This window comes from Erinaceus europaeus, chromosome 13, assembly GCF_950295315.1.
Source record: "Erinaceus europaeus chromosome 13, mEriEur2.1, whole genome shotgun sequence".
In the NCBI taxonomy this organism is placed as follows: Eukaryota; Metazoa; Chordata; class Mammalia; order Eulipotyphla; family Erinaceidae; genus Erinaceus; species Erinaceus europaeus.
In genome coordinates this window covers 38,445,656-38,587,504 of record NC_080174.1, presented here as the reverse complement: position 1 = coordinate 38,587,504, position 141,849 = coordinate 38,445,656, and the positions used below count along the sequence as shown (strand labels likewise).

Genomic DNA, 141,849 nt, shown 5'->3' with positions numbered 1-141,849 from the left:
ATCATCAAAGATGCCCTTGATATTTAGATGGGAAAGAGTTCCACCAATATTGTCCTCTAAGTACTTGATAGATTCTGGTCTAACATTCAGATCCTTAATTCATTTGGAGTTCAGTTTTGCTTCTGGTGAGATATAGTGGTTCAGTTTTCTTTCTTTCTTTTTTAAAATATTTATTTCTTTAATTTATTCCCTTTTTGTTGCCCTTGTTGTTTTATTGTTGAAGTTGTTATTGATGTCGTCATTGTTGGATAGGACAGAGAGAAATGGAGAGAGAAGGGGAAGACAGAGGGGGAGGGAAAGATAGACACCTGCAGACCTGCTTCACCACTTGTGAAGCGACTCCTCTGCCGGTGAGGAGCTGGGGGCTCGAACCAGGATCCTTATGTCGGTCCTTGCGCTTTGCACCATGTGCGCTTAACCTGCTGCGCTACTGCCGGGCTCCCTCAGTTTTATTTCTTATTGGATAGAGACAGAGAAAAATTGAGAGGAGAGGGGGCAATAGAGAGAGAGAGAGACAGAGAGACACTTGTAGCCCTGCTTCACCACTTGTGAAGCTTCCTCCCTGCAGGTGGAGACCAGGAACTTGAACCCAGGTCCTTGTGCACTGTAATGTGTGCACTTAACCAGGTGTGCCACTCAGATAGCCCCCTATGTAATTTTTTTAACTTTTTCACCACTTGTGAAGCTTCCCCCTTGCAGATGGGGAATGTGAGTTCAAACCCAAGTCCTTGGGCACTGTAATATGTGTACTCAACCAGGAATGTCACTGCCTGGCCCCCCAGTGGTAAGTAATATACAATAGAAAAAAATTAAAATAGTGGCCTGGGAGGTAGTGCAATGGATAAAACATTGGACTCAAGAGCATGAGGTCCTGAGTTTGATGCCCAGCATCACATGTACCAGAGTGATGCTCTGGTTATCTCTCTTTTTCTCTAAGTAGTACAAAAGTACTTTAAAAATAAAACACAGAGCAGAGACCAGGTGGTGGCACACCTCTTTGGGCACACATGATGCAATGCACAAAGGTTCAAGTCCCCAGTTCCCACCTGCAAGGGGAAAGCTTTGTGAGTGATGTAGCAGTATTGGAGGTGTCTTTCTGTCTTTCTCCCTTTACCATCACCCCTTCCCTCTCAATTTCTGGCTATCTCTATCCAAGGATTAAATAAGGATTAAAAAAAAAAAAAAGCAGAGTTAGAGGGACCAGGAAAGAGAAGGTGGGGCAAGTTATAGCATTAAATAGGATGGCAGGGTAAGTAACATTGAAAAGCTAAACTTTAAGCCAAGACTTGCAAAAAGTGAGAGATTCAGTCAAGCATATATGTGAGAATAGTGTTAAGAAATATGGAAGAACTAGTGCAAAAGTCCTATAGCAGAAGGGAGAACCTAGCTAAATCTGGTTGTCCAAAAATGGTAGTGGGAGGTCAGGGATGTAATAGAACCATAACACATACAGCTTTCTAGGCCATTCTAAGTATTCTGGTTTTTACATGGAATGGAATGGGGCCTGTGCATGGTTTGGAATAGAGGAATGGCATAATCTATATTTTAAAAGTCAAGAGTCTAGAATATTCATCGTTTTAAAGGTCAAAATAAAAGTCAAGAACAAAATCAATTACTTATCCAATTAAAAGCAAAGCCAGCGTGAAGCGCAGGGACCTATGTAAGGATCCCAGTTCGAGCCCCCGGCTCCCCACCTGCAGTGGGGTCACTTCACAGGTGATGAAGCAGGTCTGCAGGTGTCTGTCTTTCTCTCCCCATCTCTGTCTTCCCCTCCTCTCTCCATTTCTCTCTGTCCTATCCATGACAACATCAATAACAACAACCACAATAACTACAAGGGCAACCAAAGGGAATAAATAAAGAGATAAGTAAATATTCTTTAAAAAAGCAAAGCCAGCAGTATGAACATTTGAATATTATGTGTCAATTATGCCTCGATTTTTTAATGGGGAGAGGAGTGAAAGCCCAGTTTTTATTTCTAATTGTTTAATCATATTAAATGGTTTAAATATTTTTAATATTTATTTATTTATTTATTCCCTTTTGTTGCCCATGTTGTTTTACTGTTGTAGTTATTATTGCTGTTGTTATTGATGTCCTCGTTGTTGGATAGGACAGAGAGTAATGGAGAGAGGAGGGGAAGACAGAGAGGGGGAGAGAAAGATAGATACCTGCAGACCCGCTTCACTGCTTGTGAAGTGACTCCCGTGCAGGTAGGGAACTGGGGGCTCAAAGTGGAGTATTAAATGTTTTTATAATATATGCCCAACATTATATGAAATTCTTGAAATCTAATTCTGCTGATTTTTTTGTGATAATTTTTTTTCATGCTTCTTTAAGCACTTTGTAATTCTGCATTGTAAATTTAAACCCCACAGGTCTTATATATGGGAATTTTACCTTGGAGATTTCCCTTACTTTCGAAGAGAAGCCTTAAGATTAGTACATTTGAAAGCAAAAGGGCAAAAACTTGCTAAGCTACTTCTGCTTCTTGAATTCCCACATCCCTCTTCTAAGGTAACCAGTACAAACCAAGAACCTCACTAGACTAGAGAAAGGGCAAAAACGGAGCTGGGTGGTGGTGCACCTGGTTAAGTACACATAGTATTATGGGCAAAGACTGGAGTTTGAGCCCCTGCTCCCCACCTGAAGTGGGAATGCTTCACAAGTGATGAAGCAGATATGCAGGTGTCTCTCTTTATGTCTCCCTTTTTATCTTTCCCTGCCCTCTCAATTTCTCTCTTTGTCCTATTTAATAAAATAGGGGTGGGGGAAAAGAGAATAAAGAAAGGGGAAAATGGCCTCCAGGAGTGGTAGTGTATTCATAGTGCTGGCACCAAGCATCAGCAATAACCCCTGGAGGCAAATTAAGAGAGAGAGAGGGCAAAAAATAATGGAACAATATGCAAATTTCTGTCTCAACATCTGATCCATTCACACAGGTAAAGAAGGGTAAAGGACCAGTGACTGTGTGAGGCTATTATTGTGCTGGTTGAAAAAGACTCACTTATTTTCATTGTACTACAACAAAGGTCTTGGAAAGTCCAGTAGAAGCCAAGGGATCTACCTGATGGAGAGATGCTGGGTGATGGAAACAGCCAATGGCTCCAAAGATGGCTTGGATCTCAACCCCATGAAGGATTATATGATCCTGAGCAGTGCTCAGAAAATAGCCGTGGTGGTGCTGTGCACCCTTCTCGGCCTGCTAAGTGCCCTGGAGAACCTGGCTGTGCTCTACCTAATCTTGTCCTCTCATCGGCTCCGCAGGAAGCCCTCCTACCTGTACATAGGGAGCTTGGCTTGGGCTGACTTCCTGGCCAGTGTGATCTTTGCCTGCAATTTTGTAAATTTCCATGTCTTTCATGGTGTGGATTCCAAGGCTGTCTTTCTGCTGAAGATTGGCAGTGTGACCATGACCTTCACAGCCTCTGTGGGCAGCCTATTACTGACCGCCATTGACCGCTACCTCTGTCTGTGCTACCCATCCTCATACAAAGCCCTACTCACACGTGGGAGAGCACTGGTGACCCTGGGCATCATGTGGGTCCTCTCAGCATTGGTCTCCTACCTGCCCCTTATGGGATGGACCTGTTGTCCTCGTCCTTGTTCTGAGCTTTTCCCCCTGATCCCTGATGACTATCTGCTGGGCTGGCTTCTATTCATTGCCTTCCTCTTCTCTGGCATCATCTATACCTATGGACATGTCCTCTGGAAGGCCCATCAACATGTAGCCAGCTTGGCAGGGCACCAGGACAGACAGGTGCCAGGGATGGCCCGGATGAGACTGGATGTGAGGTTAACCAAAACCCTGGGGGTGGTGCTGGCTGTGCTCTTTCTGTGCTGGTTCCCAGTACTAGCCCTCATGGCCTACAGTTTGACCACCACTTTAAGTGACCAGATCAAGAAGGTCTTTGCCTTCTGCTCCTTGCTGTGCCTTGTCAACTCCATGGTAAACCCCATCATTTATGCCCTGCGGAGTGGGGAGATTCGCTCCTCCGCCCACCACTGCCTAGCTCATTGGAGGAAGCACCTGAGGGGGCTTGGCCCTGAAGGAACAGAAGAGGTTCCAAGGTCCTCCATCTCTGAGACAGAGGCTGATGCAAAAATCACCCACTGGCCAGACTCCAGAGGGCTATACAGCTCAGATTGCTGAGAAGTCTTCCACAGTTTAAACCAGACAAATCATAAATTGTTTCACTCTCTAGAGGAGAGAAAGCAGCTATGACAATCACATCTTACTTGAATGTGTTCCAGAGGCCTACATGGTCGGCTTTGTGACTAGTGGGTGTTGAGACTGTGCCCTGGAGGGTAGCCTGACCATGCCTGTCTGCACATCGCCTGTTGGATAACTAGACCCTGCAGAGAAGGCAAGAAGAGCAGGAGGCAAAGGACTTGGAACAGGCTCTGTGTTTATCAGGTCAGGAAAACCTTCCCAGCAAAATGATTTAGTGCCTACTTATTCCAGAGATCACAGGGACTAGATGAGCCTTCAGGCTCAACAATGAGTGATTCAAAGGAAACCTGAGAAGGATGAATTATTCTCCTGGGACCTCAGGGTACCAGGTGAGATGACCAGTCCACACTTGTTCCTGCTTAGCTGTTGGGGTCTCCTTTGGTCTGAAGCTATGACAGGCCTCACCTTCTGGTCATCTTTCCCCACGAACAACGAAGAACTCTAATGTCATGACGATCAAAGGTATTGGTTCACCTCTTTCAGAGGTAACTGATGAGCCTCCCATTCAGGGTATCTTGTGATTGGGACAATAATTCTCTCTAACACCCTGACTATCCCCATTCACAGCCATTATAGCCTGTTAGGTCTCTGAGGACTACAGAAATGACTGAGCTTGCTTAAGACACAGAAACTTTAGACAATTTTATTGACCCTGTGAAGTTAATATTTTGTGTAAATTTATTTTATTTTAATGAGAGAGATTCAGAGAGAATGACACAGAGAGAAAGACCAGAACACTGCTCAGTTCTGGTTTATGGTCATGCTGGGAATTGAGCCTGAGACCTCAGAGCCCCAGGCATGAAAATCTTTCATATAACTATTATGTCTCCCCAGTCCAGACCCTGTGAAGTTATGTTGGAGTCAGGTAGTGCCCTAGTCTAACCCAACTCCAAGAAAGAAAGGGAAAAAAACTATTCACAAAGATTTTATGAATCCCTAAATTGCTCCCAGTCAGCCTTCAATTCAATTTCTTGTTTCCTTCACACCTCTGTAGCATATAATAAATAGAGCAAGTGGGAATGGAGAAATCCTCTTACTATGTGCCAGGTACCAAGCAAGCAAGAATACAAGCCGAGGTTTTTGAAGATCCTAGAGGACTGGGATCAGGGAGGCTGGTTCGTACCAGAGGGTCTTATAACTGTAGACAAGAGAAATTGTTGGTGTCACAAGGACTGAAGATGAATACAAGTGTAATTATTTGAGGTCACAAATGGAATAAAAGAAAAATTAATGATTAAGCTAGTCTTGAGTTAATTATTGCAAGATGTCCACTAGTCATTCCCTCAATTACCCAGCTCACAAGCACAAGTCAGGCTCAGTGTTTGGTCCTGGAGATCCAGCCATAAAATGAGACATCACCTCTGCTTACTGAGCACACTTCCTATATTCTGGTGGGAAGAGTTAATAATAAACCTATGTGTCAACAACTATACTATAAACCATTAACTCCCACCCCAATAAAGTGGAGAAAGGGAAGAGAGAAAAAAAGAAAGAAAGGAAAAAAGAAAGAAAGAAAGAGAAAGAAAGAAGGAAGGAAGGAAGGAAGGAAGGAAGGAAGGAAGGAAGGAAGGAAGGAAGGAAGGAAGGAAAACTACTTGAGAAAGATGGGTGGTGGTGCACCTGGTTGAGCACACATATTACAGTGTGCAATGACTCGGGCTCAAGTCCCTGGTCCCCACCTGCAGGGGGAAAGCTTTGCGAGTGGTGAAGTAGTGCTGCAGGTGTCTCTCAGTCTCTCTCCCTCTCTATCACCCCTTTCCCTCTCAATTTCTGGCTGTCTATATCCAATAAATAAAGATAATAAAAAAATGTAAAAAGGAAAAGTTACTTGAGTTTGGACCTCACTGCTTTGAAGGAAAATTCAATATGATGTTCTCTCTTTCTATTTCTACCTGCCTCTATCTAAAACAAAAACAAGCAAACAATAATGACAATAGTTACAGTTGGTACAGTTAAGGAAATCATCAGGGTCATGTGGTAAGTAGTTTGTTTTGTTTTGTTTTTTTCCCAAGCCACTTCTTTTGACTCCAAAGTCTAGTGTAGTATAATTCTCCTTGGTTAGGAGTAGTGTTCTATTTCTATAACATCAGATTGCTGCAAATTTAACTCATAACTTTTTGTTTTATTTTAAGTATATATGGAGAGAGAGACACCAAAGCACTGTTCATTGCTGACTTATGGCGGTGTGGGGGGTTGAATTTGGAGCCTCGGGCATTAAAGCCTTTTTTCATAACCTTTATTTAATCCTCCCTACCTAAATCATTACTTTTCAACATATTTCATTTTACGATCCTATATTAATTTCCTACAACAAGTTTCCACAAACTTAGTAGTTTAAACCAGAATAAATTCATTTTCTCAACATTCTGAAAACCACAACTCCAAAATCCAGGTGCCAGTAGGGTCATGTTCTGGCTAAAGTTTCAAGAAGAGGATTCCTTAACTTCTGGGGGCTCCAAGTATTTCTTGGCTTTTAGCACCATAACTGCAACTTCTGCCTCTATCTCCACACTGCCCCACACCACCACACTTGTTCTCTGTTATTGGATTAGGACACACAATCCACCATGACTTCACCTTAATTAAACTAATCACATCTTGGTCTGGGAGGTGGCTCATTGGATAATCCATTGGACTCTCAAGCATGAGGTCCCAAGTTCAATCCCCTGCAGGACATGTACCAAAGCGATGTTTGGTTCTTTCTTTCTCTCTTCCTATCTTTCTCACTAATAAATAAAATATTTTAAAAATTAGTCAAATATGCAAAGACTTTATTGCCAAATAAGGTTACATTCAAAATTATAGATAAATATAAAAATGTGAGGAATATCATTCAAGGGGCCGGGTGGTGGCACACCTGGTTGACCACACATGTTATAATGTGCATGGACTGGGGTTCAAGCCCCTGGTTCCAACCTGCAGGGGGAAAGGTTTGCAAGTGGTGAAGAAGTACTGCAGGTGTCTCTCTTTGTCCCTCTCTATCACCCATTCTCATTTGATTTCTGGCTGTCTCTATACAATTAAGTAAAGACAACTTTTCTTAAATAAAAAATATTGTTCAGTCCAACATAACCCCCAAAGACAAAATCCACTCCTCTACTGCAACCATGAGCTGTGTTGTTGGTATGTTTCTAATTCTACTTCTAAAAACCCCTTCTGTTTCATTTGGTTTAAATCCCCCCTGCTTAACACTGTATTCTATTTACATAACCACTGCAGGGAATTGGTTCAATCCCCACTGGTTCATGATATGTTTTTGCTCTGCCCCCTCTCCTTGTCACACTCTGATTTTCACCAGTCACTTTTCTCTCCACCCTCTCTATGTCACATCCTGTTCACACCCTACTTGGGAAGTATATATAAAGACAACATTGTTCGTTTTAGTTTAGTTTTAGCTTAGCTCGGCTTAGATTGCGCTGCGTCCTGCATGAATAAAGAGATACTGCCTACAGCTCAACCATGAGTCCCTGGTTGTCTGCTACCCGCCTGTGAAGCCAGCCCGGCGAAAACAACACTGTGTTAAGTTGTTTTCTTTGTTTTCTTTTCCTGAGATCAGCTGCATGCTCACCCCTGGGTTTCTGCTCTTCAATAAGGTCTCAGCATAGTCTGAAGGGAGGGTGGTTAATATGTGTGGAACTAAACTGATTCCAGGGGCCAGGTGGTGGTGCACCTGGTTGAGTGCATGTATTATAGTGTGCAAGAACCCAGGTTTGAACCCCCGGTCCCCACCTGCAGGGGAAAAGCTTTACAAGTGGTGAAGCAGGGGTGCAAGTGTCTCTTTGTCTCTCTCCCTCTCTATCACCCCCCTCCCTCTTGATTTCTGGCTGTCTCTATCCAATAAATAAAGATAATAATAAATAAGTAAAATAAGAAACTGTTGTTTTTTTTTTTAAAAAATGATTCCAGAAAACTTTGTATTGAATTTTTGGGGAATTATTTTTTAATAAGAGACACACAGAGAGGGTGAACTAGACTACGACACCGAAGCTTCCTTCAGTGTAGTGGGGGTGGAGCAAGAACCTGGGTCACACACATGGCAAAGCAGCACACTATCCAAGTAAGCTCCAGGTGAAAACAATTTTTATTTTACCCCAGCTAGTTATTGTTGTTAAATGTTGACATTTATAGGACTATTCTAAAATAGAACCAGGCAGTCATTTCAGAGAGAGATCTCATTACAATGCTTCTGGTGTCCCCTTGCAACCCCCCTCCAAAAAAATTTTTATTTCAAGAAGTTATCAGAGAAATATCTTTTGGGGGATGGGTGGTGGTGCATCTGGTTGAGCGCACATGTTACAATGCACAAGGACCCAGGTTCAAGCCCCCGGTCCCCACCTGTGCTTTGTGAGTGGTGAAGCAGTGCTGCAGGTGTCACTCTGTCGCTCTTCCTCACTAATTCCCCCTTCCCTCTAGAATTATGGCTGTCTCTATCCAATAAATAAATAAAGATAATAAAAAAATTTAGGGAGTCCGGCGGTAGCACAGCGGGTTAAGTGCAGGTGGCGCAAAGCACAAGGACTGGTGTAAGGATCCCAGTTGGAGCCCCCAGCTCCCCACCTGCAGGGGAGTCACTTCACAAGCAGTAAAGCAGGTCTTCAGGTGTCTATCTTTCTCTCCCCCTCTCTGTCTTCCCCTCCTATCCAACAACGACAACATCAACAACAATAATAACTACAATAAAACAACAAGGGCAACAAAAGGGAATAAATAGATATATTTTTTTTAATTCTTTAAATTAAAAAAATCAAAAAATAAATAGCTTTTGAAACGTCATCTGGGTCACCAAGGTGGGTAGACTTTGCCAGAGGATAGTATTAGTAATGTGGACTAAAGAAGAGTTCTAGTGATAATGTCTTCTTCTCTGAGATACTGCAGAGCACTGCAGAGATCTGGAATCAACAATTGCAAAGCTTTTGTTTTGTTTTGTTTTGCTTGGGTTTTTGCTGTGAGGGGACATGCAGTAAGATCATGCAGAGGGATACACATACCTAAATGCGGCAAGATCATGCAGAGGGATCCACATACCTAAATGGACCCCTTTTGTTTTTGTAAGTTGCTAGAAGAAAAAACACGAGCTAAGTGCCTGGCTGCAGAGCTTTAGCCTCATTCCTCTAGAAGTATCCTTTAGGATAAGAGGTGCATGGCCATGGTCTTCACTTTTTCACACGCAGTGATAACATCTCACTCTAGATTAAAGGGTCATTTTGAAATTATATACAGCAATCCTCTATTATTATTAGCTGGACATTATTTATGGATATACTATAGACTTCAACCAAGATAGCTTCTTTATCTTTGTTCTGCTCATGTAGCCCATCTGCACAAACTGTGCATGAACTAGGACCAAACCATGAAGGGCCAGTCAGTCACCCAAACAAACCTGATGGCCATTTTACCTGGGTCCCAGTTCTCAGACTCCGGATAATGTCCTTCATTGTTGTTTTTGCAGTGTCAGGTCCTTGTGCTCCCAGTCCAAAGTTTTCATTATTTTCTTACTTCAGGTAAGAGAGATCATCAGTGGAACTTCCCCTCACAATGTTATGGTATTCCCAGGTGGTGCCAGGGGTTGAACCCCAGCTGTACACATAGCAAGCAAGGCTCATACCCTTTCTAGTAAGTTATCTACTGGCCCCTCTGAATAACTTCTTTTTTTCTTTTCTTTTCTTTCTTTCTTTGTTTCTTTTTTCTTTTGCCTCCAGGGTTATTGCTAGGGCTCAGTGTCCATACCATGAATCCACTAATCCTGGAAACCATTTTTCCCATTTTGTTGCCCTTGTGTGTTGGATAGTATGCCAGCTCCCCCTGCCTTCTGCTTAACCATATGCCTATATAGGGATAGATTTAATCCCATTCAAAGCTTTGGTCTATTTACATAAATCACTTTTACATTTACATAAAGCACCACACTCCCTCCAGGGCATTGGTGGTTTAGTGGTAGAATTCTCACCTGCTCCACCCCCTCTCCTTGTCACATCCTGATCCTCTCCTTGTCACACCCTGATCTTCCACCAGTCACTTTTCGCTCCACCTCTCTATATCACATCCTGTTTCCACCCTACTTGGAGAGTATAAAAACAGCTGCTCTTCTGATTAAAGACACTTAGAAATTGCTTTCCGGATCCGAGAGTTCCAGAGTAAATCTCCTGCGAAGTTAGTGCTGCACGAGTTCCTGATCCCTCTCCCACGCAGCAGCCTAGATCGGCTCCAGTTGAGTTCTCTCCAGCCCAGAGAGCACTAGCTCGGGAAGAAGTACCCTCAGGCTATCCGGGCACTTGTGGTTACCCTTGTTGTAGTTGCCACTGTTATTGTTGTTATAGCTGTTGTTGTTGGATAGGACAGAGAGAGATGGAGAGAGAGATGAGGGGAAGACAGAGAGAGGGAGAGAAAGAGAGACACCTGCAGACCTGCTTCACCACTTGTGAAGCGACCCCCACTGCAGGTGGGGAGCCAGGAGCTCGAATAAGGATCCTTAAGCTGACCCTTGCACTTTGCACCATATGCTCTTAACCGGTTGTGATACTGCCCAGCCCCCTGAATAACTTCTTAATAAATTTCTACTTTAATATATGTATCTACCTATGTTAATAGCAGCACAATTTGTAATAGCCAAAACCTGGATGCAGCCTCAGTGTCCAACAACAGATGAGTGGCTGAGGAAGTTGCGGTGTACATACATAATGAAATATTACTTAGCTATTACAAATGATGAATTCACTTTCTTCACCTTATTTTGGATGAAGCTTGAAGGAATCATGTTAAGTGAGATAAGCCAGAAATAGAAGAATGAATATGGGGTGATCTCACTCACAGATTGAAGTTGAAGAATAACAGCAGAGGCCAGGTGGTGGCACACCTGGTTAAGTGCACACATAACAATGTGCAAGGACCCAGGTTCAAGTGCCAGGTCCCCACCTGCAGAGGGAAAACAGAGCTGCAGGTGTCTCTCTGTCTCTTTCCCTCTCTATCTTCCCCTCCCTTCTCAATTTCTCTCTGTCTCTATCTAATAATAAAATAAAATAAAAGATTAAAAATAAATAATAATAAATACTTTTTTAAAAGAAAAAATAAGAAAAGTAAGAACAGAAGGGAAACAAATAGTAGAACTTGGACTGGATTTGGTGTATTGCACCAAATTAAACAATTCTGGGGCTGGGGGGAGTGTTCAGGTCCTGGAATATGATGGTGAAGGAGGACGTAGGTGAGGGAGTTAGAGTGTTATGTGGGAAACTGAGAAACGTTACACAAGTACCAACTACTGTATTTTACTGTTGTTTGTAAAGCATTAATCCTCCAATAAAGAAAAAAAAGAAAAGAACATGATTATGTATTATTAAAACTTTATTTGTATATTCAAAAAATTCTACTTTATTAAACATTTTAAAAGATTTATTTGGGGGCCAGGTGGTGGTGCAGAGAGTTAAGCACACATGGTGTGAAGCGCAAGGACCAGCGTAAGGATCCTAGTTCAAGCCCCCAGCTCCCAAAATGCAGGGGAGTCACTTCACAAGCGGTGAAGCAGGTCTGCAGATATCTATCTTTCTCTCCCCCTCTCTGTCTTCCTCTCCTCTCTCAATTTCTCTCTGTCCTATCCAACCATAACAATAACAACAACAATAAGGGCAACAAAAATGGGGAAAAAATGGCCTCCAGGAGCAGTGGCTCCAGGCAACCTGGATTTCTACCCTAACAGCTCTTATATTCACAGGGATACCTCAGGCTATTCTGCTTAGGAGTGTGGGGGTGGGTGCAGCACCAGCAACCTCTGATTGCCAGGACACAAGGGAAATATGAAGTGTGGCTATTTAATAATTTTATCTCAAAGATTTACAAGTGACCAGACCACCAAACTAATGACACATTCCTTGAGACAGGACCCTTCCAGTCCAAAAAACAGCCAAGTGTCAAAGCCTCCTCTTGTCAGATCGACAGTCAAAGGACTTGGCCCCCTTCCCCCCACTACATTTTTAAAGCCCTGAGCCTCAACCTGAGTACAAGATTTTTTTTTGAGACATGAATGTGCTATCTTCTCAGGTTTGACTAGATCGTGATTGAAATCTTCTTTTCTTTTGCCAAATTTTGTCTCTCAGTTAACTAACCTTCTGAGCAGCAAGCAATTTGAACCTTCAGTTGAGCAATGCTGCTACTCTAAAAGTTCTTCCTTGCTGACCTATGTATGATATTGTTTTTCCAATTAGATAATAGGTCCTCTGAACTGTCTTTGAATTCCAAAGCAAGTTCAGTATTGGGCAAAATGGTCACATCAATAGATCTGGGGAATAACACAGTGATTTATGCAACAGATTTTACATGACTGAGGCTCTGAGCTTGAAAATTTGACGCCCAATATCAATGATAAGCAAAAACTTAGCAGTGCTCTAGTCAAAACAAAACAGGGCGGGGCAGGGGCCACGTGGTGGGGCACCTGGTTGAGCTCACATGCTAACAGTGCTCAAGGACCCAGGTTCAAGCCCCCAGTCCCCACCTGCATGGGGAAAGCTTCACGAGTGATGAAGCTGGGCTGCAGGTGTCTCTCTGTCTCTCTCCCTCTCTGTCTTCCCCTTCCCTCTCCATTTCTGGCTGTCTCTAATAAATATTAATAAAAAATATAAAAAACAAGAGGGGGAAAATCATACCTACTCTTCTTTCAACACTCATTTTTTCCCTCCCCTCTCTGCCCTAATAATGCTTCCCCCATACCATCCCTCTATCCTGTAGTTTCAGTCAGGCTTATTGTATCTGTGCTTTTGTCCTGGTTCATTTCTCCAATGTTTTTTCTTGGTTTAACCATTGTAGTGATGTGTTATGAGGTCCTTCTCTCAGTACTATTCAATCCACTAATCACACTTGCTTGGATTGACTTGTGTCTACATAAGGTACTTAAAGATTTCACAGTTATGGAAATTAACAGTTGTTTCAATGTTGTCTCAATCCTTGAGGTAAAGCACAGTGGCAGTTAAACTCTTTTTTGTTGTTGTTGTTCTTTATCTTTCCTGTAGGCTATGGGAGCCTATGGGCCTTTTTTTTTTTTTTTAAAACTATAAGCAGATCTTTTAATTACTCACTACAACCCTAGAGATAAAAATGAGGTGGGGGGAGAGATAGCACAGTAGTTACGCAAAGAGCCTTCCACGCCCCAATGGTCCAAAGCCCCATGCCCAATTCAGCTGCTCTGGCAGCAGTTAGAACTAAGAAGGGCAGCAGTCCTTGGCCCTGTGAGTTTCTTTTTTTTAATATTTTTATATTTATTTATTTATTTGCCCTTTTGTTGCCCTTGTTGTTTAACATTGTTGTGGTAATTGATGTCTTTGTTGTTGGATAGGACAGACAGAAATGGAGAGAGGAGGGGAAGACAGAGAGGGGGAGAGAAAGATAGACACCTGCAGACCTGCTTCACCGCCTGTGAAGAGACTCTCCTGCAGGTGGGGAGCTGGGGGCTCGAACTGGGATCCTTGCACTTTGTGCCACGTGCGCTTAACCCACTGCACCACCTCCCGACTCCTGGCCCTGTGAGTTTCTAAACAAATCCTGTTTGTACTCCATGGGTTCTGAGGCAATTATTCAACATGTCTCCAAATTCCTTAGGAGAACAATATGGAAAGGCTGCCACTATACAGCCCCACTTCCAGACCACTGGAAGTGTATGTCTTCTCCTGAGTTGCCCAATCAGGTCTCTGCTCCCATGTCATCACAGGGCCTCCCCACTGCTGCTCCAGCCTCCAGGGACAGTAGCAATGGAGACCCACAGTTGTATTTGGTGAGCCTTAGGGGATCCTCTCCTCCCGTCAGCAGTTTATTTGTTAATAAAACTTAGAACAGGGGAGTCGGGCGGTGGTGCAGTGGGTTAAGCACATGTGGTGCAAAGTGCAAGGACCGGCATAAGGATCCCAATTCTAGTCCCCAGCTCCCCACCTGCAGGGGAGTCACTTCACAAGTTGTGAAGCAGGTCTGCAGGTGTCTCTCTTTCTCTTCCCCTATATTCCCCTCACCTCTCCATTTCTCTATGTCCTATCCAACAACAATGACATCAATAACCACAACAATGTTAAACAACAAGGGCAACAAAATGGAAAATAAATAAATATAAAAAAATTAAAAGAAAAAAAAATCAAAACTCAGAACAGAGGTGGTGCTTCAACTGGCAAACTGTGGGACTGTTATCAGTCGCTCCTGAGTAGGTACAGGCTTTCAGCCCCAAGAATCTCTCCTTAGGCACTTCTCTGTCCACAAGCCACACATGTTTGCATTCACCCGTGACTTGGTGGGTTCCCAAAGTATTTCCAAAGAGTTTTGTCTTGTGTTCTCAGGAGATCTTCTTTGTTATTCTTAGTTGACCAGGTGAGGAGACTCAGCTGCCGCTACTCTATTGCCCTGCCTCCAGAAGTTGATTGTACACCCTTTCATATGGTCTTCCTGCTTCCAGGCTTGGTCTTCTACCACAATTCAAAAGCCCCTTATAGTTCCTAATGATAAAATGGACTACTCTCAGTACACAGAACACAGCAGGCCTTCCCCGCTTCCAGGATTTAATTTCCATCTTTCCCCCAATCTGTCAATCATCTGTCAAAAGCAATACATCTTGGTACCTTATTCCCATTGACCGCCAGGGAGCGCTACAAGAGTGGGCCGAGCGGGTGGGACCCGGTAGCCAAGCAACCCGGGTGGACCCGCCCCTTTTTTCCGTCTGAGCTAATCACAAGCTAGATGGACCAGCCGCACGCCCCTCGCCCCGCGCCTGCGCTTTAAGAGGGGGAGGTGGGGACCTGAGGGCGCCCAGTGCTCTGTGGAGCGATGAGGTCCTGGCCGGTGGGCTCCTGGCAGCTGCTGGGGCTGCTGCTCCTCCACCTCGCTGCGGCCCCAGCGGCCGAGTCAATACTTAGGGCTACGAAAAGACCCCGCCACCGCTACACCCCGGACTGGCAGAGTCTGGACTCCAGGCCGCTACCCGACTGGTACGATGAAGCCAAGTTCGGGGTGTTCGTGCACTGGGGCGTGTTCTCTGTGCCGTCGTGGGGCAGCGAGTGGTTCTGGTGGCACTGGAAGGGGCAGAGGCAGCCGCAGTTCCAGGAATTCATGAACGAAAACTACCCGCCCGGCTTCAGCTACCCCGACTTCGGGTCGCAGTTCACGGCCAAGTTCTTCCACCCGGACCAGTGGGCCAAGCTCTTCCAAGCCGCCGGAGCCAAGTGAGTGCCCCGGGCCAGCGCAGCGGGGCTGGGCAGGTGGAGGCAGGAGGCGGGCGGTGCGGCTGCCATGGGAGGCCTGGGCCCAGGGCCGCGCCTGCTGGCCTCCAGGGGCGAAGGGCTAGTCAGAACTGTAGCCGAGTTTAGTGAATGTGGCCCAGCTGATCATAGGGGGCCTGTCTTGTTGGGGACTAGAAGGAAAGGTTTGAGGGAGGTGGCAGACCGGGAAATCCTGCGTGTCTACAGCCCTGTATTGAGAAGAGTTAGGTGACACTTGACGTACCATCAATACAACGCAGTCAGGATTCCAAGGACTTTAAGACAGGGATATAGTCTGTTCCCAATTCAACTGTGAACATGAATCAGACTTCCTTCTCCCGTGGTTACCAAAAGGGCCTGTAATATTCTTAGCAATCAAAAAGGAAAAGGGAGCACAGGAGATTCTGTTGTACCTTAACTAGGGCAAGAATACAGAGTCTCATTCATCTCTTTTCAATGCCTTGTACATAGAGAGTGTTCAAGAAATGATCTTCAATGTTTTGAGAACTATTGGAACTTGCACGAATATGGTGCAGAGAACCAAAAATGCCGGGAGCCCCCAGAGTAGGGGAAGAGGGAGTCGATGAGTTATTGGACCTTGAGACCAATTCAAGGAGTAATCCTTAAGGATAGTATGTGCCAGTTGTTAGCTCAGGTTATGTTTACCCTGTTTTTTTTTATATTTATTTTATTTATTTCTTTTTGTTGTCTTTTTTTTTTTTTTTGCTGTAGTTATTGTTGTTGTTAATGTCGTCGTTGTTGGATAGGACAGAGAGGGAGAGAGAAAGATAGACACTTGCAGACCTGCTTCACGGCCTATGAAGCGACTCCCCTGCAGGTGGGGAGCCAGGGCTCGAACCAGGATCCTTACCCCAGTCCTTGCACTTTGCTCCACCTGTGCTTAACCCACAGTGCCACCACCCGAACTCCCTACCCTGGGTTTTTAAAAAATTGGTTTGGTTTCTGAAAGAAAAATGGTTGGAAGTGAATGGAGTCAAGTGGCCCAAGAGGTGACCCAGTGAATAAAGTGTTGGAACCGTAAGCATCAGGTCCTAAGTTTGATCCCTGGCTGCATATGTGCCAGAATGACCCTCTGGTTGATTTTTTCTCTCCCTCTCCCTGCCCCTTTCTCTTTCTCTTTCTCAAAAATAAATGCAAAAGGAAAGAAATCAAGCTGGTTTCCCCTGCTCTTGTTTTAGAGCAGTATTTGACCTTACCTTGTCCTTTCAGTAATCTTCCCATTATTAGTTTCTTTTGGAAACTTTAGGGCAGGAGTAGATAGCATAATGTGGGTGGGATAGCTAGCATAATGGTTATGCAAAGAGACTCATGCCTGAGGCTCTGAAGTTTTAGGTTCAGTTCCCCTGTACCATCATAAGCAGAGCTGATTAGTGTGCTGGTAAAAAAAAAAAGAAAAAGAAAAAGAAAAGAAAAAAGAGAAAGAAAGAAAAGGAAACTTTAAGTACTCTTGTACCAAAAAGAACTGACATTTAGTGTTTGCCATTAAATGCTTGGGAATATAAACAAGGTGGGTGTTCTCTTTCTTCTAGGAGACCTAGAGAGCTATAATTTTCAAACAGAAAAGAAGTTAAAAAGAAGTTGGGAGATGTCCTTTGCCTTTTACTTTATGAAGCACATGATGATCTGAGATAGAGGGAAGTCTAGTACCCTAGGCCTCAAATCTCATGACTCCTAGCTGAAAGTTTCCTCCTCCCCCAATTATATCAGGGCTTATAGACCTTGGGCAAGCAGCTTAGTCATCTAACTCTTTTTTTTTTATAAGTTCTATAACGTTTACATTTTTAAAAGGTTATAAAATAATATTCCGCAGAGGGTTGGGGTCTGCAAAAGATGATATGCTCTCTGGTTCTTAAAATCCTGGAGTTCCTCACTCTATCCAGTGATCACGAGACATCAACTGTTTTTCTGCCAAAAAAGCAAATGAGATAGGAGCCAGGCAGTGGCACACCTGGTAAAGTACACACGTTACAATGCACAAGGATTCAGGTGCAAGCCCCTGGTTCCCACCTGAAGGGAGAAAAAGGGAGTCAGGCAGTAGCACAGTGGGTTAAGCGCACGTGGCACAAAGTCCAAGGACCAGCGTGAGGATCCCTGTTCAAGCTCCGGGCTCCCCACCTGCAGGGGAGTCACTTCACAGGCGGTGAAGCAAGTCTGCAGGTGTCTGTCTTTCTTCCCCCCTTTCTGTCTTTCCCTCCTCTCTCCATTTCTCTCTGTCCTATACAACAATGACAACTACAACAACAATAAAAACAAGGGCAACAAAAAGGAAAATAAATATTTAAAAATAATTTTTTTTTTTAAAGAAAAGGAAACATTGAGTGATTTGGTTGTTATTTAACACTTTTCCTTCCTTCCCAGCACCCCCCACAAGTTCTTGGGGTCTTTTGTCACCTCTGTAAATGAGTAAATGATAGGCAATTCACAAGGACTTGGTAAAACAAACAGCCAATTTTTCTTTCATTCACTATTTTCAGTAGAGATTTGTTTCTCCTGTGTAGCAGGAGGTTTAAAAAAATTTAAGCTAGTGTCAGCTAAATAACTCACTTGAATAGCGCACTACTTTGCCATGTGTGCAAGCCAGGTTCAAGAAGCTCCTGTTTTTTGTTTTTTTGTTTTTTTTTTTCTCAAGTCTTCATCTTGTCTTTGGGAGACTATGGATCTGCAGCCACAATGGATCGTGCCCTTCTCTCCTTTTTGTCTTATTGTAACTAATAAAGGTCATTGTTATTTAAAAAAAAAAAAAAAAAAGCAAGAACATCTCCTACTGCATTGAAGAGTGCTGTGGCCTCTCTTTCTCTCCCTCCCTCTCTCCCTCCCTCCCTCCCTGCCTCCCTCTCCCCCTCCTTCTCTGCTTCTTTACATCTCTACCTCTCCTGCCTATCTGGGGGAAAAAAATTGAAAATTGGTCATAAATATTCAGAAAAACTGAGTGGCCCAATTATTTTCCCTTATCTACCCCTTTTCTTCCCTCTGGGCCTCCTCCGCAAAAGAGGCTAGGGACCGTAGCTTCAGAATTGCTTTCCATTCCTGGAGCAGTACTCAAGCTGTGACCATAGCAAATCCCTGAGTATCAGAAATACAGCTTCTCATACAATAGCTGTAGTCAAGCTCTCTCAATCATTTCACTTCAGACATATTGGACAAGTTCACACTTGACATCCACTGCCCACTTCCTTCACTCATATGGCTTTGATATCCGCAGGTATGTAGTCCTGACAGCAAAGCATCATGAAGGCTTCACAAACTGGCCTAGTCCTGTGTCTTGGAACTGGAACTCTAAGGATCTTGGTGCCCATCGTGATTTGGTTGGTGAGTTGGGAACAGCCATCCGCAAGAGGTGTGTGTTTATGAAGAGTTACTGTGTCATGTCTTTTGATCTAGTATGTCATCTGGTGCCTGAGCTTTGCATTTAGTGAATAACCTGAAGGGCTTCTGGCCTTTGAATTTGCAGTGTTTGATGCTTGACAATTTGACAATTTTCATATGAACAAAGGTGACACCATCAGAGAAGCTGATAGTTTGAGGAAGTATAGCCAGTATAGGCCACAGTGTCCTCTTTACATTCTACAAAGGATTCTTTATGGAAAGACTTTTGACCAAGGACCTTTTCTAGTATGTCCAATGGCAGTCGGGTTTGGTCTCACATCTTTGTCCTCCCTGTCAAAACAAAGCTTTGTAGACATCAGGGGAAGTTTAGATGAATGGTATATCAAGAGATAGCTTAAAAAAAAAAAAGGATAGTTAAGTAGTAAAAATTGAGTTGAGTCAGGCAGATACATAGTTGATCAGAATATGCCACTTAGTAAGATATAATGCCCCCAAATCAAAGTGCTAGGAAGTAGCAGAGATAACGCTGAACACAGATATTCTTGTTTCAGACTTTAAAATCCCGGGTATGTATGCCTGTAGGGAGGAAAAGTGCTACTTGTGTCATGCCCAATCTCTTCTTATTTGTGATTTAGCAAACTTGACCTCCTATTTAAAGAATAAGTCAACAAACTGTATAAATAAGGTTTGATTGGAACACAACTATGCCTCTTTATTTAAGAGTTATCTTTGGCTGCTTTTAAGTTATAATTTCAGAGTAGAATAGACACCATAAAGTACTTTAGAAAAGGCTAAAGTTGGGAGTCAGGCGGTAGCGCAATGGGTTAAACGCATGTGGCGCAAAGCGCAAGGACCAGCGGAAGGATCCTGGTTCGAGCCTCAGCTCCCCACCTGTAGGGAGTCGCTTCATAGGCGGTGAAGTAGGTCTGTAGGTGGGTATCTCTCCCCCTCTGTCTTCCCCTTCTCTCCAATTCTCTCTGTCCTATCCAACAACAACGACATCAGTAACAACAACAATAATAACTATAACAATAAAACAAGGGCAACAAAAGGGAATAAATAAATACCAAAAAAAAAAAAAAGAAAGAAAGAAAAGGCTAAAATTGGGGGCTGGGCGGTAGCACAACAGGTTAAGCGCACGTGGCGCAAAGTGCAACGACCAGCGTAAGGATCCCGGTTGGAATCTCCAGCTCCTCACCTACAGGGGGGTTGCTTCCCAAGTGGTGAAGCAGGTCTGCAGGTGTCTTTCTCTCCTCCTCTCTCGATTTCTGTCTAACCAACAACAGGACTTGTCCTATCCAACAATGGCTATAATGACAATAACAACCACAACATGGGCAACAAAATGGGAAAAATAGCCTCCAGGAGCAGCAGTGGAGGTGCTGGCACCGAGCCACAGTGATAACCCTGGAGGCAAAAAGAAAATAGAAAAGGCTAAAATTCTATTAATCCTTTAAGAAAAAGCATGCTGACTTGCCTACCCCTGTTCAATACTGTTTCCTAGTATTTTGCTAGTTGTCCTGTAAAACTCTGAGATGTATTTATCCTTGATATTTACCTTTTTTTTTTTTTGCCTCCAGGGTTATTGCTGGGGCTCAGTGCCTACATCATGAATCCACTGCACCTGGAGGCCATTTTTACCCCTTTTGTTGCCCTGTTGTGGTTATTATTGTTGTTGATGATGTCATTTGTTGTTGGATAGGACAGAGAGCAATGCAGAGAGGAGGGGAAGACGGGGAGAGAAAGATAGACACCTGCAGACCTGCTTGACCGCCTGTGAAGCGACTCCCCTACAGATGGGAAGCCGGGAGCTCGAACAGGGGTCCTTAGCTGGTTCTTGTGCTTTGCGCCACGTGCTCGTAACTCGCTGCGCTACACCGCCCGACCCCCAATATTTACCTTCTTTGGATCTACTTAGTCCCCAAATCGTGAAATATTTAATTTCAGATCTTTCTGCCGTATCTGGGCCATTGCAAGGTATCCTTACTTTTATGTGCATTATAGTGTTTCTGATCATTCACACTTAAAACACACACTTTACTAGGCATGAGGACCTAGGTTTGAGCCCTTGGCCACCATAGAGTGGGGAAGCTTCATAAACAGTGTAGTAATATTATGGCATCTCTCTCTCCCTTTCATCCTCTACCAAAAAGAAAAAGGAAATAGAGAGATTGGCTCATTGATTCTTTCACGATCAGTGGGATTGCACAGGCAGGAAGCCCCAGCTAAAACCCTGGTGGCAAAATTAATTCATTAATTTATTCATTCATTTATTCTGGGGTCAGAGAGGTGGGTCAGTGATAGAACAGCTGATTTCTGATTTGCATACATGAGGCCCTGGGTTTGATCCCCAGCCCCACCTGAGAGGAACAAAGACAAAGTATGTAGAACACTATGGATAGAGAATAATCCTTGATCTCTCTTTCTCATAAGGATAAAATAAAATAAAATAAAATAAAATAGGGAGTTGGGCTGTAGCGCAGCGGGTTAAGTGCAGGTGGCGCAAAGCACAAGGATGGCATAAGGATCCCGGCTCGAACCCTGGCTCCCCACCTGCAGGGGAGTCACTTCACAGGCGGTGAAGCAGGTCTGCAGGTGTTTATCTTTCTCTCCTCCTCTCTGTCTTCCCCTCCTCTCTCCATTTCTCTCTGTCCTATCCAACAATGACAACAACAATAATAACTACAACAATAAAACAACAAGGGCAACAAAAGGGAATAAGTAAATAAAATAAATATTTATAAAAATAAATAAATAAAATAAAATAAAATAAAAATTAGCCCAAGTAGATGGCTCAGCTTGTGTGAGGCCCTATGTTTAGTCCCCAAAACTGCATAAAAAATAATAAAAATGCTAAACAAATTAAAACAACTTTTTCTTTGCTTAACACCTGTTTCTGTTCTGTTTTTCTGTTTAAGGAACATACGTTATGGACTCTATCACTCACTCTTAGAATGGTTCCATCCACTCTACCTACTTGATAAGAAAAATAACTGCAAAACACAACATTTTGTTCGTGCAAAAACATTGCCAGAGCTATATGACCTCGTCAACAGGTAAAAACCAGTATTCAAAAAAAAAAAAAAAAGAGAGATGAAGGGTGGATCGCATAATGGTTATGCAAAGAGACTCTTGTGCCTGAGGCTCCAAAACCCCAGGTTCAATCCCCGTACCACCATAAGCCACAGCTGAACAGTGCTCTAGTTAAAAAGAAATGGTGGTGCACCTGATTGAACACACACATTACAGTGCACAAGGACTCAGATTCAAGCCCCTAATGCCCACCTGCAAAAGGGAAGCTTCATAAGAGGTGAAGCAGTGTTGCAGGTGCCATTCTCTGCCCCATGCTCTCTCTCCATATATATATATATCACCCCTTTCCCTCTCAATTTCTCTGTCTCCAAAATAAATGAATAAATAAAAATAAATACATTAAAATTATACTCTAGGAGATTAAGGAATAATAAAATGGTTATATTAAGCAATGATGATTGTATTAAAACAAAATATAGGGCTGATGAAATAACTAGCTTAGTAGTGTGCTCCTTTGCCATGTATGCAACCCAGGTTCAAGCCAGCCCCCACTGCACTGAAGTAAGCTTTGGTGCTATGGTATCTCCATTCCTCTCTCTCTACCTCTCTGTTGCTATTAAAAAATATATATGGCTAATAAGAACTATGGTGGTTGTCTAACACACACATGTATAATCTATCTCCCCTCCTCTCAGTTTGTCCAATAATAAGTAAATAAAAATATATTTTTTTAAATGTTAAAAAGTAAAGAAAAATATATATCTGACTTTCAGAAGCTTCCACAATGTAGTCATATTACCTTTATAAGCTGAAACCATCAAAACAAATAGTGACAGTAACTGCTTTCCATGTATGCTATTTTCTTTGTCTCAGGACCTTGGAGAAAGGCAGCCTAGTCTAACAAGCTCTGCAAGAGATTTGGCATCAGCACATTCCCCATTTCAATTCTGGCTCTTGCTACTTGCAAGACTTAAACAAATCACCCTTCTGAGATTCTTCCCCCCTCTCTCTCTCTCTGTAAAGTGGTAATAATAATAATACCTTCTATATCAGGCTTAGGATAATATATAAAAAGTATCTGTTGAGGGACCAGGTAGTGGTAGCACAGCGGGTTAAGCGTACATAGTGTGAAGCACAAGAACCAGTGCAAGGATCCCAGTTCTAGCCCCCGGCTCCCCACCTGTAGGAGATTTGCTTCACAGGTGGTGAAGCAGGTCTACAGATGTCTCTTTCTCTTTCTCTCTCGATTTCTCTCTGTCCTATCCAACAACAACAGTGGCAACAATAACAACAATAAAATGGGGAAAATGGCCTACAGGAGCAGTAGATTCGTAGTACAGGCACTGAGCCCCAATGATAACCCTGGAAGCAAAAAAAAAAAAAGTATATGTCACAGTGCCTGGTACAGAATAAGGTATTTTCACTATTCACTAGTCTTGACCATGTTTATTTCCAGTTTTCCCTTCTCACACCTGAAGGTTTAGAGAGGATAGTGAATCTTTAGAGTTCATGAGACAATCGACTCTGCCTGGACTCTCAGTATAGACAAAAAGAAACTCTACTGTATCTTGGTGACTTCTCTAAGGAAGTAAAAAGTACAGTTCTAAGAAACCTGCAGAGCCTTGGAGCTGACAGCTGAATATGAAATCAAGCTCCTTTTTCTTATGATGTACCCTTCAAGATCTCTTTTTCTGCAACATGGAGGTAATATATACATTGAGGTTGTTGTGAGAACTAATGAAATAAAGAATATAAAGTCCCTAACACTGTTTCATGTACACAGTTAAACATAAACCATCTGTGTTAGATAAGGCATACATTTGATAGAGTATTTCAAGTTTTTAGTATATTCTTAACTCTCAATTGGAATTAGTTATTGGAAGAAAACCAAATTATGTTTATAGATTATATCTCTTATTCTTTAAAGACATTAAATAAAAGATTAGGATTAAATATACCAAAGTCCTGTGTATTAAATAATATTTATGTCAGCAGAGTGTATGTGTGTTCTTTCACCTCTTTAGTTTTCTACATTCTTTGCATGATAATAGTTTATGGTATTCTCAAAACAAGAGAAAATTAATTTTTAAACATTTCTTACAAAAACAGATTTGTAAGGCTTTCCTATCAGTGAATTTGTAGACTAAGCTTTTAATTTTAATTTCATATCTTTCAGGTACAAACCTGACTTGATTTGGTCTGATGGAGAATGGGAATGCCCTTACACATACTGGAACTCCACAGAGTTTCTTGCTTGGCTCTACAATGACAGCCCAGTCAAAGTATGTAATTATGTACCTAGTCTCTTATTTATCTGTTATAACAAAAGAAAACCACCTGGGAAAGTACCTGCCTGGCAACGCCCGGGCTTAAGAGCCCACACGCTGAGGGGAAGATTCATTGGGGGGTGGGGGGGTGTTGTGTGTGTGTGTGTATGTCCTTCCTTTTCTATGGGGGGGGGGAAAGGTGAGCCTGGAGGGGAAAGCCCCAGTAAGAACCACCACCAAAAAAAAGAAAGAAAGAAAGAAAGCCAAGATCTAGGCAGTAATGACAATAGCAGCAATCATAAATAATCTCAATATGGAGATAGTTGGAACCAGAGGACTTTTCCCCCCATCCTTAGAATTTAGGTTTTCCATTTCTCCTTTTATTTTTCATTTTGACAACAAAGTCTTGAATTTAAGTAACAAAATATAAATAGTTTGCAGAAGTCCCAGACCACTACAGAGAAAATAAAATAAACTACTAATCAAACAAAATTATTAGTGAGGGGGAAAAAAAAAAAGTATGTATCAGGAGCTGGGCGGTAGCACAGTGGGTTAAGCGCATATGGCACAAAGCACAAGGACTGGTGCAAGGATCCTGGTTCAAGCCCCTGGCTTCCCACCTCAAAAGAGTCGCTTCACAGCAATGAAGCAGGTCTGCAGGTGTCTATCTTTCTCTCCTCCTCTCTGTCTTCCCCTCCTTTCTTCATTTCTCTCTGTCCTATCCAATAACAACAATAATAACAAAAGGCAACAAAAGGGAATAAATAAATATATAAAAACATTTTTAAAGTATGTATCAAGCATAAAATTAAATAATAGGCTTAAAATGTAAATATCTGTGTCATCATCATTGATTATACAGTTTAATTCTCAAAAGAGAAAGTTTAATTTCTTATACTAAAATATATTTTTAAGGGGCCGGGTGGTGGCACACCTGGTTAAGTGCACATGTTACAATGTTCGAGGACCTGATTTTGAGCCCCAGTCCCCACCTGCAGGGGGAAAGCTTCGTGAGTGGTAAATCAGTGCTGCAGTTGTTTCTCTGTCTTGCCCCCTCTTTACCTCCCCCTTCCTCAATTTCTGGCTATCTCTATTGCATAAATTAAGATAATTAAAAAATTAAAAAATATATATTTTAAGATTTTTTAAAGATTTATTTTATATTAGATAGTTTCACATGAAAAAGAATTCAGGGGCCAGATGGTGGCACACCTGGGTAAGTGCACACATTACAATGCCCAAGGACTCAGGTTCAAGTCCCTGGTCCCCACCTGCAGGGGGAAAGCTTCATGAGTCATGAAGCAGGGCTGCAGGTGTCTTTCTGTCTCTTCCTCTCCATCTTCTCTTAAGCTCTTGATTTTTCTCTGTCTCTACCCAGTAATAAGAAATAATTTTTTTTTTTAATTATTAAAAAAAAAGGAATCCAGATCACCATTCTGGAAGCATCAAACCAGGAGCCTCAAGCATGCAAACCCTAGGAGGGCACACACCTTGCCATGTATGTGGCCCAGGTTCAAGCCTTGGTACCATCTGGAAGGTGCACTAGCACCAGAGTGTACTGCACTATTCCAGTACTGTGGTGTCTTCTTTGTCTTTCTTGACTCTACCTGAATGGGGGGGGGGGGGTGCAGCCCAGAGTGATGAAATCATACATGTGTGGGGTCCTAAGTATAAGACCAGCTTGAGCTGAGCAATCTTGTTATATTCATAAACTTCTTAGAATTTTACTGACTACACTAAAGTCAGAAAATGGGAAGATGGGAGAAAGATCCTGTAACAGGGAGTTGGGCAGTAGCACAGCGGGTTAAGCACATGTGGTGCAAAGCGCTAGGTCGGCCTGAGGATCCCGGTTTGAGCCCCCGGCTCCCCACCTGCAGGGTGAAGCAGGTCTGCAGGTGTCTTTCTCTCCCCCTCTCTGTCTTCCCCTCCACTCTCCATTTCTCTGTGTCCTATCCAACAACAACATCAATAACAATAGTAACTACAACAACAAAAAACAAGGGCAACAAAAGGGAAAATAAATAAATAAATATTTTTAAAAAGTTTTTAAAAAGATCTTATGATAAATGGAGACAAATTAAGAGCAGTGCTCTGGGACTTGCCATGTGTGTGAGGACTCCTAGCAATGCAGCACCTTGGGTCTCCCTCAAAGGCCCTCACACTAGGGTGCCTAAGACATGGACCTTGGGGTGGGACACCGCAGACCCTTTGCTACTCATCTTGTTTGTTTTAGTCATCTCTGGGACTTCACCACTCTAAGCTGACTTTTTTAAGTGGACAGAGTCAGAAATTGAAAAAGGGAAGGTTTGTGTGTGTGTGTGTGTGTGTGTGTGAGAGAGAGAGAGAGAGAGAGAGAGAGAGAGAGAGAGAGAGAGAGAAGAAGAGGGGGCACCTGCAACCCTTTCCCCATGCAGGTGGGAAGACTGAGGGCTTGAACCCAGGACCATGCACATAGTAACATATGTGCTCAACCAGGTGTGCCACTACACAGTCCCTGGGATGGCTTTTTCATATAGAAAGAGCAAGACACCACCAAAAAGCCAGAGCTGATGAGTGCTCTGGTTAAAAAAAATAAGAAGAAAGAGCAAGACAATGGCAGAAAAGGGAGGGGGGAGAGACTACAGCTCTGAGACCAGTGTAGTGGGACTGGGAGCAAACTACCCAGGTGAGCTGTTTTGTGAGCACACTCACTCTTGTTCTGAATGTTTCCTCATGATTTAGGGGAAAAAGCTGTTTTGGGAATGGTCTGGGAGGTGGTACCGTAGATAAAGCATTGAACTCTCAAGTCTGAAGGTCTTATTTATTTCTTGGATAGAAACAAATTGAGAGAGGAGGGGGAGACAAGGAGAGAGGGTGGGGAAGTGGCATTGCTCCACTACTCATAGAGCTTTCCCCCTGCAGGTGAGGAACAGGGACTTGGGCCCAGGTCCTTGAACATTATAACATATACTCGATGGGTGTGCCACCACCTGATTGTTTTTATTTTTAAATCTTTTCTTATGTATTTGTTTACTGATAAGAGAGGTAGGAGAGAAAGCAAAACAACCAGAGTGTCACTCTAGTACATGCAATGCCGGGGTTTGAACTTGGGACTTCATGCTTGAGAATCCTATGCTTTATTCACTGCACCACCTTCCGGACCACTTAGAAAAATTATTCCCTTATCCTTACTCTCCTGTCTTTTAACACCTTCCTGGCTCACTCTTGGGCTGTGTGCAGGGCTTCACTCTGAGGTCATTACTTAATGTAGCCTTCCTTGTCACCCTCTCTATAATTGCAACATGCCTTTTCCTGCTTTCTGTTCCTTAGCACCTGCCTGATCCAGTATAATTCAGCTATCATTTATCTTGTCATCTGTCTCCTACTTCAAGTGCAGTGTTTGACCCAGTTAGGCACATAAATAATATTGCTTGAAGGTAAACTAAATCTGGTGGTTCATGATAATTTATTTTCTGAGTCAGTGTTCCCCTATTATGTTCATGTCTAGGCCTAATTCTGATATGATGTCATATTAGAACTGTCTACATGTCTGTCCCTAGTCTGTTTGGAGTTTCTGATGGCAAGAACTGAATTTCATTCATCTTGAAGACTCCAGTATGAGCCTCACTTTTGTGTCATATTAAACATTTGCGGGAGTCGGGCGGTAGTGCAGCGGGTTAAGCACATGTGGCGCAAAGTGCAAGGACTGGCCTAACGATCCCGGTTCAAGTCCCTGGCTCCCCACCCATAGGGTAGTCGCTTCACAGTCGATGAAGCAGGTCAGCAGGTGTCTATCTTTCTCTCCCCCTCTGTCTTTCCTTCCTCTCTCCATTTCTCTCTGTTTTATCCAACAATGACATCAACAACAATAAAAACAACAAGGGTAACAAAAAAGAAATAAATATTAAAAAAATTTGCATGGCATGACTTTTTTTTCTTTCTCTCTTTTTTTCTTTATTTTACAGGACAAAAATAAACTGAGAGAACTTCAGTACTTTATTTATTTGGGGAGAGGGGATTGAAGTAGAAAAGTAGCTTTACTCACCCTGCAGACTCTGGTCCCAAATAGAATTTCAACAATACCTTTATATTAAGGTGTGGAAGCAAGTTATGTTAGCTTCAGATTACAAAATCGGTATAAGTGGTTTATCACAGTTAGATATTCATCAAGGAATTTGTTTTTCAGGAATGAGGGAGTAGGCAAGTTTACTAGATTCCCCTTCAGCTAAAATTTTCTGAATTCTTTGATTACTTATCATCCCCTTCCCCAATTAACCATCTAACTAGATGGCCCCTATACTCTTAGATCTCTATCTTTGTTGGGAACGGGTGTGTTGTTGCATGCCCTGTTGCCTCCGTTCTCGCCTATACAAATTTAACAGATAGGAGTAGCAGACAAGGCTGAACACCAAGGCCATAATTATCATTAAGAGTGGTCTGACCAATGGGGCCAGCCATGTTTTCTGTCCAGGTAATTGGAACCAGCTTAGTGTTCCAGAGCACCCAACTTCCTTTTTTTTCTTTTTTTAATGTATTTTTAATATATATATATATATATATTCCCTTTTGTTGCCCTTGTTTTATTGTTGTAGTTATTATTGATGTCATTGTTATTGGATAGGACAGAGAGAAATGGAGTGAGATGGGGAAGACAGAGGGGGAGAGAAAGATAGACACCTGTAGACCTTCTTCACCACTTGTGAAGCGACTCCCCTGCAGGTGGGGAGCCGGGGTCTCAAACCAGGATCCTTGTGCTTGTCCTTGCGCTTTGCACGACCTGCACTTAACTCACTATGCTACCGCCCAACTCCCAGCACCCAACTCTAAGTCTGCACTGACCCCATCTTGGATCTTATTAAACTCTTTAACCATCTATCAGGAATGGGAGAATCTCTGTCTCTCTGAGTTGGGGCATTAAGCAGAACAGAGCAATCACATACATTGTAGGGTACAGCGTGGAAACATTATAACAACAGGTGTTATAGCAACTTTCACTTACTGTCTTAAACACTAGTATCATAAACACAATTAAGTAGACAAATTTAGGCTAACATTTTGACTAAGTCATTGAGAAACAGAGAGGAATGAGTTAAACACGCCAGATAGGAAATTTCTTATGCACGTGGAACAGTAAAAGACTAGCAGGAGTCTCTATATAGCCCTAATCATCTGGGGCCACAGCAGTGCAATAAATAGAAAAGGCTAGGAAAATTGGAATAACACAGGTCACAGGGATGAGGGGTAATGCATCTTCTCCTGGTGATGATTCCTCAAGCTTCTGCTGTGCACAGGACAACCAGCTTTCAGTTTTGTAGTTGCAGCAGAGCTGAAGGTCAATTTCTGTTTGAAATTGACTGTGCTGCTGGATGGTGCTTTATGGGGCTCTTTGGGCCTCCCCTGTGCTCTTCTTGGTGACAAACTGAGTCAGGCTATTGATGCAGGGCCCGAAGAGCTAGCCATGGCAACCAAGAAGTCATATCTGACAATCATCTTCTATTGGTCTGTTCTTGTCTCTTTCTAATCTTTGTTATATTTCTACCACTGTTCCCTCTTCTACTTGTATGTAGGAGATCTTTCCTGTCTTGCTGGCTTATAGGGACCAGTTCACATTCTCTCTTTGCCAGCTGTAACTCAACTAGGCACTCAGTTATAAACTTACTAATATGTTGACAGGCTCACATGAACAGAGAGAAGCCATACCTATAACACCAGTTTATAAACTTCTAAACTTTGCCTGTTTCTTTTCTAAGCCACACCCACACCTCTTACTACTCACTTTTTATGCAAGATTTCTTTCTCTAATAGTATGTGAAGCCCCTGCGTCTGGGGAGCGTATACTCTAGCATGTCACAGTAGTGTCTGTGTTCCCTAGATTCTGCCTGTTCATTCCCTAACCCTAATATTTTCCCATATAAAACTATGGACCAGAATACTTTTGGGGTGCTGAACGAGGGAGTTTCAATCTGTAACTGCTTCCTGCTGAAACATGGATGTAGCCTAGTGGATCCACACTTCCAGACAGGCCTGTTCTGTCCCTAATCTTTCACTAGTGAGACAGAGCTCTGGAGAAATGAGGTTTCTGGACACTTTGCCATGTAGTCAGTCATCTGTCCAGGGAGGCCAGGATGGGATTGTGGTAACATCTGGAACCTGATGGTGTCCAGATGTGCAGACTTGGTACCAGTAGAGTTTCTTTTCTTTTTTTTTTATTATCTTTATTTATTTATTAGACAGAGACAGCCAGAAATCAAAAGGGGAGAGGGCAGTAGACAGGGAGAGAGAGAGAGAGACACCTATAACCCTGCTTCACCAATTGTGAAGCTTTCCCCCTACAGGTAGGAAGTGGAAAGGGCTCGAACTTGGGTCCTTATGCATTGTAACACGTGTGCTTGACCAGGTGCACCCGAGTTGGGTGACTCATCATCCTGGGTGCCCCAGTCTGTCCAGCCTGGAAGGGGACTCTGGAAAATTTCAGAGGTGCCTGCACTTCCCAGTTCTGTGGTTGGCTGAGTTGGCAGACCTGGCTCCTGGGAAGAGTGAACCCCAAACCCAACGTGAGGGTCATGGCCAGTCTGTTGCTGGGACCTTGAAGATGTTAGGGAGCACTGAAATTTGAGGAAACTGCAGCCAAAAGTGGATGAAGGAGAAAAGTAGTTATTATTACACGTGGACTCTGGTCTATTTTTACCAGAGCACTGCTCAGCTTTTGGCATATGGTGGTGGGATAGATTTAACCTTGAATTTGGAGCCTTATTTATTTATTTTCCCTTTTGTTGCCCTTGTTATTTTATTGTTGTAGTTACTATTATTGTTATTGATATCATTGTTGGATAGGACAGAGAGAAATGGAGAGAGGAGGGGAAGATGGTGGGGGGAGAGAAAGATACACCTACAGACCTGTTTCACTGCCTGTAAAGCGACTCCCCTACAGGTGGGGAGCCAGGGGCTCAAACCGGGATCCTTAGACGGTCCTTGCGCTTTGCACCACCTGTGTTTAACCCGCTGCGCTACCGCCCAACTACTTACTGGAATACTTTCTTTACCACTCATGAAGCTTCCTCCCTGCAGGTGGGGAGCAGGGGCTCAAACCCAGGTCTTGGGCATGGTAACATGTGCACTTAGTCAGGTGTGCCACTGCCCAACCCTCCATGACATGACTTCCTTCTCATAGTTTAGCAAAACCCTGAAATAAAATGAATACCTGATGCAGCCCAGGAGGTGGCACAGTGAGTAGTGTTTGGCTAAAATTCGTGAACCCAGGAGTCAAGCAGTAGTAAAGCGGGTTAAGCGCAGGTGGCACAAAGCACAAGGACCAGCATAAGGATTCCCGGTTTGAGCCCCAGCTCCCCACCTACAAGGGAAGTCACTTCATAAGTGGTGAAGCAGGTCTGCAGGTGTCTATCTTTCTCTCTCCCTCTCTGTCTTCCCCTCCTCTCTCCATTTCTCTCTGTCCTATCCAACAATGATGACAAGAATAACTACAACAATAAAACAACAAGGGCAACAAAAGGGAATAAATAAATAAATAAATAAATACATATTTTTCAGAAAAAAATTCATAAACCCAGCTTTCCAGAACTGTGCCTAGAGAATGTGACTAGGGTCAACTCTTCTCTCCATTTGTTCTCTACTAGAATCAGTGCTTTACTAGATGGTCTTTAAAACAGGCCCTTCTCACCATGGCATTACATAACTTGGCAAGGGTTTCTCAGCTATGGCACTATTGACTTTTGGGGCTGGATATTCCCCTGTTATGATAGGGCTGTCCTGTTGAAGTCTAACAACTTTGCTGAGCTTTGCCCACTAGCAAAGTTGTTAAACACAAAAATGTCTCTAAACTGCAAAATTCCACACTAGGGCAAAAGGGCCCCATTTGAGAATTCCTGCTCTAGATTAAATCTGTTCCTTCTTTCCAAATAAGATTTTTCATTTTTAAAAATTATTTTTTGGGAGTCTAAAAAATTATTTTTTGGGATTCTAGCACAGTGGGTTAAGCACAGGTGGTGCAAAACACAAGGACAGGCATAAGGATCCTGGTTCGAGCCCCCATCTCCCCACCTGCAGGGGAGTCGCTTCACAGGCGGTGAAGCAGGTCTGCAGGTGTCTATCTTTCTCTCCCCCTCTCTCTTCCCCTCCTCTCTCCATTGCTCTCTGTCCTATCCAACAACGATTTCAACAACAATAATAACTACAACAATAAAACAACAAGGGCAACAAAAAGGAGTAAATAAATAAATTTTTTTTTTTAATTATTATTTTTTTTTTTTTTATTTAAGAAAGGATTAGTGAACAAAAGCATAAGGTAGGAGGGGTACAACTCCACACAATTCCCAACACCCAATCCCCATAACCCACCCCCTCCCCTGATAGCTTTCCCATTCTCTATCCCTCTGGGAGCATGGACTCAGGGTCGTTGAGGGATGCAGAAGGTAGAAGGTCTGGCTTCTGTAATTGCTTCCCCGCTGAACATGGGCGTTGACTGGTCGGTCCATACCCCCAGTCTGCCTCTCTCTTTCCCTAGTAGGGTGTGACTCTGGGGAAGCTGAGCTCCAGGACACATTGGTGGGGTCTTCCATCCAGGTAAAATTATTTTTTAAGGGGCCAGGTGGTGGGGCACCTGGTTGAGTACACGTATCTCAATGCGCAAGGACCCAGGTTCGAGCCCCTGGTACCCACCTACAGGGGGAAAGCTTTGTGAGTGGTGAAGCACTGTTGCAGGTGTCTCTCTGTCTCTCTCCCTCTCTCTCACCCCCTTTCCTCTTAATTTCTGGATGTCTCCTATCCAATAAAAAAAGATAATTTTTTTTTAAAAAGGGGGTTTTAAAAAATCATTTTTACAAAGACTGATTTATTCATGAATGAGAAAAAAAGCCTGAGCATTATTCTGACACAGGTGGTACTGGGAACCTCATACTTGAGAGTCCCTACAATTTATCCACAGCACCACTTCCTGGACTGCTCTCCATTACGTTGCATCATATAAGGAAGCTCAGTGCTTTTATGGCTGCTGACCCAGTACTCTGCTCTTTTAGGATGTGGTAGTAGTAAATGACCGATGGGGTCAGAATTGCTCCTGTCACCATGGAGGATACTACAACTGCAAAGACAAATTCAAGCCAGAGCACTTGCCAGATCACAAGTGGGAGATGTGCACCAGCATAGACCAGTTGTCCTGGGGCTATCGCCGCAACATGGTCATATCTGAAATTGCTAGTGAATCTGAAATCATTTCGGTAAGATGTGTCTTTGTTAGTACCATTTCATGCTAGCCTTCTAACTGAGCGGGTGGAACTCTTTAGGGTTATTGGACATACTCAGAAACCTGATCTAAGGATATACAGAGAAAATATATACAATAATATGTAGTATTTTCAAATGGGTAAAAAATAAAGCTTGGCATTTACAGCCAGAATTGTATTATTTCTCCTCTCCCCAGGAACTGGTTCAGACAGTAAGTCTGGGAGGCAACTATCTTCTCAATATTGGACCTACTAAAGATGGGCTTATTGTTCCCATCTTCCAAGAGAGGCTTCTTGCTGTTGGGAAGTGGCTAAGCATCAATGGAGAGGCTATCTATGCCTCTAAGCCGTGGAAAGTACAGTTGGAAAAGAACACAACATCTGTGTGGTAAGTCTTCTCACAGCCTTGGCCCATGTTCAAGTGACATCTTTTTGGGTCCGCAGCATTACAAGTCACGTTGGAAGTGACCTTTAGGAAGCCCCAAAACTGTTCATTTGCCATTGAATTTGTACACCAATGTATGTCTTAGGTCACGAGGATACCTTTGACTAGTGAGGGAGATGGCTTGGTGAAACAAAAAAGGAAACATAGAACATTAGGTAATTAACACTGTTACCCTGCCTCCTAAAAATAATGGCTGGGGGAGGTGGCTCAGCAATAGCACACAGAACTTGCACCTCAAGTTCCCTGGCACCACATGTGCTAGCGCAGACTAGTACTCTAGTTTCTCACTCTCTCCTCTCACAAAATAAATTTCTAATAATAATAAGGCTCAGAGTCCAGGAAAACAGAGCACACACTTTACCATACTCAAGGACCTGAGTTTAAGCCCATGGCACCACATGGGAGTACCATACATGACACCAAGGAAGCTCCATGAGTGGTGGAGTGGTGTTTGTAGTGTCTCTGCTCTATCATAAATATATATATTTCCCCCACCAGGAGCAGTAGAATTGTGCATGTGTGAGGCCTTGGTGGAAAAAAGAAAAAGGCTCAACTATTTTGCCTACTGTTGGGACACTATAAAAAATAAAAATAATGTCTGAGACATACATAATGGTTATGCAAAAGATGTTAAACTTGAGGCTTCAGAGTCCCAGGTTCAGTTCCTGCCGGGCTGGCGTGAGGGTGTTTCTTTCCAGGCACATGCTCTCAGGGTTGGAGAGAACTCGACCAGAGCCAACCTGGGCTGCTGCTTACTCAGCGACGCAGGAGAGAGACCAGGAACTCATGGCGGAGTGGGAACGCAATGTCTTTATTGATCAGAGACATATATATTTTGAACCAGAAGTGGCAAGTCGGAAAAGGAAATGGCTAGGAAAGGAAGTGGAGAAAAGGAAAGATCTGGAAGGTAGAAAGCTTCCATAGCAACTGTTGTGAAGGTGACTTGTAATGCCCTGCAGGCAGGACGGGTCTCAGGCAAAACAATGATTATGTAAATAGACCATAGTATCAGCAATGGAGAATGGTGGGGGGGGGGCTGGCTTAAGGCCCAACAAGTTCCCAACACCACTATAGGCCAGAGCTGAGCAGTTCTGTGGTTTAAAAGAAAGGGGGAGTCGGGCAGTAGCACAGCCAGTTAAGCGCAGGTGGCGCAAAGTGCAAGAACTGGTGTAAGGATCCCAGTTCGAGCCCCCGGTTCCCCACCTGCAGGGGAGTCACTTCACAGGCAGTGAAGCAGGTCTGCAGGTGTCTGTCTTTCTCTCCCCCTCTCTGTCTTCCCCTCCTCTCTCCATTTCTCTCTGTCCTATCCAACAATGATGATATCAAGAACAACAACAATAAAACAACAAGGGCAACAAAAGGGAATAAATAAATATTTAAAAAAAAAAAAGGAAGGAAGAAAGAAAGATGCTGCCAGGAATGGTGGGGTCATCGAGTAAGTATAGAGCCCAAATGATAATCGTGGTAGGAAAAAAAAAGGTTAATTTTTTGAGAAGGAGCTAGGGAGAAAGAGAGTGCCAGAATATAACTCTGGTACATATAATACTGAGGATCAAACTCAAAACCTCATGTTTGAGAGTTCAATGCTTTATCCACTGTACCACCTCCTGAACCACTTAATGCTCTTTTAAAATATATATTTCTTTATTATTGGCTAGAGACAGATATTGAGGGGGGGAACAGAGCAACACTTGAAGCACTGCTTCACCACTCGTGAAGCTTTCCCCCTGTAGATGGGGACCAGAGGCTTGAACTTGGGTCCTCGGGCATTGTAATATGTGCACTTAACCAGGTGCACCACCACCTGGTCTATCCACTTCATCCTCTTTTCTAAGCACAGTGAAATCTCAGGACAACAATTTCATCTTCACAGCATATCTTGTCTTTAATATATTTTCTGCTGATTTCATATGGATTTAGCATAGAAAAAAATTACAAGTCAAATGGCTTCAGAAGTCAAAGTTTTAAAAGACTCCACCAATGTGTCCTGGAGCTCCGCTTCCCCAGAGACCCACCCTACTAGGGAAAGAGAGAGGCAGACTGGGAGTATGGACCGACCAGTCAACGCCCATGTTCGGCGGGGAAGCAATTACAGAAGCCAGACCTTCTACCTTCTGCAACCCACAATGACCTTGGGTTCATGCTCCCAGAGGGATAGAGAATGGGAAAGCTATCAGGGGAGGGGGTGGGAAATGGAGATTGGGTGGTGGGAATTGTGTGGAATTGTACCCCTCCTACCCTATGGTTTTGTTAATTAATCCTTTCTTAAATAAAAAAATTAAATTAAAAAAAAAAGTTTAAAAAGAAAACAGGAGGCTGAACAGTGGCACACCTGGTTGAACACACAGTATCATGAGCAAAGGACCTGATTCAAGCCTCTGGTCCCCATCTGCAATGAGGTAGCTTCATGAGTAGTGAAGTAGTGCTGCAGGTGTCTCTCTACCTCTCCCCTCTCAATTTCTCTATCCTAGCAAATAAAAGAAAGGAAAGGAAATAAATATACATTTTTAAAAAGAAAACATACAACTTGAATGAAAGAAACAGTGGAAAATATCACTAGACCTGTTCTTTTCCTGCAGACTTTAACTTGTACCAAGTTAGTAGTAGATCCTAGTAACAATGGAGGACTCACAGACTTAGAATTGGTGGGTAGTTAAAAGGTGAATATGTAAGGTTATATGTCAGGGTAATAAACCAGGTATCACTGACATTGGTCTTTTTTTCACCCCCCAGGTATACCACAAAAGAGTCAGCTGTTTATGCCATTTTCCTGCACTGGCCAGAAAGTGGATTCTTACACCTTGAATCCCCTATAGCTACCTCACTTACAAAGGTAAGGAGTCTCAGTCAGTTTTTTCAGAGACTTAACTTTTTCAATTTTGTTTTTGCATATGACAGAGAGAAATTGAGAGGGGAGGGGAAGGTAGAGCAGGAGAGAGGAAGATAGATACCTGCAGATCTGCTTCACCACTTGTGAAGTGACCCTACTGTAGGTGGGGAGCTGAGGGTTCGAACCAGGATCCTGGCACTGGTCCTTGGGCTGTGTACTATGTGCACTTAACCTGGTGCACCACTGCCCAGCCTTGCGACTTAACTTTTTTCTAAAGCAATTGGCAGGACTCCTCACTTTCTGTCTTCGTACACCATGTTTCTCCTATTTTTATCCCCATTTTAGACTGTCGTCTCAGCCCTGATCTAACATGGTTGTTGCCCACCATGTTCTGGTCATATAGTGTACTCATTGCATTCATGTTCTTTTAATTTCCTTTATTCTTTTTGCAGATAACAATGTTGGGAATCCAAAAAGAACTTAAGTGGACCACAGATCCCTCTGAAGGGCTCCTTATTAAGCTGCCCCAGATCCCACCATCTGCTCTCCCAGTTGAATATGGTTGGACTATAAAGCTGGCAGGAGTGCAGTAATCACTTGAATTCATGCATAAAAGACACTGCCTGCTGTTTGCTGCTTTTATTTTCCTCTTATAGCAACATCATTGTCATAAACTACTGCTCTCCACCCAGAGATGGCTTTTCCAACCCATTTTAATGAAGGAACTGAGTACATTATACAGATACCTCAAATGAATCAAAGCTATGAGATTCCTTGCTAGCATCTCTCTTTCATCTGCAGAATAAGGAATTAATCAGTTAATCTCTGAGTTCATCCATTGCTAAATTTGGAAATTATCTACAATGTAAATGCCCCTAAATTCTGTGTTTGATAAACTATTTGATGATGCAGTGACTTCACATAAAGAATAGGCCACGTCACCCTACTTCCTGTTTGGAGGAAGTAAAAAATATATATACATTTTTTTTTGACAAGCTCAATCATAAATTTATTTAGCATCAGTTGTTACCAACATGCCCTCAAGTTACCCCAGGGATGTGAAGAACTAGAGGTGAGGAGTGGGGCTTCCTAGGCTGCTAATATTCAGCTCTTCAGAAGTTTCCAAAGCAAAATAACTCTGAGATAAAGTATGTTTATAGTAATACTATAAAGAAAAGGAATGTGATCTGCCATGTTCTTTAAAATATCTAATAAATTTGTATGTAAAATAATTTCTACCAAAGAAGTATGTTGTAATTTTTTCTCCTAATTTCTGTATGAACTGCTTACAGTTTTTTTTAAATATTTATTTATTCTCTTTTGTTGCCCTTGTTGTTTTATTGTAGTTATTGATGTCATTGTTGTTGGATAGGACAGAAAGACAGAGAGAAGGGGAAGACAGACGGGGAGAGAAAGATACCTGCAGACCTGCTTCACCGCCTGTGAAGTGACTCCCCTACGGGTGGGGAGCCAGGGGCTCGAACTGGGATCCTTCTGCCAGTCCTTGCGCTTTGTGCCTACTTTCAGCTTTTATGTTTCTCTTTAAAAAAAATGTCTGCCAAATCTCTTAATTGAAAGAATTTTTAATTTTACTTATTAATGAGAAAAAGAGAGAGTGAGAGAACCAGAGCATCACTCTGGCCTTCTTGAGGGTCCAACAATTTATTTACTCTGCCAACTGCCCAGCTAAGTCTTCTTAAGAAGAATAAAGAATGTAATTCCTTGTGGTCCGGGAGGTGGCACAGTGGTAAAGCTTTGGACTCTCCAGCTTGAGGTCCTGAGTTTGATCCCCAGCAGCACATGTGCTAGAGTGATGTCTGGTTCTTTCTCTCTCCTCCTATCTTTCTCATAAATAATAAAAAAAAAAACTTAAAAAAATAAATAAGTAATAAAAAATAATGTAATTCCTGGGTTTGGGGCAGTGGTGCACCAGGTTAATCACACATAGCACAAAGCACAAGGACCCACCAAGGATACCAGTTTGAGCCCCAGTCTCTCCAATTACAGAGGAGGTTGTTTCACAATCGGTGAAGCAGGTCTGCAGGTGTCTTTCTTTAACCCTCTTCTCTCAAATTTCTCTCTATTCTAGCCAATACAAATGAGGGGTGGGGAGAGACCAACAGGAACAGTGTATTCACAGTGCAGGCACCAAACCCAAGTAAAAAAAAAAAAAGTAATTTCTTTGATTTTATGCTTCTTACTCCTAGTACCACTCTTTTGAATTGACAATCATCCAACTATTTTAATTGCTGCAGGTCTAAACTAGTTTCCTTTTTTTTTTTTTCAATGTGTTTAAAATTTTTTACCCAACAACTAAGGAATATTTTTCTCAAGCACATATAGAACATTTACAAGTGTAAATACCAAAGAAGCAGTTATACAGATTCTATAATATGTCTGCAACACAAAGGAATTTATACAGAGAAAAAATGTTTGGAAATTTTAAAACACTTCTAAAAATGTATTAATACAGAGAACTAGAAAATACTTAGCGTGAGATTAAAACGTATTAAAACTTTGAGATGTAACTAAAAATAGTCTTTAGAGAATTCTGAGAAGATGGCAGGGAGAATCTCCAGGAATCTGTCTCAACACTAGAAAATAATTACACTGACAGAATCTGCCCAATAACTATTTTGGAAGTATAAAACCTACAAAAGGCTTATTACTTCCAGATGACTTGCCACGTATCAAGCCACCTGTATCAATGTAGATAAAGCTTGTGTAAGCTAAGGTCGGCAAAAAATAATAATCCTACAAATATGTGGGGCGGTGTTCTCTGATCACTGGTTGCTGCTGTCTTTCACAGAGAGAGATCAGTCAGTACTTGTTGTCACACTTTCACATAGTATTGCAAGCTCCTTTTCCTAAAGTTACTTCTGGAAAATTTAAAGGTCTAGTGCCGGGACAGGAAGATAGCTTCGCAGTAGAACACACATTTTGCCAGGCACAAAAACCTGAGTTCAATCTTTCACACACCACGTGGGACACTATGCAAAAGAGATGCTTCATGAGAGGTGGAAGAGTATGGTGGTGTATCCCTTTTTGCCTCTCAACTTCAAGAAAAAAAAAAAAAGATGAAAGTGTCCACCAGGAGCGGTAGAATAGTGTATGAAACCCCAGCAACAAACAAAAGTGGTCCAAACGATAGTATAGTGGATAAAGTGTTAGACTCTAAAGCATGAGATTCTGACTTTGATTTATTGTCTTTAAAAAGTTTAAGCTCAGGAGTTGGGCAGTAGTGCAGTGGGTTAAGCACACGCACGTGGTGCAAAGTTCAAGGACCAGCATAAGGATCCCGGTTAGAACCTGCGGCTCCCCACCTGCAGGGGAGTCACTTAACAGGCAGTGAAGCAGGTCTGTAGGTGTCTATCTTTCTCTTCCCCTCTGTCTTCCCCTCCTCTCTCCATTTCTCTCTCTGTCCTATCCAACAACGATGACATCAATAACAACTATAATAACTACAATAAAACAAGGACAACAAAAGGGAATATTTTTTAAAAATAAAAGTTTAAGCTTACTGGGTTAAGCACACACAGTGCAAAGCGCAAGGACCAGCGCAAGGATCCTGGTTAGAGCCCCGGGCTCCCCACTTGCAAGGGGGATCACTCCAAAAGCTGTCTGTCTTTCTCTCCTCTCTGTCTTCCTCTCTTCTCTCAATTTCTCTCTACTAGCCAACAAACAGCAACAGCAACTACAACAACAATAATAGCAGCAACAACAATGGATAAACGATGGCCACCAGGAGCAGTGGATTCCTGGCGGGGTAGCCAGCCCCAGTGATAACCCTGGAGGCTAATTAAAATGCGCAGCAGGTTGAGTGCACATGTTACAAAGCTCAAGGACTGGCACAAGGATCACGGTCTGAGCCCTAGGCCCCCCACCCCCACCTGCAGGGGGATGGCTTCACAAGCAGTGAAACAGGTCTGCAGGTGTCTATCTTTCTCTCCCCTCTGTCTTCCCCTCCTCTCGATTTCTCTCTGCCCTATCCAACAATGACAGCAATAACAAAAACAATAATAACCACAACAATGATAAAACAACAAGGGCAACAAAAGAGGAAAAAAATAGCCGCCAGGAGCAGTGGATTCATGATGCAGGCACTGAGCCCCAGCAATAACCCTGAAGGCAAAAATAGTTGGGGGCGGGGCGGTAGCACACCGGGGTTAAGTGCTTACAGAGTGAGGTGCACTGACCCACCAAAAGGATCTTGGTTCCAGCCCCTGGCTCCCCACCCGCAAGAGGGTCGCTTCACAAGCAGTGAGGCAGGTCTTCACCTGTCTACCTTTCTCTCCCCCTCTCTGTCCTATCCAACAACAACGACAGCAATAATAACAACAATAAACAACAAGGGCAACAAAAGGGGGAAAATGGCCTTCAGGAGGCCTTCAGGAGCAGTGGATTCATAGTACAGTCACCAAGCCCCAATGATAACTATGGAGGCTAAATAAGTTTGTTTCGTTTCGTTTTGTTTTTACTTAATATAAGATAAAGACAAGGAGAAGCCAGAGCACCATTCCAACACATAGTGCTGGGTGTTAAACACGGAGTCTCAGGTATGCAAGTTCTGAGCCCACCACTTGAGATACTTCCCCAGCCACCAAACAAGTCTTTTAACACTGACATTAGTCATACTGCTCTCTCATTCAGGTATAGACATTCAGAGAGAAGAAACTTCCCCCATGTCACAACATTTTCCATGTGGTGCTGGGGTTTGAACATGTGCATAGCCACATGCATAGCAAGGCATATGTCCTCTCTAGTGAGCTTGTGCCCCCTAATAGTTGGTAGTCACAAGTTGGGGCAGGGAAGAACTGGAGGGCTAGATAATGGGGTTGAAAGTGATGTGATAGTACAAGAACTTTGGTTGTGGGTGCAGTGGGTTGAACAAGTACATGTGGGAGAGACAGAGAAACTACTTCTAATGTTTTATCTAATATTATAAACCAATATTAACAATAAAAATTAATTAAGGGTTGTGATTTTGCAAACATTCCTAATTGAGACTTAATAAACTTATTTTAGGGGCCAGGTGGTAGTACACCTGGTTAAGTGCATACACTACAATGCCCAAGGACCCAGGTTCAATCCCCTGGTCCCCAACTGCAGAGGGAAAGCTTCACGAGTGGTGAGGTAGTACTGCAAGTGTCTCTCTGTCTCTTTCCTTCTTAACCTCCCTCTCCCCTCTTAATATCTCCCTGTTTCTATCCAATAATAAAAAAAAGAAAAAAGAAACTTATTTTACACTGCAACCCTGATTGCCATGCATAACAAACAAAAGTGAACAGAGGAGGACCTAGTGGGGATTGAATTGTTATGTGGAAAACTGAGAAATGTTACCCATGTACAAACTATTATATTTTACTGTCAACTGTAAACCATTAGTCCCCAGGACAATAGGCTCTAAAACTGCCTATTCTATTTTCACACACAAAGTTGGTACCCACTAAAATGATAATGCAACAGATTAATGAGGGGCACCACTTGCATTCTGAAAAGCACTGCCCTGAGCATTCAATTTGTCTGCCTCATGTGCTTTTGTCTTCTTTTTTAATTAATTAATTATTGTATAGAGACAGAGAAATCAAGAAGGAAGGTAGGTAAAGATAGAAATGTGAGAGAGGGGAGTCTGGTGGTAGTGCAGCGGGTTAAGTGCAAGGACTGGTGTTAGGATCCTGGTTCGAGCTCCGGCTCCCCACCTGCAGGGGAGTCGCTTCACAAGCGGTGAAGCAGGTCTGCAGGTGTCTATCTTTCTCTCCCCCTTTCTGTCTTCCCCTCCTCTCTCCATTTCTCTCTGTCCTATCAAACAACAATAATAACTACAACAATAAAACAACTGGGCAATACAAGGGAATAAATTTTTTTTAATTTTTAAAAAGAAACGTGAGAGAGACACTTGTGGAGCTGCTTCACAAACTCAGGAAGCTTCTCCCTTGCAGGTAGAGACCAAGGGCTTGAAGCTTGGTCCTTAGACATGTTAACATGTGTACTCAACCAGATGTGCCACTCCCAAGACCCATCTTCTTTTTTTTTCAAAGATTTATTTTTTTAATATTGTATTTATTAATGAGGGATAGGAGGAGAGGGGGAAAAAAAACAGACATCACTCTGGCACATATGCTGCCAGGGATTGAACTCAGGACCTCATGCTTGAGAGTTCAACACTTTATCCACTGCACCACCTCCCGGACCACACCCATCTTCTTTTTTGTAAAACAGTGCAGGTGTTGGATAGTATGCCAGCTCCCCCTGGCTTCTGCTTAACCATATGCCTATATAGGGATAGATTTAATCCCATTCAAAGCTTTTGTCTATTTACATAAATCACTTTTACATTTACATAAAGCACTCCCTCCAGGGCATTGGTGGTTCAGTGACAGGATTCTCACCTGCTCCGCCCCCTCCTTGTCACACTCTGATTTTCACCAGTCACTTTTCTCTCCACCCTCTCTATATCACATCCTGTTTCCACCCTACTTGGAGAGTATAAAAACAGCTGCTCTTCTGATTAAAGACACTTGGAAATTGCTTTCTGGTTCCAAGAGTTCCAGAGTGTATCTCCTGCGAAGTTAGTGTGGCACGAGTTCCTGATCCCTCTCCCACGCAGCAGCCTGGATCGGCCCCAGTTGAGTTCTCTCCAACCCAGAGAGCACTAGCTCAGGAAGAAGTACCCTTAGGCTATCCCAGCATGCAGGTACTCTAACATTTGCAATACCACTGCAAAGTGGTTCCTGTGGCCCAATTTTTTCACTTTGAGAGGGAGCAAAATGGAGATGACAGACAGAACGGAGAAAAACCTTTGCACCACCCCACCATCCATGGAATTTCCCTATGTGGTTCTACCATGGAGAGTGTAAGGTTGGCTCAAATATAGAGCCTTACACTCTGGTAAAGCATACATATGGGTGAGTCATCTCCAAGCTTCCCCAAGAAAGTTTTTCTTACATCCTTTATCAAGATAAATGTTACTCATTCTTCAAGGCATGAAATTAAAAGATAGATGCTTCTCTTTCTGGAGTTGGCTGCCAATAGTTAAGCCATGAATACTGATGGATGATGTAGGATGGATGATGGATGAATATGTATGTATAAAGAATTTTAGACAGTAACTAGAAAATAGTAATGCTTTATCTTATTACTATGAAAGGCAGTAATTAAACTGACATTATCAATACCATTCTTCCCACACAGTCCAGACTCTAAACCCATAAAATAAGACTTTTGGGGGAATGCAAATTGGTATAATCTCTGTGGAAAACAGTCTAGACATTATGACCCAGCAATATCTTACCTGATGTTTTATCCAAAAGATACAAAAAACACCTATCCAAAGAGATCTGCGCATGCATATGTTCATAGCAGCACAATTCGTAATAGTCTAAACTTGGAAGCAAGCAAGATGTCCAGTGACAGATTAATGGCTACAAAAGTTGTGATACACATAGACCATGGAATGCTCTGCTATTATAAAGGATGAAATCTCCTTTGTCCCATCTTGGATGGAACTTGAAGATACCATGTTAAGTGAGAAAGAGAAGGATGAATACCAGGTAGAACTAAGAAACACGGTCATAAAGGAGGGGAAGAGAGTCGGGCTGTAGTACAGCGGGCTAAGTGCAGGTGGCGCAAAGCACAAAGACCGGCATAAGGATCCCGGTTCGAACCCCGGCTCCCCACCTGCAGGGGAGTCGCTTCACAGGCGGTGAAGAAGGTCTGCAGGTGTCTTTCTCTCCTCCTCTCTGTCTTCCCCTCCCTCTCTCCATTTCTCTCTGTCCTATCCAACAACAACAACAACAATAATAACTACAACAATAAAAAACAACAAGGGCAACAAAAGGGAAAAAATAAATTAAATAAATAAAAAAAGGAGGGGAAAAGTGAAACTTGTACTGGATGTGATGTATTGCACCAAAGAATAGGAGTCTGGGGTAAAGGGGAGTGGAGGCGGGCTGGGGATCCTGCTGCATGTTGGCTGAAAAGGATAAAAGGTGGGGAGAAAATATTTTTCAGATTTCTATCATGGGGAAATGAGAAAGTGTACCTGTATATCAACAACTGTAAATCATAACCCACCAACAAAATGTGTGAAAATAAAACAACAGTGGTCCGGGAGGTAGTTTTGGACTCTCAAGCATGAGGTCCTGAGTTCGATCCCTGGCTGCACATGTGCCAGAGTGATGTCTGGTTCTTTCTCTCTCTCCCTTTCTCATTAATAAATAAATAAAATCTTAAAAAAAAATTAAAAGGGAGTCGGGCGGTAGCACGGCGGGTTAAGGGCACCTGGCACAAAGAGCAAGGACCGGGATAAGGATCCCGATTCAAGCCCCTGCTCCCCATCTGCAGGGGAGTCGCTTCACAAGCGGTGAAGCAGGTCTGCAGGTCTTTCTCTCCCCCTCTCTGTCTTCCCCTCCTCTCTCCATTTATCTCTGTCCTATCTAACAACGACAACATCTATAACAACAATAACTACAACAATAAAAAACATAAAAATAAATAATAACAATAAAATTAAAAAATTAAAAGTAGGACTTTTTGGTTAACTTTCTCTACAGTCCTGGAGCACCTCATTCTGGCTATTATTATTTTTGTTTATAAAAAGGAAACACTAAAAAAAAAAAAAGGAAACACTGACAGAAACTATAGGATAAGAGGGGCACAGCTCCATACATTTCCCACCACCAGGACGGCTGGGAGTATGTATTGACCTGCCCATGTTCAACGGGGATGCAATTACAGAAGTCAGACCTTCCACCTTCTGCACCCCTCTGCCCCTTGGTCCATACTCCCAGAGGGATAAATAATAGGAAAGCTATCAGGGAAAGGGATGGGATTTTTTTTTTTTTTTTTTTTTTTTTACCTGTCAAGGGGAAAAAAATGTTTAGGAGAACACAACCAGCAGGAATGAAAACAAACGTTGGGAGAGAGCCAGTGTAGCACGTCATCACGTGGCTTCAGAAGCCACGCCCCTAAGGCGGGCCCAGCCGCACACAGTTGTGGTCACGTGGAACAGAGCTGGTTGGCCGCAGAGGAAGCTGGGAAAAGATGGCGATGGTGAGAAGTACGCTGCCGAGGAGACTGATGGGCTTGGCGTCCCTCCGGGCTGTAAGTGCCCCAGCCCGCCCAAGGGGCAACTCTGCAGACACCGTGACAACCGCGGGCTTAACCCGTGGCAGCTGCCTTTTTTGGGAGGCGAAGCCAGACAGCTGTTCATGCCAGAGTCGGGAGGGCAGTGGAAGTCTTACTCTTCCTCCCTCCGTGCCTGTGAGCAGCGTGGGGAAACCAAGGCCCCGAGAAGGGGAGCGATTGTCTCAGTTGTGAAATCTGGAAAGCCATGCCAGGCTTGCTAAATACTTCCTAAGGCTCTTCCCGACACCATACTATAACTGGGCTTCAGTTCTCTCCAAGTACCTCATGAGTGAAAATCATGGTAATCTAGTTTCGAGTGGGAAAAGCAAGGTTTTTCCTCCCATCCCGCTTTCTTTCCACCTCTTGTTGCATGCAGGGACGCTTAGAGAGCTGCGCCTTGGTGCCAAGTAAGACATGGGTCATGTGAAAACCAGGCAGTGGTTTAATTCCTTTGTGTACTTAAGGTCTCCTACTCTGATGTTTCCTCCTCTCTCCCATGCTCAGTGAGTGAAGGGAGAGTGTAAGAGACGTAGTTAAATAAGGGAATATATAAATTATGTTTGTTAGTATCAACCTGTAAGGTCCCAATTGTTTTGCCACTTTCTAGGCAGAATGACATAGTATTTACTCTCTAAATCTGTTTAATAAGTGACCGATTAGTTGTGGTACCTTTGCTGTAGAATTCAGAATCAATTGTAACTGTGTAATGGGAAAATTACAGGCTTTATGGTCTCTCAGAAAACCTCTTTGGGAGTCGGGCGGTAGCGCAGCGGGTTAATCGCATGTGGTGCAAAGCGCAAGGACTGGGTAAGGATCCCAGTTCGAGCCCCCGACTCCCCACCTGCAGAGGAGTCGCTTCACAGGTGGTGAAGCAGGTCTGCAGGTGTCAAAAAAAGAAAACCTCTTTAATGTCTTCTAGCGTCCACCAATTACTTATGTAAAATAAATGTTAATTCCAATTTTAAGATTTTGAAAAAGACTAAGTGATATAGTAGATATTAATCTGCTTTTTATACATTCTTGATATAATGAGATATTTTTAATAGGCCCTCAGAACCAGATCATTCAAATTCCGAGCTCACTTGCTAGCTTTGTGATTTTGGTAATTTCAAACTATTTCTTTATGGAGCTGGGATATTGATAAACCCTGTAAATAGAGGCTTAATGAGGTACTGATGCCTGACTTTATCACTTATTTTCAGTTTTCTTCTGCCAGAACCCAGACCCTGTGAATTTATGTAGTTAGAGGGGACCAACTCTGAGAGCATTTTTTAACAGAGGGAAGGAAGGTGATGCTTAACCAAAACAAGAGGATAGTAGGGAACAAAAGGGTAACAAAGAGACAGCAAAGACCTGGAGGTTAAGGCTAGGTTTTGTATATCCACATTAAGTTCAGATATTGATTCAGTGATGATCAAACCATGTGACGTTAGGAAAGTTACTTATGCTTTGGATTTTGGATTAGCCACAGTAAAATAGGGGTTATAATAGTTCCTACCTAATAAGGTTATTAAGAGAATGATACAGGGGAGTCGGGCTGTAGCGCAGCGGGTTAAGCGCAGGTGGCGCAAAGCACAAGGACCGGCATAAGGATCCCGGTTCAAACCCCGGCTCCCCACCTGCAGGGGAGTCGCTTCACAGGCGGTGAAGCAGGTCTGCAGGTGTCTATCTTTCTCTCCTCCTCTCTGTCTTCCCCTCCTCTCTCCATTTCTCTCTGTCCTATCCAACAATGATGACAACAACAATAATAATAACTACAACAATAAAACAACAAGGGCAACAAAAGGGAATAAATAAATAAAATAAAATATTTTAAAAAATGTAAAAAAAATTATTTAAAAAAAAGAATGATACAGGTTAATATATAAAATTAATTATAATGAATACGTATGTATTATAGAGTATACATGATTATACTTCTCTTGAAGACTTGTTTTTATTTATTACATATGAGAGATTCACATGAGACATAGGGAGAGAGAATCCAGAGCTCCACTCTAGCACATGTAACACCAGGCATCAAAGTAGGAATTTCCGGCACACACATGCATTACTCTGTCAGTTGAACTTTTTCCTTTGCCACATAATTATAAACTTAAAAATGCCTGTCAAATATGAAGTGCACAATAAATGTGATATGACTTTATTACATGAAAAGCTACTGTGGAGGGAAAAATAGATGCACTGATTCTGTTCAAATAAAAGGAACTTACAAGCAGGTTTTGCATTTTTTTCTTTTTTTTAAAGTATATGTTTATTATTAGATAGAGACAGAGAGAAATTGAGAGGAGAGGGGAGATAGAGAGGGAAAGAGACAGGCACCTGCGGCCCTGCTTCAGCACTCATGAAGCTTTCCTCCTGCAGGTGTGGACTGGGGACTTGAACCAGGCCCTTACACACTGTAATGTGAGCGTTCGACCAGGTGCACCATCACCCGGCCCTGGTTTTGCATTTTTTAAATGCTTAACAATTACTTTTTGAGCCCCTATTATGTTCCAGGGTCTTTGAAATACAGCACTAAAGTGAAGTTACATTTCAGTGGGATAATTTTTTGATTAGTGATTTAATAATGACAAGATTGTGGGATAAGAGGGCTATAATTCCCACCACCAGAATTCCATATCCCATCCCTTTCATTGGGAGCTTCCCTATTTTTTGTCTTTCTGGGAGTATGGACCAAAGATCTTTATGGGGTATAGAAGGTGGGAGGTCTAGTTTCTATAATTGCTTCTCCACTGGACATGGGCGTTGGCAGGTGAATCCATACTCCCAGCCTGTTTCTATCTTTCCCTAGTGGGATAGGGCTCTGGAGAGTTGAGGTTCCAGTACACTTTGGTGACATTGCCCAGGGAAGTCCAGCTGGCATCATGGTAGCATCTGCAATTTGGTTGAAAATCATTAAGATAGGGAGTTGCGGATTAAGCGCACGCAGAGCAAAGTGCAAGGACAGGTGTAAGAATCTCAGTTCAAGCCCCTGGCTCCTCACCTGCAGGGGAGTTGCTTCATAGGCGGTGAAGCAAGTCTGCAGTTGTCTATCTTTCTCTCCCCCTCTCTGTTTTCCCCTCCTCTCTCCATTTCTTTCTGTCCTAACAATGATGACATCAATAACAATAATAACTACAACAATGAAAACAACAAGGGCAACAAAAGGGAGTAAATAAATAAATATTTTTTAAAAAATAAAAGCATTAAGATCTAAAGCAGAACAATTTGTTTAATAATCGGGACTCTAAGGTAAGAATATAGCAGATGAAATTTAGAGTGTGTTGGAGGAAGCTAGGAAGTCTATTTTAGGTTTATTCCAAGGAGCCCATGACTTTACTAATTTTTGCCTGAGCCTAACATGCAGGTGGGCTAAAAGTATTGTCTGGGAAGATGGTGTCAGAGTTGAGAATAGGAATAGAAAGCTAAATAGGGCAGAGAGTAGCTCCCATATATGGGAAGTACATAAATGTCATGACCTGTAAATCCTATTGATCTGATCATGATCTGGTCCATGTCTATTCATATTTAGCCTGTGTAACCTCTGTATCTCTGTCAGTCTGAGCTCACATTCCCTGGTTCACAGCTAAGAACATTCTAGGCTGCACTCACTCATTTTAAGACCGGTCTTCCTCAAGTGGCATAATATGTTGACCCAGCCTCCCTTCAGAGAGTGGGGCAGTTTCTACCATTGTTCTACATTGAGGGCAAGGTCCTGTAGAGGCCCACATGAGGGTTTATGATGTTGTTCCTGATGGAGAGGACCAGTGATGGTGGAGAGAGGGAAGTGGAATTATTATTTTTTTCTTTTTCTTTTTGCCTCCAGGCTTAATGTTGGGACTTGGTGCCTGTACCACAAATTCACTGCTCCTCAAATCCATCTTTTTTTTACCATTGTTGTTGCTGTTGTTGGATAGGACAGAGAAATTGAGAGAGGAAGGGAAGACAGAGGGGGAGAGAAAGATAAACACCTGCAGACCTGCTTCACAGTTTGAGAAGCAAACCCCCTGCATGTGGAGAGCCAGCCAAAGGCTCAAACTGGGATCCCTTGCGCCAGTCCTTGCACTTTGCACTATATGCGATTAACCCACTGCTCTACCACCCAGCCCCCGGAACAACTTTATTAATAGGTTAATGTACCAACAGAAAGTGATCATTCCTGTAGGAGATTTATTTTGTAAGGATCTCCTAGTTTAGCCTGCTGGTCTAGTGACATTCAGTGGCTCATCACCTTAATCTCTAAGAAGCTCTGCTGGCTAAAACCAAGACCGGAAGGAGGGAGTTAATCGAATTCTAGCTGGTTCATAATGGGATATTTCTATCTTAAAACTTTCAGGGACCGCTGTGGAAATAGGTCAACTGGTAGAGCATTGGACTTGCATGCCTGAGATTCCTAGTTCAGTCCCTACCAGCAAATATATCCGAGTGGTGATCGGTCTCTGTGTCTCGTATAAAACTTTCACATATGCAATAAGATAAAAATAAAAACTTTTCAGGGAATGAAGGAATATATCACCAGGTGGAGTACCTGCCTTGCCATACAGGCACCTACAACTTTAGGTCCCAGCATCACCACACTGGCCTCATGGCACTAGGGGGAGGCTTTGGTGCTGTGGTGTCTCCATCTCTCTTTGTCACTGTATATAACTGAAAAATCGGTCCAGATGAAGTGAAACTGCACATGTAAGGCCCTGACATGTCAAAAACCAAAAAAGCTTTCAAGAGTTTGAAGTACATAGATTGTATAGTGCATCCTCATCTTTGCCCCATTGTAGTATGTTTAGATAAAATCGGGCAACATGAAGTTAAAAGAGTTGTAGAATAAAAGAAAGAGGATGGGATCAGGCGGTAGTGCAGCAGGTTAAGTGCACGTGGCATGAAATGCAAAGACCGGCATAAGGATAAGGGTTCAAGCCCCTGCTCCCCACCTGCGGGGTGGTGGGGGGGTTGCTTCATAGTCGGTGTCTTTCTCTCCCCTTTTTTGTCTTCCCTTCCTATCTTGATTTATCTCTGTCCTATCCAACAACAACGATAAACAACAAGGGCAACAAAAGGGGGAAAAATAGTCTCCAAGAGCAGTGGATTCCTAGTGCAGGCACTGAGCCCCAGCAATACCCTCGAGGCAAAAAAAAAAAAAAAAAAGGATAGTTGCTGGGTTTGCGTAGTGGGACAAACCGCAATGGCAGGTGTCTGCCTCCCTGTCTGCACACTTGCCCTCCTCCAGGTCGGACACAGAAAGAGAGAAAAACCAGAAACAGAAGTGACTTTTATAGGATAAAACCGGAAGTGGTACGTTGGAAACAGAAATGGCTAGGAAAAGGAGGTGGAGAAAGGAAAAAGGCACACTGGGAACTTCCTTAACAACTATTGCCATGGTTTTAACTGGTGGGATTAATGTTACCCTGCAGGCAGGGCGGGCAGGCAGGGCGGGTCTCGAGGTAGAAATAAGATAGATCAAAGGAATGGGTGGGGGATCTTTCAGGCAAAACAATGATTATGTAAATAGGCCATAGTGTCAGCAATGGAGGATGGAGCAGAGCAGGGGAGCTGGCTTAATGCCCAACAGATAGTAGCCTTGTTTTACTTGAGGGTGAGGAGAGGAAGATTTGGAGGAGTGCCTGCTGTGTGCCAAGCTCAATAGCAAACATGAGGTCATGTGAAGACTCTCATAGACCTTATCTTCTATGGAGGAAACAGTGAGTAGAGCTTTGAAGGAAACATTTTAAGTGTTGATCATGAATAATGAGGTAGGGGAGTCAGGCGGTAGTGTAGCAGGTTAAGCGCACGAGGCGCAAAGCACAAGGACCATGGTAAGAATCCCGGTTCAAGACCCAGGCTCTCCACCTACAGGGGAGTGGCTTCACAGGCGGTGAAGCAGGTCTCCAGGTGTCTATCTCTCCCCCTTTCTTCCCCTGCTCCATTTCTCTCTGTCCTATCCAACAATGATGATATCAATAATAACACCAATAGTAACTACAATAAACAAGGGCAACAAAAGGGAAAATAAATATTAAATATACAAATAAAAAGAATAATGAAGGGAGAGAACTGGTTGCTTTATAACTGAAAGATGAAAGGGAACCAGGTATGGGGAGACAGAATAAGTAACAAGACCCTGTCATGGGATTGGGGGGGGGATTAGTATGAACTATAAGTTAAATAAGGGGGGGAGATAGCATAATGGTTATACAAAGACACCCTCATGCCTGAGGTTCCAAAATCCCAGGTTCAGTCCCCTGAACCACCTTATGGAGCTGAGTAGTTATCTGGTTAAAAAAAAAAAAATCAACAGTATTTACATGGTGGAGGAAGGAAATGAGTTAGGTTTCTGACTTAATCATCAGGATGCATAAATGATAAATGAGTTTGGGCTTTAGGTGTTAAAATAGCTCTGTTTACAGATTTCTATGTATGAGAAGTATAAATAGGTCTATGTAAGAAATAACCTAAATGCTTGTCAAATAGTTGGAAATGGGTTTATGCTGGTAGCATGAATCTCTTGCTAATTTGTTTCCAAATTACGTTTCTAAATTCAGACACACACACACACACACACACAATCTGCCTCAATCCCTGAAGAGAGCTGGTAAAATTTGAGGTTTTTAAAAAATACTTATTTATTTCCTTTTGTTGCCCTTGTTTTAATGTTATAGTTAATATTGTTGTTATTGATGTCATCGTTGTTGGATAGGACAGAGAAATGGAGAGAGGAGGGGAAGACGGGGAGAGAAAGATAGACACCTGCAAACCTGCTTCACCACCTTGGAGGTGGGGAGCCAGGAACTCAAACCGGGATCCTTATACTGGTCCTTGCGCTTTGCACCACGTGCGCTTAACCCACTGTGCTATAGCCCAACTCTCAAGAGACTTTTTAAAAAATTATCTTTATTTATTGGATAGAGACAGCCAGATATTGAGAGGGTAGGGAGAGAGGGAGAAGGAGAGAAAGAGAGACACCTGCAGCACTGTTTGACCACTCACAAAGCTTTCCCCCTGCGGGTGAGGACTTAGGGCTCAAACCCAAGTCCTTCATATTGTAGCATGTGCACTCAACCAATTGTGCCACCACCTGCCTCCCTAAAACTTGGGATTTTCTGTGGTCCGGGAGGTGGCACAGTGATAAAGCTCTGGATTCTTTTTTTTTATTATTATTTCTTTATTGGGGAATTAATGTTTTACATTCAACTGTAAATATAATAGTTTGTACATGCATAACATTCCCCAGTTTCCCATATAAGAATACAACCCCCACTAGGTCCTCTGTCATCCTTCTTGGATCTATATTCTCCCCACCCACCCACCCCCACCCAAGTCTTTTACTTTGGTGCGATATGCCAATTCCATTCCAATTCCCCAGAACCACCATAAGCCATAGCTGAAGAGTGCTCTGGTAAAAAAAAAAAAAAAAATTAAAAAATTTATTTGTGTATATATGAAAAATATATAGTATAAAGGGTAACAATGACAGTGAGATGAAGCAGTACAAAGAACAAGACCTGGGAATAAGACCTCCACCCCCTATGGCTTATGGTGGTTCTGGGGATTGAACCTGGGACTTTGGAGCCTCAGGCATGACATGAGAGTTTCTTTGCATAAGCATTATTCTATCTCCCCAGCCACTTTAATATATCTTTTAATAAACTGGTAGCAGTGTTTCCCTGAGTTCTGTGAGCCACTCTGGAAAATTAGTTGAACCTAAAGAGGAGGTCTTTGAAAACCAGTTTTTAGCTGGTGGGTCAGAAGCAGATGATAGCAATTGTGAGTGGAGCAGAGGATTACAATCTTATGGGACTTAGTACTTGTTATGGGGGAACCTCCACATATTTAATAAGATATGTTAAATGAAGAGGGAATAGGGTGGGTGGTGGCACAACCATTAAGCCACACATTTACTATACACAAGGACTCTGGGTTCGAGTCCCTGGTTCCCTCCTGTAGAGAAGCTTCATGAGTGGTAGAGGAGACTTCGGGTGTCTTTCTTGCTCTTCACCTTCTCTCACCCTATTTCTCTCTCCATACATATATGCCAGGAGCAGTGAATTAATTGTACAAGCACTGAGCCCTAATAACCCTGGTCACAAAAAAATTGTGAGGCCAGGTGGTGGCGCACCTGGTTGAGCCAAACGTGCATAAAGACCCAGGTTCAAGCTCCCAGTCCCCACCTGCAGCAGGTAAAGACAAGTGAAACTGCTTCACTTATCTCTTTTCCTCTCACTCTTTTTATTTTTTGTTATATTTATTTATTGGATAGACATAGTCAGAAATCAAGAGGGAAGGGGGAGATAGTGAGGGAGAGAGACAGAGAGAGACAGAGAGACACCTGTAGCCCTGCTTCACCACTTGTGAAGCTTTTCCCCTGCAGGTGGGAACTTGGGGCTTGAACCTGGGTCCTTGTGCATGGTAACATGTGTGCTGAGCCAGGTGTGCCACTACCTGGCCCCTTACTCTCTACCTTTTTCCTCTCAATTTCTGTCCTATCAAATTAAATTTTTTAAAAAATATTTTTATATTTATTTTTATTTATTTATTCCCTTTTGTTGCCCTTGATATTTAATTGTTGTAGTTATTATTGTTGTCATTGTTGTTGGATAGGACAGAGAGAAATGGAGAGGGGAGGGGGAAGACAGAGAGAGGGAGAGAAAGATAGACACCTGCAGACCTGTTTCACCGCTTGTGAAGCGACACCCCTGCAGGTGGGGAGCCAGGGCTTGAACCAGGATCCTTATGCGGGTCCTTGTGCTTAGCGCCACCTGCGCTTAACCCGCTGCGCTACAGCCCGACTCCCTAAATATTTTTTTAAAAAAGTGAAATGTGGGGTGTCCAGCAGTAGTGCAGCAGGTTAAGCATAGGTGGCGCAAAGCACAAATGTCAGGAAATTGTGAGGATGTGGTAGAGCCTAGCAGGGCTTGACCTGAGGAGTGTGTCTATCCTGTCAATCTCTCTCTCTACCGATAGGTTGAGCAAGAAGGGACAGGAGTAACCCCAAAGGTTTGCCCCGTCTTATCAGACTCCCTGCCTCACAAAGCACCCTGCATTTTTCTGCCTCCAGGAGCCTGGCATTCCTTAAAACATTAAGCCAGATCCCCCTGCTCCACACTGCATTCCTGATACTATGGCCTATCTACATAATCATTGTTTTGTCTGAAAGATCCCCACCCATTCCAATCCTTTGATCTATTTTTTTTCTAACCTCAAGACCCTCTCTGCCTGCAGGGTATTATTAATCCTACCAGTTAAAACCCTCACAACAGTTGCTAAGGAAGTTCCTACCTTTCCAGTCCCTTTTGCCTTTCTCTGCCCCTTTCCTAGCAATTTCTGTTTCCGACTAGCCACTTCCAGGTCTGCCTTTTAACAGCTTTGGCTCTCTGATCAATAAATCTTTATTTATGCATTGCCTCGCCACCACAAGTCTGTTCCTGAGTCATCTCCCTCAGCGACATGAGATGACTCAGGAATCCAGAGAGTACACGTCCAGGAAGAGACACCCCCTCACACTAGCCTGGCGGCAAAGACCAGCGTAAGGATCCTGGTTCGAGCCCTTGGCTCCCCACCTGCAGGGCAGAGGAGTTGCTTCACAAGCAGTGAAGCAGGTCTGCAGGTGTCTATCTTTCTCTCCCCTCTTCTGTCTTCCCCTCCTCTCTCCATTTCTCTTGGTCTTAGCCAACGACAACTACCACAATAAAACAAGGACAACAAAAGGGAATGAATAAATAAATAAAGTGAAATGTGAGTAGTCAGCATATGATAGAGAAAAACTGGGTTTTCCTTTGCCTCAGAAGGAAAAAACAGGTCAAATGTGAATTAAATGGTAAGAAATATGGTGTCCAGGCAGTAACACACCAGATTAAGGGCACATAGTATGAAGTACAAGGACCTGCGCAAGGATCCCAGTTCGAGCCCCTGGTTCCCCACCTGCAGGGCAGTAGCTTCAAAAGTGTTGAAGCAGGTAAGCAGGTCTGCAGGTGTTTTATCTTTCTCCCCGCCCATCTCCCCTTACCCTCCCAATTTCTCTCTGTCCTATACAATAAAATGGGAAAAAGTGGTCATCAGGAGCAGTGGATTCATAGTGCAGGCACCAAGCCCCAACAATAACCCTGGAGGCAAAAAATATGGTAAGAAATATTACTATCAGGCTGGGGAGATAGTTTAATGGTTATGTTATATCTGAAGCTTTGAAGTCCCAGGTTCAATCCCCAGCACCACCATAAGCAGAGCTGAGCAGTGCTCTGATTTTCTTTATATCTCTGCCCTCCTCATTAAAATAAAAGATTTTTAAAAATAAATATTACTGTTGCCTCAATATTAGTAAAGATATAGCCATTCTTTTAGATTTGTCTCTCTAAAGAGTTGTGCTAATGTTTTCCTATTACTTTCTGTTCTTTTAAACCAAAGGTCAGCACCTCATCTATGGGAATGTTCCCAAATCAAGTGAAAATTGTGGAAGTTGGTCCCCGGGATGGACTACAAAATGAAAAGGTAGGTGGAAGAAATTGTATAATGGTTATGCAAACAGACTCTCATACCTCAGGCTCTTAGGTCCCAGGTTCAATCCCCCACACTACCATAAGCCATAGCTGATCAATACTCTGACTGTAAAAATTAAATATTGAAATGAAAAGGTAAAGATAGAAATCAACCAAAAAAGAAGTCTTTTGGGAGTCAGGTGGTAGTGCAGCAGGTTAAGCGCAGGTGGCGCAAAGCAAGGACCAGCATTCAAGCAAGGATCCTGGTTTGAGCCTCCGCTTCACAAGCGGTGAATCAGGTCTGCAGGTGTCTATCTTTCTCTCACCCTCTCTGTCTTCCCCTCCTCTCTCCATTTCTCTCTGTCCTATCCAACAACAACATCAATAATAACTACAACAATAAAACAAGGGCAACAAAAAGGAATAAATGAATATTTTTAAAAAGTTTTTCAAGCACTGAAAATTCATGTGATAGGTACAATGGGGATAGATCATGTTATGCAAGACTTGATGACGCTGTCCTGTTTAGGGCAGGGTTGGGAGGTCATGCAGGCAGCTGTGACACAATCTAAGTGGCTTAAGGTAATGGTGTAACAGATGTTATATCTCTAGATCGATCTCCAGACCCCTGAGAAAGTGGATGGTGGATAGGAAATGCATTGGGAAGGTTGGATAAAAATGAGGGCATGTCTTTTTGATCTCTTATACTCACTCTGCCTTTATGTATCTTTAAAAAAAAAATCTTAATTTAAAAAAGTATAAACATAGTGGAGAGATTATGCAAAAGAATGCCATGCCCAGGCTCGTAGGTTCCAAGTTCAACCCTCAGCACCACTATAAGCCACAGCTGAGTCGGGCTTTGGGGGAAAAGGAAGGGAAGGAGGGAGGGAAGGAGGGAAGGTGGGCATTTATTTTAAGTATGGACAACTTTCTCTTAGTATTGTATAGTTGAGGCTGGGAAAGGAGTTTAGTGTTACAGCATGTTTCTTGCATGTTCAAGGTCCCAGGTTCAGTCCCTAGCACCACCAAGTGCCAGAGCCAAGCAGTATTCTGCCCCGCTCCATCTTCCAAAAAAATAAATGCTTTTCTGTTCTTTATTTAATTTTTTTAGATTTTATTTATTTATTAATGAGAAACATGGGAGGAGAGAGAAAGAACCAGGCATCACTCTAGTACATATGCTGCTGGGGATTGAACTCAGGACCTCATGCTTAAGTGTCCGATGCTTTATCCATTGCGCCACCTCCCGGACCACTGTTTTTAAAAAAATTTTTATTTTTATTTATTTCCCCTTTTGTTGCCCTTGTTTTTTTATTGTTGTTGTAGGTTATTGTTGTTGTTGATGTTGTTATTGTTAGATACGACAGAGAGAAATGGAGAGAGGAGGGGAAGACAGAAAGGGGGAGAGAAAGACAGACACCTGCAGACCTGCTTCACCACCTGTGAAGCAACTCCCCTATCCTGCAAGTGGGGAGCCCGGGGCTCGAACCGGTATCCTTACCCTGGTCTTTGTGCTTCACACCACATGTGCTTAACCTATTGCACTACCACCCGACTCCCAAAATAAATGCTTTTCTTAAAATTGTGTATAATTATTAGGAGCAGTAAATTATAAAGTCCATGAAAGTGGAGTCATGTCTGGGCTGCTCATTACTGTATCTCTTGCACCTAGACCAATTCCTGAAACATAGAAGGTGCTCAGAATTTTCTTTGTGGTATGGATTAAATTAAAACTGTGGCTGGGGGTCAGGCAGTGGCACACCTGGTTAAGCGCACACTTTACAGTGCACAAGGATTCAGGTTCAAGCCTCTGGTCCCCACCTGCAGGCAGAAAGCTTCACAAGTAGTGAAGCAGGGCTGCAGGTGTCTCTCTCTCCCTCTCTGTCTCCCCCTTCCCTCTCAATTTCTCTCTGTCTCTATCCAATAATAAATAAAACATTAAGAATTAAAAAAAAAAAACTGTGGTTGAGAAATTGAAGTAGGAGAATGGTATGAAGGACTTGATGTCCTTAGGATCTTTTTACGTAACCCTATTGGTGCTAGGGAGACATGGATGCTTTTGAGCAAGGGAATGTCATGTGGACTGGCAGATTGATCACATCATATACATGGGATAATGATGGTAGAGTTGGAAAGAGGTGAGCAACCATACATGATGAAAGAGGGTGGGAGAAAAAAAACAATAGACTGATTATATAAATAAGATTTGATGTTGGGAGTCGGGCGGTAGCGCAGCGGGTTGAGCGCAGGTGGTGCTAAGTGCAAGAACTGGTTTAAGGATCCCAGTTTGAGCCCCCGGCTCCCCACCTGCAGGGGAGTCGCTTCACAGTTGGTGAAGCAGGTCTGCAGGTGTCTGTCTTTCTCTCCCCCTCGCTGTCTTACCCTCCTCTTTCCATTTCTCTCTGTCCTATCCAACAAAGACATCAATAACAACAATAATAATAACTACAATGATAAAACAACAAGGGCAACAAAAGGGAATAAATAAATAAATATTTAAAAAAAAAAGATTTTATGTCAGTTGGGGGACAGGACCTAGACATTAGTCATTTGTGTTCTTTCATGCAATGACATACAGCTCTTGATTTGTTTATGATAGGGTCACAATCACAGTTGACAATTCTGTAGTTAATAAAAAGCCAGTATGACAGAAAAATAGTATTTTCATGTAAATACTACTTGTTTTTATGTGAGAAAGTGCTTCCACTGCAAGGTACTATCTAGAACTTGAAGACAAGGCCTTGTGTCAAGGACTCCCAAGTGAAATCATAGTAGTCTTTGGAACTTAAGATAATGAAGTGCTTACTATATATAAAAAGTTTGTACTAACAGACACTGTATAATGAAACCATTTTATCCCCAACTTTGCTGACATATCTCTTGTGTTCTTCTCTCTGCTGTAGAATATTGTACCTACTCCAGTGAAAATCAAGCTGATAGACATGCTTTCAGAAGCAGGACTCCCTGTTATAGAAGCTACCAGCTTTGTATCTCCTAAGTGGGTTCCTCAGGTGCGTCCCAACCCTCAGTGAGAGGTGTTTCTTGGATGAAAGGGATGGAAAGTTTTACATTTGCCCTAGAAGCAAGTAGAAATCCAGAACATAACTTTCTGGGTCTCTGGCTTTGAAAAGTGTCAGGTGACGATGAGCACTGTCGTAGCAGTGTGGTGCCGCAAGAGGACATAAGCTGGGAGGCAAGAGGCCTGGGTACAGTTTTGACTCTTCTAACTTGCTATGGTCTTAGTAGCCTCTTTTAGATTTAAGATGACTTCTTTTTAAAATTTTTTTTTCTTTTATTGGGGGATTAATGTTTTACATTTGACAGTGAATACAATAATCTGTACATGCATGACATTTCTCAGTTTTCCACATAACAATACAACCCTCACTAGGTCCTCTGTCATCCTTTTCCAGGACCTGTACTTTCCCCCTCCACCCACCCCAGAGTCTTTTACTTTGGTGCAATACACCAACTCCAGTTCAGGTTCCAGTTGTGTTTTCTCTTCTGATCTTGTTTTTCAACTTCTGCCTGAGAGAGAGATCATCACATATTCATCCTTCTGTTTCTGACTTATTTCACTTAACATGGTTTTGAAGATGACTTTTCAGATCTCTCCTGGTTCTAGAAATCTAGAATCTCTAGGTTTATCTAAAGATATGATTTGTTAAAAAGCAAGTACTGCCAATTCCTGCTTTATTCAGTCACATGTGGAGTAAAGTTTGTGTTCTGAGTCAGTATTAGATGACGCAGAGAGAGCTAGCCCAGTGCCTGGCTTGAAGTACTTCTGGGTAGGTGACTGACATTATTGTTTCTGCTGTTACTGCTTATGTCAGAGGTAGGAAACTTCTTTTTCTGCCATAGATCATTAGGATATTTATAATATCATTCAAGAGTCATAATGTTATCAACTTAAAAATTAGCACCTAGTGTTTCTATGGAAAAAAAAACTACAGCAACTCTTAGATGTATTGAATTTTGAATCCTGCCTGTAGTTGCCTTGGCAGGGGCATTTGCTTATATATAGCTCACAGTTTTAACCATAAGGAAAAATTGGGGTAACTCCCACACTGAGGAGCCTTCTGCTCCAGCAGTCAAACAAATGATAAAAGCATTGGGAAAAGTTGAGTTTTGAAAAAAGTACTTGTTCTCCAAGGATTCAAAAGAATGAGGTTTTGTGTTTAAAAGGTTTTGCCATCCTGAGCTCTCTGTCTGCCCTTGCTGGTAACTCAGCAATGTCTCTTTTGTCTCCTAGATGGCTGACCACACTGAAGTTTTGAAGGGTATCCAGAAATTCCCTGGAATCAACTACCCAGTCCTGACCCCAAATCTGAAAGGCTTCCAGGCAGCGGTAAGAGACTAGAATATTGATGGAGGCCCCTGCAATAAGATTGATTATATTGGTCTACCTTGTCTCTGGGGCCCAGCCCCTATGCTCAGATGTATTTCTGAATGATTTATTTCCAGTGATGATGAGCACTGTCAAAAAGATCTAGGATGGGGGAAGAAAGCAGTTCTGGTCCTGTCATTTCTGGCTCTGACTTAAAAATTTTTTTTTTTTTTTTTAATGCTGGGAATTGAACCCAGGGCTTCATACATGTAAAGTACGCATTCTGCCACTGAGTTTCACATCCAGTCCCCCAGCTTTGTAATCTTGACAAGATGGCTAAATTCTCTGAACATCAGAACCTACCTATAAAATGGGGTTAATATTATAGAACTGCCTAACTTGTGAAGATTTTGGAATAGAATGCACACAATTGCCTAAAAAGAACCTAATAGAAAATAAATACCATGGCGCAAAGTGCAGGGACCAGGTAGAAGGATCCTGGTTCCAGACCCTGCCCCCATCCACCTGCAGGGGAGTCACTTCACAGGCGGTGAAACAGGTCTGCAGGTGTCTATCTTTCTCTTCCCCCTCTCTGTCTTCCCCTCCTCTCTCCATTTCTCTCTGTCCTATCCAACAATGAATGACATCAACAACAACAATAATAACCACAACAAGGCTACAACAACAAGGGCAACACCTGGAGGCAAAAAAAAAAAAAAAAAAAAAAAAGAAAGAAAAGTACTAGATCACTGGGTTCAAGCCCCCGGTCCTCACCTACAGGGGGAAAGCTTTGCAGGTGGTAAGGCAAGGCAGGTATCTGTCTTTCTCTTTCTCTCTCCTTCTCTACCTCCCCTTACTCAATTTCTGGCTGTCTCTATCTAATAAATAAAGATAATAAAAAAATGTTTAATATTTATTTATTCCCTTTTTGTTGCCCTTGTTTTATTGTTGTAGTTATTATTGTTGTTATTGATGCTGTTGTTGGATAGAACAGAGAGAAATGGAGAGGTGGGGAAGACAGAAAGGGAGAGAGATAGACACCTGCAGACCTGCTTCACCGATTGTGAAGTGACTCCCCTGCAGGTGGAACTGGGATCCTTATGCTGGTCCTTGCGGTTTGCTCCATATGCGCTTAACTCGCTGCACTACCGCCCAACTTCCAATAAAAAAAATTATTTTTTTTAAAGATTTTATTTATTTATTAGAAAGATAGGAGTAGAGAAAGAACCAGACATCACTCTGGTACATGTGCTGCTGGGGATTGAACTTAGGACCTCATGCTTGAGAGTCCGATGCTTTATCCACTGCACCACCTGCCAGACCACATAAAAAAATATTTTAAAGAAAATAAATACTTAATAAATGTTAGTTCTTGTTGTTGTTAGTTTTCTCTTTAGATAAAAGTAAACAAACTTCCCACATTAATTGCTAGTATCTGCCATGTTATTTTTTTTAATTGCCATCAGGGTTATCATTGGGGCTTGATGCCAGTACAAATCCACTGCTCCCAGCAGTCTTTTTTTTTTTTTCTCTCTCTCCTTTATATTTTATTCAATAAGACAGAAATTGAGAGGAAAGGGGTAAATAGAGAGGGAGAGAGACAGACAAACACCTACAGTACTGCTTTACCACTCATGAAGTGAAGCTTCCCCTGGCAGGTAGGAAGCAGGGGATCAAACCCAGATCCTTGAACATGGTAACATGTGCACTTAACTGGGTACACCACCACTTGACTCTCTATGCCATATCATTTCTGATGAGAATATCCGTGGGGTGCGGGCAGTGGCACACCTGCTTGAGAGCACATATTACAACACACAAGGACCTGGGTTTGAGCCCCCAGCCCCCACCTGCAAGGGGAAAGTTTTGCGAGTGGTAAAGCAGTGCTGCAGGTGTCTTTTTCTCTCTCCCTCTCTCTTTTTTGTTTTTTATTTCTTATTGGAGACAGAAATTGAGAAGGGAGGGAGAGGTTGAGAGGGAAAGAGACAGAGAGTCACCTGCAGCACACTGCTTCACCACTTGTGAATCTTCCCCCCTGCAGCTGGACCCAGGTCCTTGCACACTATAATGTGTGAACTTAACCAGTTGTGCCACCGCCTAGCCCATTCTCTCTCCTGCTCTATCTCCCCTTAACCTCTTGATTTCTGGCTGTCTCTATCCAATAAATAAAGATAATAAAGATTATTTTAAAAAATAGCACCTCAGGACTGAGTGGTGACACACCTGGATGAGTACACATGCTACAATGTGCAAGGACCCAGGTTTGATCCCCCCAATCCCCACCTGCAAGGGGAAGGCTTTGTGAGTGGTGAAGCAGTGTTGCAGGTGTCTATCTATCTCACCCTTCTCTCTCAATTTCTAATTGTCTCTATCCAAAAAGTACATAAAGGGGGAGTCGGGCTGTAGCGCAGCGGGTTAAGCGCAGGTGGCGCAAAGCACAAGGACTGGCATAAGGATCCCGGTTTGAACCCCGGCTCCCCACCTGCAGGGGAGTCGCTTCACAGGCGGTGAAGCAGGTCTGCAGGTGTCTGTCTTTCTCTCCTCCTCTCTGTCTTCCCCTCCTCTCTCCATTTCTCTCTGTCCTATCCAACAACAACAACAACAACAATAATAACTACAACAATAAAATAACAAGGGCAACAAAAGGGAATAAAAAAAAAAAGTACATAAAGATAAAAAATTAAAAATAAATCAATGAAAATAGCACCTCATTTAAAGAGAGAGCGAGAGAGAATATCAGTGGTGAGGCCAGGAAATTGTTCACTAAGTATTATGTGTGCTTTACCATGTACAAAGTTCCGAACGCAAACCCTATCACCACAAGGAAGCACCATGACATTAGGGGAAATTCCAAAGATAGTGGAGTTGTGGTGTCTCACACACACCCCAATAAAAAGAAGGAAGCATCAGCCCAGGAATGTAATTTCATATTCCTGTAGTCCAAGTGCCACACTCACATTACAGAGTGCAAGGATCTGGGTTCAAGTCCTCAGTCCCCACCTGCAGGGAGGAAGGCTTCACAGGGGTGAAGCAGTGCTGCCGGTGTCTCTTTTTTCTCTCCTTCTCTATCTCTCCCTTTTCTCTCAATTTCTTTCTGTCTCTATCCAATAAGTTAATTAAATTTTTTTAATAAAAATTAATGGTGGTGGTGAAAGTAACAGTGTTGGTGCTTTGGAAGAATACCAATGTGGTTTTATTTTTTAATTTTTACTTATTGACTTATGCAGCACTAGGGCTTCACAATGTATATTATACTCCCCAGGACAACTTTTTTTGAGAGAGAACTGCAGAGGACAGGAGAGATACCATAATGGTTAGACAAAGAGACCCTCATGTCTGAGGTGTCCACGTCCCAGATTCAGCCACCCACACCACCATACACCAGAGCAGAGAAGTGCTCTGATAGAAAAGAAAGAGGGGCATGTGGGAGAAGCAGCAATAGAGCACCACAGCACAGCTCCACAATTCATGGAGACCCCCCAGTGTTGTTCATGCTACTCTCATGTGCTGCCACGTCTCAAACACAGACCTTCATGGGTTCAAGACTCATGATAAAGCTTATCCTCTATAAGAAAAATACATGTCAACCCAAGGTGTTTTTTTTTTCTAATTGAGATATAATTTATCATATTGTTTTCCTTATGCTGCCATAAGAAAATACTTAAAGATAGCTTAAAATGGTAGAAATGTGTTCTGTCACTGTTCTGAACATTAGAAGGCTAAAATCAAGGTGTCAACAAGACCAGTTCCTTCTAAGGGAAAAACTGTTGCTTATCCCTCTTCTGATACCTGGTGACAGTCAGCAATCCTTGGCTTTCTGGGTTGCCTCACTCCAATCTCTGCCTCCACTTCCTTGGCCCTCCCCTTTGTGTTTCTGTTGTGTCTTCCCAGGACCATCATGGGAAGTCATATTGGAGGAGAGCCTACTCTCCTACAGTGTGACCTCATCCTCACTATTTAAATATACAGCAATTATATTTCCAAACAAGATCACATTCTGAGGTGTAGGGCATCAGGGTTTCAGTGTTATCTTTTGGGGAAGGGCACACTTCAACACCTAACATCTGATACTATGAACTTCACAAAAAATGAGGATTTTTTTTTTTTTTGGCCACTCAGCATCAGTGTTATTTGAAAAAGGAAAAAGCTAAAAAAATCAATCTGTCAACAGGTTGCAGCTGGAGCCAAAGAAGTATCCATCTTTGGAGCTGCCTCAGAGCTCTTTACCAAGAAGAACATCAACTGCTCCATTGATGAGAGTTTGCAGCGGTTTAGTGAAGTCTTGAAGGCAGCTCAGGCAGCCAGTATCCCTGTTCGAGGGTGAGTACAGATGCTCACAGTGGTATGCCTGTCTCTCCCTCAGTGCCATTGCACAGTGGGGCCAGGATCTGACCCACAAACTGCTTATCCTGGCTGTGGGAGGCTCAAGCTCCACCCCAGGCATTTACTCTTCCCAGGTAAATGTGATTGGGAGAAATCTTAGCAAGTTCTTCCTCTGAAACCTGAAGTTTGAGTGCGTTCACCAAATAGCAGGTAGGGGAATAAATGGGCTTGCAGAGCTCAGTTTAATTAATCTTGGCTCTACCAGTAGTCCTTCACACACTTTCCTACACAAGTCTCTATGCCTCTAAGTGTCCAGCATCACATTCTTAATAGGAGTTGTAAGAGGCATTGTGCACACATTATCTAATTAAAAACTCACAGTCAAGCTGAGAGGTAACTCACTGTGTAGGGTGCAAGCTTTGCTATATTTGCAGCCCAGGTTCAAGCCATAGCACCACAGGGAAGTACTGTGGCATTGGGGGAATCTCAAGTTCAGTGGTGTCTCTGTCTCTCTTGTCTTTTTTTTTTTTTTAAATAAGAGAGCGAAATACAGAAAGTCCAAAGCACTGCTCAGCTCTGGCATGTGGTGGCACTGGGGACTGAACCTAGGACCTTAGAGCCTCAGGCATGTAAGTCTTTTTCATACTCATTACTGCTGTCTCCAGCCCCCCCCCCCTTAAATAAAAAGAAGTAAAAAAAAAAGTTGCCCCTGGAGTAGTGAAAAATAGAGAACTCACTGGTTTAACTGCCTTTGTTTCAGCTATCTCCCTACGCTGAAAGTAAACTCCATAATGGCAAGGACCTTATCAGTCTCTCACTGCTACCACAGTGCCTGACACACAGAGGTATTCAGTTTATCAGTTGAACACATGAGTGAATGAATCCTCTAGCAACTCAGCAGGGCAGCTGATCCCTTGCTCTCAGGCCAACCTAGCCCAGCTCTTTTGTTCCTGCCTTTATCTTCATCTATACTTCTTCCTTAGTTTATGTTTAATGAGAGAGAGAGAGAGAAACCAGAGCACTGCTCAGCTCCAGTTTATAGTAGTGCTGGGGGTTGAACCAGGGACCTCAGAGCCTCAGGCATGACAATCTTCTGCATAATCATTATGCTGTCTCTCCATCTCAGAACACATTTCTGCTTTACTTCACTTCTGTATTACTCTGATACCTGCTTAACATTGTCTGGTCTTTGGTCTGCCTCCTCTAAGACCTATGTCATCTCTGCTTCCTGTACTATAGGCCTGTTAACACCTTATCTCCTCCTGGCACTAAGGGACACAGGCTTTGTTGAATCACCCTTGCCCTTGGCTTCTCAGGCACTTGACTTCCCTCCTAGCCTCAGATTTTGACCGCTGACTAGCTAGGGATGAGTAGTCAGACAATTGCATACTGCCAAGGAGCTCAGGATTATTGACATGAGTCTTCCCCCTGTCTTCTAATAGGTACGTGTCCTGTGTGCTTGGATGCCCCTATGAAGGAAAGATCTCCCCGGCTAAAGTGGCTGAGGTGTGTGTATCTGTTAGGGTGGAGGTTTTGTGAGGGTCAGCTACATGGCCCACCCCTGGGTGCACTGTCCCTCTCACCACACTTCACTGATAGCCCACAGATCTTATTTGCTCCTTGAATCCCTCCGTGAGTGCTTCCCTGCTATTGCTTCTGCACCTCGTCCTCTGGCATGGAATCTCTACAGTCCTTGCCTCTCCCCCAGAATGAAACTTTTGATTCAGTTCCCAGCCTGGTCAGTGAACAGATGATAATCTTTTCATGAGGGGTTCCTGCAGTTGTGGCTGGGCAGTAGTGCAGTGGATTAAGTGCACATGGCATGAAGTGTAAGGACAGCCATAACAACAACAATAATAATAATAAGGGCAACAAAAGGGGAAAAATAGCTTCCAGGAGCAGAGGATTCATAGTGCAGGCACCGAGCCCTGGCTCCCCACCTGCTGGGGAGTCGCTTCACAAGCGGTGAAGCAGGTCCACAGGTGTCTTCCTCTCCCCCTCTGCCTTCCTCTCCTCTCTCCATTTCTCTCAGTCCTATCTAACAACAATGACAGCGATAACAACAATAAAGATAAACAAAAAGGCAAACAATAGCCTCCAGGATCAGTGGATTCGTAGTGCAGGCACCAAGCTTATATATATATATAATTATGTAATTATATATATATATATGTATATGAAAGACCCCACCCTTGAAGAACATGGTGTTCACAAAACCACCCAGCAAAGTTGATATTACTGTAAGTTCCACTTTATAGTTGAGGAAGCTAAACCGAGTAACTTTCTGACAGGTTACAGGTGCTGAAATCAGGTCTTCACCACTCTCTTGTTTATCTTCAAAGATCACTTACCCATTCTACATGCTTTCCAAAAAGGGGAATGGGAATTTATAAAGAATGACTACTGGAGGGCTAGGTGGTGGTGCACCCAGTTGAATGCACATATTACCATGCACAAGGACTTGGGTTCAAGACCTTGTATCTGGGAGTCAGGCGGTAGCACAGCAGGTTAAGCGTGGTGCAAAGTGCAAGGACCAGCGTAAGGATCCCGGTTTGAGCCCTCAGCTCCCCACCTGTAAGGTAGTCGCTTCACAGGCGGTGAAGCAGGTCTGCAAGTATCTATCTTTCTCTCCCCCTCTCTGTCTTCCTCTCCTCTCTCAATTTCTCTGTGTCCAATCCAACAACGATGACAACAATAACTACAACAAGGGCAACAAAAGGTAATAAATAAATATTTTTTTAAAACCCTGCATCTTCATAAGCCATGAGGCAGATCTACAGGTGCCTCTCTCTTCTTTTTTGCCTCCAGGGTTATTGCTGGGGCTCAAGCACTACAAATCTACTGCTCCTGGAGGCTATTTTTAACCAGGATCCTTACTCTAGTCTTGTGCTTCATGGCATGTGCGCTTAACCAGCTGCACTACCTCTCAGCAGCTGCAGGTGCCTCTTTCTCTCTCCCTCTCTCCTCTCTTTTCCCTCTCAATCTCTCTGTCCTATCAAAATAATAAAATAGAAAAAAATAAAATGGCCACCAGGAGTGGTGGCTATGTAGTGCCATCACTGAGCACCAGCAATAATGCTGATGAGAAGGAAAAAAAAGAATGACTGCTGGCCAGATGGTGGCATTCCCTGTTGAGCTCAAATGCTGCTATGTGCAAGGACTCAGATTTGAGGTCCCATCCCCCCCCCCAGGGAGGTGCTTCACGAGTGGTGAAGCAGGTGTGCAGGTGTCTGACCTTTCTTTCTCACTATCTCCCCTCCCCTCTCAGTTTCTCTCTGTCCTATCAAATAAAATAGAAAGGGAAAAAATGGCCATTTAGAAAGGAAAGGAAAGAATGGGAGCAGTGGATCCACAGTGCCAAGCCCCAGAGACAACCCTGGTGACAAAAAAATAAAAGAAAGAAAGAGAGACTGCTGTGCTCCAGGTCTCAGCCTCCTGTTGTCACCGTTGTTCACCACAGCCCCATAACCATGACCTAAAAAGCCCCATTGCTGTTTTTCAAAAGCAGAAATTACAGCTCAGAAAAGTTAAGTCCCTTGTAGCAAAACTGGGATTTTGACCCAACATCTGGTCACTCCAGTGCCTGGTCCTTCCTCTGTACTTCTGCCTCCCTCCCCCTTCTGCCTGTGGGGGAAGAGGGGTTGTTGCCATTCCTTTTACTGGCAGACACTACGAAGCCTCACCCTACCCCTGTCCCTGCCACATCCTTTCTTCGTCTTCTGCAGCAGCACAGTGAAGGGACAGCATCTCCTCAGGTAGGATATGTACTGCTCTGACTTCAAAGTGATTTTAGGGATTTGAGAGTGGGTTTCTCAAAGTTTAAATAGTTCTGTACTTATTTTTTTATTTAAATATTTATTTATTCCCTTTTGTTGCCCTTGTTTTTTGTTGTTGTAGTTATTATTATTGTTATTGATGTCATCATTGTTGGATAGGACAGAGAGAAATGGAGAGATGAAGGGAAAACAGAGAGGGGAAGAGAAAGATATATACCTGCAGACCTGCTTCACCACTTGTGAAGCGACTCCCCTGCAGGTGGGGAGATGGGGGCTTGAACCAGGATCCTTATGCTGGTCCTTGTGCTTAGTGCCACGTGCACTTAACCACTGTGCTGCCGCCCGACTCCCAATAGTTCTATACTTCTATTAAAGGTAGATAATTGTGGGGAGAATACAGGTCCATGAAAAATGATTAATGACATAGTGGGGGTTGTATTGTTAAATGGGAATCTGGGGAATGTTATGCATGTACAAACTATTGTATTTACTGTTGAATGTAAAACATTAATTCCCCAATAAAGAAATAAATTATTAAAAAAAAAGAAAAAAAATTTTAAAAAAAGGTAGATAATTAAGAGGCCGGTGAAACAGTTCACTTGGATTGTTTGCTGCTTTGCCATGTGAATGACCCAGGTTTGAGTCCAGCCCCCACTGCATTTAAGGCAGCTTTGGTGCTATGGTCTCTTTCAGTGCTTCTCTCTCTCTCAGAAAAAAAATTTAAAAAAACTAGGGGCCTAGTGATGCCACACCTGGTATAGTCCACACATTACCATGCGTGAGGACCAGGGTTTAAACCCCCAGTCCCTACCCACAATGGGGAGGCTTTACAAATGATGGAACAGTGCTGCAGACCTCTCTCCCTTTACCTCTCTCTCTTAAGGGGGTCCTTATTTCTTCTCCCTCTGTATTTCTCTATCAGAAAAAAAAAGAGAGAGAGAGTGAAGAAATGGTAGAGTTGGGGGTCGGGCAGTAGCGCAGCGGGTTAAGTGCATGTGGCCGCAAAGCTCAAGGACCAGGATCCCTGTTCGCTTCACAATCAGTGAAGCAAGTCTGCAGGTGTCTATCTTTCTCTCTCCCTCTCTGTCTTCCCCATCTCTCTCCATTTCTGTCTTATCCAACAACGATGACAACAACAACAATAATAAAACAACAAGGGCAACAAGAGGGAAAATAAATAAAAATAAATTAAAAAGAAAGCTAACTAGCACCTCAGACCCATAAATTCACCAATCTTCTTTTCAGTGATAAGTCATATGAAAAGAATAAATTTTACTGATTCTAGAACCTGGGTCTGACACACTGCATGAATCTGGTCAGTGAAGGACTGAAGTTTGAGACAGAGGAAACCCTAGGTGTTGGAGCCAGCTCAACTCTGTCTTAGTCCCCTGCTAGGTAGAATGAGGATTATCAGTTCCCACAAAGTTGTGAGGAACCTGTGATCTGAAAGAAAGTTAATGCTTCAGACGTAGAACTGTTCTAGATAGGCCTAGAGCCCCTGCTTCTGAGCTCTTGAATCTCTGGCTTGAAGAATCTACTGTCCTCTAAGTGCCTGTTGTTTCCCCAGGTCTCCAAGAAGATGTACTCAATGGGCTGCTACGAAATCTCCCTGGGAGACACAATTGGTGTGGGCACACCTGGTCTCATGAAGGACATGCTGTCTGCTGTAATGCAGGAGGTACCTGTGGCTGCCCTGGCTGTCCACTGTCATGACACCTATGGCCAGGCTCTGGCCAACACCTTGATGGCCCTGCAGGTAATAAAGGAAGAAAAGCACATGTCTATTTCTCCCAGAGGGCATGGCAGCAGAACTAGATATTTATTTTTTTCAGCAAGCATTTAGTAATACCTGGGTTGCCTGTGAGAGACATAGGCATGGAACACTGCTACACTGACAGTGCCTATACTTGTCAGGGAAGGTGGTCCAATGAGTTAAGTGATAGTCCCATTACCTTAGGACAGAGGCCAGAAAGGGATGGGAGCACAGGGCTGGAAAAGACACCCTTCCCAGCTGGGGCTATGAGAGCACTTGCCAGAAAAGGCCTGAATGAGTCATGAAGGGAATGAAGAAATCAAGCAGTTGAAAAAGGACAGTGAATCACACCTGAGGCTCTGAAGTCCTAGGTTCAATCTCCAGTACCACCATAAGCTAGAGCTGAGCAGTGCTCTCGTCTTTCTCTGTATCTCTCTCATTACAATAAATTTTTAAAAAAGAAAGAAAAGAAAAAGGACAGTGGAAAGGTGACTAGGCAGCATTGCATTATGAGACTAAAGTAAGGCTCAGGGAGGACTTAGGATCCTGGCCCTACTGTAGCTGGCAAGGTTATGAATCGGTGTGTCTGCATGCTGTGTGTAGCTGAAGGGAGACAAGGAAATCCGAAGTACAGAGCTATGTAGAGGTCAGTCAGCCTTTAATGCTAGTCCCCTGATTAGACTAAGATTTCTCCCTTAAGGTTTGCTTCTTGTGTGTTATTCCAGAATGAGGATTCCATGGATTGGTGGCCACTTAGAAAGTTTTTAGTGTCTGACCATACGCTACCTTGCTGTAGCACTAGATTACATCTGACTTGCTGTTTCTAGGTTTGCTAAAGCAATCATGAACTACCTTTTTTCCTCTTATTTTTTTAAACATTTTTTATATTTATTTATTTCCCCTTTTGTTGCCCTTTTTTTTTTTTTTATTATTGTTGTAGTTGTTGTTGTTATTGATGTCGTTGTTGTTGGATAGGACAGAGAGATGGGGAAGACAGAGGGGGAGAGAAAGATAGACACTTGAAGACCTGCTTCACCACCTGTGAAGCGACTTCCCTGCAGGTGGGGAGCCAGGGGCTCGAGCTGGGATCCTTACACCGGTCCTTGCGCTTTGTGCCACATGCACTTAACCTGCTGTGCTACCGCCCAGCTCCCCTCTTCTTTTTTTTCCTCTCAAGTTATCCTTCAGAGGTTTATGTCCCTAAGCTAGGTGGTTCTACTAATTTCTGGGTCGATTTTCTTAGTTGTCAAGGCTAAAGACTGTTTGAGACACAAGGAGAGCAAATGAACAGTCACCTGGGGGAGAGGGAGACAAATGATCTAGGGGAATGGGATAGACCTCAGTGGGGTGATAAAAAGAGGGTGCATGGGTGGTGCACCTGATTAAGCACACATGTTACAATGCACAAGGACCCAGGTTCAAGCCCCCAGTCCCACCTGCAGGAGGAAAGCTTCGAGAGTGGTGAAGCAGGCCCACAGGTGTCTCTGCCTCTCTCCCTCTGTCTCCTCCTTCCTCTCAATTTCTGGCTATCTCTATCCAGTAGATAAAGATAAGTTTAAAATATTAAAGATAATAATAAAATAAAACGAGACTTAAAGTGAAAGCAGTAAACAAAGTGTCCAAAAGCTTAGTAGTGGGAGGGACTTAGGTGAAGGAAGTGCCTCCCTATAGTGATAGCCCTGAGGATGAGAGCTTAGGCTGAGAGATGAAGCAGATGGGGAGATGACTCAGCTGATAGAGCATTGGGCTTTCAGCCCTGAGATTCCCAGTCCAATCCCTAGAACTGCACGTTAGGGTCATGCTCAGAATTGTCTTTGTCCTTCTGTCTACCTCATGTGAATATTTCTCCTTCATGTAATAAAAATCTTTTGACAGGGTGGAGTCAACAATGAAAGAAATGGAGAGAGCAAGGGAGATAGCATAATGGTTATGCAAAAAACTTTCATAAAGAGGCTTCAAAATCCCAGGTTCAATCTCCCACACTACCGTAAGTCAGAGCTGTGAAGTACACTGGTAAAGAAAAAAGAAAGAGAGAAATAGAGTAGGGGGTAGATAACATAATGGTTATGCAAAGAGGTTATGCCTGTGGCTTCAAAGTCCCAGGTTCAATCCCCTGCATCACCATAAACTGGATATTCCTGGAAGAAGGAATGAGTAACTTTTTTCCCCCCTTTTGTTGCCCTTGTTGTTGTATCGTTGTTGTGATTATTATTATTATTGTTATTGTTGTTGGATAGGACAGAGAAATCAAGAGAGGAGGGGAAGACAGAGGGGGGAGAGAAAGATAGACACTTGTAGACCTGCTTTACCACCTGTGAAGCAATCCCCCTGCAAGTGGGGAGCCGGGGGCTTAAGCCGGGATCCTTATGCCAGTCTTTGCGCTTTGTGCCATGTGCGTTTAACCCACTGCACTACCACCCAACCCCCTGAATAACATTTTTTAAAAATTTCTTTATTGGGGAATTAATGTTTTACATTCAACAGTAAATACAATAGTTTGTACATGCATAACATTTCCCAGTTTTCCATATAACAGTACAACCCCCACTAGGTCTTCTGTCATCCTTCTTGGATCTATATTCTCCCCACTCACCCACCCCAGAGTCTTTTACTTTGGTGCATTATGCCAATTCCAGTTCAGGTTCTACTTGTGTTTTCTTTTCTTCTTCTTCTAGCGTTTGCCCTTCTTCCGTATCCAGTCAACAGCGTCAGGTTGAGCCTGATGTAAAGTTTCGAGACCTCCTTTAAGTCTGGAGAGGTGGCAGTCATTGACTATGTGAGTTATAGTCTGTCTGGAGCTGCAGGGGCAGTTGGGGTCGTCTCTGGCTCCCCAGTGATGGAACATAGCGGTGCACCGGCCATGGCCTGTTCGATAGCGATTGAGGAGGGCCCAATCATAACGTGCTAGGTCAAAGCCGGGTTGATGCTTGCAGGGGTCTGTGATGAGGTGTTTGTTCTTTACCTCAGCTGACTGCCAACTCTGTTTCCAAGAGTCTGGAACAGAGAAGTTCAGTGTAGGCATAGGGGGCCAGATTGGGTGACGAGACATCAAGCGTTGGACAGGGTGGGCGAAGATATCCGCGTATATTGGCAGGTCCGGTAGAGTGTAGACGTGGGAAATGAACTTAGATGATGCCGCATCCCGACGAATATCTGGCGGGGCGATGTTGCTAAGAACTGGCAGCCATGGAACCGGGGTGGAACGGATGGTTCCAGAAATTATCCTCATGGAGGAATATAATTTGGAATCGACCAAGTGGACATGGGGCTACGGAACCATACTGGGGCACAGTATTCTGCAGTGGAATAGCATAATGCCAGAGAGGATGATCGTAGTGTAGAAGCGCTCATGCCCCATGAGGAGCTGGCCAGTCTTGCAATGATGTTATTCCTCGCGCCAACCTTTGCTGCAGTTTTTATGAGATGTTCGTGAAATGACAGAGTGCGATCAAGAGTAACGCCAAGATAGACTGGCTGGGCTTCTTGCCGGATTCTCGTATCGTCAAGCTGCACATTAAGCTCACACGAGGCCAAGGCATGGTGTAGATGGAAAACAGATGATACCGTTTTTGCAGTGCTAGGGATTAGTCTCCATTTTTTACAGTAATCAGATATCAGAGACATGTCTTTCGTGAGTGTTTCCTCGAGGATGTCGAACTTGGATGCCTGAGTTGCACAGCAGATGTCATCGGCGTAGATGAACTTCCTTGAAGAAGTTTCTGGGAAGTCATTGATGTAAATATTAAATTTTCTTTTCTGATCTTGTTTTTCAACTTCTGCCTGAGAGTGAGATCATCCCATATTCATCCTTCTGTTTCTGACTTATTTCACTTAACATGAATTTTTCAAGGTCCATCGAAGATCGGCTGAAAACAGTGAAGTCATCATTTTTTATAGCTGAGTAGTATTCATATATATATATGTATATATATATATACCACAACTTGCTCAGCCACTCATCTGTTGTTGGACACCTGGGTTGCTTCCAAGTTTTGGCTATTACAAATTATGCTGCCAAGAACATATGTGTACACAGATATTTTTGGATGGGTGTGTTGGGTTCCTTAGGATGTATCCCCAGGAGAGGAATTGCAGGATCATAGGGTAGGTCCATTTCTAGCTTTCTGAGAGTTCTCCAGACTGTTCTCCACAGAGGTTGGAACAATTTGCATTCCCACCAGCAGTGCAGGAGGGTTCCTTTGACCCCACACCCTCTCCAGCATTTGCTGCTGTTAACCTTTTCTGATGTATGACATTCTCACAGGAGTGAAGTGGTATCTCATTGTTGTCTTTATTTTGCATTTCTCTGACAATCAGAGACTTGGAGCATTTTTTCATGTGTTTCTCGGCCTTTTGGATCTCTTCTGTGGTGAATATTCTGTCCATGTCCTCCCCCCATTTGGAGTTGTTTGTTGTGTTGTTGTTGAGATTTGCAAGTTCTTTATATATTCTGATTATTAACCTCTTGTCTGATGTATGGCATGTAAAGATCTTCTCCCATTCTATGAGGGTTCTCTTGGTTTGGGTAGTAATTTCTTTAGCTGTGCAGATGCTTTTTAATTTTATGTAGTCCCATAGGTTTATGCTTGTCTTAGTCTTCTTTGTAATTGGATTCGTTTCATTGAAGATGTCTTTAAAATTTATGCAGAAAAGAGTTCTGCCAATATTTTCCTCAAAGTATATGATAGTTTGTGATCTAACATCCAAGTCCTTGATCCACTTGGAATTTACTTTTGTATTTGGTGAAACACAGTGATTCAGTTTCATTCTTCTGCATGTTTCAACCCATTTATTCCAACACCATTTGTTAAAGAGACTCTGCTTTCCCCATTTAATAGTCTGGGCCCCTTTGTCAAAGATTAGATGTCCATAGGTGTGGGGGCTGAATAACTTTTTTTAAAGAATTTTATTTAATTTTAATGAAATAGAATCACAGATAGAAAGACCAGAGCACTACTCAGCTCTGGCTTGTGGTGCTAGGTATTGAACCTGGGAGCTCAGAGCTTCACAACTGAATAACTATCTGAAATGTTTATTTGTTGAGGGCCAGGTGGTAAGTGCAGTGGGTTAAATGCACATGGCACAAAGCGCAAGGACAGGCATAAGGATCAGAGTTCGAGCCCGCACTTCTCCACCTGCACGGGGGTCGCTTCACAAGCAGTGAAGCAGGTCTGAAGGTATCTGTCTTTCTCTACCCCCTCTGTCTTCCCCTCCTCCCTCCATTTCTCTTTGTCCAGTGACAGCAGTAACAATAACAACAACAATGATAAACAACAAGGGGGAAAAATTGCCTCCAGTAGTAGTGGTTTCGTAGTGCAGGCACCAAGCGAGCCCCAGTGATAACCCTGGAGGGGAAAAGAAAAAAAAATAGTTATTAATGATAGAACCAGAGCACCACTCTGGCACATGTGATGCTAGGGATCATTCTCTAACTGCATGCTTGTAAATTCAGCATTCTAGCCACTGTACTGTCTCCTAGGCTTCTGCGATGAATAACTTTTCAAAAAATATATTTTTTTACCAGATAAAGAGAGACCAGAGCACTGCCCAGCACTGGCATATTACAGTACAAGAGACTGAGCCTGGGATCTTTGTTGCTCCCTCCCTGGCCCAGGAATGAGTACATCTCAGTGGCATTTCAGTTAGCAGGAGATTGGGAGATCTGTATGGATGGATTTTGTAGGTTTGGCCTCCAAAATGCTAACCATGTTTCACTTTCACTGTCCTTGTTTCCAGATGGGTGTGAGTGTCGTGGATGCTTCTGTGGCGGGACTTGGAGGCTGTCCATATGCACAGGGGGCATCAGGAAATTTGGCCACGGAGGACCTTGTCTACATGCTCACAGGCTTAGGCATTCACACGGTATGCCGGTCTGCCCCCTGGTGGCAAGAACCCTGAACTGACCAGCGTTCTGCAGGAAGCCAGAAAACAAACTTGATGGGTTGATTTAAGGGTGGGGAGTTAAAAGGCTAACATGGGGCTGGGAATGTTTTGTCTTGTTTGTTTGTTAGTGGTAGCAGAGTGTGGTAAGTCATCACAGACACCAAAAAGCAGGGCTCTCAAGGTGAATTTGGCAGTTTTGTTTTGAGGAGACAACAAGGTATAGAGAGCCTCGAAAGGTGTCATCTACATGACCTGAGTCAGTTTTCTTCAGAACCTTTATTTTCTGTAAACTGAGGATAGTAGAATTAGACAGTCCCCAGAGTTCTTCCAGAAATAGAGTCCTTAGTGGTGGGTTGCAAACAGTATAACATCTGTCCTTTGAGATGAGGCAGAACTAGGTTTATAATCTAGTCCCACCATTGACAGGCTGTGAGACTTAACCTCTATGGACCTAAGAAATTGGAATAATAATAGCACCTGTTTCATATGGAAGTTATGATGATTAAGTAAGAAAAGGTAGGATGCGTAACTCAGAGCTGAGCACATAGTAAGTGCAGGTTATTATGAAGAGAGGCCATATTATAATGCTCATTTCAGCTGGTGTTTTTATTCCTACCTCTCATTTCACCATCCTTATGACTTCAATATGTAGTTTCTGACCACTATAGAGACAATGCTGAGGTATAGAAATGGAGAACTGAATAAGACTGATGAGATCCCTCCCCAGTAGTAGCACTACAAAATGTTACGCAGATTAAGGCACCTTTGACAAAGGAATTCAGAGGGCTAATCCCAGATGCCATAAAGACACAACCTCACAGATAGCTGGCGTCTCACATAGTAGAACAAAAACCATGTTTTAACCTATATTTTCTCCATATCACAGTTGTCTATCCAGTCTGTTTCTCTGGATATTGAAGGCATGTCATGACTTAATACATTCTCTATCTTGTTTTCCAAAGGGTGTGAACCTCCAGAAGCTTCAAGAAGCTGGAACCTTTATTTGTCAAGCCCTGAACAGAAAAACCAGGTCCAAAGTGGCTCAGGCTACCTGTAAATTGTGAGCCCCTTGCCCACCCAAAGCCCTGTGGGCTTGTGGGAATAGGACATACATAAACATTATGCAGATGGACACGTGGAAATGGGATTAAAATCAACAGGGGCAGGAACCTCATCTCTAGTTTTGCACCTGGGTATCACCTGACAGAAAAGAGGCAAGGGACAAAAACTGCTTGGCCTTACACCCTCCCCACCAGACCTGAGCAAGAGTAAGGCTTTGGGACTTAGAGGTCTCTTTCACCATGGATTCAACAGCCCAGGAGTAGTTAAATGCCTGAAAGCACTTGGGAATTCAACTCCTGGACTTGGGTTGATTCTTAAAAGTCTCATCTCGAGGTGAAAGTTATCAGCTGGCATCACAGCATAGCCTCACTATGTTCTTGGGCACATTGCTCTCCAATTTCATAGGATACAGGGCTATGGAGGAGTCCCCTTTGCAATTCCCCAAGCTGAAAAACATTTGCTAAAGGGGTGAGGGTGAAGGGTACACTTCTGTGGTGGCCACACATCAGCTTCAGCACTTCTGGAAAATCTCTAAACATGATTTTTTAAACCATCTTATGTAATTAAAGTTTTAATGATAGAACCATTCCAGTATTCTGTGCAGATGTGTATATTATGAGGGCAGGGGAAACATCTTGACAACACTGTGCTGTACTGAGTGGAAAATGTTACTTGAGGACGGAGGGTAGATAGCATAATGGTTATGCAAGCAGACTCTCATGCCTGAGGCTCCAGAGTCCCAGATTCAATGCCCCACACCACCATAAGCCAGAGCTGAACAGTGTTCTGGTAAAACCACCACCAACAACAAAAAGAAAATATTACTTGATAGTAAATCTTCTCTGGATTTTTTCCATTTTCTTCAAAAGAGCTCCAAATTCATAGTGGCATCAGGCATACTTAGGGCTGGGCAGAACACCATGGAGAGGTTGTTTCTGCAACTCTTAGCACTGTGGCTGAAGCATAAGATTACACACCCACACACCACACACCACACACACACACACACACACACACACACACCCCTCAGTAGCCAGCGCCTGCCCTTTGGGCCTTTAGCTCCTGTCTGCCATCAGTCATTTGCCTATGCTGGGTTCCGCAGGTCCAGGCATTACAAAGTGCTATTAGCTTTTATGCATTTAATCTTTTATTATTTTTTTAATTATCTTTATTTATTGGATAGAGACTGCCAGAAACTGAGAGGGAAGGGGGAGATAGAGGAAGGGAGAGAGACAGAGAGACACTTGCAGCCCTGCTTCACCACTTGCGAAGCTTTCCCCTTTTCCCCCTGCAGGTGGGGACTTGGGGCCTCGAACCCAAGTCTTTGCACACTGTAACCTGTGCGCTCAACCAGGTGTGTCACCACCCAGTCCCGCATTTATTCTTTACTTAGGTTTCAACACTCAATGTGTCACGCATACCTTTATACACATCATACCCTAGAGCTACCTTTATCTTAAACAGAAACACAAAATCATTATCTTTTTTTAATATTTATTTATTTATTTATTCCATTTTGTTGCCCTACAAAATCATTTTCTACTTGTTACGGTAGGCAAGGTGCACCGACCCCTCCCAACAACGGACGAGTACGATTCACAATGCGGTCGGGAAGCCTGAGCTGAGCGTGAGGCCGGGTTCGACGGCGGTCACTGGCCAGCCGCTCCGTGTCCTCCCGGTGCGGTATTACTAGGGGTCGGGACGCGCAGAAACCGGGAACGAACTACCTCCACTGAGCTGCCGGAAACTGACCCCGGCTGCCAGAGCCTCTGGCACCTAGCCGAACCCGGGACAATACTGCCCTTGGCGGAAGTGCAGTGCGCAGGCGGCTGGAAGCTTCAGCACTTTTTGTCCTCCCCGCGCCCCGTAGTGTGTGTGTGTGTGGGGGGGGGGGGGGTCGTCCCAAGTGACACGTTTCCGGGGGGCGGGGCCATTAGGCTGAAGCCCTTAAAGGGACCCGGTTGTGGGGCTCGGGAGGCGGCACCGCTGGAGTCTTCGCGGGGCGTCCGTTCCCGAGCAGTTTCAGGAGGTGAATGAGGGCGGGCTCGCGAGGGGTCGAGAGGGAGGCAGGGAGCAAGAGAGTTCTGGCGGGCCGGGCCGCGTTCTTAGCGAGGCCCTTCAGGACAGCCCAGCCCCTGTTGCCGTGGCTGGGACAGCCCCATTCATTCATGCATGCATTCATTCATTCATTCATTCTGGACTTGCGGACTCCAGGCTCGGCCCCCTACCGCCCACAGCTCGCATTCCAACGAGAACCAAGGCTCCCTTCCCTCCATTACACACGCTGAGGAAGCTGAGGCGGCGACAGCCAGGGACAGACCTCATCAGCCTTCCTGCCTTTCGGGGTCCCAGAGTGGCCACTTTCTGGGGCTTGTATTTTGCAAGGTGGGGGGTGTGGTGGCGGATTCGGAGTCCGGAGCAGAGTTCTGCTGAGTCCTGTCAAGCTGGCGGTGGGGGGGGGGAGGGGAAGGACTGCTTGGGCCAAGGGGCTGGGTTGAGAGCTAGGAATGACTGCTGTGTGGCAAAGCAGTTTACCTCTCTCACCTTCATCTCCTCCCCTATAAAGTGCTGGTCACAACACATGCCTCATCAAGATGTTTGGGGGAATTCAGGAAAATAATGCGAAAGCGCTGCGTACTGAGTCTGGTACTCAGTGAAGCAATCAAATGGGTTGGAACTGAATGAGCCCAGAATGGGGTTGGGGCCGCTTGCAAGAAAGCAGCTGCAGGCCAGCCTGCCCCAAATGAAAGGCCTCAGTGTCTAGAGCTTCCTGTCCTCTCAGCTCAGTATTTGTTCAGGGCGGAGGTGCACACCTGGCAGTGGAATTAGGGCCACGTCTACAGTGCCTGGCTCAGTGCAGTCTGGAGTTGGGTGGAATCCTTCCTTCCAAGTAATGATTGACCTGGCTCGCTCTGACATCAGAGGCTGAGCCTGCCTGGCTGTCCTAGAGTGGGGTGGGTGCAACCATCAGGACTGCCAAACATAATTCCAGAACTGGGTTCAGCCTGCCTGGCAAAGGGCCCCACCCTGAGGCCATATGGTGTATTTCCTGCTTCCAACTGACCCTTGAGGAAGAAGGAATCAGGGCTGCCCACAGCAGAGAGTATTAGTCACTGAATAAAGGAGCCAGTTTACTCCTAGTGATGGCAAACAAATTGACTACAGACCTTTCCTGGGCTCCCAGAGTACCAATCCTACTGCTATATTTGTTTCTGCCCAGGACTGACCATTGTCCACATACATTGGGAAAGGAAGTGTGGAGCCTCAGGTTCCCTCTTCCCAACCCCAGGTCAGTTGGGACTAGGACTATGTTCAATGGGCTCCTCGCCTGTACCACATGGCAGGCCTTTAAAAATCACTTCATTGAACCCTCACATTATCACGTGACACATGCCCATTTTTAGCTCCATCTTATAGAGGTAAGGCCAAGAGGGGATAAGAAATCTCTAAGACAGGGAGTCCAGTAGCACAGCAGGTTAAGTGCAGGTGGCACTAAGTGCAAGGACTGGCATAAGAATCCTGGTTCGATCACACCTGGGATTGAACTCAGGACCTCATGCTTTATCCAGTGCACCATCTCCCGGACCACAAAATAGCAAAATTCTTTTTTTAAAAAACATTTATTTATTATTGGATAGAGACAGAGATAAATTGAGAGGGAAGGGGGAGATAGAGAGGGAGAGAGACAGAGACACACACACACACAAAAAAAGAATCCTGGTTCGAGCCCCCAGCTCCCCACCTGTAGGGGAGTCGCTTCACAGGTGGTGAAGCAGGTTTGCAGGTGTCTTTCTCTCCCCCTCTCTGTCTTCCCCTCCTTTCTCCATTTCTCTCTGTCCTATCCAGCAACAATGACAATAATTACTACAACAATAAAACAAGGGCAACAAAAGGGAATAAGTATATAAATATTTAAAAAATATATTTAAAGAAAGAAAAAAAATCTCTAAGACATAGGGCAGTGATGGTACCCAGCCTTGGGCCAGAGCTGATTCCATAACCATCCTAGATTAGGATACCTGCTGCCTCCCTCTGAAGTTGGACTCTGGTTGGAAGGAGGCCCTGAGCAGCCATCTCAGCAACCTCAGAGACTCGGTCCTAGGTCAGGTGCCATGACAGAGAAGGTTCTGGTGACAGGTGGGGCTGGCTACATTGGCAGCCACACAGTGCTGGAGCTGCTGGAAGCAGGTTATTCCCCAGTGGTCATGGACAACTTTCACAATGCCATCCGCGGTGAGCATATGGGGGCCTCTGGATGGGATGGAAGTAAAACCCTGGGTCCCACCTCCACCTCTGAGAGCCGTTTGGCTGGTTAGTCCCTTGGGAACACAAGATCCCATCTCGTGATTTTGATGGCCTTCATGGACCCAACCAGGAAGGGATTCTATGCCTGAGAGTCTGCGGCGGGTTCAGGAGCTGACAGGCCATTCTGTAGAGTTTGAAGAGATGGATATCTTGGACCAGGCAGCCCTACAACATCTCTTCAAAAAGGTGAGTGCCTAGTGGGCAGCCAGTGGCCAAGATCTGTAAACCAAGGGCCAGGCGGTGATGCACCTGATTGAGTATATATGTTGCCATGCACAAGATCCCAAGTTCAAGTCCCTAGTCCCCCACTTGCAGGACGAAAGCTTCACTAGCAGTCAAGTAGTGCTGCAAGTGATTTTCTCCTCCTCTATCTCCCCTTCTCTCTCAATTTCTCTCTGTCCTATCAAATAAAAAATAAGTAAGATTTAAAAAAAAGGGGGGGGGAGTTGGCTGGTAGCGCAGTGGGTTAAGCGCACATGGCACAAAGCGCAAAGACTGGGTAAGGATCCCGGTTAGAGCCCCAGGCTCTACACCTGCAGGGGAGTCGCTTCACAGGCGGTGAAGGTCTGCAGGTATCTATCTTTCTCTCCCCCTCTCTGTCTTCCCCTCCTCTATTTCTCTCTGTCCTATCCAACAATGATGACATCAATAACTAATAATAGCTACAACAATAAAACAAGGGTAAAAAAAGGGAATAAATATAAAAAAGGGGGGGAGTCAGGCATGTAGCACAGCAGGTTAAGCGCATGTGGCGCGAAGCACAAGGACCCACGTAAGGATCCCGGTCCAAGCCCCCAGCTCCCCACCTGTGTTGCTTCACAGGCAGTGAAGCAGGTCTGCAGATGTCTATCTCTCCCCCTCTCTGTCTTCCCCTCCTCTCTCCATTTCTCTCTGTCCTAACAACCACGACAACAATAAAACAACCAGGGCAACAAAAGGGAAAATAAATAATAAAAAAAAAGATTTTTTAAAAAAGACCTATAAACAACCATTGATCCTGGCTTCTTCCTCATAGCACAGCTTTATGGCAGTCATCCACTTTGCTGGGCTCAAGGCTGTGGGCGAGTCTGTGCAAAAGCCTTTGGATTATTACAAAGTGAACCTCACAGGGACCATCCAGCTTCTGGAGGTGAGATGTGTGGGACAAGGACACAGACACTGACAGTGCCCAGTAGACAGTGCCAGGCACAGTTGCTAAGAGGCTGGGCTAGTCAGCCAAGGCCCAAGCTATACCATATTGAATGTGTTTTTGCCACTGTGCCTCAGTCTCCCCATCTGTAAAAGGGAGTGCCGAGGGAATGGAAAGAATGAGAGGCAGAGAAGCAGGGGTCACTGACACTCTCCCACACACACACTGGCAGATCATGAGCACCCACGGAGTGAAGAACCTGGTGTTCAGCAGCTCAGCCACCGTGTATGGGAATCCCCAGTACCTGCCCCTGGACGAGGCCCACCCCACAGGTGGCTGTACCAACCCTTACGGCAAGTCCAAATTCTTCATCGAGGAAATGATCCGGGATCTGTGCCGAGCAGACCAGGTGAGTATCCCCCCTCAACCCACCCTTATGATGCTAATGAAAACCTAAGGACAAGATCCCAACCCACCACCACCAAGGAGACATCCAGGATTCAGGAAGTGGCAGGGACCTGCTCAGGTCTACAGCACTCTCCTTTCTAGTGATGGAGGAGGCCTGGAGCGGGGGGCAAAGACTGAATTCAGCTAGGACACACACCCTGTGCCCTTACCTCCATCATCTAACCATTGTCCCAACAGGCCTGGAATGCAGTGCTGCTGCGGTATTTCAACCCCACAGGTGCCCATACCTCAGGTCTCATTGGGGAAGATCCCCAGGGCATCCCCAATAACCTCATGCCCTATGTCTCCCAGGTAAGGGAGAAAGGTTAGCCTAGAGTGGGAGGGAGTGGGCCTAGGGTTGAGGGGTACAGCTGGTACTGAGAGCCCGGGGAGTGTCAATATGTTCTCCACACCAGGTAGCTATTGGGCGACGGGAGGCACTGAATGTCTTTGGCAACGACTATGACACAGAAGATGGCACAGGTGAGCCCTGAACTAGGGGATGGGAACCCAGAGGGAGCCTGAAGTGAGACAAGACTATATTGATCCCTCTTTCTCCCTCAAACCACACATGCTCTCCTCTGCAGGTGTCCGGGATTATATCCATGTTGTGGATCTGGCCAAAGGTCACATAGCAGCCTTGAAGAAGCTGAAGGAGCAGTGTGGCTGCCGGGTAAGCAGAGCTGGGAGAGAATGAGGGCAGAGGAGGGGACAGTGGTTCAAATCTGGGGGTCAGGGATAAGGGTAGTCTAGCCCTCACCACAATTCCATTCTTTCCTGAGCAGATCTACAACCTAGGTACAGGCATGGGGTATTCGGTGCTGCAGATGGTCCAGGCCATGGAGAAAGCCTCCGGGAAGAAGGTAAGCCTCCCACCTGACTGAGCCCCAACCACTGGCCTGCCTGAGGGATGCTCCAGCATCATTGTTTTACCTCAGCACCAGGAGCCTGCACGAGCAAGAACCTGCCTTGCACAAACTGGACAGAGACAGAGAGAAATCCAGAGTGAAGGGGAGATGGGGGGGGTGGGACATGCAGCCCTGCTTCACTATTTGTGAAGCTTTCCCCTGCCGGTGGGGGCCAGGGGTTTGAATCACCACCACCTGACCCTTCTTTCTCTTTCTTTAAGATTTATTAATGAGAGAAGGAAAGGAGCAGGAAAGGGAGAGAGTCCCAGATCATCACTCTGGCACATGAAATGTCAGGGACTGAACTTAACTTCACGCTTGAGAGTCCAAGGCTTTATCCACTGTGCCACCTCTTGGGCCAAGCACCTCCCTCCCTCCTTCCTCCTTTTCTTTCTTGGTAAAGCACCTCCATTTCTTCCTTCCTTTCCAGCCCTGTAATTTGGATTGAGAGCCCTCTCTGCCTTCCACATTTCCATTTCTAGCTACTGGATGGGTAAGGTCAGGGACCGCTCAGCTAAGCTATGACCATCCCCCATCTCTTGCAGATTCCATACAAAGTTGTGGCACGGCGAGAAGGTGATGTGGCTGCTTGTTACGCCAACCCCAGCCTGGCCCGAGAGGAGCTGGGATGGACAGCAGCCTTGGGGCTAGACAGGATGTGTAAGTGCTCACCTACTTAGGGGCTAGGAAGTGACTGGCTGGGTTTGAGCATGCCTAACTTGGACAGCCCTATGTTCCAATGTGGACTGATCAAAACCCTGGCCCTACTACAGGTGAAGATCTATGGCGCTGGCAAAAGCAGAATCCTTCAGGCTTTGGCACACAGGCCTGAGGCTGCCCCTCCACCAGGGACCAGAAAACAAAAAAAAGGAACAACTGCTTACTCTGGAAGGAAAAATAGGGGCCTCAGAAGCCTCCCCTACTTCAAATCTCAGCTGAATCTACTCAGCCCACTAAGACTGAAGCCAAAGGCTCCCTAACCTGGAGTCAAGTGTCTTTTCTTCTGCTTCCCATCTGAGAGACCCATTAGGAGTACCAAAAAAGAGGGAGAGGACGGGGCCCTGGGGTAAGACACTCTCCTCCCAGGCACTAATTTATATTGCTAAGAAGAGCTTGCCAAAGTATTTAAAATTAAAAGTTTTCTTACACTGGGGCAGATTCTCACAGATGGTCACTCTCTACCCCCACTCCTTGGATAGAATTAGCCACACCTAAGAGTTGAAGCAATTTCTTTAATTTTGTCAGAATCCAGGACACAACAAGAAAAACACCCAAAACCACATGGAGACAGAAGACGAGACACAATTCCTCCCCACCACCCCCTGGCCTTAGAGTGGAGGCAGTATGGGGGTGAGACAGCTAGGGGAGGGAGACCTTGATCATGGGTCCAACCCTCCAGGCTCCAGGCCTGTAGGGATGAGGGTAATGGGGAGGCAGGGCCCAGCCCCCAAGATGGGGAAATGGCTGAGGGAAGGCCCCCTCGAAGGACTCTGCCCCCTCGACAACACTCCCACCAAGGGCAGAGTCCAGAGCAGCAAGGGGACGTGGGCCACGGACACATTCATGACTGAAAAGCAGCTGGAGTGGAGGCAAGAGAGACACATGATTATCTGGATAGAATCAGTTGGGAAGGAGAGTTGTATGTAGGTGGGGCCTGGGAAGGCCCCATGGGCCAAACCCTGAGGTCACAGGAGGGGGCCCAAAGCGGGGCTAGTGAGTGAGGTCCTGAGTGAGTGGGTCAGCGGCTGGGCCCCTTTCTCCCGCTGCCTACAGCCCCTCCAATACTGCTGCCAGGGGCCCCACCTCCAAGGAAATGGGATAAGAAAGCAGCCCACTGCCTGCTACAGACAGTCAAATGGCTGAGGTCAGGAAGGAAGGCCTGGCCAGGCCTCTGCCCACCTGTCCCGGAGGCCTATGGGAATAGAACAGGTAAGGGAGGATAGGGACAGGGGCTTGACCGGCTCAGATCCAAGATGGTGCCGTGCGTGCTGGGTTCCCCCGTGACCCGGGGGGCTGCGCTAGGGACCAGCAACTCTGGTTAAACAGGAGGCAACAGCTTTTCAAGAAACTCCTTCACAGCTGCCATCTCCTAGGGGGTAAAGGGGAAAACTGTGAGAGCCTCCTGAGTGGTGGTGGAGGGTATGGAGGAGTCATCCCTCACTACTCACTACTGACCTGAGGACATGAGCTATGCATGACACCAGGGTAGGTCTTGAACTGGACCCTGGCAGGTGTGACAACAGACCGGAGCTTCTCAGCTGTCAGTGCCCCAAATCGTACAGGAACCATGGGGTCTAGCTCCCCATGGCACTGAAGGATGGCCAGGTCCTTGGCACTGCCATTGGCCGCCTATGGACCAGACAGGATTCAGAGCGCAATTCCAGTGCTTTGGCACAATTCCCAGACCTCAAGGAGACTTGGTGGGGGAAAAGCTTGGAGACACTCACTTGGGGAAAAGCCCGGTGCAGAGGCAGCCAACAGCTCAATGCCACAATGCCAGCCAGAGGGTGGGGACAGGTGAGGGCTGTGTAGAGGGATAGGGCCCCTCCCTAGAGGAAAAAAAAAAGAATCAGAGATTCTGAGGGCACAGTTTACCTACCGACCACCCACTCACCTCTCTCCTCACCTGTGAAAAGCCTCCTAGAACAATACGATTGGCAGGGATCCCATTCTTCATCTCATGCTCAATCAAGGCCTTGACTGGGGGGAGGGGGCATAACTGGTTGGGGGAGAAACTGCTGATTGGGCCCAGGGAAAGAAGCCAAACAAAGGTACTGCCCAATGCTTTGAGAGAGGAGGATGCTAGGGGCTTGGACCTTACTGTTCTCTGCTGCCTTCTTAATGCCAGCCTCATCCTCTGGGGCATCTGGACTCAGCCCCATCAGGTCAAACCTTGGGGAGCAATAATGTTAGCAGCCACTGGAAAGCCTAGGTCAGGCCCCTGCTACTCCCACCCCTCTTTCCCAAGCTCACCAGGAAGGCATCACCATCTTCATGTTGAGTGTCACAGGGATCCGAGGCCTGGGGAGGTACAACATGCTCAGGAGGGATGAAAAAGTCACAACAGAGAGTGAGGGAGGGGGCAGAGAGCCTCTGGGGGCACCTCCCAGCAAGCCAGGCCTGTGTTTAAGGTGTTGCCAGGCAACCTGCCACGGGCTGGAGCCTGTGGTTGGGGCATCAACAGTATCGATGAAGATGCAAACAATACCTGGTGTGATGAGGTTCCTGCTCAATCGGTGAGTACTTGGGGAAGGGGTACAGGAGGATGTGGTTCTCATAGTTCTCAGGTCTAGGAGGCTTTGGGCTGGGGCTAGACCCCATTTCTCAGAGCATAAGAGCAAAGGCTGAAAAGGGCACTTCTAACTGACCTGTGCCCAAGTGCCAAGACACAGCTGGCAGCACACAGTCCCAGGACTACAGGACACCCCCCTCAGCTAATCCCCATTCTTGGTCCCTTCCTCACTGCATGACACTCACGCATGGGGACAGATGTACTTGACGTGAGGAAGCCGGATAGAGGAGAGGGCGTCAGCCCAGCTGTGCCTGTAGGAGGGAAGAAAGGCACTGAAGTGGAGACGGAGAGAGGAAAGGCACAGACCTCTCCAGCTCTGCCCACTGGGCACCCCTCCCCCCCAAAATGAAACATCCCCTCCACAGTCCACTCACCCTGTATCTCCAAGTCCATGTAAAAAAATAACCTGGAAGATGATCAGAGATGGGGAAGAGGGCATCATTAACCAGTTATCAACTCCCTCTGTCCTTCAATCCCTGTCCACTTCCCCATCCCCACCCTGTCCCAAAGCCTATGGGAACTGGGAAACAGGTTAGAGTTAGGGTTAGTCAGTCAGTTCTGCTGGACTGGGGTTGCCTGGGGTACGAGAGGTCCCTTACCGCAGCCGTTTCCCGCTCAGCTCCAGACACAGTGGCAGCATCAGTGAGCAGGGGCACAGACATGGTGTTACCACACATACACTGCAGGGCTCCAAGGCTGGGGCCTGTGCAAATTCAGGGGAGCAGTCAAGAGCAAAGTCAGGCAGGAGGAAGACTCTAGACACAAGACCCAGAGCCTCTGATCCAGAGCCCACCCAGTGCCCCCGACCCCTTCCTGCTCCAATAGCAGCAGCAGCAGCAGCAGCAGCAGCAGCAGCAGCAGCAGCAGCAGCAGCAGCAGCAGCAGCAGCAGCAGCAGCAGCAGCAGCACTACATTTCTGTTCTGGGCACAAAGAAGAGTCAGGCCAGAAGTCCTGGGCCAGAGGGCACAGGAAGTTTGCAGTGACTGCCACTTCCAACCTCATAAACTCCCCATCCCCCTTTTCAGGCTGGTGCCATCCCCCTCTGAAAGTCAAAACTCCCGTCCTGATTCAGGGTGTCTCAGGTCTGAAGAGCAGAGGTAGACACCCTGGTACCCCTATTCCAGCCCACAGAGCCTGTGCTTATTGAAGGTACTCAGAGGCTAACAAGGGGCTAGGGCACCCCCTCCTAACACTCCTCAGCAGGTAACTGTCTCCCTGCTCTCGGATCATCCCCCTTCTCTAGAGCCTGAGTCCCCCCTCCTCGCCAACACTCTAGCCCTGCTGGCAAAAAAAAAAAAAAAAAAAAAAAAAAGGAGGAAAAAAATACTAGGGAAATAAGCTTCCAGCCCCAAACCCCCACCCCTTTCCCATTTTCTCCACTCTCCCTCCCATTCAGCCCTCCATTCGCCTTCTCAACAGCTACTGGCTCAGCCGTCCCACTGCCCCTCTAGGACTGCCCGTGCAAATGGGATGTTCACTTCCATTCCCCTCAACAGCCTACCTGCAGCTGCTGCTGCTCCAGCGGCCCCGACAACTGACAACTATAAACGGGTCCCCACAGGACTGAACATCCTCCAGGACTCCCAAACACACAAAAGAATGTCAGGCTGTCTGGCTCCTCCCCATCCTCAGCATCCTCCAAACTCGCGGAAGCTCCCTCCGGGTTCCTAAGCCGCCCCTTCCCAACTGGGTCACCCCACCGCCTTCCCGCCCTGCCCTGCACACCTGCCCCGGCAGCACACCTGCCCAAGCCGGAGCTGCCTGGCTCCTTCCCCGGGGTCTCCCACTCTCACCCCAGGGTAACCCCAACCCTCCCCAGTAAAAACTTCCGCCCTGATGCAGGACCCCCACTCCGCACAAGAACTTGGCCCCTGCCCTGCCCTACAGTGATGCGCTCGGTCTCCGCCACCTGCCCCCATCCGGTCCTGCCTACAGAGGGGGCTCTGCACTGGACCCTGAGGGGCCCCCGCCCCATAAAAGGGTCTTTCACGTCCGAGCCCGGAGTCTCTCCCGAGCCTCCCGAAGCCCTGCCTGCGCCCCTCCACCTCTGGTCCCCAAAGCTGCTCAGCGCCTTGGCCCCTCACTCCCCACCGCCTCGCTCACACTGCGGCGCCCCCTCCCCGCTCGCCAGGCCCCGCGCGGGGGTCCCGGCTCCCCCAGTGCCCGCCCTCCGCCTGCTGGCCCGGATCGGAGTACCTCCACTCCCTGGGGGTTTCGAGACCGCCGGTGGATTCTCCTCTTTCTCCCTCACAGACACACACTCTACCCACTCGGCCGCCCCCGCCGGAACTTCCGTTCAAGTCCGGGAACCCAGCCATCGCGCTGCCGGAAGTACCCTGGACAGTGTTACGGAACCCGGAAGTGGGCTGGGGGGGGGTGGATTGGCTTAATAGGAGTTGTCTTGTTGGGTACAGTGCTGTCACTCCGCCAAGGAATCTCCTGCGAAATCTAGACAGTGGATCTGAGGGACTCCCATTTTCAAACACCACCCAAGGAGAGCTACCTAGGAGGAGAGACAGATCTCATCTTTTGAAAGAAAATTGAAGCCCAGAGAATGGAAGTAAATAAACAGCAGTCTCTGGATTATACTGTGATGTAGTCTCTCAGCACCTGCTTCCTGAACTATAAAATGGTGATAATAATCACCCTGCCTACTTCACAACTTTGCTGTTAGGCTCATATAAAGTGGAATGGAAATGATTTACATTGTAAAATCAGTGTGAGTCCTTGATGACTCCAAAAAGGATCCTGGGAAAATATCAGGACGTCTGCATAAGCGTGGGCAAATGTGACTTACTTCGGCTCCAGACAAGCAATACCACGCAGACCGTGCACAAAAGAGAAATAAAAAAGTCCACCATCAACAAGCTTCATCTAAGAACACCAATGAATCATTCTTTGCCCCTTGTTGCACTGGTAAAATGGAAAGAGGGTCCAGAATCCACAGAAAAGCTGGAAAGAGAAGCAAAATGAGTGAGGCCCATATCCCTGAGAAAACATGTGGGCCTCTATTAACAGGAAATGAGTTTTGTTTATACTCCATCATTTTGGCGTCATTCTCACAGCGTAACCTACGTTAGTTTCTCTATAAAAAAGGAGCCAGGCGGTGGCGCACCTGATTAAGCACCAACATTACAGAGCCCAGGGACCAGGGTTCAAATTCCACGTCCCCACCTGCAGAAGGAAAGTTTCAGGAGTGAAGCAGGGCTGCAGATATCTGTCTGTCTCTCCCTATCTCCGCCTCCACTCTCAATTTCTGTCTCATAAAATAAAATAAGAAAATTTGGAAGCTCAAGACACATTTTTCTGGAACAAGGTCTTAAGTGCTCAGGGGGTCCCAGAGACTGCTTGAAACAAGTTTCTGAGCAGAAAAAGAAAATGCAAAGGACCAGATATCAGAAGAGAATGGAAGTGAACAGATGAAAACAACACAGCTGTTCCCACTCCAACAGAATGCCTCCTGGGAAAGTTTACAGAAGAACAATTCCTCCTACACTTTCAATTACCATCCATTGTGCTGAAGCATTATGCACTTTAAGCAAGTTCTTCAGAACAAAGCTTCAAATCCAGAGGTCCAGCAGCTTGGGCCGTGATACAGTGGCTAGGGTTGGACTTAAAATGCACGAGGTCCTGAGTTCAGTCCCTGGCATTATATATGCCAGAATGATGCTCTTATTTTCTATTAATATTTTTTAAACATTCCTTTTACTTTAAAATATTTTATTGACTTTAATGAGATACACAGAAAGACCAGAGCCATGCTCAGCTTTGGCATGTGGCAGTGCTAGGGATTGAACCTGAGAGCCTCAGGCATGAGTCATTTTTCAGAACCATTATGCTATCTCACCAGCCCTCTGATAATCTTTAAAACAAACTGTCCCAGAGGCCCAGTCACAAGGGCTACCTGTAACTAATATGTTAATTTGTGGAATTAAAAGGTAGTTTGCTGTAAGATTTATTTCAACCCACAATACTCCAAATTAAAACATATACCATACCAAGTGGAGCATTAGTATGTGTTCCAATTGGTGTAAAAGAGGTTTCAAGTAGTGTGCCATCAGTGTGTGTCAATATACAAAGGATATGGGCTTCATTAAGTTGGTATAAATTAATTTCTTGGAATTGGTCAGCTACGTACAACAGAATCAATGTCCTTTGTTCATAAAAGCTTTTGAAAAATGTGTTTGCAGGCTCAGCAAGATAGCTCCCATGTAGTGTGTCTGTTTTGTCATGTGCAACCCAAAGCTTGAGCCCCTCCCCCACCACAGTGGAGGTGTTATCTTTCCTTCTGTTTGAAAAAGGTAGCTTGGAACAGTGAAACCCAAGTGACAACAACAAAAAAAACGAGACTTAACAAGGTTTTGATGAAACAGGCTGAATCAGCAGGCATATCTTCCTAACAACAGTGTGAGCCAATTCCTCAAAAGAAGTCTCTGGAGAGGATTAACTTCTCAGAAGGAACCAGAAATGCACCCTCTGCACCGTCCAGAGTTCTGAGAACACAGCTACAGAAGAAACATCTTCATGCTTCCAGTAGGTGGCGCAGTAGCTAAGGCACTAGACGCTCAAGCATGAATGAGGTCCTGGGTTCGATTCCTAGCAGCACATGTAACAGAGTGATGGCTGGTTCTTTCTCTCCTCCTATCTTTCTCATGAATAAATAAATTCTTTAAATAAAAAAAAATCTTCTAATTACCCTGTCACTGAAAGGCTGCCCTTCCTTCTCAGGACCCTTCTTGAAAAAAATCTTGGAAAGTGAAGATAATACAATGTATACACTTTTTTTAAAAAAAAAAAAAAAAACTTATTCCCTTTTCTTGCCCTGGTTGTTTTATTGTTGTCATCATTGTTGGATAGGACAGAGAGAAATGGAGAGAGGAGGGGAAGACAGAGAAGGGGAGAGAAAGATAGAAACCTGCAGACCTGCTTCACCACCTGTGAAGCAACTCCCCTGTAGGTGGGGAGCCTGGGGGTTGGAACCTGGATTTTTTTTGCAGGTCCTTGCACTTTGTGCCACCTGTGCTTAACCCACTGTGCTACCGCCCGAGTCTCCCATGTGTGGACTTTTTTAAAAGATTCATTTCTGCGAGAGATAATAGAATCAAGGTATCACTCTGGCACAAGTGATGCCAGGGATCCAACTCAGAATCTCACTAACACTTTATTCATTGCACCACCTCCTGGGCCACTATGTGTGCTTTTGCATTAGTGAGGCCAAAAAGGATTAGATTTGACATTAAGTTCCATTATCAACGATTCCTATTTTCCTGCAAGGGAAAGAATAATGAGCACTAAATCTTTTTAAGATTTTATTTTTTAAAAAGATTTATTCCCTTTTTGTTGCCCTTGTTTTATTGTTACTATTATTATTGATGTCAATGTTGGATAGGACAGACAGAAATGGAGAGAGGAGGGGAAGACAGGAAGAGAAAGACACCTGCAGACCTGCTTCACCACTTGTGAAGCAACTCCCCTGCAGATGGGGAGCTGGGGCTTCGAACTGGGATCCTTACGCAGGTCCTTGTGCTTTGCACCCACTGTGCTACTGCCTGACTCCCAAGACTTTCTTTATTAACACAAGATAGAAAGAACCAGAACATAAGGTGCCAGGGATCAAACTCAGGATGCCATGCTTCCAAGTTCATTGCCCTACTCATAGTACTTCCTCCCATGTCCCTAAATCCCTTTTTGGAAATTTAAATTCTCTCCAATTGCTGTACGGGTTTGCAGTTTTTTCCTCTGACTTTCAAACTTTTAAGTCCAGACTTGGGTCTACCTTCAGACCACATCTGCTATTCAGTTTGTTCACCCTCATTTGTTTTTCTGATGAGATTCAGAATACATTCTCCATATATATGTGTGTGTGTGTGTGTGTGTGTGTATGTATACGGCTTCAGACATATTTCTCTTTTTAAATTTTTTCCCTTTTGTTGCCCTTGTTTTTTCTTAATATTTATTCCCTTTTGTTGCCCTTGTTTTATTGTTGTAGTTGTGATTGATGTCATCGTTGTTGGATAGGACAGAGAGAAATGGAGAGAGGAGGGGAAGACAGAGGGGGGAAGAGAAAGACAGACACTTGCAGACCTGCTTCATCGCTTGTGAATCGACTCCTCTGCAGGTGGGGAACTGAAAACTTAAAAAAAAAATTTATTTAATTTTTTTTCCCTTTTTGTTGCCCTTGTTGTTTATTACCTTTGTTATTATTGCTGTCATTGTTGCATAGGAGAGAGAGAAATGGAGAGAGGAGGGGAAGACAGAGGGGGGGAGAGAAAGATAGACACCTGTAGACCTGCTTTGCCTGTGACGGGAACTCCCTGCAGGTGGGGAGTCTGGGACTCGAACCTGGATCCTGAAGATGATCCATGCACTTCCACCATGTGCACTTAACCCGCTGCACCACCACCTGGCTCCCAAAACCGAAAACTTTTTTTTTTTAAAATAAGGAACTTTGTTTTTTTGTTTAATATTTCATTATTTTTATATTTTATTTTAATGAGAGAAATACAGAAAGACACAGTGGAAGACCAGAGCACTGCTCTGCTCTGACTTATGGTGATGTTGGGGATTGAACCTGGGACCTCAGTGCCTCAGGCATAAAAGTCTTGTATAACCATTATGCTGTCTCCCCAGCTCCAGGCATATAAATCTTATTCTCTAATACTGAGTAATCTACCCAGCCTGGAATACAGGTTGGTTTTTTTTTTTTTTTTTTTGGTATTTGTTTTTCTTCACTTTCCTCTTAAAATGTGGAGAGTAGTGGTCCAGGAGGTGTCACAGCAAATAGAGTAATAGACTTGTGAGCATGAGGTCTCAAGTTCAATTTCTGGCGTCACCTATGCCAGAGTGGTGGTGTTCCTTCTTTCTCTCATATAAAGAAATATTAAAAAGATAAATTGGCAGTCGGGTGGTAGCGCACAGGTTAAGCGCAGGTGGTGCAAAGCACAAGGACTGGCGTAAGGATCCCAGTTCAAGCCCCCAGCTCCCCACCTGCAGGGGAGCCGCTTCACAGGCGGTGAAGCAGGTATGAAGGTGTCTTTCTCTTTCCCTCTCTGTCTTCCCCTCCTCTCTCCATTTCTCTCTTTCCTGTCCAACAACATCAATAACAACAAAAATAATAACAATAAAACAAAGGAAACAAAAGGGAATAAATAAATAATTTTTAAAAAAAGATAAATAAATCACAGCCCAGGTAGCTCAGTGCATAAAGCAGCGAACTCAAGCACTGCTCATAAGTTAGATCCCAGGGATGGCATGTGCCAGATGCTCTGGCGTTATAATTAAGTAAATATTTAAAAATAAACAAATAGATCTTCTTAATGTAGAGGACAAAGGAGTGTTTCCAGTTTACCATATAAAATTAAATGTAACTGTTTCTGGGGAAACTGATTTAATCCCAAACTATGAAAACTTTCAAAGTGCCACACATTTTTTTAGTATAGCAAGTTTCATCAGTACTTCCAAACTGAAAAGAATATGCAAACTTTAAGTCTGGCAAGGATTTATTAAGCTTATTAGTCACAGTGAATAAAAAGCCTTGAACAGAAGAACTAAGATCTCCAAATTCTGGCACTGAGTTTACAACACTAAGTTATAAGCTAATAAACAGGAATATCCCAAGGGAATCTTACCTAAATGTCAATCTTAGCATGACAAGAGTACCCACAAATACAGAGATGATTCCCATTCTATACTGCTTACCGAGGCAGTAGGGGGGAAAAAGACATTTTTTCCCCAAGCTACTAAGCACTGTCAGAAGATTCCTGCTCTTGAACAATAATCACAGGACTCTTGTATGTGAAAGCTAACTCCAAGCTGGGCAACTTGACAAGAATGCTGAATGATGACAGGGAGGAGCAAGCATGGACAAGCACTTCTAGCTGGAGGCCCTCCTGGCGGCTAATACTAACACAATGCTTAGGCTTCAGAGACGTTTACTGCAGCCCAGGAATAATTTCCATTAAGAAAAAAAAAAGTCACATAAAAATCCTGCCACAAAGCAACAAAATACTTGGGATACCATGGCCACACCAACTGGAAAGACAGACATTATCCATGACTTTCAGATGTCGACCAGCTCAAGACCCAATTTTTGTAGTGCCCCAGAGAGCCATGATTGTCCTTTCACACCCACACAACCCTCCCTTGGTGGTGTGGACTCTTCTATAAGCCAGGTTTCTGCAGGAAGCCCCAAAGACAAAACTTGGCAGAGACTGTAGCAGCCAACTCTCTCTGCAGCCACATTCCTTATCCTTCCCAACAGGTTGTCATGTCTTCATCCACACAGCTCCTCTGTGGGAGCCTTGGCCCTCCCTTAGGAAATGAAGTGAGTCTGAGGGGTAACCTGATGGACCTTGTGGTCTGCTGGGTTAGCTGATGCTTCATAATTGCAGATGGTCACTTCATGCCGGCGAAGCTGCAAGAAAATTTGAAAGGCTGGGTCAGCTGGCTATTCCCCAGACCATACACATTAAGACAATTAACATGCAGATTTATTTCTAAAAGCCATCATCTAATATCCCCCTTTCTTCTTTTAGATAGATAGATAGATAGATAGAGGTAAGAAAAAACAGACCACAGCACTGAAACTTCCTTCAAAGCAGTGGGGACTGGATTCAAACCTGGGTCTCACACATGGCAAAGCAGTAAGCAGTACTCTATCCAAGTGAGCTATTTCACCACCACCACCCCCACATGACCCCCCCCCCCTTTTTTTAACTACAGCACTGCTCTGGCTGATGGTGCTATTGGGTATAGAACCAAGGACCTTGGAGACTCAGACATGAAAGTTTTTTTTTTTTACATAGCCATTATGCTATTTCCCGTTTTCTTCTCTTTCCTTTAAAAAAATTATTTATTTTTATTTTCCCTTTTGTTGCTCTTATTATTTTTTATTGTTGTTGTAGTTATTATTGTTGTTGATGTCGTCATCATTAGATAGGACAGAGAGAAATGGAGAGAGATGGGGAAGACAGAGAGAGGTAAAGAAAGACAGACACCTGCAGACCTGCTTCACCGCCTGTGAAGTGACTACCCTGCAAGTGGGAAGCCGGGGGCTTGAACCAGGATCCTTACGCTGGTCATTGCACTTTGCACACGTGCGCTTAACCCGCTGTGCTACCACCACCTCCCTTCTCCTTTCTTTTATCCTGAGGGCCCTGCAAAGATAACTATCAATGATTCACCCCATTACTTAGAAAATATATACCCTTAGTGGATAAGGTTTTGGACTCTCAAGCATGAGGTCCTGAGTTCAATCCCTGGCAGCACATGTACCAGAGTGATGTCTGGTTCTTTCTCTCTCTTCTATCATTTCTCAGGAATAAATAAAATCTTAAAAAAAAAAAAAAAGAAAAAAAGAAAATGTATCCCCTTATAATGGAAGCACCATGTATATCTTGTTTATTATATTACTTCAACTCCCTTATAAAATATTTCTATCCTGTCAAACGAGACAATTTACAATGATGAAACCCAGAAAAAGTATAAGCAGACCAAGAACAACCAGCACCTCATGTGTTCTCACTCCTATAATTAAGCTCCCAGAACCACTTTGAAGATACATACTCACATATGAGAAGAGCCATAATGTTTCCAATTCCATCTTACCTCAGTCCACTCTCCTCTCAGGCCAATATAGAAAACCTTTGTAGTATCTGCTCCGAAGTTCTTTGAAATATGAATTGAGAGATGATAAACATTTGAAAAACGAGAGATTCTAGAGGATAACAGGAGTAGGAAGAGAAGACATGTTAGAATTCAACAAGTATCTCACTACCCTGTCAAAACAGTTCCAGCTCTAGCAGAAAAAACCCAGGGAAATGTCAAAGAACATTCTTGAGTTCCTATGTCTCATTCTTTGGACAATTAACTCCATGTACATTAAGAACACCTGACAGATTATACCCAGTAGTGACACAGAAATGAATCAATGCTGTTTCTGCCCTCATGAAGTAGCAATGATAAATGCTGTGTTTTAGAGCAAGGTGAGTATTGACCTCATGCTTAGGAACAACAGAAAACTAGTTAAGACAGAAAGTGGTCATGTGTAAATTGGCCTAATGTGAACTCACAATGCAAAGAATTCTGAAAACCTGTTTCCTAAGATAACTCTACTACTTAATTCATATCTGTCAAATGCTTACAAGTTAACCAATTATTGGCTTACAATGAATCTCTGCCAAAAATTGACCAAGCCAAGAATCAAGCTTCCTCCCACTGTTTCAACTTGTTTCTGATGCTAACTGAATAGGAGACAGGCCAAAAATAAATCGCAAGTCTGAAAAATGCTATTACATGCATATATGTTTATTGTAACTGCTATTCTTCAAAAGAAGACAGAGTGGAAGCCCACAGCTTACTTTGTAGCATATTCTAATTCTCCTGTGAGATCCCGATTCAGACTAAATGTCTGATCTGGTTCCCTGTCTGTATCATCAAAGGACATCTGTGGAATGTTCTTGTACCTGAGAAAGCAAAGAAAAATACATTAACATATTTTTTCAGTTTTTTTCAAAACTTCCTACAGACTCAGCTGCCTTCAGTTCTATCAAAATGAGATCACATTTTAGAAATGGCATTCTGCAGGCATTTATACATATTATCTTTAACCAAATCTTTAAGTAGCTAATTAAGCTCACATGACAAGCAGCACATGAAGAAAGGACTCAAGCTACATGCAGTAGACAGATGGGGGAAGGAAGAAAAGCAACTCAGCACATTCAGACTAAGCTGGGGAAGTTCAGCAAAACTGCTTACTCAGCATAAACTCACTTGGTAAGTGTGGTGCTCTGACATCTGCGTGATCAAGGTTCAAGACCAGCTCCCATGGATTTGGAGGAACCTTTGATGCTGAGGTCTCTACCCACCCACCCCCAACCCCGCCTTTCTTTGTCTCTGAGGAGGGAGAAAACCTAGAGGGGTAAAATACCAGCAATGACCAAAAATAATAGTTTGTGCATGGGGAAAAGTGCTACATTGCCAGGTTCAAGTCCAGCACCCACTGCACTGAAAGAAGCTTTATTGGTGTGGTCTCTTTTACTCACACACAACAAAAAAGAAGGCTGGGGAAGATAGTGTAATGACTATGCAGAGACCTTCATGCCTGGGGCACCAAAGGGCCCAAGTACAATCCCCACCACTATAATAAACCACAACTGAGCAGTACTCTGGCAACACACACACACCAGCAAGCAGCCTGGGAAGAGTTAAGTGGATAAAGCGTTAGACTCTCAGGCATACAGTTTCAAGTATGATTCTGGCACTTCATGTGACAGAGTGATGTTTGCAAATTCATAACAGGTTTTAGAGTCAATAAAACTGCTAGTAAAGAAAAATAAATTTAAGAAATACCTAAAGCTGATCCTCTGTAACTCACAAATTCTAAAGGACTGAGCCATATACATCTTCCACCCACTCAATACAGTGAGGTACTTTTGTTTCTTAATTTTTTATTCTAATAAGAGATAGATTAAACAATAGGTGGGTAGATAGAGATATAGACAGGTAGGTAGGTAGGTAGGTAGGACATGCCACCAAAGCACTATAAAGCTCTGGCTTATAGTGGTGCTGGGGACTGAAACTGGGAACTCGAGTCAGACATGAAAGCCTTTTAGCAGGGCCAGGTGGTGGTGCACCTGGCTGAGTGCACATGTTACAATGGTCATGGACCCAGGTTCAAGCCCCTGGTCTCCACCAGCAGGGGGGAAGCTTCACAGTGGTGAAGCAGGGCTGCAGGTGTCTTGTCTGTCTCCCTCTTTTTTTTTTTTTTGCCTTCAGAGTTATTGCTGGGGTTCGGTGCCTGCACTACAAATCCACTGCTCCTGGCAGCCATTTTTTCCATTTTGTTGTTATTGTTGTTGCTGTTATTGTTATTGCTGTCATTGTTGGATAGGACAGAGAGAAGTAAAGAGAGGATGGGGAAGGCAGAGGGGGGAGAGAAAGATAGACACCTGCAGACCTGCTTCACTGCTTGTGAAGCAACCCCTCTGCAGGTGGGGAGCCACAAGCTCAAACCAGGATCCTTGTGTGGCAGGTCCTTGTGCTTTGCGCCATGTGAGCTTAACCCGGTGTGCTACCACCCAGCCCCCTCTCTCCCTCATTTTTAAAGATAAAGGGTTTTTTAAAATATTTATTTATAAAAAATAAATAAATAAAATATTTATTTATTTTGCCTCCAGGGTCATCGCTGGGGCTTTGTGCCTGCACTATAAATCCACTGCTCCTGGAGGCCACTTTTCCCTGTTGTTGTTTTTGCCCTTGTTGTTGTTATAACTTGTTGGATAGGACAGAGAGAAATTGAAAGAGGAGGGGAAGACAGAGAGGGGACAGAAAGATAGACACCTGCAGACCTGCTTCACTGCTTGTGAAGCGACTCCCCGCAGGTGGGGAGTCCAGGACTTGAACCTGGACCTTACGCCAGTCCTTGCGCTTCGTGCCATGTGCGCTTAACCCACTGCACTACTGCCCGGCTCCCCTCTCTCCTTTTCTTTCTTTCTCTTTAAATATTTATTTATTTATTTATTCCCTTTGTTGCCCTTGTTTTATTGTTGTAGTTATTATTGCTGTTGTTATTGATGTTGTTGTTGGATAGGACAGAGAGAAATGGAGAGAGGAGGGGAAGTCAGAGGGGGGAGAGAAAGATAGACACCTGCAGACCTGCTTTACCACCTGTGAAGTGACTCCCCTGCAGGTGGGGAGCCGGGGGCTCGAACTGGGATCCTCATGCCAGTCCTTGAGCTTTGGACCATGTGCACTTAACCTGCTGCGCCACTGCCTGGCTCCCTCTCTCTCCTTTTCTATCACCACCTTCCCTCTGGATTTCTGGCTATGTCTATTCAATAAATAAATAAAGATAAAAAAATGTTAAGAAAGCCTTTTAGCATAACCATTATGCTGTCTACCTAGCCCTACAGTAGTGTTTCATTAATACACCCACACAAGAGAGGTCTAGCAAATAGATGTAGCAAAGTGTATGTAATTTAAGAAGGCAAATATTTGCTTCAAAGTATCTCTAAGAATGATGCACAGAAGAATAGCTGTGAACATTTATGAGTGGCATTATGAGCAGAGAGTAGCACTTTAGTTAAAAGCAGTATCTCTCTGGAGCCAGACTTCATAGGCTCAAAGCCTGACATTCACCAGCTGTGTACTTGGACAAGTGATTTAACATTTCTGTTTCCTCATGGATAAAACATGGGAAGTGAGGGGTTGGACGGTATTGCAGCAGGTTAAGCACACATGGTGCAAAGCACAAGGACCGGCATAAGGATCCCGGTTCAAGCCCCCAGCTCCCCACCTGTAGGCGGGTCACTTCACAGGTGGTGAAGCAGGTCTGCTGGTGTCTATCTTTCTATCTCCCTCTCTGTCTCCCCTTCTCTCTTGATTTCTCTCTGTCCTATCCAACAACAGCAGCAGCAATGACAACAACAATAATAATAATGACAACAAGGGCAACAAAATGGGAAAAATGGCCTCCAGGAACAGTGGATCTATAGTGCAGGCACCAGGTCCCAGCAATAACTCTGAAGACAAAAAAAAAACAAAACAGACAGTGAAAATACAAATCACATATAGTTGATGTACAGATTTAATCAGTTCTAGGGTTGGGGAGACAGTATAATGGTTATGCCAAAAACTTCCATGCCTGAGGTTCTGAGGTGCCAGGTTCAATCCCCAGACACCACCATAAACCAGAGCCGTGCAGCAGTGCTCTGGTAAAAATAAATAAATAGGGGGCCAGGCGGTGGCACACCTGGTTAAGTGCTCACATCACAATGCACAAGGACCCAGGTTCAAGCCCTTGGTTCCCCACCTGCAGGGGAAAAGCTTCACAAGTGGTGAAACAGGGCTGCAGGTGTCTGTCTCTCTCCCTCTCTACCTCCCCCTTCCCTCTCAATTTCTCTGTCTCTATCTAATAATAAATAAAATTTTAAAATATATAAATAAAAACAATTGGTTCTAGATTAAGTACATTAAACACTTACTATGGAGGGCTGGCAAAACAGCTCACCTGGACAGTGTACTGCTTTGCCATATGTGCAGCCCAGGTTAGAGGCTGTCCCCCACACAATGAAGGAAATTTTGTTGATATGGTATCTGCCTCCCTCTCTTTCTCTCCCTTCTCTTCTCTACCAAAACAAACACACACACACAGAGTAAAAAGCTTCAAATACATACAAACAGAGAAAATAACTTATACTTATCTTACAGTTTCAACAATCAACACTGAGAGAGAGAGTATACGCAAGCATATGAGGGATCAAGAACATAAACTAGAACATCACTGTGGCACATATGATGCTGGAGATGGAACTTAAGACCAAATGCTTGTTAAGCCCATAGCTATGGCCACTGAGACTTCCTGGGCTATAGTGTGGTTGATCTATATTTTTTTAAATAAAAAAGTCTTTTTTAAAAAAATTTTTTTTAATTATCTTTATTTGATAGAGACAGCCAGAACTGAGATGGTATGGGGAGGTAGAGAGGGAAAGAAACAGAGACACCTGCAGCACTGCCTCACCATTTGTAAAGTTTTCTTCCTGCAGGTATGGACCAGGGGCTCAAATCCACATCCTTGCGCTTTGTAACATGCACTCAACCAGGTGCACCACCACCTGGCCCACACGTGGTTAATTTTTTCAAACCAAACCCCTATTCTTCCTTCCTTCCTCTTTTTTTTTCTTTTTTTGTCATCAGCATTATCAGTGGGACTTGGTGCCTGCATGATAACCCCACTCCACACTTCTGGTGGCCCTTTTTTTTTCCTTCACAGAGAGACAGGAGAGAGGAGGGAAGAGATGTGGGAAGAGAGAGACATACAGTATTCTACCAATCATGAAATTCCACTCCCTCACCCACAAGTAGGGACTAGGGGCCTAAGCCATGACCCTCTCTTGTGGTAATGGGTGTGCTCTCCAGGCATGTTACTGCCCAACTCTCAAACACAGCATTTCACATTCCATTTATAAATACTTCATCTCCAAAAGGTTAGAAAAAAGACCTACAGGGAGTCAGGCAGTAGCGCAGTGGATTAAGTACAGGTGGTGCAAAGCACAAGGTCCAGCAAAGGATCCCGGTTTGAGGCCCCGGCTCCCCACCTGCAGGGGAATCCCTTCACAAGCGGTGAAGCAGATCTGCAGGTGTCTATCTTTCTCTTCCCCACTCTGTCTTCCCCTCTTCTCTCCATTTCTCTCTGTCCTATCCAAAAATAACATCAATAACAATAATAACTACAACAATAAAAAAAAAACAAGGGCAACAAAAAGGAATAAATAAAAAAGAAAAAAGACATATTATCTTATTAAAATGTACAGTAATTCATTAATATCTGACATCTAGTCTGTGTTCAATTTCCCCGGTTAAAGTCTCAAGTTAACTGTTCTAATATGCCAATAGCATTTCATAATTCAGTATACACTTTTTTTTTCTGCCTCCAGGGTTATTGCTGGGGCTCAGTGCCTGCACCATGAACCCACTGCTCCTGGAGGCCATTTTTCCCCCTTTTGTTGCCCTTGTTGTTGTAGCCTTGTTGTGGTTATTACTGTTGTTGTTGATGCCGTTCGTTGTTGGGTAGGACAGAGAAATGGAAAGAGGAAGGGAAGACAAAGAGGGAGAGAAAGACACCTGCAGACCTGCTTCACGGCCTATGAAGTGACTCCCCTGCAGGTGGGGAGCCAGGGGTTCAAACCAGGATCCTTACACTGTTCCTTGCGCTTTGCGTCACGTGTGTTTAACCCGCTGCACTACCGCCTGACCCCCCAGTATACACTATTTCTTTATTAGTGGTATATAAATAATGGTGCATTCCACATTCAATGACATCTCAGACTTAATAAACACAGTAAGTCCTCAACTAACATCTCTGCTAGATTCTTGGAAACTGACTTTAACAGGTGAGAGAAAGAAAGAGAAGAAGAAGAGTATCACTCCAGCATATGTGGTACCAGGATGCGATTTCAGGACTTCAACAATGCATGTCCTGTGCTCTACCACTGAGATACCTTTCCTGTCACAGGAAATTTTTTTTTTTTAAGAATTATTTATCAATAAGAGAGGGTTGGGGAGACGGTTTAATGGTTATGCAAAAGACTTTCATGCCTAAAGCTCTGAGGTCCCAGGCTCAATCTTCAGCACTACCATAAGTCACAACTGAGCAGTCCTGATCTTTCTCTCTGTATCTCTCTCATTAAAATAAAGTAAATGAAATATACTAAAATAAAAAGAGAGAGCTAGAGTTTCACTATGAGATGCTGGGGATCAAGCTCAGAACTCGATGCTTCAGAGTTCAACACTTTATCCACTATTTCACTTCTTGAGCTGCATAAAACTGATTCTAGACATTTAACAAAACTAGTTCACCCAATAACCCATTTTGTTCAACATCAATGGGGTGTCTCTTTTCCTTTTATTTTCCTCCACCAGAGAGAGCACTAATCACTGATCCACCAGAGCCTCAGGCATGAGAGTCTCTTTGCATAACCATTATGTTATCTATCCCTACTTTCCTTTTTTTCTCTCACCAATGTAATAAGGAAACATCAAAAGAAAATGATGGTGGTTCAGGAGGTGGCACAGTGGATAAAGTATTGAACTCTCAAGCATGAGGTCTTGAGTTTGATCCCTGGCGGCACATATACCAGAATGATGTCTGGTTCTTTCTCTCCTCCTATATTTCTCACTTCTTCTTCTTCTAGCATTTGCCCTTCTTCCATAGCCAGTCAACTGTGTCAGGTTGAGACTGATGTAAAGTTTCAAGACCTCCTTTGAATCTGGAGAGGTGGCAGTCGTTGACTATGTGGGTCATACATAGTCTGTCTGTAGCCGCAGGGGCAGTTCGGGTCGTCTCTGGCTCCCCAGCGATGGAACATAGCCGCGCACCGGCCATGGCCTGTTCGATAGCGATTGAGGAGGGCCCAATCATAACATGCTAGGTCAAAGCTGGGTTGACGCTTGTAGGGGTCTGTGATGAGGTGTTTGTTCTTTACCTCAGCTGACTGCCAACTCTGTTTCCAAGAGTCTGGAACAGAGAAGTTCAGTGTAGGCGTAGGGGACCAGATTGGATGACGAGACGTCAAGTGTTGGACAGGCTGGGCGAAGATATCCGTGTATATTGGCAGGTCCGGTCGAGCATAGACGTGGGAAATGAACTTAGATGATGCCACATCCCGACGAATATCTGGCGGGGCGATGTTGCTAAGAACTGGCAGCCATGGAACCGGGGTGGAATGGATGGTTCCAGAAATTATCCTCATGGAGGAATATAATTTGGAATCGACCAAGTGGACATGGGGCTATGGAACCATACTGGGGCACAGTGTTCTGCAGTGGAATAGCATAATGCCAGAGAGGATGATCATAGTGTGGAAGCGCTCGCGCCCCATGAGGAGCTGGCCAGTCTTGCAATGATGTTATTCCTCGCGCCCACCTTTGCTGCAGTTTTTATGAGATGTTCGTGAAATGACAGGGTGCAATCGAGAGTAACGCCAAGATAGACTGGCTGGGCTTCATGCCGGATTCTCGTATCGTCAAGCTGCACATTAAGCTCATGCGAGGCTGAGGCATGGTGTAGATGGAAAACAGATGATACCGTTTTTGCAGTGCCAGGGATTAGTCGCCATTTTTTACAGTAATCAGATATCAGAGACATGTCTTTCGTGAGTGTTTCCTCAAGGATGTCGAACTTGGATGCCTGAGTTGCACAGCAGATGTCATCGGTGTAGATGAACTTCCTTGAAGAAGTTTCTGGGAGGTCATTGATGTAAATATTAAATAGCGTAGGAGCCAGAACAGAGCCCTGGGGGAGGCCACTTGAGACAAGTCTCCATCTGCTAGACTTATCACCCAGATGCACCCAGAATCTTCTGTTTTGGAGAAGAAACGATATAGTGCTGGCCACCCATGGAGGCAGGCATCTTGAGATCTTGACTAGGAGACCACGATGCCAGACCGTGTCATAGGCTGCTGTGAGATCAACAAAGACAGCACCCGTCTTTAAATTCTTCTGGAATCCATTTTCAATGTAAGTTGAGAGGGCCAGGACTTGTTCGCAGGTAGATCTTCCTGGGCGGAAACCAGCTTGGGCGGGTGATAGGAATTTCTCTGTAGGAGGAGAAATTCATGACAGAAGCAGCCTCTCAAGGAGTTTGTAACACACGGAGAGGAGAGAAATTGGTCTATAGCTGGCGGCCAGTGTTGGTTCTTTCTTTGGTTTCAAAACTGCTATTATCTTCGCACGACGCCAAATTTTGGGCATAGATTCAGATTCCAAGATGTGGGACAGGAATATAGTGAGCCACTTCTTTGCCGCGGGGCCCAAGTTAAGAATGAGTTCTGGGGTGATGTTATCATAGCCAGCAGCCGTTCCCGGTTTAACCCTCTTCAAAGCGTCTTCCAGTTCAGACAGTGTAAAGGGAGAGAGTTTTGGAGATGGACAAGATAAACGGAAGTGGGATGACCACTCATGGGAAATTTCTCTTTTCCAGACTGGGTCGATCTTAGCACGTCCAACGCGTTTGGCAAAGGACAGCCCCTCAACATTAAGTTGGAGGACTTGAAGAGCAGGACCAACAGCTTGAAAGCTATCAGGAGCTGCTTGCTGCTGGCTTTGAAAGTGACTGGGATCCATGTGGATTCAGTCGGCTAGGAAGGATCGTCAGTTTCCCCAATGAATGGGTACTCACGGGATGCACCACGAGAAGGTCGATCCAATGCATCCAAGTTTGACATCCTCGAGGAAACACTCACGAAAGACATGTCTCTGATATCTGATTACTGTAAAAAATGGCGACTAATCCCTAGCACTACAAAAACGGTATCATCTGTTTTCCATCTACACCATGCCTCAGCCTCGCATGAGCTTAATGTGCAGCTTGACGATACGAGAATCCGGCATGAAGCCCAGCCAGTCTATCTTGGCGTTACTCTCGATTGCACCCTGTCATTTCACGAACATCTCATAAAAACTGCAGCAAAGGTGGGCGCGAGGAATAACATCATTGCAAGACTGGCCAGCTCCTCATGGGGCACGAGTACTTCCACACTACGATCATCCTCTCTGGCATTATGCTATTCCACTGCAGAATACTGTGCCCCAGTATAGTTCCGTAGCCCCCATGTCCACTTGGTCGATTCCAAATTATATTCCTCCATGAGGATAATTTCTGGAACCATCCATTCCACCCCAGTTCCATGGCTGCCAGTTCTTAGCAACATCGCCCCGCCAGATATTCGTCGGGATGTGGCATCATCTAAGTTCATTTCCCACGTCTACGCTCGACCAGACCTGCCAATATACGCGGATATCTTCACCCAGCCTGTCCAACACTTGACGTCTCGTCATCCAATCTGGTCCCCTACGCCTACACTGAACTTCTCTGTTCCAGACTCTTGGAAACAGAGTTGGCAGTCAGCTGAGGTAAAGAACAAACACCTCATCACAGACCCCTACAAGCGTCAACCCAGCTTTGACCTAGCACGTTATGATTGGGCCCTCCTCAATCGCTATCGAACAGGCCATGGCCGGTGCACGGCTATGTTCCATCGCTTGGGGAGCCAGAGACGACCCGAACTGCCCCTGCGGCTACAGACAGACTATGTATGACCCACATAGTCAACGACTGCCACCTCTCCAGATTCAAAGGAGGTCTTGAAACTTTACATCAGCTCAACCTGACGCTGTTGACTGGCTACGGAAGAAGGGCAAACGCTAGTAGTAGTAGTAGTAGCACGTCCAACTTGAGTTAGGTGACTGGCCACTGAGTTTGGAGATACGGGAGGATGGGAGATGGGAGAGGGTTGGCTACCAGCACCCAGACTATGAAGAAGCTTCCAGGCCTTCCTACTTGAGTGGGTGAAGTTCAGACTTTCCATGAGTTGTTGCCAGCGGGCTTGGTGTGCTGCATCCAGGGAGGCAATGAGATGGTCGGCCACATCTGGGTCGCCTGACTCATCATACTGCTTTAGTAGTTGCTCGCATTCAGCATCAAGACAAGGTGTATAGTTAGCACGTCTCCCACGAGGAATAGCTTGGGAAGCTGCTTTGAAGATGGCTTGGCGGAAGCGCCTGTAGGAATCTTCAGAGGGGATAGAGTTAATTGGAATTGCAGGAATAGATTTGTTGGTAAGATCACTGAACAGATGCCAGTTTGCTTTCCGAAAGTTCCATCTTAGTTTCTCCGAGCACAGAATCAGTGGGAGCTGGAGACCAATGTGGATGATAGCTGGGCGGTGATGACTGTGCGGGAAGTCCTTGAGAACTTGTCTCGTAGCGGGAAAGGCTTGGCCGTTGACTGTGCTAATCCAGCACAGGTCGGGTGACGAGTCTTTATTCCATCTAGCACTGTGAAAAGAGCCTGGCTGTTTGGGATCGTATAATAGGGAGAGGTCATTTGCTGAAGCCCAGTCGGCTAAGATAGAGCCGTCAGCACGAGTGGAGGAATATCCCCAGTCTTGGTGATGACTATTAAAGTCTCCAACGTAAATGGCTGGGTGATTCGGGCTAGGCAGGACCTCATTATCCCATGAGGCACTGGGAGGCTTATATACGTTGACGAGCTGAATAGTTCCAATAGTAATGGAACTATTATAACTATTATAGTGGAAGTATTTCTCACTAATAAACTATATATAAAAGAGAGGAAGAAAGAAAGAAAATGACAAATGGGAGGCCAGGCAGTGGTGCACCTAGTTAAGCACATACATTACAGTGCACAAGGACCCAAGTTCACAGCCCTGGTCCCTACCTACAGGGGGAAAGTTAGTTTGATGAGTGTCAAATAGGGCTGCAGGTGTCTCTCTTTTTCCCTCTCTATCGCTCCCTCCCCTTTCAATTTCTCTCTGTCTGTATCCAATAATAAAGAGAGAGAGAGGGAGAAAGAAAGAAACAGTGAATGGGGGATTGGGCGGTGGTGCACCTGGTTGAGTTCATGTTACCATGCTCAAGGACCCGGGCTCAAGCCTCGGGTCCCAACCTGCAAGAGTAAGTTTTACAAGTTGTGAAACATTGCCGCGAGTGTCTCTGTCTCTCTCTCTCTCTCTCCACCCCCACCTCCCCCTTCCTTTTGAATTTGTTTCTATGATAAATAAATACACAAGCTTTAAAATGATGAATGAAATGTTATTTAAGAGCCTTCTATATAAAGTACTTAAAACTAGAGGCTATATATCTGCATTGTCCTCTCCAAAGATGGTAGTTACAACATTCATACTTGTTGTAAGACTTGCACATATTATTAAGTTTCCCTTTTGTTGCCCTTGTTGTTTTGTTGTTGTAGTTATTGTTGTTGTTGATGTCGTCATTGTTGGACAGGAGGGAAATGGAGAGAGGAGGGGAAGACAGAGAGGGGGAGGGAAAGACAGACACCTGCAGACCTGCTTCACCGCCTGTGAAGCGACTCCCCTGAAGGTGGGGAGCGGGGGCTTGAACTGGGATCCTTATGCAGGTCTTTGCACTTGGTGCTATGTGAGCTTAACCCACTGTGCTACCGCCCGACTCCCAGACTTGCACATATTATATATCATTTCATTTTCTTCACTATCTTAGGTGGTCTGTACACAATCACTGCTGTTTCCATTTTACATATCAGAAACTAAAATATAGATAGTGGCTCAGAGAGGGACCAGTCAGTGGCGCACCTGGTTAAGCACTCAAGGTCAAGGACCTCAATTCAAGCCCTGGTCCTCACCTGCAGGGGGAAAGCTTCATGAGTAGTGAAGCAAGTCCACAGGTGTCTCTCTCCTTCTCTCTCTCTTTTTTTACCAGAGCAGCTCTGGTTTATGGTAGTATGGGAGATTGAGCCTGGGACTTTGTAGCCTTAAGCCTTTTAAAAAATATTTATTAATTTATTCCCTTTTGTTGCCCTTGTTTTTACTGTTATAGTTATTCTTGTTGTTGTCATTGTTGAATAGGACAGAGAGAAATGGAGAGAGATGGGAAAGACAGAGAGGGAGAAAGATCAAACATCCACAGACCTGCTTCACCGCCTGTGAAGCAATTCCCCTGCAAGTGGGGAGCCAGGGGCTCAAACCAGGATCCTTACGCTGGTCCTTGTGCTTTGTGCCACGTGCACTTAACCCACTGCTACCACCAGACTCCCCCATAAAGTTCTTCTAATTATTTTTTTCTTTAAAGATTTTATTTATTTTTAAATGTTTATTTATTTATTCCCTTTTGTTGCCCTTGTTTTATTGTTGTAGTTATTGTTGTTGTTATTGATGTAGTCGCTGTTAGGACAGAGAGAAATGGAGAGAGGGGGAAGACAGAGAGGGGGAGAGAAAGACACCTGCATAAATGCTTTATCACTTGTGAAGGAACTCCCTGCAGGTGGGGAGCCGGGGGGCTCGAACCAGGATTTTTCCACCGGTCCTTCCACTTTGCACCACATGCGCTTAACCTGCTGCGCTACCACCTGACTCCCAGATTTTATTTATTTGTGAGAAAGATAGGAGATAGAAAGAACCAGGCATCACTCTGGCACATGTGCTGCCGGGGATCGAACTCAGGACCTCATGCTTTACAGTCCAAAGCCTTATCACCGTGCCACCACCCAAACCACTTTTTTTTTCTTTAGCACTCAACTTTTCAGAAAGGGAATACTAGCTCTGGTTAACAGTAGATTGACTGTAGTAATTAACAATTCCTGGTGTCACATATACCAGAATAATGGTGATCTGGTTTCTCTTTCTCTCTCTCTTCCCCCTCTTGCTTCTCTTCCTAAAAATGCAAAGGAGAAACTGGGGCAGGAAGGTGGCACAGCAGTAAAGCACACACCTGAGACCCTGGGCTTCAATACCACTTTAAAAAGAACAACTTCAGCTTATGAGTTGTACTATCAAGCATGAGGTCCTAATTTCAATCCCTGGCATAATGTGTCGGTGTTGCTCTGGTTCTCTCTCCTCAACACCTCATTAATAAACAAACCTTTAATAAAGAGAGATAAACTATTGGCATTAGAGACATTACACCTAAAAATTCAGAAAGAGATGTGTGCAGTGCAATAAATAAATTTTTAAAAAAATCAAGGGGCCAGGTGGTGGTGTACCCAGTTGAACACACACCTTACCATGCTCAAGGACCCATGCTCAAGCCCCTGGTCCCCTCCTGCAGGGGTAAAGCTTCACAACTATGAAGCAGTGCTGCAGGTGTCCTCCTCTCTCCCCCTCTCCCTCTAGATTTTTCTGTCTTCTCTCAAGAGAGAAAGAGAAAAAGGGGGGAGGGGAATATGTATGTGCAGTGTAAAATAAGAGTAAGAAAATTTTGCAAGGCTAGATGGTGCTACACTTGGTGGAGTGCACATGTTACAATGCACAAGGACCCAGGTTTGAGCCCCCAGCCCCCCAAAAGCAGGGGGAAGCTTTGCAAGTGGTGAAGCAGTGATGCAAGTATCTATCTCCCCCCACCCTCTTGATTTCTGACTGTGTCTATCTAATAAATAAAGATAATTTTTAAAAATTTTTAAAGTTGTGGTCCGGGAGGTGGTACAGTGATAAAGCTTTGGACTCTCAAGCATGAGGTCCTGAGTTCGATCCCCGGCAGCACATGTGCCAGAGTGGTGTCTGGTTCTTTCTCCTCCTTTCTCATAAATAAATAAAAATCTTTAAAAAAAAAATTATTTTTAAAGCATCCGATGCAGGAGGAAATAAGATTTAAAAAAAAGAATAAATCACAACCTAATCAACACAACGATTGCCACCTCAACATGCTTCAGCTCAGACTGTGTCTAGAGACTTCATGTGCGGAATGATAACCCTTCAGCTTCATTACTCGGGTGAGACCTTTCCTTTCATAGTATTCTCTAATTCCATCCCAGGTGGTTCACTTTCTAACAAAGTCCCAAAACCTAGATATACACCAGTTTCTGTGAGAGAGAGCTTATGTTCACACGTATCCATAAACTACTGCAAAATATATACCTGAAAGCAGAAGTACACTAGAGTTTGCAGTGAGTACCCCCGAACACTTCCCCTCCACTATACCAAGCTTTGGGTCCATGATTGCTCAACAATTTGTTTGGCTTTGTATGTTAACTCTCTTTTCAGTAACCAGGTTCTAGATGCCATCAGGATGCCGGCTAGGCTTCCCTGGACTGAAGACCCCACCAATATGTCCTGGAGCTCCGCTTCCCCAGAGACCCACCCTACTAGGAGGGAAAGAGAGAGGCAGACTGGGAGTATGGACCGACCAGTCAACGTCCATGTTCAGCGGGGAAGCAATTACAGAAGCCAGACCTTCCATCTTCTGCAACCCTCAATGACCCTGGGTCCATGCTCCCAGAGGGATAGAGAATGGGAAAGCTATCAGGGGAGAGGGGGGGGATGTGGAGATTGGGTGGTGGGAATTGTGTGGAGTTGTACCCCTCCTACCCTATGGATTTGTTAATTTATCCTTTCTTAAATAAAAAAAAAAATTAAAAAAAGAATTAAATATTTTCTAGAATAAAGTACTATCACAGAAAAAGAACTAGGATCTTTTTGAGGGCCTAAGCCCTTAACACTTACAGTCTCATTTCCGAAGGGTGTGAGTCATCATCCTCTCCCATTATAATGATGCCTTTGAGCTTGACATTGCCTGTAAATCTGCCAGAAAGCAAGAAAGAAGGTTGTCAATGTGGGTTTGAATGTCTGCTTAGCTGTGTGACAACTAAACAAGACCCTTCTCCTTTCTGGACTTCAGTTTACTCATCTTTCAAGACTTGAACTAGATAATTTCAGGGTTTTTTAATTTTTATTTTCCCTTTTGTTGCCCTTATTGTTTTATTGTTGTTGATGATGTCGTCATTGTTGGAAAGGACAGAGAGAAATGGAGAGAGGAGGGGAAGACAGAGGGGGAGAGAAAGACACCTGCAGACCTGCTTCACTGCCTGTGAAGCGACTCCCCTGCAGGTGGGGAGCCAGGGCTCAAACCCGGATCCTTATGCTGGTCCTTGCGCTTCAAACCACGTGCGCTTAACCAGCTGCGCTACCACCCAACTCCCAGGTTTGGGTTTTTTTTTGTTAACTTAATGTCATTTATTTTTATTGGATACAGACTACAATTTCAGCTTTTTCTTTGTTTTTTAGTGGATAGAAACAGAGAAAAATTGAGAGGGAAGGGGTATAGGGAGAGAAAAAGAGACACCTATAGCATTGCTTCACCACTTGGGAAGTCTCCCCCACCCCCACAGGTGGGAACTGGGGTCTTGAACCCTTGTCCTTTTGTGCATTGTAACACCACTGTAACACGTGCATTCATCGAGGTGCATCACCCTGGACAGAAACTAGATAATTTCTAAGATTTCGTCGGACCTCTGGAATTCGACAGCTCTAACAAATTTACTGTGACTTTGTAGTTACTTTTCCACAAATACATCTTTTTGTCATTGTGCACCAAGAAAACCAAGGTGCTTTCTTACTCCAATCGAGAACCATAATTTAACCCATTTCTAGAAACAGATGTGTGCACTTGACTCAAAAAATGAATAAATCCTGATCAAGAACCTAGGTACAGCCTGTTTACCTGAAGCAAGGACCAAGGAGCTACTTACGGGATATTAAACAGAAGTTCTTCATCAGCATCACTTTCAACAAACTGGAGGAGGTAGGGAGGGGTGAGAAAACAACAAACATTTGCTGAGTGTCTCCAACCTCAGACATCTTCCACCCAGCCTACAACCACGGTAGAATGCAAATAAACTAACTGTCCACCTCCCTCGGGATTTCCAGCACTCACTGAGCTTCAGTTTCCTCTAACTAACAAATTCATGCCCGCAGTTCGATCACCCTATCACAGGGGCCCTGGCGGGGCCCCATGAATGAACTTCTCGGGGTCACTAGTCTCCCGGAGGTGCCAAGACTCGTGCCTGGCGTCCACCGAAGGGCGCTGTGGCCCCACATGACAGACGCTCTGGGATGGCCTCTGCCCTGACACGATAAGCTGGCCAGGGGGTCCAGCAGCCAAAATGCCAGGGAGACGCCCTCCCGAGCAGCTCAGCGCAGAGCCGGCGCGACAGCCCAAGCGCCTCCACCCAGGTCTCGGCCGCTGTGTCCGCCAAGTGCACGCACGCAGCCCTGCGCGGCCCCAGGGAGCAGGCACATCTGGCCGCGTGGCGCCCCGCGGTCTGCTGGTCGTTCGTCACGTCAGGATCGGGGCTGACAGAGCGACCGGCAGCCCGAGGCCGCGCGCGGGTCCCGTAAGCCCGCCGCAGGCCCGCGGCAGCCCACCTTGGAGCGGTCGGTGCGCTCCTCCCACGGCTTGAAGACGCCGCGGCCGCTGCCCTCGCGGCTCTCGTTGAGGCACTGCAGCCGCTCCAGGTCGATGCGCAGGTACAGACCGTAGGCCAGGCCGCGCTGCTCCGGCGGCTCCTCACGCTCCGCAGCGCAGCGACAGCCACCCCCGCCGTGGCTGTGGCCGTGCGACATGGCGACGCTGTCGCCCGCGCGAGCCCCCTGCCCCGCCGCCGCTGCCGCTGCCGCCGCCGCCACCACAAGCGCCCACTCCGCTCCGGCCGCCAAGCGCTGCGCTGCGGCCACCGTCGCGTCGTAAAAGGCGCCCCGGGACAGCGCATGCGCCTGGGAAAGGGGCGGGGCTGGCAAAGACGGACGCTTTGACGTGTGCTTGCGGATGCAGGGCAATCAGAAGGCCGACCCGGGAGGCCGAGAGAGCCAGGCTTCGAAGGCGGCTTGCTCCTGACTGCAGGAGGCGCGCGGAGAGATTAACTTGCTGTTCAAAGTTAATGGCAGAGCTGGGCAAGACAAACCCCTCAGGAGCGGGAAGCGCGCCGTCGGCAGCGCCTCTGGGCTCCCAAGCCCTCGATCACACCGGCTGCCTTCACCGGGCTCTGAACCTGGAGAGAGCACGGCCGCTTCTGAGGACTCACAGTGGGAGACAGTTCATAAGTCACTGTCCCAATCTTTAGACTTCATTTCTCGACTGTAAAGAAATAATAAATGGGTGGTCCGGGAGGTGGCGCAGTGATAAAGCTTTGGACTCTCAGGCATGAGGTTCTGAGTTTGATCCCCGGCAGCACATGTGCCAGAGTGATGTCTAGTTCTTTCTCCTCCTGTCTTTCTCATAAATAAAATCTTAAAAAAAAAAAAAAATCTCTTTAAAAGAGAGAGAAAGAAAGAAAGAAAGAAAGAAAGAAAGAAAGAAAGAAAGAAAGAAAGAATACATGGGGGCCGGGTGGTGGCACACCTAGTTGAGCGCACTTGTTACAGTGCGTAGCGACCCAGGTTCAAGCTCCCGGTCCCCACCTGTAGGGGGAAAGCTTTGAGAGTGGTGAAGCAGGGCTGTTAGGTATCACTATCTCTCTCCCTGTCACTCCCTTCTCTCTCGATTTCTGGCTTTCTCTATCCAGTATATAAAGATAATTTTAAAAAATAAATAATAATTGCTTTGTAGGATCACAGTGAGTATTACAGGAAATAATGTGCTTCAAAAACTGAGTACAAAAGCCAGAGAGACAGCACAATGGTTATACAGAGACTCTCATGCCTGAGGCTCCAAAGTCCCAGGTTCAATCCCCAGCACCACCATAAACCAGAGTTCTGGGGGAAAAGCAAACAAAAAGATATATAATTGAGCACAATGACTAACACATGGTAAGAATTCAATAGCTGGGGGCCAGAGGATACCTCACCTGGTAGAAAGCACACTTTACCATGCTCCAGGACCTAGGTTCAAACATCCTGGCCAGGACAAGGGCTGAGCACTTGCAGCATAGTAGCTTTACAAGTGGTGGAACAGTGCTATGGTGCCTCTCTGTCTCTGTCTCTCTCTGTCTCTCTCTCCATAGTAAATATTCACTAGTAGGTGAGCGATCTCTCAGCCAAAAATGTTTTTTTTCTTCATATTGTGGTTTAAAGTCAAAAGAATGGTAGCACACAGGACTTGCACACAATAGGTTCCACATTTGATCCCGGTACTGCTTTTAAAAAAGGTCACTTTTATTTTTTAAAAGATTCGTTTATTAATGATACACTGGATAAAGCACTGGGCTTTCAAGTATGAAGTCCTGAATTCATTTCTGAGTATTTGGGTGTGAAGCTGGGTGGCCTTGGCTGCCGTTTTGTCTTTGGAGTCTGGTTGTTGTAGCAAATTATTCCATGTGGATGGATTGTACTTTCTTGTCTCTTGCCACCGCATCCGGCCCGGGGCAAAGTCTAACGATAAACCTGAGAGAAGGAATGAGAGCTAATGGGGTAGGGAGGACCGTGCCAAAGACACAGTAACTTTATTTCTGAATCTCTAAGATTTATATAGAAGACAAGCAGTTCTACACACAATACAAGATTACACAAGGTCTTATGATATACTGGCAGTTAGTTAAAGATCAATTGGTTACTGTAAAGATCAAGCGGTTACTGGCATTTGCTTACTTCTATATACTATTCTATGATTATTCAGCAGCCGACTATTGTTCCCTAAGATTAATTTGTCCTGCCAAGATCAGCAGAGCACAAACGGGAGAAGCAGGGGTCCACTCAGAGGCCATGGTGTTATTTTTCCATGCTTCCTCTCAGCTGTCTCATTTACAGAGGGCCTGATAGATGCTCACCTTCTGGTGGTCCTCTACACTTGTCCCCTTGAAATGGTCTTATTTCTGGATATAGCTTCAAGACCACTACAGTATTCTTCACTTGCCTTGGAAATAACACCAACAGAGACCAGGAAGATAGTACAAAATTAGCACCATAGACTTTCATGCTGAGACACCAGAGGTCTCTGGTCTTTTCCCTGGCACCACTGTAGGCCAGAGCTAAGTGGTGCTATCATCTCTGTCTCTGTATCTCACTGATAAATAACAAATATTTTAAAAAGAAAAGGGGTTTAAGGCCTTGGTCCCCACCTGTAAGGGGAAACTTCATGAGTAGTGAAGCAATGCTATTCATCCCCCTCCCCTTCCCCCCTTTCTTTTATTTAATATTTATTTATTCCCCTTTTTGTTGCCCTTGTTGTTTTATTGTTGTCATTGTTGGATAGGACAGAGAGAAATGGAGAGAGGAGGGGAAGACAGAAAGGAGGAGAGAAAGACACCTGCAGACCTGCTTCACTGCTTGTGAAGCGACTCCCCTGCAGGTGGGGGGCCAGGGCTTGAACCAGCATTCTTATGCTTTGTGCGACCTGTGCTTAACCCGCTGCGCTACCACCCAACTCTCCTCCCCCCTTTCTTTTTATAGAGACAGAGTGAAATTGGGAGGGAAGGGAGGATAAAGAGAATCAGAGACACCTGCAGCATTAAACTCCTTATGAAGTTTTCCCCCTGAGATGGGGACCTAGGGCTTGAATCTGGGTCTTTGTACATAGTATTATGTGCACTTAACTGGGCGCCCACTCCATTCCATCTCAATTTATCTGTCTTATCAAACAGAGAGAAAGGAAGGAAGAAATAAAATGGGAATAAGTGGTTTCTGAGAGCCAAGGATTCATTGTGCAGGCACTAAGCACCAACAAAAACACTGGTGGCAAAAAAGAAAAAATAATATAAATAAATAGGGTATCAGGTGGTGGCGCACCTGATTTAGTGCTCACTTTGCAGTGCATAAGGACACAGGTTCAAGCTCCTGGTCCCCATCTACAGAGTGAAAGCTTCATGAGTGATGAAGCAGGGCTGCAGGTGTCTCTCTGTCTCTCTCTCCCTACCTTTCCCTCACCTCTCAATTTCTCTCTGTTTCTATCCAATAAATAAATATAACAGAACAATTTTTTTGCCTTCAGGGTTATTGCTGGAGCTCAGTGCCTCCACTACGAATACACTGCTCCTGGAGGCCATTTTTTCTCTTTTGTGGTCCTTTTTGTGTATCATTGTTATTGCTGTCATTGTTGTTGGACAGGACAAAGAGAAATGGAGAGAGGAGGGGAAGACAGAGGGGGAGAGAAAGATAGATACCTGCAGACCTGCTTCACCGCTTGTGAGGTGACCATCCTTTCAGGTGAGGAACCAGAGGCTCAAACTGGGATCCTTATGCTGGTCCTTGCGCTTCTCGCCATGTGCAGTTAACCCACTGTGCTACTTCCCAGCCCCCAGTAAAACAATTTTTACTTTTATCTATTTTTAAATTTTCTTTATTGGGGGATTAATGTTTTGCAGTTGACAGTAAATACAATAGTTTGTACATGCATAACATTTCTCAGTTTTCCACATAACAATACAACCCCCACTAAGTCCTCTGTCATCCTTTTCCAGGACCTGTACTCTCCCCCCTACCCATCTCAGAGTCCTTTACTTTAGTGCAATACACCACCAAATAAAACAATTTTTTTAAAAAGAAATAACTGAAGAAAGGGGGGTAGGTGGTCAGGTGATAGCACACCAGGTTAAGCGCACATAGTATATATGAAGCAAAAGGATCCCAGTTCAAGCCCCCAGCTCCCCACCTGCAGAGGGGAAGCTCCACAAGTGGTGAAGCAGGCCTGCACATGTCTTTTTCTCCTTCTATCTATCCTTCCTTCTTAATTTTTCTCTGTCCTATTGAAGAAAAAAAGGCCACGAGAAGCATTGGATTCATAGAGTCAGCACCGAGCCCCAGCAACTGGAGGCAAAAATATAATAATAATAATAGAAGAAAAACAGAAATGTCAGAATGGTCATGTGTTGGTTAACCCTGTAGAGCACACACACGGCCATGTTCAGAGATTCAGGTTCAAGTCTCTGGTCCCTACCTACTGAGGAAAAGTTTTATGAATGCTGGAGCAGTGCTGTAGGTGTCTTTCCTCTATACCTCTCTCTTATCCTCTCTCCCCCTCTATCTCTGTCTCTCACCTTTGATTGAAAAAAGCTACCAGGAATGGTGGAGTTGTGCTGGGAATGAGCTCCAGTGATAAGCCTGGTGGCAAAAATGCTATGTCATATGATAGAAAGATAACAACGGGAGTCGGGCTGTAGCGCAGCGGGTTAAGCGCAGGTGGCGCAAAGCACAAGGACCAGCATAAGGATCCCGGTTCGAACCCCGGCTCCCCACCTGCAGGGGAGTCGCTTCACAGGCGGTGAAGCAGGTCTGCAGGTGTCTATCTTTCTCTCCCCCTCTCTGTCTTCCCCTCCTCTCTCCATTTCTCTCTGTCCTATCCAACAACGACGACAACAACAATAATAAGTACAACAATAAAACAACAAGGGCAACAAAAGGGAATAAATAAATAAAATAAAATATTTTTTTTAAAAAAAAGAAAGATAACAGCAAGAGGATGGTGCCTCCTTTACCCTAGGTCCCTGGAGTGAGGGTGGAGGAAATCAGAGCCCTTCAGACCCACAAAGATATGTAGTATGAGTGAGAAATAAATATTTTGTCATTTAAAGTCACTCAGATTTGGAAGTTTCAAGTCCAACGTAGCAAAGGTCAGTTTTCTTCACTGTTGACATTTTGGTTCAGAGAACTTTTTGCTGTAGAGGAGTGTACATTGCATGATGTTTAGTTAAAAATATTTTTAAATATTTCACTTATTGTTACTTGAGAGACAGGGACATCAACACATTGTTCAGCTCTGGCTTATGGTGGTGCTGGGGATTGAACCTGGGACCTCAGAGCCTTAGGCACAAAAGGTACTTGTATAACCATTATGCTGTCTTCCCAGCCCTAAAAAACATTTGGGGGGCCAGGTGGTAGCACACCTGGTTAAGTGCACACGTCATAGTTCGCAAGGACCCAGGCTGAAGCCCTTAGTCCCCATCTGCAGGGGAAAAGCTTCACAAGTGGTGAAGCTGGTAGATCACCTGAGAACACAATAAGGCAAGACTAGGACTAGGACTACTTTGGGAACCCACCAAGTTATGGATGAGTGCAAACATGTGTGGTTCATGGACAGAGAGGAGCTTGAGGAGAGATTCCTGGGGCTAAAAACCTATATCTATTCCTTAGAGGCTGGTAACAGTCTGGCAGTTTGCCGGTTGAGGTGTCACCTCAAGTCTGTTTTACCAACAAAAAGACTGCTGAAGGGAGGATAGGACTCCCCTAAGACTCACAGAATGCAACTGAGAGTCTCCTTCAGAGGCTGGAGCAGCAGGGGGACGGACCTGTGCTGACATTGGGGGTCAGAGAACTGACCAGGAAACTCAGGAGCAGAGCTATACCTTGGTGGCTTAGCAGTGGGGCTGTATAGGGGGAGCCTTTCTACATTGTTCTCCTGATGAGAACATGGTGAATAATTACCTCAGAACCTACAGACTATAAACGGGACTTGTTTAGAAACTCACAGGGCCCAGCAGTGCTGTCGGGCTTGGCAGAGAAGCTGAATTGAGCCCAGAGCTTTGATCCCTGGGGGTGTGAGAGTCTCTTTGCATAACCACTGTGCTATCTCTCCCCCACCCTGCTTTATCTCTTGATCAGGAGTGAGTGATTAAGCTAAGAAGCCCACTTATAGTTTAAAAGGCCTCAGGCTCCCATTGCCTACTCAGGGACTGAAATAATATTGAAAAAACTGTTAATTTCCACAACTGTGAACTCTTTAAATACCTTATTTAGGCACAAGTCAATCTAGGCAAGAGTGATCAGTAATTTGAAAAGTATTGAGAGGGAGCCAGGTGGTAGCTCACCTGGTTGAGCACACATGTTACAATGCGCAAGGACCCAGGTTCGAGCCCCTGGTCCCCACCTGCAAGGGGAAAGATTCACAAGTGGTGTAGCAGGGCTACAGGTGTGTCTCTCTGTCTCTCTCTCCCCCTCTCTATCAACTCCTTCTCTCTCAATTTCTGGCTGTCTCTATCCAGTAAACAAATAAAGACAATAAAAAAAAAAAAAAGTACTGAGAGAGGAAACTCATGACATATTATATAGAATGGTTAAACCAACAAGAAGAAATATTGTATAAATGAACCAGGACAAGAGTCTAGCTAAAAGCCCCCCACAGGTTGAACCACAAAATAGTGAGGTTAACATCCAAATGCTTGTTAAGGAAATAGTCACAGGAGTGAGTAAAGTTTAAAAGAATTGGCATCAGAAATGCAGAAACAACAGATGAGGCTCTGGAAGAAAACTCTAATTATCTCTAGGTTATTAGAGAGCTGAAAGCTAAAATAGCTGAGCTAAGAACACAACTAGCTGAACAAGCCAATACAGTATCAGAGCAGGGTAACAAAATAAGATGATCTCCAGAAAACAGTAGAGGGGAGAGAGAATAGAATAAATGAGGCTGAAGGCAGAATTAGCAAGATCGGGGATGAATTAGAGAAAAACTAAGAAAGAAGTAAGAGATCTCAAGAAGATATTAAGATACTGAAAACAACAACAGAGACATATGGGATGACGTCATAAGAAATAATATAGGCATTATTGGCTTACCAGAGGAAGAAAGAGAGGGAGGGGAAGAAAGCATTCTACAGGACATAATAGCTAAGAAGTTTCTAGTCTAGACAACGTAAAAGACATAAAGGTTCAAGAAGCCCAGAGGGTCCCAAACAGAATTAACCTAGACTTAAAGACACCAAGACACATCATATTTAGAATGAAAAGGAATAAGGATAAAGAAAGCATCCTGAAAAAAAAAAAAGAAAAGAAAAGAAAGAAAGAAAGAAAGAAAGAAAGAAAGAAAGAAAGAAAGAAAGAAAGAAAGTATCCTGAAGGCTGCAAGAGAAAAACGAGTCACCTACAGAGGAAAACCCATAAGATTAGCAGCAGACTTCTCCACACAAACACTACAGGCCAGAAAAGAATGGCAAGATATCTATGGAGTGCTCAATGAGAAAGGCTTTCAACTAAGACTACTGTATCCTGCTAGACTGTCAATCAGACTAGATGGAGGCATAAAAATCCTCTCAGGGGAGTCAGGCAGTAGCTCAGTGGGTTAAGTGTATGTGGCGCATAGCGCAAGGACCTGCATAAGGATCCCGGTTCAAGCCCCTGGCTCCCCACCTGCAGGGGAGTAGTGCCCCGGCCTGCGGGGTCATCAAACGGAGACCCTAGGAAGGGGAGTGGGAATGGGGTAGGACAAGAGACGTGAGAAATGGAGACAAGACAGGAGTCTGATCAAGTCTTGTTTATTGAAAAATTTTCACGAGTATTTAAGGATGGCTCTAAGGTTAGGGAGGGACCATAGCAGCGTTGCTATGGTTAGTTACCTAACCTTGGAATGTTCTTTCTTTGCCATCTATGGTCATACCTGTCCTGCTAATTGTGGAGCTGTCCCAGGAAGGAATGCAGATGCAGAGGTTAAGTAAACATATTTAGGAGGTGGGTGAGGGGTGGTCTTGCCTGTGTACCTGTCAGGCAGGCTTATGGTAAATGGAGTTTTTACACAAGATGGAGTAGCCTGTTCCTCAAAACTGAGGTCCCTGAGGGGGCGGCTTCCCGCAGAGTAGCTTCACATAGGTAAAGCAGGTCTGCAGGTGTCTATCTTTCTCTCACCCTCTCTGTCTTCCCCTCCTTTCCTCATTTCTCTCTGTCCTATCCAACAATGATATCATAAACAACAACAATACAAACAACAATAAAAAACAAGGGCAACAAAAAGGAATTAAATAAAAAAAAAAAACCTTCTCAGACAAGAAAAAGTTGGAAGAATCAACTATCACCAAGCCTGCCCTAAAAGAAGTTTTGAAAGGTCTCCTATAAACAGTCAGACCACCATAAATATGCCATATACCAGAAGACTCTAAAAATATACAATAATGGTGTTAAAATATCTTCAGTTGGGCAGGGGTAGATAGCATAATGGTTATGCAAACAGGCTCTCATGTCTGAGGCTCCAAAGTCCCAGGTTCAATCCCCTGCACCACCACAAACCAGAGCTGAGCAGTGTTCTGGTAAAAAAAAAAAAAAAAAAAACTTCAGTCTATGATATCAATAAATGTCAATGGCCTGAACTCACCTATTAAAAGGCACAGAGTAGGAAGATGGATCAGAAAACACAATCCAACTATATCTTGTCTGCGGGAATGCCACTAACAAGGCAAACACAGACTCAGTGAAAGGATAGAAAACCATCATACAAGCCAATAGACCACAAAAAGGGGCAGGAACAGTTATTCTCATATCTGATACAACAGGCCTTAAAATAAATAAAATTTAAAACATAGGAATTGGGGTTCGGGCAGTAGCACAGCAGTTAAGCGCAGGTGGTACAAAGCACAAGGACAGGCGTAAGGGTCCCGGTTCAAGCCCCTGGCTCCCCACCTGCAGGGGTGTTGCTTCACAGGCAGTGAAGCAGGTTTGCAGGTGTCTATCTTTCTCTCCCCTTCTCTGTCTCCCCCTCCTCTCTCCATTTCTCTCTGTCTTATCCAACAACGAAGACATAACAACAACAATAAGTACAACAATAAAACAACAAGGGCAACAAAAAGGAAAAATGAATAAATAAATATTTTAAAAAGATAGGAATGGACATTACTTTAAAAAATATTTATTTATTCCCTTTTGTTGCCCTTGTTGTTTTATTGTTGTACTTATTATTGTTGTTATTGATGTTGCCGTTGTTGGATAGGATAGAGAGAAATAGAGAGAGGCGGGGAAGACAGAGAGGGAAAGAGAAAGATAGACACCTGCAGATCTGCTTCACTGCCTGTGAAGCGGCTACCCTGTAGGTGGGGAGCCGGGGGCTTGAACCAGGATCTTTACACCAGTCCTTGTGCTTTGCGCCACCTACACTTAACCAGCTGCGCTACCGCCCAACTCCCTAGGGATGGACACTACTTAATACTTAGGATCAGTCAATCAAGAGTACTTAATGATTATTAACATCTATGCACCATCTAAATACATCAAACATCTACTGAGAGGGCTACAGCAATATATATTAAATATATATTTACTTATTTTAAAAAGGAGACATTAACAAAACTGTAGGATAGGAGGGGTACAACTCCACACAATTCCCACCACCAGATCTCTATATCCCATCCCCTCCCCTGATAGCTTTCCCATTCTTTATCCCTCTGGGAGTATGGACCAAGGTCATTGTGGGTTGCAGAAGGTGGAAGGCCTGGCTTCCGTAATTGCTTCCCCGCTGAATATGGGCGTTGACTGGTCAATCCATACTCCCAGTCTGCCAGTGTTGGTCTCTGGGGAAGCAGAGCTCCAGGACACATTGGTGGGGTCCTCTCTCCAGGGAGTCTGGAACCTGGTGGCTGAAAAGAGAGTTAACATACAAAGCCAAACAAATTGTTGAACACTACAGCAATATATTAACAGTGATGAGTGATGAAGCAGTGCTGCAAATGTCTCTCTGTCTCTCTCCCTATCTCCTCCTCCCTCTTAATTTCAGACTGTCTCTATCCAGCAAATAACTAAAATAAAAATAATAAAATTTACTTTTCCACATGTAAAGGGAATGAAAGAACACTAGAATGTTTTGAATCTTTGTAAGCCTTCCCATGGGGTTTTATTCCCAATTTACAGACAAGAAAATTGAGGTTGAGAGGTGTCACATAGCTGAAGAGTTGTGGAGCCAAGATTCAAACCAAAATCTGACTCATTTCAAAGTTCATGCATGGTTTTCCCATAATAGCAAACATTTAAAAAACTTTACTGGGGGTGTTAATGAATGATCACAGAACAGTTGTTGACACATGGGTACAATTTCTCATCTCCCTGTGATAGGTGTGAAATTAAAAAAAAATAATTAGTTTATGTATATATTTTAGATACAGATGGAGAGAAGTTTAGAGGAGAGGAGGGAGGGAGAGAGAGATATCTGCACTACTATTTTATCTCTCATGAAACTCCTTGCTGCAGGTGGGAACCGGAGGCTTTTACACATTGCAACGTGTGTGCTCAACCAGGTGTGCCAACTCTGAGCCCAGGTGTGACATTTTAAAAACCAACTTCTCAGGAGTCAGGTGGTAGCACAGCAGGTTATGCGCACGTGGTGCAAAGTGCAAGGACCGGCATAAGGATCTCAGTTCGAGCCCCCGGCTCCCCACCTGCAGGGGAGTTGCTTCACATGTGGTGAAGCAGGTCAGCAGTTGTCTATCTTTCTCTCTCCCTCTCTGTCTTCCCCTCTTCTCTCCAATTCTCTCTGTCCTATTCAACAACAACAACAATAATAACTACAACAATAAAACAACAAAGGGCAACAAAAGGAAATAAATAAAAATTAAAAAAAAACTTTTCATCAAAATTGTTGGAGAAGTTTAATATATATATAATCCAGGGAGATACTATTGTGGTTATGCAGGACTCTCACACCTGAGGCTCTGTTTTCAGTCCCTAGCATCACCATATACCAGAGCCAATCAGTGCTGTGGTAAACACACACACACACACACACACACACACACACACACACACAGTAACTTTGCAGAGTCAGGGCCTTGTGCATGTGCAATTTCACCACTCTGGGTTGCTTTTTATTCAGATAGGGACACAGAGAGAGACACCATAGTATCAGAACTTCCTCTAATGCCATAACATGCGCTTACTGTTATCTTTTTTTTTTTTACTTTTTTAAATTAATTATTTATTAGAAGACAGCCAGAAGTCAAGGCTGAAGTGGGAGATAGGAAGAGAGAGAGGAAGAGAGACACTGCTTCACCACATGCGAAGTTTTACCTGCAGGTGAGGACTGGGGGGCTTGTACCAGGGTCCTACGTATTGTAACATGTGTGCTCAACCAGTTGTGCCACCACCCAGCAAGCCCCTATTGTTTTATTTGTGTGGAGATTTGTTTGGGGGGGGTGTGGGAAAGAGAATGCTAAAGATTGAATTTGGGAGCGGGATAGATAGCACAATGGTTATGCAAATAGACTCTCATGCCTAAGACTCTAAAGTCCCAGGTTCAGTCCCCTGCACCACCATAAGCCAGAGCTGAGCAGTGCTCCGGTAAAAAAAAAAAAAAAAAAAAAAATTGAATTTGGGACCTCATGCTTGAAAGTCCAATGCCTAATCTATGATGCTACTTCCTTGTCTACTGTGAGAGAAAGGATTACTTTGGTATACAATGTGCCAGGGATTGAACCCAGGACCTAGCACATACAAGGAATACCTTCTACACACTGAGACACCTGGCTGGCCACAAAATAAATAAGTAACCCAATTTTTTTTCTCAGGGTCTTCAGTATTCTGGGCCCACTTTTTCAGATAGAGAAGGTGTCAGGTCTCAGGAGTGGGTAGATATCGAAGAGACTCATGCCTGAGGCTCCAAAGTCCCAAGTTCAATTCCCTATACTACCTTTAGCTAGAGCTGAGCAGTGCTCTGGTAAAAAAAAAAGGGGGGGGGGGAGGAGGGCACGGGTGGTGGAATATCTGGTTGAGTGCACATGTTACAATGCACAAAGACCCAGGTTCCAGCCTCTGTTCCTCACCTGCAGGGGGAATGCTTTGCAAGTGGGAAGCAGTGTTGCAGGTGTCTCTCTGTCTCTCCCTATCACCCCCTTCCCTCTTGATTTCTAGCTGTCTCTATTCAATAAATAATTTAAAAATGATAAATAAAAAAGGTTATCATAGCACCAAAACTAAACCTGAGTCACATGCATGGCGAAGCAGGCACCATTTCAGGTGAGCTATTTTACCGGTCCTAAAACAAATCCAACAAGAAAGGAAAGGAGGGAGGGAGGGAGGAAGAGCTGAGCACTACTCTCATTAGTGTCTTTGTCATGAAAATAAAATTAAAAAATAAATTGGTATGGCAGGGGAGGGGGTTGGGGGGAAGTCGGGCGGTAGCTCAGTGGGTTAAGTGCTCGTGGCGCAAAGTGGAAGGACCAGCGTAAGGATCCTGGTTCAAGCTCCTGGCTCCCCACCTGCAGCGGAGTCGCTTCACAAGGGGTGAAGCAGGTCTGCAGGTGTCTGTCATTCTCTCCCCGTCTTTCCCTCCTCTCTCCATTTCTCTGTCCTATCCAGCAACAACAATAACAATTAAACAACAAGGGCAACAAAAGGGAATAAATAAATATAAAAAAATAAATAAATAAAAACACGGGCAACAAAAGGGAATAAATACAAAAAAAAATTGGTACTGGGTGGGAGTTGGGCGGTAGCGCGATGGGTTAAGCGCACATGGCGCAAAGCAAAGCGCAAGGACCGGAGGACTTCCGGAGGCGGAGCTACGAGCAGCAGATCGCTTTCTCTCCTCTCCTCTCCTCTCCCGGATCAACTAGGAATACCAAAGGAGACCACCCGGACCGAAACAAGACAGGACTAGAATGACCACAGAAACCCAGTAAATCACCCGTGAGTACAAACACGCGTGGCTGGTGACAGAGAGGAGAGAGGAGCCTAAGGAGAGATTAAGTGACTGCTAACAGTTCGACAGTTTGTCAGTGGAGACACTACCTCCAGTCTGCTCCACCAACAAGGGGACAGCTGAAGGGAGGAAAGGACTCCCCAGAGACTCACCAAGTACAACTCTGAGTCTCCATTGCTACTACCCTCAGAATCTGGAGCAGCAACAGGGAGGGCACAGAGATCTAACCGGGAAACTCAGGAGAAGACCTATACCTCGGTGGCATAGCTGAAGGGCTGTGAAAGTCTCTTTGCATAACCACTGGATTATCTCTGCCACACCCTGCTTTATCTCTTGGTCAGGAGTCATTGATTAAGCCAAGAAGCCTATTAATAGTTTAAAAGCCCTCAGGCTACCATAGCCTACAGGGGGAAAAAAAAAGGCTTTTACACCACTGAACTCCAACTCAGGGATTGAAAAAACTGTTAACTTATATAAAATGGTTAAAACAACAAGAAAAAATAATGGAGACTCGAACCAGGACAAGAGTCCAGCTAAAAGTCCTCCAGAGGGCGAAGCACAAAACAACAAGTTCAACATCCAAACATTAGCTAAGGAAATAATAACAGGAGTGAGTAAAGAATTTGAAAAAATTGTAATCAGAACTGCAGGAACAACAAATGAGAATATGGAAGAAAATTCTAATAATCTCATGGTTATTAGAGAGTTGAAAGCTGAAATTGCTGAGCTAAGAAGGCAACTAGCTGAACAAGCTAAAACAGTATCAGAGCAGGGCAACAAAATAGATGAACTCCAGAAAGCAGTAGAGGGCAGAGAGAGAATAGAATCAATGAGGCTGAAGACAGAATTAGCAAGATTGAGGATGAATTAGAGACAACTAAAAAAGAAGTAAGAGACCTCAAAAAGAGATTAAGAGATGCTGAAAACAACAACAGAGTCCTATGGGATGACTTCAAAAGAAACAATATACGCATTATTGGCTTACCAGAGGAAGAAAGAGAAGGGGAGGAAGAAAGCATTCTCCAGGCCATAATAGCTGAAAATTTCTCTAGTCTAGACAACACCAAAGACATAAAGATTCAAGAAGCCCAGAGGGTCCCAAACAGAATTAACCCAGACCTAAAGACACCAAGACATGTCATACTTAGATTGGAAAGGAATAAGGATAAAGAAAGGATCCTCAAGGCTGCAAGAGAAAAACAAAGAGTCACCTACAAAGGAAAACCCATAAGATTAGCAGCAGACTTCTCCATACAAACACTACAGGCCAGAAGAGAATGGCAAGATATCTATCGAGTGCTCAATGAGAAAGGCTTTCAGCCAAGAATACTATATCCTGCTAGATTGTCATTCAGACTAGATGGAAGCATCAAAACCTTCTCAGACAAGCAACAGTTGAAGGAAGCAACCATCACCAAGCCTGCCTTGAAAGAAGTTCTGAAAGCTTTCCTATAAACAACCAGACCACCACAAATAGAACATATATCAAAACACTCTAAAACTCTACAAGAATGGCGTTAAAATATCTTCAATCTTTGATATCAATAAATGTGAATGGCCTGAATTCACCTATTAAAAGACACAGAGTAGGAAGATGGATCAGAAAACACAACCCAACAATATGTTGTCTACAGGAAACTCACCTAACGCAACAAGACAAACACAGACTTAAAGTGAAAGGATGGAAAACTATCATTCAAGCCAATGGCCCACAAAAAAGGGCAGGAACAGCTATTCTCATATCTGACATGATAGACTTTAAAATACATAAGATTAAAAAAGATAGGAATGGACACTACTTAATGCTCAGAGGATCAGTCAATCAAGAGGACTTAACAATTATTAACATCTATGCACCCAATGAGAAGCCATCTAAATACATCAAACTTCTACTGAAAGAGCTACAGCAATATATTAACAGTAACACAATCATAGTAGGGGACTTCAACACCCCACTATCTCAACTTGACAGATCATCCAGGAAGAAAATCAGTAAAGACATAAGGGAGCTAAATGAAGAGATAGATAAACTAGAACTATTGGACATTTTCAGAGTCATTCATCCCAAAAAACTGGAATACACATTTTACTCAAATCCACATGGATCATTCTCAAGGATAGACCATATGTTAGGCCACAAAGACAGCATCAGCCTATTCAAGAGCACTGAAATCATCCCAAGCATCTTCTCAGACCACAGTGGAATTAAACTAACACTTAACAATCAACAAAAGATTAGTAACAGTCCCAAAATGTGGAAGCTCAACAGTACACTTCTTAACAACTTCTGGGTCAAAGAGGAAATCAAGGAAGAAATCAAAATGTTTCGAGAGTTCAATGAAAATGAAGACACAAGCTATCAAAATATTTGGGACACAGCTAAAGCAGTCCTAAGAGGGAAGTTCATAGCTATACAAGCACACATTAGGAAATAAGAAAAGGCACAAATAAACAGCCTGATTGCACATCTTAAAGACCGAGAAGAAGAACAACAAAGGAACCCTAAAGCAACCAGAAGGACAGAAATTACTAAAGTTAGGGCAGAAATAAATAACATTGAGAATAGGAAAACCATACAAAAGATCAATGAAAGTAAATGTTGGTTCTTCGAAAGAGTAAACAAAATCGACAAACCTTTAGCCAGACTCACAAAACAAAAAAGGGAGAAGACCCAAATAAATCGGATAGTAAATGAAAGAGGAGATATCACAACAGACACTGCAGAAATTCAACATATCATGCGAGGCTTCTATGAACAACTATATGCCACCAAGTTAGAGAACCTGGAAGAAATGAATGATTTCCTAGATACCTACCAACTTCCAAAACTAAGTAAAGAGGAAGTGGATAACATGAACAGGCCCATCACAGCTAATGAAATTGAAACAGTTATCAAAAATCTTCCCAAAAATAAAAGTCCTGGACCAGATGGTTTTACAAATGAATTCTACAAAACTTTCAAAGAAGAACTAATACCTCTACTTTTAAAAGTCTTCTAGAAGATTGAAGACACTGGAATACTCCCTGCCAGCTTCTATGAAACCAACATCACCCTGATACCAAAAGCAGACAGGGACACAACCAAAAAAGAAAACTACAGACCAATATCTCTGATGAACATAGATGCGAAAATATTGAACAAAATTCTAGCCAACCGGATACAGCAGTATATCAAAAAGATTGTTCATCATGACCAAGTGGGTTTTATCCCAGGCATGCAAGGTTGGTTTAATATACGTAAATCAATCAATGTGATCCACCACATCAACAAAAGCAAGACCAAAAACCACATGGTCATATCAATAGATGCAGAGAAAGCCTTTGACAAAATACAACATCCCTTTATGATCAAAACACTACAAAAAATAGGAATAGATGGAAAATTCCTGAAGATAGTGGAGTCTATATATAGCAAACCTACAGCCAACATCATACTCAATGGTGAAAAACTGGAAGCATTTCCCCTCAGATCAGGTACTAGACAGGGCTGCCCACTATCACCATTACTATTCAACATAGTGTTGGAAGTTCTTGCCATAGCAATCAGGCAGGAGCAAGGAATTAAAGGAATACAGATTGGAAGAGAAGAAGTCAAACTCTCCTTATTTGCAGATGACATGATAGTATACATGGAAAAACCTAAGGAATCTAGCAAGAAGCTTTTGGAAATCATCAGGCAATACAGTAATGTGTCAGGCTATAAAATTAACATTCAAAAGTCAGTGGCATTCCTCTATGCAAACACTAAGTTAGAAGAAATTGAAATCCAGAAATCAGTTCCTTTTTCTATAGCAACAAAAACAATAAAATATCTAGGAATAAACCTAACCAAAGAAGTGAAAGACTTGTATACTGAAAATTATGAGTCACTACTCAAAGAAATTGAAAAAGACACAAAGAAGTGGAAAGATATTCCATGCTCATGGGTTGGAAGAATTAACATCATCAAAATGAATATATTACCCAGAGCCATCTACAAATTTAATGCTATCCCCATCAAGATCCCAAGCACATTTTTTAGGAGAATAGAACAAATGCTACAAATGTTTATCTGGAACCAGAAAAGACCTAGAATTGCCAAAACAATCTTGAGAAAAAAGAACAGAACCGGAGGCATCACACTGCCAGATCTCAAACTATATTATAGGGCCATTGTCATCAAAACTGCTTGGTACTGGAACATGAACAGACACACTGACCAGTGGAATAGAATTGAGAGCCCAGAAATGAGGCCCCACACCTATGGACATCTAATCTTTGACAAAGGGGCTCAGACTATTACATGGGGAAAGCAGAGTCTCTTCAACAAATGGTGTTGGAAACAATGGGTTGAAACATGCAGAAGAATGAAGCTGAATCACTGTATTTCACCAAATACAAAAGTAAATTCCAAGTGGATCAAGGACTTGGATGTTAGACCAGAAACTATCAGATACTTAGAGGAAAATATTGGCAGAACTTTTTTCCGCATAAATTTTAAAGACATTTTCAATGAAACGAATCCAATTACAAGGAAGACTAAGGCAAGTATAAACCTATGGGACTACATCAAATTAAAAAGCTTCTTCACAGCAAAAGAAACCACTACCCAAATCAAGAGACCCCTCACAGAATGGGAGAAGATCTTTACATGCCATACATCAGATAAGAGTTTAATAACCAACATATATAAAGAGCTTACCAGACTCAACAACAAGACAACAAATAACCCCATCCAAAAATGGGGGGAGGAATTGGACAGAATATTCACCACAGAAGAGATCCAAAAGGCTGAGAAACACATGAAAAAATGCTCCAAGTCTCTGTCAGAGAAATGCAAATCAAGACAACAATGAGATATCACTTCACTCCTGTGAGAATATCACACATCAGAAAAGGTAACAGCAGCAAATGCTGGAGAGGATGTGGGGTCAAAGGAACCCTCCTGCACTGCTGGTGGGAATGTCAATTGGTCCAACCTCTGTGGAGAACAGTCTGGAGAACTCTCAGAAGGTTAGAAATGGACCTACCCTATGACCCTGCAATTCCCCTCCTGGGGATATATCCTAAGGAACCCAACACATCCATCCAAAAAGATCTGTGTACACATATGTTCTTGGCAGCACAATTTGTAATAGCCAAAACCTGGAAGCAACCCAGGTGTCCAACAGCAGATGAGTGGCTGAGCAAGTTGTGGTATATATACACAATGGAATACTACTCAGCTGTAAAAAATGGTGACTTCACCGTTTTCAGCCGATCTTGGATGGACCTTGAAAAAATCATGTTGAGTGAAATAAGTCAGAAACAGAAGGATGAATATGGGATGATCTCACTCTCAGGCCGAAGTTGAAAAACAAGATTAGAAAAGAAAACACAAGTCGAACCTGAAATGGAATTGGAGTATTACACCAAAGTAAAAGACTCTGGGGTGGGTGGGTGGGTGGGGAGAATACAGGTCCATGAAAAATGATGAATGAAATAGTGGGGGTTGTATTGCTAAATGGGAATCTGGGGAATGTTATGCATGTAAAAAAAAAAAAAAGAAGTAGAAACGCAAAGCAGAAATTGACTGAGTTTGGAGTATGGCACCAAAGTAAGAAAGCAGAAGTATACTAGAGTTAGCAGTGAGTACCTCGCTAATACTTCCTTTCCACTTTTCCAAGCTTTGGGTCCATGATTGCTCAGCAATTTGTTTGGCTTTGTATGTTAACTCTCTTTTCAGTCACCAGGTTCCAGGTGTCATCAGGATGCCGGCCAGACTTCCCTGGATTGAAGACACCACCAATGTGTCCTCGAGCTCAGCTTCCCCAGAGACCCATCCTACTAGGGAAAGAGAGAGGCAGACTGGGAGTATGGACCGACCAGTCAACGCCCATGTTCAGCGAGGAAGCAATTACAGAAGCCAGACCTTCTACCTTCTGCAACCCTAAATGACCCTGGGTCCATGCTCCCAGAGGGATAGAGAATGGGAAAGCTATCGGGGGAGGGGGTGGGATATGGAGATTGGGCGGTGGGAATTGTGTGGAGTTGTACCCTTCCTACCCTATGGTTTTGTTAATTAATCCTTTCTAAAAAAAAAAAAAAAAAAGCGCAAGGACCAGCGGGATGAAGGATCCTGGTTGGAGCCTTAGGCTCCCCACCTACAGGGGAGCCACTTCATAAGTAGTGAAACAGGTCTGCAGGTGTTTATCTTTCTCTCCCCCTCCTCTCTCCATTTCTCTCTGTCCTATCCAACAACAACAACATCAAGAAGAACAACAATGATAAAAAACAAGGGCAACAAAAGGAAATAAATAAATATTAAAGGGAGTCGGGTGGTAGCCCAGCAGGTTAAGCGCACGTGGTACAAAGCACGGTTGGAGTCCCCGGCACCCCACCTGCAGGGGACTTGCTTTGCAAGTGGTGAAGCAGGTCTGCAGGTGTCTATCTTTCTCTCCCTTTCTCTCGATATCTCTCTCTGTCCTATCCAACAAAGACATCAACAACAATAATAATGACCACAAGAAGGCTTAAACAACAAGGGCAACAAAAGGGGAAAAAATAGCCTACAGGAGCAGTGGATTCACAGTGCAGACACTGAGCCCCAGTAATAACCCTGGAGGACATATATATATATATATATATATATATATATATATATAATTTAAAAAATGGTATTGGTGAAATAGCTCACTTGGGTAGTATGCTTCTTTGCCATGCGTATGACCCAAGTTCAAACCCAACCCCCACTTCAGAGAAGGAAGCTATAGTGCTGTGTTCTTTTTCTGTCCTTCTCTGTCCCCATCTAAAAATAATTGGTTAGATTGCTGTTTTAAATTTTTTTTAAAATTAATTTGTTTTCCCTTTTGTTTCCTGCTGTGCTACTGCCCAACTCCCAGAACTTTTTTTTTTAAGATTTTATTTATTTATTAATGAGAAAGATAGGAGAAAGAACCAGACATCACTCTGGCACATGTGCTGCCAGGGATGGAACTCGGGACCTCATGAGAGTCCAAAGCTTTATCACTGTGCCACCTCCCAGACCACCAGAATGCTTTTTAAAAAAGAATTTATTTATTCATGAGAAAGACAGGAAGAGAGAGAGAGAGAAAGAACCAAACATCACTCTGGAACATATGCTGCTGGGGACTGAACTCAGGACCTCATGCTTGAGAGCCCAATGCTTTATCCACTGTGCCACCTCCCAGACTACTAGATTGCTTTGTTTTTGCTTCAGAGGTTCACATTTCTGATTCCCCTCTGCCTCCACTGGAATCCCCCTTTTAATCAAATTAAAAAAAAAATTTCATTTATTATGTATTGGATAGAAAGAGAAATTGACAGTACTGCTTCACTTGTGAAGTTTTCCCCCTGAATGTGGGGACTGGGGACTTGAACCTGCTTGTGCATTGTAATATGTGCACTCAACCAATGCACCTTGGCCCAAACCCCCCATCCCAAGGTTATCCCTGGGGCTCGGTGTCTGCACTAGGTGCCTGCACTATGAATGTAGTGCTCCTGGAGGCCATTTTTTCCATTTTATTGCCATTGTTGTTATTGTTGTTGTTGTTGGATAGCACTTTGCACCATGTACACTTAACCCACTGTGCTACCACCCAGCCCCCTACAACCCTGCTTTTTTTTCTCCAGAGTTATTGCTGGGCTCGGTGCCTGCACCATGAATCCACCGCTCATGGAGGCCATTTTTCCCCCTTTTGTTGTCTTTGTTGTTGTAGCCTCGTTGTGGTTATTATTACCATTGTTGATGTTGTTCGTTGTTGGATAGGACAGAGAGAAATGGAGAGAGGAGGGGAAGACAGAGAGGGGGAGAGAAAGACAGATACCTGCACACCTGCTTCACCGCCTGTGAAGCGACTCCCCGCAGGTGGGGAGCCGGGGGCTTGAACTGGCATCCTTACGCCGTCCTTGCGCTTTGCGCCACGTGCGCTTAACCCACTGCGCCACCGCCCGACCCCCACAACCCTTCTTTTATTGTTTCGTTTTCAGGGTGGGAGACAGAGGGAGAGACGCCAAGTTCTACTACTCATGAAGCTTCCTTTTTATAGTACTCCCATGTGGTCCTAGTTGCTCAAACCCAAGTCTTCTGCATGGTATAAAGTAGTTCCCAGCCTTGAAGGGTTAGTTTTTTCTCACTTTGCATTTTGGGTCCCAGTTCCCAAGATTCTATACTTGAGAACACAGGTATATTATTTTAAAAATAATTTTTTATTGCCACCAGAGTTATCACTGGGGCTCAGTGCCAGCACTATAAATCCACTGCTCCCAATGGCCATTGCCCCTCCCCCCTTTTCCCTTTTTTCTTATATTTGATAAAACGGAGAATTTGGGAGAGAGGGCCAGGCAGCGATGCACCTAGTTAAGCACACATAGTACTAAGCACAAGGGCCTGCATAAGGATCTAGTTTAAGTGGGAAGCTTCAAAAGCAGTGAAGCTCGTCTGTGGGTGTCTTCCTCTCCTCTCTCCCTCTCTATCTTCCCACCCCTCCCAATTTCTCTGTCCTATGCAATAAAATGGGGGAAAAAAGTCTCCTAACTCTGGAGACCAAAAAAAAAAAAAAAAAAAAGACACCTACAGACCTGCTTCACCACTGTGAAGCTTACCTCCTGCAGGTGGGGAGCAGGGCTAGAACCTGGGTCCTTACACATGATAATATATGCATTTAACCAGATGGACTACTGCCTAGGCCCCAAATTTTGAGAGCTCACTTTTCTCAGATTTAAAAAAAATACATTTATTTTTTACATTTTATGGTAGTGGTGGGTAGTAGTGTACAGTATCTGCTGACACAGGTACAATTCCTCATTTACCCATGACAGGTATCTGCAAAACACTCTCACCTCCAACTTGTCCTTTTCCATAATCAAACATCAGAACTCCTACTCCCTACCCCACTACCCATTCCCTTTTCTTCTTCCCCATAGTCCTTTGTTTTGTGCAATATACCACATCCAGTCTGTTTTGTTTTCCTTTTCTGTCCTTGTTTCTTCTTAAGTTTCAACTATGAGTGAGATCATCTGATACTCAACTTTCTCTTTTTGACTTACCTCACTTAACATGGTGTACTGCAGTCTGTTGTATAATTGTGTGTGTGTGTGGGGGGAGGGGGTTGTAGCTGGAACTTCAGTCTCAGGCATGCAAGTCTTCTGTATACCATTAAGTCAGGAGTTTTTGAAAAGGGTTGAGATGGTAGGCACCACAGAAAGAGAAGTTTAGGAACCTGTAAAGACAAACTGCCTATTTTATATTCTAACCAAATTGCCAGGGAAAAACTACAGAGGATACAGAACTTCAGAGGAAAAACCCTATAAAGGGAGATTATTTGTCAAGGGGATAAGCCAGGGAGAGGATTCTGCTGTGTATTGGTTACTTGCAGCTGACAATAGATAATTCTTTTTTTAATTTTTATTTATTTTCCTTTTTGTTGCCCTTGTTGTCTTTTTGTTGTTGTAGTAGTTATTGTTGTATAGATGTCATCTTTGTTGGATAGGACAGAGAGAAATGGAGAGAAGAGGGGAAGGCAGAGAGGGAGAGAGAAAGATAGATACCTGCAGACCTGCTTCACCGCCTGTGAAGCGACTCCCCTGCAGCTGGGGAGCCGGGGGGCTCGAACTGTGATCCTTCCTCCAGTCCTTGTGCTTTGTGCCACATGCACTTAACCCGCTGCGCTACAGCCCGACTCCTGACAATAGATAATTCTTAGAAATGACCTTGCAGTGCATTTTTGCATTAAAGGCCACCTTTGCTCTAGCCTACTCTGAGTGTGTGTCTTCATCTATGATATGGTAAGTCTAGCTGAGATGTGCTTGGGAATCAAAACTTGACTATATGACCTTGGGCAAATTCTTAATTTCTCTGTACTGCAGCTTTGTTTTTGCCACCAGAGTATTACTGGGGCTTGTTGCCTGAACAATTCTACAAATCTCCCTCCCCACCCCACACCTCAAAAAGGAAAAAAAATCTAGAGGAGATTGCAACACTGCTACACCACTCATGCTTCCTTCCCCCTTCCACAGGTGGGGCCAAGGGCTTGAACTTGACAATGTGTGCGACCAGCCAGCCTGTTTTTTCCCCCTTGTTGGTGGCAGCACTGTGGCTTCACATGTACTCAAGCCTCTGCCCCCACCCCCCTTTATTTTAATTTACCAGAGCACTGCTCAGCTCTGGTTTATGGTAGTGTGGGGGGATTGAACTTGGGACTTTGGAGTCTTAGGAATGAGTCTCTTTGCATCACTATTATGCTATCTACCCCTGCCCAAGACCATTTTAAAACTAGTTTTATTTTTTGTTTATTGGGTAAAGATAGTCAGAAATTTAAAGGAAGGGGAGATAGAGAGGGAGAGAGACAGCAGCACTGTGAAGCTTTCCCCCTGCAGATGGGGACTGGGGGGCTTAAACCAGGGTCCTTGCACACTGTAACATGTGCACTCATCCAGGTGCGCCACCACCCAGCCCCTTATTTTAGTTTTAGATAAAGAACGAGAGACCAGGGCAGGGTAAGGTTATGCAAAGAGACTCTCAAACCAGGGGCTCCAAAGTCTCAGGTTCAGTCCCCTGCACCACCATAAGCCAGAGCTAAGTAGTGCTCTGGTTTAAAAAAAAAAAAAAATCACAGTATCACACCATCATGGTACTCAGATGTGGTGCCAGGGCTCAAACCCAAGGCCTTATATGTGACAAATTTTGCACTCTACCGGGCAAACTACCTTCTGGCTCTTCTTTCTATTCTAATAGAGACTGAGGTTAAGACCATAATATTATTTCACCATCCATGCAGCTTCCCTTTATTGTAGTGTTCCAAATAGGTGGTGGATCTTGAATCCAGGATCTCCTAGGGGAGCTACCTCCTGGCACTATGCAGTTTTTTTTTTTTTTTTTTTTTTTTTGCCTCCAGGGTTATTGCTGGAGCTCAGTGCATGCACAATGAATCCACTGCTTCTGGAGGCCATTTCCCCCCATTTTGTTGCCCTTGTTATTATTGTCATAGCTGTGTTGTTGGACAGGACAGAGAGAAATCAAGAGAAGAGGGGAAGACTGAGAGGAGGAAAGACAGACACCTGCAGACCTGCTTCACCGCTTGTGAAAGGACTCCCCTGCAGTTGGGGAGATGGGGGCTTGAACCTGGATCCTTCCGTCGTTCCTTGCACTTTGCGCCACGAGCACTTAACCTGCTGCGATACTGCCCAGGCCCCTGCAGTTCCCATTTAAAAAAAATTGAGCCCTTGATCACCTTACAGGATCACTGATTAACTGAGACAATGTATATTAGACAGAGTGGTTGGTGCCTGGGACAAAGGAAGTCATAGCCAGTAGTGTCAGTTGCTCTTACCTGTATCAAGTTTACTTGTTACTTTGTATCCTATAGTGTAAGATAGGTCCTGGTTCAGCTAACGTTAATAAGGGGCAAAGGGTTAATTTACAAACTCCCGGCAAAGTCACCCATCAGATATCAAATCCCTTAAGTAACTTCAATGCATAGTAACTTTTAAAAAAAAAAAATTTATTTATTTATTCCCTTTTGTTGCCCTTGTTTTTTTCTTTTTTATTGTTGTAGTTATTATTGTTGTTGTTGTTGGATAGGACAGAGAGAAATGGAGAGAGGAGGGGAAGACAAAGAGGAGGAGAGAAAGAGAGACACCTGCAGACCTGCTTCACCACCTGTGAAGCGACTCCCCTGCAGGTGGGGAGCCGGGGTTCGAACCGGGATCCTTATGCCGGTCCTTGTGCTTTGTGCCACCTGTGCTTAACCCACTGCGCTACAGCCCGACTCCCGCATAGTAACTTTTAGCAGTGAGAATCAGATCTAGTAAAGAAACTGAGCTGGGGAGACAGCATGATTATGCAAAAACACTTACATGCCTTAGGCTTTAAGGTCTTAGGTTCAATCCCCAGTACCAATATAAGCCAGAATTGAGCAGTGCTTTCTGTATGTCTTTGTTATCTCATTAAAATAAATATTTTGGGGAAAAAAATCTAGAGAAACTAAACCCACGTCATGTTCAAGATGACCTCTTTAGAAGTGAAGGAATAAAACCCTGTTGCTGAGATGTAAGTTTGATGTGAAACCCAACAAAGTTCATTTATTGGTTTCAGGGGCTGAAACCAAACCCTTGGCTTCACTGGCAAATGTTGGAACTCCTGCAGTGATCACCATGGTAGGCACAACTTTTCTGCATTAGTGTATTTATTTTTACCAGAACATTGCTCAGTTCTAGTTTATAGTGGTGCTGGAAATTTAACCTGGGACCTTGGAGCCTCAGACATCAAAATCTTTTGCATCACCACTCTGCCTTAGTGTTGTTCATGTAAGACTAAGACTTGCCTGCATCTTTCACATGCCAGAAGAGGAGGCTTAAAGATGGTAGGCATACACTTCAGTCAGAGAATGTGGCTTTGGCCCCCATTTCATCTCTCGGAGGCTCGCTAAGGTTTGTCTGTAGAAAGGGATTAGTAATTTATTCCAGAGAAAAGAGGGATGGTGCCAGGTATTCTCTAGTTCATTTTCTATAAGATTTATTGAGGCCAGGGAGGTGGCTCATCAGGTAAGAGTGCAGGATTTGCAAATGTGAGGTCCTGAGTTTGATGCCCTTGCTCTGGTTTTCTCTCACTCATTCTTTCTTAAACAAGAGATAGCATAGTGGCTATGCAAGACTTTCATGCTGAGGTTCCAAGTTTCTAGGCTCAATTCCTCATACTACTATAAACCAGAACTGAGTTGTGCTCTGGTAATAAAGTAAGATTTATTTCATGATTCATGAGAGAGACAGAGAGAGGGTAGAGCATCACTCCAGCACATGCAGTGCTGGGGATGTTCTACATTTTCTTTTTTTTTAAATATATATATATTTATTTTCCTTTGTGTTGCCCTTTTTTAATTGGTGTAGTTATTATTATTGTTGCTGTCATTGTTGGATAGGACAGAGAGAATTGGAGAGAGGAGGGGAAGACAGAGAAGGGAAGAGAAAGATAGACACCTGCAGACCTGCTTCACCTCCTGTGAAGCAACTCTCCTGCAGGTGGGGAGTTGGGGGCTCGAACCCAGATCCTTACGCCAGTCCTTGTGCTTCACGCCATGCACGCTTAACCCACTGCACCACCGCCCGGCTCCCATGTCCTATATTTTCTACCTCTCTAGCCAGTATGTGCTTATGACTCTCCTCACTTTACTAGCATTTCTTTTTTCTTTCTTTAAGTTTTCTTTTTATATTTATTTTCCCTTTTGTTGCTGTTGTTTTTCATTGTTGTTGTAGTTATTGATGTTTAGTATTTTATTTTATCTTTGAGAGAGATGCAGAAAGAGAAAGACACAGAGAGAAATATCAGAGCACTGAACAGCTCTAGCTTATCGTGTTGCGGGGGATTGAACCTGGGACTTCGGAGCCTCAGGCACGAGGGTCTCTCTGCATAACCATTATGCTATCTACCCCTGCCCTGCTACTAGCATTTCTTTCTCCTGAATTATCCTTATCCAGCTCTGCTGTTACAGACAGAAATCCAATATACTATATCCTGGGAGGTAGTGCAACACTGGACCTAAAAGCATGGGATCCCATGTTTGATCCCCAGTATTGCATGTACCAGAGTGATGTTCTGGTTCTCATTAATAAATCTAGGAAAAAATAAAGGGGGTAGGGGTGGGAGAAACCAACAGTTCAAGAATCAAGACATTTTGAGACCAACTTCCATTTTTGTGATACAATTAGGAAGAAAGACAACATGCTTTTTTTTGTTTGTTTTTTAATTTAGACATGGAATTTCCCTTCCTTTTCATATAACTTATCTAATTAAAATATTCATCTTGGTAGTAGTTACCACAAAAAAGTAACATAGAAAATTGTATTTACATTTTGGGACCAAAATACAAATTAAGAGCAAGTTATCTTGCTCCTTCCCCTCCCACTTCCCAGAAAGAAAAAGAAAGCCCCAAAGAAACTGTTTATTACACCAAGGATCACAAAGAGTTGATCTGTAATTTGGTGATTTGTATGTAGTGTAGTACAGAAGGAAAAAAATCGCACACGTTTTCACAAATGAGGCCAAACATCATTCTGTGTCTGCTCTGCAGCCACTTGAATAATCAGGTGAAGAGGCTGTTTAGAAATTCACTTTTTCCTCTTACTCTTCACCAAAGTTACATCCCTGATGCAGACCCTCTTGGGAAGGTGAACATAAAAAGATCTGGCTCTATGCCAGATGTGACCAAAGTTCTATGTGTCAAAATGGGTAGTGATGTTGGGAATGAGCAAATGTGTTCCTTCTTACCTCCCTGCCTAAACAATCTTATCAAAGGAAATAAAATCATAAACAACTATCTAAAATATGATATAAATTGGTTTCAATGACACACCCAAGCACACAACTAAGAGATAATTCCAAATACCAGGCAGGTAGAGGAAGCTATTCTAGGCAAGAGATGCCTGGCACCTAACCCAGGTGTTCATTAGGCTTTATGTAGGAGGCTACCTAAAAACTAGGCTAGGTAGAATGGTAATACAGATGGTTAAGAGAAACCATGTTTTATCCACTTAGAAAGTACTGCAAATTGTAACACAACTGTATCGTGTCCCTTTGCAACAGGCACCCTACACAACAGTGCACACTAAATATGCAGTTTTTGCTTTCACTACACAGATCTTCCTGTTTCTCTGGAATCTTCAAAGTTGGCCTGAGGTCTCCAGGAGGATTAAAATAAAAAGAGTGGGTTCTATATGCTGAGCCTTGACCAAGATTGTTGCAGCAACTGCCAAGCTCCTTAATCTATCACGTTAACTATGCCCTCAGTTTGCCTCTCAAGTATGTTAAGGATGGGGATCATTAAAATATAATCTCTTCTTCTTCTGGGTCACAACCATGTGGATTCCTGCCAGATCTGTGTTCAACAGCCAAGAAGGGTATTGACATTGCTTTCCTTATTCAAATTCTGCCCCTGTGACAACTGGAAAGTGAGATTCTTATTTAAAAATGGTTCTCTTCCAATCTGATGCTACAGCATAAACATTTTCCTTATTTGGCCCCAACTTGTCCCCAAATTTTGGTTTATTTGACACCAGAAAGGTAGAAAGAGCTTTTAGCTCTATAAAATACAGCAAACTGTGCTCTTCCAGTCACATGATCTTACTTTGTAAAGGCAAAAACAAAACCAATTTCCAACATAGCATCGTGACATTTAAAACTATGTTCTTCTAGTAGGAATTCACAGGGAATAAGAGTAAAGTGCTGGCATTAAAAACTATGAAAGTTGTTTTCTGGCACATCAAAAAGTCTTGCCATGTACGTGTGGATCCCCGCAGGATAGAAGTACAAGGAGGAAAAAGACTAAAGTTTTGAATTGGAAACTGGCAATAGTATATTAAAAAAAAAAATGCTGGGGTTCTGTGCAAATTCATCTCTTAAAAGTTCTGTATCCCCTAGTTAGCCTC

The 141,849-nt window shown here is 44.2% G+C and overlaps 6 protein-coding genes across 12 annotated transcripts; 4 read left to right on the top strand and 2 right to left on the bottom strand.

The window, feature by feature from the left end:
- The first annotated feature begins 2,948 nt into the window (after positions 1-2,948).
- Positions 2,949-6,043, top strand: CNR2 (cannabinoid receptor 2). The gene has a single exon (XM_007522595.2). The coding sequence runs from the start codon at positions 3,071-3,073 to the stop codon at positions 4,151-4,153; it is 1,083 nt and encodes a 360-aa protein (XP_007522657.2). The 5' UTR covers positions 2,949-3,070; the 3' UTR covers positions 4,154-6,043.
- An 8,924-nt stretch (positions 6,044-14,967) lies between these two features.
- On the top strand, positions 14,968-37,826 carry FUCA1 (alpha-L-fucosidase 1). Of its 2 annotated transcripts, XM_007522596.3 has the most exons (8): positions 14,968-15,417; positions 18,677-18,811; positions 21,720-21,857; positions 24,011-24,116; positions 33,113-33,313; positions 33,517-33,707; positions 36,498-36,597; positions 37,047-37,826. In XM_007522596.3, exons 1-8 carry the CDS (start codon positions 15,023-15,025, stop codon positions 37,185-37,187), a joined length of 1,407 nt encoding a protein of 468 aa, XP_007522658.1. In that variant the 5' UTR covers positions 14,968-15,022; the 3' UTR covers positions 37,188-37,826. The 2 variants fall into 2 exon arrangements, with proteins under 2 accessions (XP_007522658.1, XP_060061518.1); XM_060205535.1 differs by lacking the exon at positions 21,720-21,857.
- Positions 37,827-45,562: 7,736 nt separating this feature from the next.
- Positions 45,563-77,875, top strand: HMGCL (3-hydroxy-3-methylglutaryl-CoA lyase). Of its 2 annotated transcripts, XM_007522597.3 has the most exons (9): positions 45,564-45,696; positions 56,095-56,178; positions 59,069-59,176; positions 60,418-60,513; positions 64,664-64,812; positions 66,258-66,321; positions 70,159-70,347; positions 76,081-76,206; positions 77,190-77,875. In XM_007522597.3, exons 1-9 carry the CDS (start codon positions 45,637-45,639, stop codon positions 77,289-77,291), a joined length of 978 nt encoding a protein of 325 aa, XP_007522659.1. In that variant the 5' UTR covers positions 45,564-45,636; the 3' UTR covers positions 77,292-77,875. The 2 variants fall into 2 exon arrangements, with proteins under 2 accessions (XP_016043420.1, XP_007522659.1); XM_016187934.2 differs by lacking the exon at positions 59,069-59,176 and having other exon boundaries at positions 45,563-45,696.
- A 1,328-nt stretch (positions 77,876-79,203) lies between these two features.
- On the top strand, positions 79,204-85,231 carry GALE (UDP-galactose-4-epimerase). Of its 3 annotated transcripts, none has more exons than XM_016187914.2 (11): positions 79,204-79,318; positions 81,299-81,522; positions 81,665-81,780; positions 82,610-82,723; positions 82,956-83,132; positions 83,369-83,482; positions 83,587-83,653; positions 83,758-83,843; positions 83,956-84,033; positions 84,624-84,738; positions 84,852-85,231. In XM_016187914.2, the coding sequence occupies exons 2-11, from the start codon at positions 81,402-81,404 to the stop codon at positions 84,908-84,910; spliced, it is 1,047 nt and encodes a 348-aa protein (XP_016043400.2). In that variant the 5' UTR covers positions 79,204-79,318; positions 81,299-81,401; the 3' UTR covers positions 84,911-85,231. The 3 variants fall into 3 exon arrangements, with proteins under 3 accessions (XP_016043400.2, XP_060061514.1, XP_007522661.2); XM_060205531.1 differs by having other exon boundaries at positions 79,214-79,318; positions 81,304-81,522; XM_007522599.3 differs by having other exon boundaries at positions 79,234-79,318; positions 81,392-81,522.
- A 65-nt stretch (positions 85,232-85,296) lies between these two features.
- Positions 85,297-89,721, bottom strand: LYPLA2 (lysophospholipase 2). 3 transcript variants are annotated; one of them, XM_007522600.3, is made up of 10 exons: positions 89,568-89,721; positions 87,970-88,073; positions 87,745-87,776; positions 87,556-87,621; positions 87,052-87,099; positions 86,900-86,970; positions 86,705-86,778; positions 86,526-86,627; positions 86,254-86,427; positions 85,297-86,167 (listed from the first exon to the last, which is right to left on the bottom strand). In XM_007522600.3, the coding sequence occupies exons 2-10, from the start codon at positions 88,045-88,047 to the stop codon at positions 86,117-86,119; spliced, it is 696 nt and encodes a 231-aa protein (XP_007522662.1). In that variant the 5' UTR covers positions 88,048-88,073; positions 89,568-89,721; the 3' UTR covers positions 85,297-86,116. The 3 variants fall into 3 exon arrangements, with proteins under 3 accessions (XP_007522662.1, XP_060061516.1, XP_060061517.1); XM_060205533.1 differs by lacking the exon at positions 89,568-89,721 and adding an exon at positions 88,873-89,010; XM_060205534.1 differs by lacking the exon at positions 87,970-88,073 and having other exon boundaries at positions 89,568-89,647.
- Positions 89,722-94,852: 5,131 nt separating this feature from the next.
- Positions 94,853-113,896, bottom strand: PITHD1 (PITH domain containing 1). The gene is made up of 6 exons (XM_007522601.3): positions 113,565-113,896; positions 112,889-112,932; positions 111,864-111,941; positions 97,730-97,834; positions 96,978-97,086; positions 94,853-95,784 (listed from the first exon to the last, which is right to left on the bottom strand). The coding sequence occupies exons 1-6, from the start codon at positions 113,760-113,762 to the stop codon at positions 95,683-95,685; spliced, it is 636 nt and encodes a 211-aa protein (XP_007522663.1). The 5' UTR covers positions 113,763-113,896; the 3' UTR covers positions 94,853-95,682.
- Between the last annotated feature and the right edge of the window lie 27,953 nt (positions 113,897-141,849).

Coding starts and splice junctions, on each gene's coding strand:
- CNR2 (XM_007522595.2), top strand. CDS start 3,071: ATGGAGAGATGCTGGGTGATGGAAACAGCCAATGGCTCCAAAGATGGC.
- FUCA1 (XM_007522596.3), top strand. CDS start 15,023: ATGAGGTCCTGGCCGGTGGGCTCCTGGCAGCTGCTGGGGCTGCTGCTC. Junction 33,708..36,497: donor AAGAACACAACATCTGTGTG/GTAAGTCTTCTC, acceptor TTCACCCCCCAG/GTATACCACAAAAGAGTCAG. Junction 36,598..37,046: donor TAGCTACCTCACTTACAAAG/GTAAGGAGTCTC, acceptor TTCTTTTTGCAG/ATAACAATGTTGGGAATCCA.
- HMGCL (XM_007522597.3), top strand. CDS start 45,637: ATGGCGATGGTGAGAAGTACGCTGCCGAGGAGACTGATGGGCTTGGCG. Junction 59,177..60,417: donor CTCCTAAGTGGGTTCCTCAG/GTGCGTCCCAAC, acceptor TTTGTCTCCTAG/ATGGCTGACCACACTGAAGT. Junction 66,322..70,158: donor CCCCGGCTAAAGTGGCTGAG/GTGTGTGTATCT, acceptor TTGTTTCCCCAG/GTCTCCAAGAAGATGTACTC.
- GALE (XM_016187914.2), top strand. CDS start 81,402: ATGACAGAGAAGGTTCTGGTGACAGGTGGGGCTGGCTACATTGGCAGC. Junction 83,483..83,586: donor TCATGCCCTATGTCTCCCAG/GTAAGGGAGAAA, acceptor TCTCCACACCAG/GTAGCTATTGGGCGACGGGA. Junction 83,844..83,955: donor AGGAGCAGTGTGGCTGCCGG/GTAAGCAGAGCT, acceptor TTTCCTGAGCAG/ATCTACAACCTAGGTACAGG.
- LYPLA2 (XM_007522600.3), bottom strand. CDS start 88,047: ATGTGTGGTAACACCATGTCTGTGCCCCTGCTCACTGATGCTGCCACT. Junction 87,622..87,744: donor CATGGACTTGGAGATACAGG/GTGAGTGGACTG, acceptor TCCCTCCTACAG/GCACAGCTGGGCTGACGCCC. Junction 86,628..86,704: donor TTCTAGGAGGCTTTTCACAG/GTGAGGAGAGAG, acceptor TTTTTCCTCTAG/GGAGGGGCCCTATCCCTCTA.
- PITHD1 (XM_007522601.3), bottom strand. CDS start 113,762: ATGTCGCACGGCCACAGCCACGGCGGGGGTGGCTGTCGCTGCGCTGCG. Junction 111,942..112,888: donor GAACTTCTGTTTAATATCCC/GTAAGTAGCTCC, acceptor GCTTTCTGGCAG/ATTTACAGGCAATGTCAAGC. Junction 97,087..97,729: donor GAATTAGAATATGCTACAAA/GTAAGCTGTGGG, acceptor GTTATCCTCTAG/AATCTCTCGTTTTTCAAATG.